Source organism: Argentina anserina, chromosome 1 (genome assembly GCF_933775445.1).
Source record: "Argentina anserina chromosome 1, drPotAnse1.1, whole genome shotgun sequence".
Taxonomy (NCBI): Eukaryota; Viridiplantae; Streptophyta; class Magnoliopsida; order Rosales; family Rosaceae; genus Argentina; species Argentina anserina.
Genome location: NC_065872.1, coordinates 14,742,734 through 14,886,912, shown reverse-complemented (window position 1 = coordinate 14,886,912; position 144,179 = coordinate 14,742,734). Strand labels below are relative to the sequence as shown.

Genomic DNA, 144,179 nt, shown 5'->3' with positions numbered 1-144,179 from the left:
ACTACTGGTACACAACCCATTTAAGTTTAACACCACCCCTCTCTACAACTCTAAACTCTAAAACTGCAACTTCTGCTTCTGCCTAAACAAGAAGAAAGTGAAGCCTAGCCTTCTCCTAGCTATGGCCACTAGAGAAAGCGATTACTCGAAACACTAAAGAGGGCCTATCACTGACAGGTGTCTACCGTGCACCCATCACCACCACCCTCGTGGTTATTTTCCTCCCCGAATTTCTCAGACCATTTTTATTGGGTTTGTGTATGTTTTTATGTCTCTTGTGCCACAAACGGCATTAAAGATTGAAGCTTTGGTTGTTATGGTTTCTGGGTTTTTGATTTTATGAGCAAATTTTCCGGTCTTTTTGGGTGAATCAGAATGAATGATCCAAAAAAAAATGAGAAGGGTTTTCAGATTTGGGATCCATTGATCTCATCAGTTATTTTGGACTTGCATTACGTATGTGTGTATGCAGGTATCATATACATGGAGGACTGAGAAAAACAGAGGACGAGTCCTTTCTCTGTTTCCATTTCCAATCAACTGGAGCTTTCAGCTTCCCTCAGATTCTCTAAAACCCAATCCCAATTTGCTATTTCTGTTTTGGCGTGTCAGTTTAGGGATTGTCTCGCTGTGGTGACTTCTCTATGAATCAAGTACCAAAATAAGAAACTCACGTGAAGTGAATTAATCATTACAAATGTATAAGCTTTTCTAAGGGATTTGCAGTGGTGTAGGCGCCAATAATGTTCATCGAGACATACAAGAGCCAACACGTATATGATGAATATGGCGGGATACTGGGATACTAGAAACACAAGGCCAATAAGCAACCATTAACGGATTAACCAAAGAAAAAGAGAGGTTTTATGTGCATGTTCTATGTCTACCAAACTTTGGTATTATATGTTTTGGAAGGTTCCAAAACCCGCAATCACTATCTTGCGACTTGATGGGATATGTTTGTGAGTTGATGTGATGTTTTTACATATTTCATGTGATTTTTCGACATATAACATGAGATAGAACCGTTATAGTGGAGCGGGCATACATGTCATATGACCGTGACACAATTGCCTCACTAATTAAAATTTCCTTTTATATCATAAACTCTCAAATGTATATATCATTCACATCCCACTAAGTAATCGAACCTGTTATGTGAATCGCCACTTTACTTAAATATCTTTTCAATAATAGAGCTCATTTGTTCGTCTAGTATTTTACATTTCATTACGTCTCAACGCCAACAAACTAAATTGACGTTTTCAGCCAATCGTCAATTTTGATAAACAAGCAAAAAAAAAATGAACTAAATTAATTGAACAAGTGCTAATGCATGCGCATGCGCGTCTATCAGCTTGAAGCTCATTACGAACGAGTGTTTTACTTCCTATCTTAACCTCTAAAAACAATTACATATTGCGATATTGCACCCTAATGATACTCTTTATCTTAACATTTTCTTATAGGTTTTAGAGGTGATTTTTTTTAATAGGGCTGGTGCGGCTGCTCTCAAGACTTCATTAATAAAAACGTTGAATATAAGAGGAGTAATTATTATGTGTACCCGTCATACCACGTGGCACTGCCACGTGGTGCACCCAGCCAAGAAAACATCATACAAGAGAAGTTTAGGGGTGAAATATATAATATGCTAAATAGAATTTTGTTATCACTCCTTATTGTACAAGCTTACTGATATCGTTGTCCTCTGAGAAGTTTATTGAATTGCACTAACGTATTATTGTTCCAACTTTCAATTAACTAAAAAAAAACTTTCAATTAAAGAAATGATCAAACATGCTCCAAACCATGCATTTCAGTCAATTCAAGAACAAAACTATAACAAGTAGACAAGTTTTATAATCTTTACGCTACCAAAATCAGATAAAGTAGTATTTATAAATCTAATCATATACACTAGCAAGTGCAAGGGAAATAAATTTGTCTTCCACCACTATCATGTCCACCACATAAATAAATGTCAAGTGTCTTTTATAATACTATAGTTATAAATTTGTTGAGAAAAAATGCACTTGACATTTACTTAGGATGATGGGTATGATATGGGTGGGCGGTAAATTTGCTGCATATTTATAATAATATTGACACTCTCCATTATTGTCTTAATTACTTCATCTCAAGCTTTGCGCCAGGAAACTTGGAGAGCATTTCAAACTACCAATGAATTCGATCCAATGCTGGTTCATAATAATATTCTATGCTAAACTGCAAAAAAAAATTATATATGCTTTCTACTATTTATACATAGTTAACTGTATATATCGACCTCAGATTCTTATCACTCATAGATCATAATCATCCTAATATAATTGGCACGCGAGGGAAATAAATTGGCAAATTAGATGATGCATGCATAAAATTAATAAAACATGATCATGCATCGATGCAGTAATTGTGTGAAAAAAGATTTATCATAATTTGTGTTTGTTTTTCTCTCTGGTTAGATTAGTATTCTTCCTTTCGTTCATTTTCTCACCGGACAAAAAACATGAAACAAACCAGCTAGCTAGCTAATCCTGGATTAAGGCATGGATGCCGCAGAAAATGCAGTAAAATTTATAAGCCGAAACCCGAAACCGGCCGTGATTCATGTAAGACTAACTTGGAGACTCCATCCCTAGCAAATTCTCCCACTGGCCATGACATTAAGGCTGTGCGCCTGTGCTCATAGCCCCAATATCTAGTAGTGCCCAGAGCTAATGCCTCTGCCATCCGGCATAAACCCTAAACAATGAATAATTCCCATAGCCAATGCTGAAACTTCTTCTCATATATGCATGAAAAAAAATTAACGAACATGAGAAGTTGAAAATGAACTGACCTTGATCTGGAAGCGATAGTAGTGCCAAGTACTGTACAGTATATCCTATTCGAGCTGTTTTCAGTTCATAACCAAGCGATTGAGCACAGCTTTGGCTGAACCCTGCAACTGACCCTCGAGCTTAATTTCTTTATCAGATATGAAGTTTTAAAGGGAGAGGACGTCAGACGACAAATCAACACCATGATTAGGCTTGTTCATATATTTATATAAACATTCAGATGGGATGAGTCGACGTATCCTCGATTTTTTGGGTCTCTGATTATTAAACTCTCAAATGAAGTTGTTGGTAGCTAGCTAGCTAAGACAATTAGAAAAATAGAACTTTTAGAAGGCACCTATAATTTGGTTCCTAGTTGTTAGCGGAGCATATCTCCGCTCTATCATCTCTCGATTTCCTCTCATTTAAAGCCAAAAGGTGCACGCTCATTTTAATAATCCCATTTGCATATTTATATGCTACCTCTAGTCTTTTACCTAAAATACTAATGATCAATCTCTTTGGTGAAAAATTATTAAGTAGCTAGGTATTACATTTGCCATGCCAAATGCAGATTGATTTACTAACTATGTACCATTTCCTTTAATTTGCTATGGCTAATGGCACAATGGTGGATCAAAATTGAAAAGTTTGCAATTGGATGAGATAAGTTGAAGCTTAATTGACTCATCTTCTACAGATATGCTAATTCGCTTTGAGTTATAATAATCTATTTATTGTTTCCTCTTAATTCAATTTCCATCATCTGGATAAAGTAATACTAGTACAGACGGGAAGATAGATCTGTACAAACTATAATTGCAGCATGATGTGGCTGGCTGCTTCCATATACAAATTAATTAGGATTTATGAGTAATTAGGGTTTAGATATATGTTGCCTGTATTTTATGTGCGAAAAAATGTGCATTATATCACATCAACAGCTTTACATATATATGTAAAGTAAGCTTTGTAAAGCAAAAATGAGATAATTGTGGCGGGATTGTTTGAGCGCCAATATTCAATTGCAACTTCATTGTTCTCGATCAGCTTGAAGATTTGTATGTGGTTAATGATTCATGACAACATCTTGAGCTTAAAATTATAGGGAGCTCTATTAAAAGAGGCCCGTGATATAAGAATGATAAAACAATAAGAATGAATGATAGGAGTGTTGTTATCAGGGACCCCTGATCGATCATGCATGTGTTTGTTGAACTTTTTGATAATTAGTTCGTTTTGTTTGTACGCTTGTTGGATTTCCAGGCGATTTTACCTAGTACCTTTCGCAAGACATCGATCTATAGTAAGTTGATTTATGTTTAAAATATCTATAAATTTTTAAGCTTTAACAGTGACATACAATTTTTTTTTTTTTGAGAATGAAGCATGTTTATAAACGATATATCTCGAACTATCTAAGAAAGAAGTATCACTCCATGGCAGCAAACAAACAATTCTTTTACTAGCTAATGTCGAAGAAGAGAACAAGAACCCATGAAGGCATGAACTGAAGAGCAGTGTTCAATCTACATGGAAAGCTAGAGAGACGAATGGTACAGAACCCAATTCTCCAACGTCCATCTAAACTGATGGATCGATGCAGCTGGCCAAGGAGAGCGTCGACCACGAAGAGATCAATGAGGCTTCAGAATAAACGAGGACTCGATACGAATTCAAATGACGTCGATATTGAGGGGTTCTGCTAGCTAGCCTAGGGTTTGTTGTTTGAAAACTTACCTAATTTGTTGTTTGAAAACTTGATGAACATAAACTATATATATGAGGATTTTCAGGTGCTGAAGTCTATACCTTAAGTAAGCTACGGACTCGCCGATTCCGGCGATGACACGCTGTAACGGCAGGGCGGACCACGAAAATTGCACTCCCCACCTCCCGACGGTCCCGTCTGTGCCGATCGGAGCTCCATCGGCGACCCACGGCGGTCGAAATCGCGAATTGCCGGAATCTGCCAAGAAACTTGATTTTTGCATATTTTGGCCACCGTGGGTCGCCGATTGAGCTCTAACCGACACAGACGGGATCGCTGGGAGATGAGTAGTTCGGCTGTGCTGGTCCACCGCGCCATTACGGCCTGACGTCGCTGTAATCGAGACATCCGCACTTGAAACGGCCTATATATACTGTTATGTTACAGTTAAGCACTCACCTAGTTTGTTGTTTGAAATCAAGGCATTGAGTCCTTAAGACTATTCTTATTACCACTGACCTCACTTAAGAAGTCAAGGACATTGGCATCATTTTAATACCGGAGAAGACTTAACTAGACTCCATTCCCATCCACATCCACATGCATGTTACGTTCTTGTTATTTTCCATTAGGACTGACCCGAGTTTTGGAACTTAATTGACTAAGAAATAATGCACATTCTCTCAAACCGTAGTATGTATAAATAGTTAAGTGCTTATCTCATCCTCCTTGGCTATAGCATTTGGTGGCCCATGATTTGAATTGCTCCACTGGCGTTTTTGTCACAGCACTTGGTCGAGATTGTTCTACTACTCCATAACTATTATCCACGATTCAATTCTAATTGAAGGGAGATTAGGGGGTTTTTTGTATGGCCCTCGAGAGATATGAAGATCGACGCCCTTAATTAGTGTATCCTTGGGAGATTACGGTAGCTATAATTGAGAGCATGTGATCATATATATATCGTGATAATCAAATTTATAATTACCATCATTTTCTATCAGATAAATGAAATAAAGATTTTGACACAATATGATAACAGATATAAACACATACGTATACAATTTTTACGTACATAAGTACATTGCTTGTCAATTAAAAGTTTTATGCGAACTTCTCCTTCATGTTTCTTGCCGGAAGGAATGCAAACTGAAATGGAGGGGCTCCTGCCCATGAACTTTTTTCTTCGAATTCCCTTTGGAAAAATTTGGTTCCGTACGTTTTTATTTGGATAAATTTTAAGTGTATGTGACATGAACTAACTCGAATGACGTACATAGATTTAGTTAGTGTGAAATGATGGACGAAACCCAAATTTGATGAAAACACTTTCATCATTTGTGAATCTTTTTCGATTGATTCATATTCTATTTTCACTATTGCTCTCTGACAACGTCTTACATGCTTAAAATATTGGTACTTTGATGTGTTGACAATATAATGACTGTTGACTATTATAAAAAGTTAAAATTAAACGGCTGAAATTGATGACTGTTGGCTATTATAAAAAGTTAAAATTAAACGGCTGAAATTGATGACTGTTGGCTATTATAAAAAATTAAAATCGAACGGCTGAAATTGATGCTAACATAACAGAGTATCAAAACTATGAGCATAGAATAACTTTTGTTAGTGTTTTTCATGAATAACACTAATTTTTACTGACAAGTGATCAATTCGTATATATATTAATTGAATATGAAATACTAGAAATTGTGCATACAGATTAGCTCATGCAGTTTAGTGTAGGTTTGTAGAACTCCATAGATGGTAGTTTTTGACAACCTTAAGGGTATATAATTTTCATATATACTGCTTGCTAATTTATAAAATTTTGTTACCTTTTGTTTTAAAAAGAGAAAATTCCGAATAGATAGGTATGAGCGCGTTTACTAAAAGTAGTAAGAAAAATGATAATTCTCTCTTTGGAGGTGGGCGGAGCATAATTGCCTATCATGGATCATTACCGTATATATACAAGGGAGTACTAACGGGTTTGCCAATCCCTTCAGACTAATAAATCATGGGATACAAGGAAATAGAAAAGACCATAGTATAGACCAGTTGATTAATTTGGACCGACATATTCATATTTATAATATGGTTTGAATTATTGGATTTGCAGTCTCAGCTGGCAATTAGACTTTGGGGGAGGATTGAGACGTTACAAGAGATACGATTGTACGTTCCACCATATATATCACATGAAATGGATCGGACCTTTTGTGGTCTTTAGTATCAATCGGTCCACCCCATGAATAAGAGTTCATATACATGGTGTCAACTCGGTCACCACAATCGAAATCAGTGTCTATTCATCCAATATGTATGTGTGGATACAGAACAGATAAACAAAAGGAAACAAATTAGTAGTCCAAAAACTAATGAGTAGGGTTAGGATTTAATCATTTCCTTGGTAACGGTACAGTAAATTATTGGCGAAACTGTAGTCAAAACTATATATTCCAGTAGACGTGCCCGCTGAACAATCACGAACAAGAGGAAACTAATCGAAAACGAAATTGAGTCATTGAGATATAGACAGATCGAATTGTTATCATTACAATGTTATAGAAATGAGGATTGGGATATTATCAATCCTAGTATCCTATATTAGTATATACTAATCGGCGGAAAGACCTACCATCACTGTTGAACTATGTTGTTAATTATTTCTTTAAATTTTTGAACGAATCGAAAGCAATCCATGAAAACCAATTTCCTATTCTGAAAGTCTGAAATTAACATCGGGTTATTGCCATAAAGAAAATGATTCCTCATCATCATCACTATAATCATTAACAACAAATTAATTAAGTTGCAGATCGGATCCGGACATAACAAAACATAATGGAATGAATCAGGAAGTTGGTGTCGTTCTTCCTAAAATTTCTTCTACCTGCATGCATAGGGTTGGTAACTTGGTAGTACCTGTAGAAAGATATAGTATATGAAGAGATTGACGTACGTGTCGATTATTGTATGCTCGGATCACATTTTATGTAGTTAATTAACTAATTTGCATGTGCATATATATAATTAGATATGATGTTAATTATAATTAAGCTCTGCCTGTTCTGATTAGTGGCTCGGGGTGGCACACGTTGCTTGAGAGTTGAGAGTTGATATATATATATAACGATTTCCAGTTCCAAATATATAGAAAGGAATGCAGCTTAATTAATTGTTGTTTAAGTAAAGTTTACATTACGCTCTTCTACTTCAGGCGAGTCCTCTATATATAATTATGTAGCTGTTCTTGTGCTTATGGTGGTGCGCTGCTCAAAAGTGCCTCTCCTGATTTGGAGGATAGGAAAAATTAGTAGTATTATTTGGATTAGACCTAGAAGCTTGCTTACTGTCCCATTTTTTTCCTGCAAACTGCAGTTTCTTAGCAACACTAGAGGCTTCTAGCACCTACTTTGTATTTCAGTTTGCATATACCAAAGATTTATTCATATGTACTTAGTCCCCTCGATCGGTCCATTATTGTGATGTGGTCAAGAATACAGTTTGAATAGTTTAAGAATTGCTTAAAGAATTTAAGTTTCAGAGTTGATAGTTCTATTACGTACGTGCTTATATATTATATCAAATATTATGTTTTGTATATATAGGAACGTAACGGAAGGTAATAGGTTCATTTTCTTATATACATTTTTCATATGAATAGTGAATCACAAGATGCGTGGAACTATAAACATAACAAAAGTACGTGAATTATTTAAACACAGAAGCTAATTAGGGTCGGAGAATTTACGCATAGCTTCTTGTATGTTCCTGTGTTTATATTGACATTCATGACGAACAGTGAGAGAGCAAAATGTGGTAACAGGCATCGATCATGCGCGTGCATGGTCTTGTAATACTACAAAGCATGCATCTTCTTGAAGCAATTCCAGCACTTTCTTCATTATATGTATTCCCCCTAATTATCCTAATTAATTACTTCTCTATTGGATGGGTTTTGGTTTAGGTTTTCATATCCCTTGTTTCGGAACACTACAAAACATGCGATCTTTAAGGAATTCAGTTATTGTGCAGCACTGCATGATATATATACATAATTGAATGGTGGATAGAGGGTTGTCAGAAAATACACGTACTGTGTGTGAGAGTGTGTATGGTGAATTATGCAGCTGCGCACAACAGAATTTCTCATCTTTAAGTTGCATAACTCGACCCACTACGATAAATGAACTTGAGCGATGAAGTTACGTCTCATGGATACGTCGCATAATAATGTACTTCCTTTAACGTAGTCGCCTAACACTAATCTGTATAACTCTTAAGCGACGAGTAAAGCAAACATCGTCCCTTGTGTGGACAACTAGGCGACGGCATTTTTTTTTCGTCCCTCCAGTTTCTAGTGACGAATTAATGTGTAGACCTTATTCGAGAGCTCCCAAACATCATGCATGTTTCAATCGGAGTTCTTCCTCATGGGATTTTTGGCTACTAGAGCCAATCATACTTTGCTTCCTCATCAAGTGATGATTCGAATTCGAACCCAACAAGCCCCTCAAGCTGTCCATAGCACGACAACTTTTTTCTCCCAAGCTAGGGTCTTGGGGTATCAAGCTCAAAACCATATATCAAATAAGGGTACCGGTTATAAACACTATGAGCTGATGTACAAGTGACCAAGTTGATTGCTTCTTGCATAAATCTCACAAGAAAAGAGTGAAAAGCTTTATGCTTATGAGTAAATATATCGTAGCAATTAAATTCTTTGATTGTAGACTTGTACTACGTAGTAGTCGGTTTAGGTGGGTTGCATAAGGTTTTGTGACTTTTGTATGAATAAACACTAGCAATTTCTTTGATTATAGGTGGTGAGGATTTGATTATCTGATGATTCTGATCAATAACAAAGCAGTATGTTCAGAGTAACCGGAAATGAAGGTGTTTAAGGGTTTAGATTTTGTAACCAAGTTCATAAATTGAGTATTAGATTCAGAAATTTTCACTTCACCTGGAGGGTGAGAAGACTAGAATTAGTAATGCACATAACAACTGATCGACAACACACGATCGAACACTTATAAAAATAAAAAAATTATTACCTCTGCATGCCGATCAATGTAAGTGTGAAAAATTAGACAAACAGGAAATTAAAAATAAAGTGCAAAGATGAAACTCTGGAGTGTGACGCACCCACCTTTAGGGAATGGTCGTATAAAAGTTTACGGCATTCAAAAAATTGCTCCTGCAACAACGTTAAAAATTAGAAGGAACAAATGGTGAAGGCTGCTTTGAGACAACAACAGAAGTCGTAATCACCAAATAACACTACACATTAAGAAATCATACACGGCGTGCAAGTAAGTTCACAACTATATATATGCCTATATAAATAAATTGAGACCAAGCAAGGTAAAGGACTATGTCAATCAAAATTTTAGCACTATTCTGTAAAATCTGAAAGGAAGCTGTACGTAGCAAAATATGCAGTTAATGGATGGAAACATAAGCAACACCTACCTAGCTTATTGATTCCAAATTTTAGCAGGGTCCAAACGACGTCAATGTCATGAGGTAATATGGCATGCTCCTAGTGCTTTTCAGTTGATGGTGCAGCTCGTGGTACTCCAGGGCCAGCGCGTTACGGTGGAATTTTTCAAGATCACCTGGGCAATTGCATGGGTTGTTTTGCTGGTTCGAAGCTGAGCTTCAGGGCTTATTCATGCTGTTTCCATGGTGATGTCGAGAGTATGGCGGAAGAGATTTAGGGGCTGATTGATTGCAACAAGGCAAAATCAAGTTTGTTGCAAATATGACAATTAGAGGTAGAACCGTAAATAAAATTGCAGTTTGGTGAGTTGCAGATTTGACATTTGGAGTCTGATTGACTATTATAATACCTTTCCGAGAACAGAACAACACCACAACATGTGAGCTTTTTCGGGCTTCTAAGTCTGTTTAGAGTCTTAAAACAGCAATTTTATATATTTTCAGAATTTATGTTTTCCTGTTTGTTTTCATGGGTGGAATTGTGCTCAAACCCGACAGGTCCGGACTCCCTTTGGCTCATGACAAGTTCCCAATACTATAGTGATGTAATGATAACAAGCTTTATAAGATTGATATATTCTATATATGACCCTCCGGGCAATCTCATATCGGAACCTCATGCAACTTGAGGTAAGAGAGACAAAAGAGATAGAAAGATTACCATTGACATGATTACTATTTTATATGATTGGATTCAGAAAAAAGAAAAATTACCATAGATGTTGGGTATTTGATAGACTACTATTGCCATAAATTAATTATTTTCATTTCCTTGTAATTAGTGAGATTTTAATAAGCTTCCTGATTAAAATAATACAAAAGAAAAACATTTATCACATAGCTAACTTGAATAAAATCAATATAGTCTACTAACGTCAAGCTTGGACCCCCCCTAAATAAAAATCATGGTTTCGCCACTATTTGTTTTAGATTTTTTTTTTGTTTTATATTTTGGGCTTTTAGGCTTGGTTCTTAGTTGACTTATGGTTTGTTTTTATCAATATTTAAGCATCTTTAAACGGGTGTCGACGATATATTTTATTATTTTATATTGGATTCCAAAGTTTATCTTTAGGGTTCTTTGCTTGAGATCCCTTTGTTACCTTTCGAGTTTATTGCTAGTAAACCTTCCATATTTCTACTGCATCAGGTGGAACTAGAGCAAAGGATGGAATTCTCTCTCGATTGAGTGTGATTCAGCAGTAGCAATTAATTTTCTTACCAATAAAGAATGTTCAATCCCATGGCGTCTAAGAGCTGACTGGGCCAATTGCTGTGCAATTTTCTCCTCCATGCAGGTTCGGTTTTCACATAATTTTCAAGTAAAATTTTAACAATGGTACATGAGGTTTGAATCACTGAGAATAAGATGATTTTACTTTCTAAAAAGTAGTAATGACATATGAGGTTCAAAATTCGACCCAACATACATACATTCCGTTAATGTCTCCGTTAAAATATGTGATTTCCGTCAATATATTGAGGGCAAATCTACCACTTTAATGATGATGAAAGAAACTGAACTGAGAAAAAATAAAACCGACCCCGAAGAACAAGTTCATCCAATCTCAATAATGAAGACCTTGAAGACAAGAGAAAAGAAGAAGAAGTTGACGAGCCGCCGCCGCTGCAGCGAAAGCCGTCCTAAGACGGCTAAGAGGATACAATCACTTATGTATTCGTTGAAGGCCAAGTTGGAGAGCATAGCTCGTTTGATGGAGATCGAGAAAACCGGTATGAGGGTGAAGAAATATTGTGATTGGAAAGCTAATTGAGGCCGATCTAGAGTGAATTGAGGATTGGACGACTATGCGAGAGCTTATGGATCTCGAAATCTTTGATTCGATTCGGATCACGCTCGATTCCAGATTTGATTCGATTTGGATCACGCTCAATGAGATAATTATGGATGAAATTGATTCATTTTACATTGAAAGTGGATACAAAAACCTAAGATTAGGGGAATAATTTAATCTAAATTTTAATATATTAGAAGGGCATATTAGAATTCTACAAAAAATGAGAAAAATTAATAATACAAGATTTTAGGTGTAGAATTAAAAAAAATGGGTGTAGATTTAGACTCATAGAGGGCTCTTATATTAGGCTTACTCTTATCTCCAACTGCTTCCAAATTGGTCCCCTGACTCTCATCTTCAGCTGCTTCCGAATTGGTCTGCTCTTCTGGTCTGCCTCGTCTTTTGATCCAGTTAAATGTACTATGGTAGTATGGTCACCTTTCTTGATGGAACTGAAGATCAAAGGCCCGTTCATGTAAATGGCCATGGAAGCCGCCCCGATAGTTGTTCCATCGAATAACAGTATGTCGTCTCTTCCAGAAATGGAGGTGGTTGAGGTGGCCGGTACTTAGGAGTCTGTTTTAGAAACTGTAGAAATCTATGTTCGGCACGAAACCCAACAGCCATCGCCACCGCAGTAGCCTTCGTCGACAAGTGGTAGCACTTCATATCTGTGCAACGCCAAGACCATCGCAATACCCACTCCACACAACTAATACGGATACATATGGGGCAAAATTCAAACTCATAATCTTCTCCTTGTTCATTTGAACATTGTTTCATAAAATCTGATTAGCATAACGAATCATTCGTTTACTGCATCTCATTCTCTACCGATTGTGAAAACAAGATAACCTACAACTCATTAAATACTATATGCTGACAATTTTAAGTAGACAACTACGTAGGATGAAAAAAGTCCTTAATTGGTAAAAAAAACAACAGCATAGTGAAGACTTATGATACTCCCCCACAGTACGTATGAGTTGAAAAGTATGGACAATCCCTAGTCCTGGAGGCTCGGGGTTCATTCTCTATAATCAGTGGAAGAGAAAGCTAGAGAAGGAGGAGGTGGTCTATAGATGACGATTGGAGAAGGCACATACAATACAGGTGGATTGATACCAATCCTAGTAAATTTGTACTAACTGGCGATGGTTCCACAACAAAGTACAGAGCTATCTGCCACTATAGATAGTACACCATCAACGGTGGAATACCACATAGATCAAAGTGCTAGTTAGGAAGCTGGTCGAGAAAAAGATACACCAAAGTGGCAAAAAAAAAAACCAAAGTCTTTTGGAGAACAAATCGTGCCGGAATGATCTGTCTTAAAGTCGTCTTTGCATCCATTGAATTTCGAATATTCTGACTAAACAGACTAACTTTGAAGAGAAAGGTCCAGCTTAGGTTCCAGTGGTTGGAAAGGAATCATGGGGCTTCCCCTCACAGCTACCACATGCGAGGCGCAAAGGCAATTCATTGATACCCATCCCGTTAAGGACATACACCAAAAATATTCTCTTAAACGAAGGTATTCGTGCTTAGATGGCGGCTCAAGATCAACCTCATGAAAACCTTATATTCCCTAAGCAGGTTCTACCCCGTTGAAACGCTCTTTAATGGAACTTAAGCTTTAACTGGTCGTGACCAAGAAACCACCGGTTTCACTTGGTGGGCCGGGAATGCCCGACTTATTAATTTATCTGGTAAACTACTGGGGGCCCATGTTGCCCATGCCAGATTAATTGCATTCTGGGCCAGAGCAATGCACCTATTTGAAGTGGTTCATTTCGTATTAGAAAAGCCTATGTATGAACAAGGATTAATTTTACGTCCCCACCTGGGCCAGTGAGATAGTGGGGGATAAGCTTCATCGTCGAGAGGAAAACAGCTCAGATCACCAGCTAAGGCCCCTAAATGATCACTCAGTGATAAAAGAGGTAGGGGTGCAGAGACAGCCAGGAGGTTTGCCTAGAAGCAGCCACCCTTGAAAAAGTGCATAATAGCTCATTGATCGAGCGCTCTTGCGCTAAAGATGAACGAGGCTAAGCGATCTGCCGAAGTTGTGGGATGTAAAAATGCATCGGTAGGGGGGCATTCCGCCTAGAGGGAAGCAACCGCGCGAGCGGCGGTGGAAGAAGCGGAAGCGAGATTGTCGGCTTGAGTAACGCAATATTGGAGAGAATCCAATGCCCATCCATGCCATGAACGATGAGTATTTGCCCTTGGTCTATGTGGATCAGGGGCCCAGTTAACACGGGAAACACTCCACCTGGGGAGTACAGTCGCAAGTCCAAAACTCAAAGGAATTGACGGGGGCTTGCACAAGAGGTGGAGCATGTGGTTTTCATTCGATACAACGCGCACCTTAAATCAAATCGAATATGTTTCTTTCCATTCCTCGTGAGACACTTATTTCTCCGAGACAAGAGATCAACGTGATTTTCTTCCCTTTTCCCAATAAGAAAAGGCCAAGGTTGAGTAGTATAGCATCACTGCCTGCTGATGATGAGGAGTTTGATAAGCCAAGAGTACTTGTCACGTCCAACATATGCGCTGACCGTCCATGGGAAATCTTTTTTCTTTGAAATCTTTTTTTGTTTTCACAACTTTATTACTTTTCCTTCATACTCACTTAACTTTTTTTAAAGCACTTTGAGAAACTATATGCCAATGTTGTTGCCTCACTAACACCTAGGAAAAGGGTTGGTTAGAGTTTGGAGTAAGTGGGTTAAGGTTAATGTGGTTAGACAAAGAAAATACTAATGATATTAGGCTAAAAAATGATTAACCTAAAGTCTAGTGTTTACTGGAATCGATTAATTTGGCCATGGTGCTTATCTAGTACCTTTGTTGTACCCAATTTATCATGAATTAACAAGTAGTCTCAAATGGTATGAAGCAAGTTCTAAATTTCATAATTGCAAAATTGGCACACATGAAAAACAAGTGAATATGAACTATGCATATCACAATAAGACTCAAAATCTCACAAATAGGTATGCAATTCATAAGAATCTAATATGCAACTTCTTTGTTAACATTTAAGCAACGAAAGCAGACAAAGTTTGTCACTTCAGTTCTTCTTACACGACGAACATTGATCATGTCAATTTAGGATTTTCGCTTAAGCACATAGTAGAGATGAGGTTGTATATCTATCGCATCAATCTCTCTTAAGCGACGAACCAGTCTTTTTATTCAACGGCGTTGTTCTTCATCGCATCGGCTTTCTTAGGGGACAGACTTCCCGTCAGGAGGATCAAAACTCGTAGCCTAAGTGTAATAGTGGCCTAGTGACCTCAAGTCTCCAATCATGCCCATTTGCACTACGAAGGGCTAATTCCCAACATAAACTCTCTATATATACATACATGTACCGAAGGCTTTAAGCAATAGGAGAGTATTTTGAGGGCACAATTTTGGCGGATTAGTCTTTAGTTAGACGATGAAATCATTAGGCTTGCCAATCAACTATATTACAACTTACAAGTACAATTTTGAGGATAAAGATGAACTTTCAATGTTTCTTCTGAAAGAAATGTAGTACATTAGTGAAGTTTAGATCAATAAATAATATTTGATTGATGAGTCAAACGTGTCACGTGACATGACTGTCTCACTTAATTTTTAATCATACAAAACATATAAATGTGAGATGTGTAACCAACAATTATATTCCAAACCTTAATTTTGAGTATATACAGAATGAGTGATTCTAGTTATACCTCCATAATTACTATCTAAACGGCTAAACCTCCATCATCCTTTTTTTCTCCTTAATTTTCTAAATTTACCCTTTAAATTTCTATTTACACCTCCTTTTATTTTATTTTTCTTTTTTCATTCTCATCTTCTGATGTTTCAATCTAAAAATGCATTGATTCAATCTTTATTTGCATATGTTTCTGCTCCAACATGAGATTTAATCACTTCAAAATTAAAAATAACGATCTCATATACGTCAATTAATACAAATTATTTCATAAAATTAATTAACAATTCGTGATTGCATGAATGACTAAAGGAAGTGAAACAAAGTGAAATGACAATGAAATATGTGGGCAATGGGTAAGTGAAACAAAGTGGAATGATCATTGTTTTCAAATTTTCTAGTACTCCCGCACCTGTATCATTAGACTACTAATGGATATATTAGATACAAGAAAACATAAAAAAGGAAAATAATGATCCCACAGAGAACATAATAGAACAATTAGAAATAAGATTTATCAAAATGATATTCTACAATTCTACTATAGCAAAGATTAAATTAAATTTGATTCAACTCCCAAAATATAGTATGCTCCAATGAAACATGGAGATTTGTTGCGAATTGAAGAAGTAAAGCCGTAAACATGAGTTTATATATATATATATATATATATTAATGTGAGAGTTATATAAGGGGTAAAATAGAATTTAAATTTTTTTAACAATTAAGTGAGGTGTAGATAGTAAATATGGAGGTGTATCCAAATTCACGCGTGCATAATACTTAAATAGCAGGATTCTCAACCAATAGTGTTTTTTTCCTCAAAAGTCAGAGATTGGTCCTAATAATATCATAAAGACCAAAATTACATTTTGGGCTTTTATATGTTGTATTAAATTTAGTTTTAGGCCATGTTCAGCCCAATTAAATGGTATGGATTTGACTCTACACCCCATCTAGCCCAAATTGGCAGCAGAGCGACTAAACGGCAAATGGGAATACGGTATTAACTACCAAGTCACCACACAAGAAAATTAACAAAAAACTAACAATTTTGCAAGCCAATTAACATGCCAACAAGCATAATACAATTTAAAACAAAGTCTTTGTGCTTATTAAATAACCCTTATTGTGCTGAAATTTGGTGGATTGATTATTTTAGTTGGATTAGATCTCAAACTCGTTATATTCTTCTTAAGTGAATGAAGTAATTTTTTATATAAAAAATACTCTTATTGTGTACATATATTATTAATATAAAAAACATAGAGTATAAATGTGACAAGAGAAAGAGAACATCTAAAATGAGAAGCAGTGTATGGGGGCTTAGGGCCTCCCAGCGCTGGGGAACCATCTCCCAAATTTTTGATTTCCCATGACCCCAAGTGCTAACCAATCCCATTCCACTTCAAAACAAACAACCTATGAACACCAGTTTATATATGTTCCATATAGTAACACATCTCATTTTTTTTTAAGTTCTGATGACCAATCTTTTCTTGAAGATGTTGTAAAAAAAAACCTTCCCTTTAAGAAGGGAATATTTAAAGGGTACAGCTATTACCATTTTACCACATAGTTTGTTCACCCTACTCTATCAAATATCCCCATACTACACTCGTTATTAACAAAATAATATAAAGAATAAAGAATATTAAACTTTTAAGTGAGAAACCCTAATAAATTGTTGGACAAAGAACTGGGAAGTGATTCATTCGACAATTCTTTCTTGAACCCCTCTAATTCTTCATTCACTCATGAGTGAATCACTTATCATCAATTTCTTGACTTCATGAAGAGACTTGAGAAACTAATTTGGCCTTTCAACTAGACCCAATATAGGAAATCGATCATATTTTGAGAGAGAGAGAGAGAGAGAGAGAGAGAGAGAGATGTTCACGAGTTCGTCGATCAAGGAAAATATAGTAATAAAACCCAGGCACCCAGCAATACAATGGTGAGTGGCGCTTATCATTTTTTTTTATACATATTTTACTATTTTATATATTATTTTCTTCTTCTTTCTTGTTTTATTAAATAAAATTATTTTTCTCACTGAGGACAATATCGGAAGTTTAGATGGCAAAAAACTACAATAGAGTGAACAAATATATGGTAAAGTAACAATAGCCCCACTCTATTTAAATTGGTTTTGTGACTCACCACACCCCTATAATTGTATTGTTTCCTTAGGTTAGAATAAATTTAATCTATTTTAAGTCAGGTCAATTCAACAATCTCAATTGACAAATCATCTCCTTCATCATTCAGTCTGTGTAACATGGAGGAGAGAAATCACCAAAGGCGGTGATGTTCGAATCGATATGCATATGGAGAAATATGAATATTTTCTAAATTATATAAGTAATCCAACGTATGTATAAGAATTTTGTATTTAACGTGCCTATAAATGCAAAGTTTGTGTAGTAAAAAAAATGTAAAGTTATTATGCTTAGTGGACAACTCTTCTCAGGGTGGTGTCATCATAAGTTTTTTTTTTAAGGGAATGAATTTACTTCATTGATCAAAAATTATTACACTCAGAACATATGATCTCTTTCACGGCTTGAGGGATTACATTAGAGTAACCTAAACTAGATTTTGTAAGCAAAGCTATTCTAGCCAAAGAATGAGTTATAGTATTAGCCGACCATTTAATATGAGACAAACACGCTCCACTAGCTAAGTGCATACTCCAACAAATATCATCAATAAGAAAGCCAAACTCTGAGTGATCTAACGTACATTGTTGAACTGCATCTATTAGAACCTGGCAATTAGATTCAATAATTAAAGGAGTAAGGCCATATTGCCTAGCAATCTTCAACCCTTCCCTAACATCAAGAAGCTCAACGTGCAATGGAGACTGAGCTCATTCCGAATAAGATGTGAAAACGCGCAAATAAATTCCAGAATGATCACGGAATGCACCTCTCAAACTAGAAGCACCATTAGAAAGTTGAAAAGCAGCATCAACATTCAATTTAAGCATACCAACTCGAGGAGGTCTCCAAGGAAGGCAAATCCAAGTTATAGTATTCCTTGGAGCAGTATGTCTGTCTATACTCATTCCATCAACCAATAATCGAGGCATTAATACATAGGCAGTTTTGGCATCATCATCCCAAACCTTAGAATTCATGTTACTCCATATGAGCCACAATATGAGCAATCATATACATGAGTCTCTTGTCCTGGAGCCACAATATAAGCCTCCTTGAGGCAAGAAACAGCATGATCACAATCTCTAAGGTAGTGTCATCATAAATGAGTAGAAATGAGCTAAACATATATATCTCTAATGGCTTGAATTCTACATAGGTCATACGTGTTTTAGGAGTGATAATTCAGTATCTTATTCGGTGAATTTTCAAACGAAACTGAAAGCAAACATACGGCACTATAAACTACATAAATCATTCAAAATGAGAAAAAGAAATTGAGTGTGTTTTCTTAAATTGTAATGGGGTCGTATTCTCAAGGGCCTATCCTTCCATCTTTCTATTTCCCGAAATATATAAACACACTAAATGTCATAGGGATTGAAGGGTTCGTCAAACTTGTATATCTTTCTCTCCTTTAGCACATTTCTTTTAGGATTTGGATTCCAATCCCTATCATTCCTTTCTATATAGCTTAAGCCCCATACAATACCATTACCATAATCTTAAACTCAATTTTCAACTGAAAGAGCAACCTCACGCCTCACATTACAGTCAGCAAAAGCAAGCCCATTTCAGCATGCAATTGCGGCACTTTGTCTCTCTGTCTTACTCTCTAATTTTTCTTCTGTTCAATCTGAAATTAACAATTGGAGTTAGTCAAGTCGGTTGTTTGCTTAATGCATTGTTTTATAGACTCTGAGCATCATTTTGCCCAATCCCGGCATCTCGCTCTTTTTTATTGCTCAACAATGGAGAGTAGCTCTATAGCACCCACTACCCTCCTTTTTCATTATTCATCTCTTCAATTCAATGCAGTGAATGCACCACAAATGCTATGTAACATGGGTTTCAACTACACCCTACATTTCTTTATGATATCGTGTAGAAAAAATAAATACAGCCAAAGTTTTCTGATAAACCATATCAAAAATTAGGGTAAAGTTAGGGTCATGTCCAACATTTAGTCTTTATTTATAAGTACATTAATTAGATTCACAAATACATAATATATAAATATATATATATATATATATTTAAAGGGTCTTGAAATTATACCAAACGCGCTATTAAAAGTCTAAAAAAAATTAGAAGATGAATTTCGAGCTTGAATCACCTATGCCGACATTGCAATGAAATTAACATAAGTTGTGGAGAGCTAATGCTCCTATATCTTGTTAAGCACCATTGTTGATTGGTGGTGTGATTGAACACCTTCCATTGAATGATTGAGGAACCAATCAAATTTTTTTTCTCTCCAGTTTCAAGCTTAATCCTTAGACAAAAGAATACAAATGACAAATGATGGGTCATTTTACATACATTTGCTGCAACCACAATGATGTCTCAGTGTGGTTGGGTGTTGATTGCAAATGGTTTCATTGATTTGAACTACCCGAAATACTTAAGGATCATTGCAATGCAGCAACACCCTCCAAAGTGGAATCGCCCATTAATCCATTACCCACTCTACCTTTAACATCACACTACTCATCTTCTGTTCTATAGTGCCCTCTTCACTAATCACTAATCACTATTGTCGTTAAGAGTCATCACACATCGAATACAAGATCACATTTGCTAAGACGATAATTGCATTCGCTCATCGAAACAATCAAACTAGGAAGATCGAATGAAATGAATTTCAATTTCTCATTGGTAATTTTTGTACTCTAACAAAATTTTGGTGTCATTTACAATCTTTCTCAGTTGGGTTTCTGATTTCAAAAGGGCATAATATGAGTAGTCTTGGTATCATAACACATAATGGCGGACTTGGAATTCACCCGGAAATTCTTAAGCAAATCGGCGGACATTTGCCGGACACACGGCGAGCAATTGCTCTGCATTAATAGCAGAATCTTCGTCAACCCATTGGCCTTCATCACCGCCTCCTGCGCCGATCGCTCCTTGAACAAGTAACACACGCTCCACAGAATCGTCACCGCGTGCTCCGTCGCCGAGCTCGACACCTTCAGCAGTCTCTGCACGATCGCAGACACGCAGCAGTCGCCTCCTTCCTCCTTCGCCTCGCAAATCTTAGCCCTTCCTTCCTTCACCGAAGAAACCATTTCGAGCAGCTTCAGAACCTTCTCGATCGTCGACGTCGTGGAGTTTGAGTCGGACAATAATTTGGACAATGACTTGACGGCTCCGAGATGCACCAGCTTCACCTTGACGAGTTTCGGCACCGAGACAGCGATCAAGCAAGACAATCCAGCTTCGATTAAGCTGGAGTCTTTTTCCGGACTCGTTAATTTCAGCAATTCCGGCAACACTCCTTCCCGCTCGGCAATCAGAAGCTTGGACTCTGCGCTCACGGCGATTGATTCCAGAACTCTAGCCGAGGCGATCCGAGACTCCGAGCTTCCCTGTTGCAGAACAACGAGCAGAGAACACAAGCAATCTCCACCGCCGGCGCTACTCTTCCTCAACATCAGTCTCATCATATCATCACTCTCTTGAATTTCGTCGATCAACAGATGAATAATCCTAACAATTTGCTCGAGAATGCGAATGCTGTTACCGCCGTCGCCGGCATTACCGCTGCCGAGCGCCTCCAAAAGCAGCGGCAATAACCCGCCGCTTTTCATTAGAAACTTCCGGTTCTCCTCCGACTTCTCCGCGAACCGCACAATCTTCGCCAGCGATTCCACCGACGAGCTGCGCCGGTCCATCTGCTGGATCAGCTCCACCACCTTCTCCTTCGCCGCCGCGGTCGAGTTGCCAGTGTTGTCACTCTCCAATCCCGCCCGCCGGAGATGGACCGAGTCAGACCAGATCTGAATAAGGCGGTGGAGCGTGCGGTTGGGGACGAAGTCTTTAGAGGGAAGGACTTGCATGGTGGCGGGGCAAGTGTTGTTGCCGTCGTCGAGCCACCGCTGAATGCTGGCGCGGTCGTAAGTCACGCCGGTGCAGAGGCTGACCGGAGACTTCATGACGTCGAGTGAGATCGGGCACCGGAAGAAGCTCGGCACTGTGATGTAGAGATCGTCCCTCCCCATTTTTCTGGCTTCTGAGCAAAAATTGTAGAGAGATAAAGTAGAGAGAGAGAGGAATCAGAGAGATTGGGGAAGACAAGAGAGCTGTGGGTTTAAAGAAGACACAGAAAATAAAAGTAAACCAGTCAAAGGTACGGTGACGTAAGCTATTTTACGTTTTTCTATCATTTTGATTTTTAATAATTAAAAATAATATTCGTGCGGCTGTAGTCTTCGGTCAAATGCGAAGCTGTTTTCCAGTGTGCAAGTTTTATATTTTAGTTATGAGACCATGACCGTTGGATTTGAGGGGCTTTGAGATTAAGGGGTGGGATTTGGGAGGAGGCCATTTCGACAGCGCGTGAAATGAAGGGAACGTGGGGGTGGGGAGACGTAAGTGGGACATTGGGCAATGAGAACTGGCCGGGGAGTTGACGGAAGGGTATAACGGCGTTACATAATCGACGTACGGTTGAACGAGTAGAACTTTACCTCTCACTTATTCCCTTGCTTTCCTTTTTTTGCTTTAATACCACCCTCCACTAGCAATATTCGATCTTCATACTTCTGAAATTTCCATTTTTTTCTTATGTCATACTTACAAATTTCTAATTGTTACATAAGAACGTAATATGTATTAGAATAGGGAGAAATATTATTTTTATATTGATAAAAAGACTTTTATATAGGCGTTACATTGAGTATTACGTATAATAAAGAATTATATATCATTCTTTATCTAAACTAACATATACTGATTACGACAAGATACATCGGTAGATTCAGAGAGTAATTCTCCTACAACACTCTCATTTGTATCACGATCATAATGGGTCATGGTGCAATATTGTTGCCTTGGTAAAAACATTGTCAAACAAAACAAAAAACTCTTAAGTAAAATAAAAAGCTTGGTCGAAGGGATAAAGAGCACAACACATCAATTACAGTTGAAAATAACATGTGGAATAGACTCCCCCTGATCGGTAACTCAATCTCGGAGTTTAGATAGATAGTGTATATGAACGCTCTTCACATTCTTCAAAAGTAGCAATGGATCAATGATTTGAATATCAAATTTCGCCAAACATTCTTAAATCAAACATGTACACTTATCTGTACATGGATCAAAAGAAAGAGAATTGCATAACAACTCAAAACAAGAATTTGCAATAAAAAACAGATTCACGCGTGGTATAACATTCACGCACTTAAACAGTCATAACTTCTTCGAAATAATAGTTATGGATGAACCGTAAAAGATTTTGGAAAGTAGACACCCGTGGCTTTCCAGTGATATAAAGTTCACAACCTAGTTCGTTTGGAGCTTTCTAATGATACCAAACTCACCATTTTCCAACAAGTGAGCTGCCATATAGATCCCGTGGAAGTTGACCTACGAATCTGGGCAGATTCTGACATCGCTTCATTAAATTGTCTTTTGTGTTGGGATATCGGATTTGATGTCATAATGTGTTGTGATCAATCAATGACATATGTGGGCACACTCAATCATCATCTTGGCTTTACGAGTTTAAACTGAATGAGATGTCGACTCAAATATATTACAACAAGTACATGCATACGCATATCGTACTTAAATATGGAGAAGTATGAAGATCGAATATTGCTAACCTAGACAAAATAGAAAACCAAAGAGCCCCGAGAAAAACGTGAGATAAACTCAGTGAGATCGATGACAAAAATAATTTAATAGTAAAACTGCTTCTCATAAATTTGGTTTCTTAAAATCATTTCTCTTTCACAAACTGTTTTGCACGATTATTTTTGAAACTGTACTGGAGAAAATAATTCACTGATTTATAATACATATTAAAAACTTCAAGTCTTCAAGAATTGTAATATTTAGAAGGCTCATAGCGAAAATTATAAATATAAACTCTCACTGGGAAAAACATGGCTTGGAACATATACGGTACTTCTTAGAAAAACTGGATATTTGAATAATTTGATAAACTGAAGGCTTTACCTAACTTGTACCCAAAGCTAAAATTGGTCATGCACCTAAATTGACTAAGTCAAAATTAGGCAGGACGTGGCGGACTACTGGTCGTGCACTTATGTTAAGTTTGTACTCAACATAAGCAGAGAGGGGTGTGGGATAGCTGGTCGTACAACTGTGTGCATAAGGCAAAGCGGGGTAACTAGTCAAGCACTTGTGCGTCCACCGATACACAAACCAAGTGTGACGGTATACGTGCACATAACCGGAGAATCTGAATCAATGTATTGTTGTGCTGCTTTGATTGGGTACTCGTAAGGTAATTGAAAAAATATATCTTTCTTTTCTCTAAACATATATGTTGCATATACCTTGTTGATTTCAATGGAATAATCGAGTTGATAGGGCTTCTCTATGTCTCGTTGACTCCAATGGGATGCCGAGTTGCTAGGACTTGGTGGAGACGAAGTAAATAACCAATATAATATTAAATATAATTCTCATTCCCAAATAATAACTTAAATAAAACAAAAATTTATGAAACTCAATATCCATAAAATATTCTTAATAAAATATAAACAATTCATGTACGGAAGAACTTAATAAAATTCCATAAATAATAGATTGAATAATAAGAAACTCATTAAAGTATGGGAAAACTTAACTGCTTTAGAAAGATAAATAACTTTACTTTAAGCATAATAAATCTCATGAAAATGAAATAGTTAAATCAAGAAATTGAAATCAAATAAATAATTGCATGCACTTCTTTAAATATAAAGTCCAACTCACTTGATATGGCTATGTTGGTCGTTGATCCAAACTCTCCTCAAATTGAATATCATCTAAGCCTGTGCAAAAGATATATTTAGAAATTATTTCTAGAACTCTAAATAAATGACGAAGATAGATAAACAACGTCCTCACTCGCCTAAATAGTTCTTAGCCCCAGCCAAAAACCTTCTAACATCACCAATAACCTCCACACAATCCCCATAATATTCTAGAATCAAAATATTGAGAGTTGCTTAATCAAATATCAAGAACTCATCAACTTAACCATTTAATTTGTAGATCACCTAAAAAATTCCTCCAAAAATTCCACAAATATTCCCAAACCTCCCTCAACCATCACTGAACGTAAATCACCTTCCACAACTACCTCGGCACAACGGTAGCCGCCTGACGCGCCGTCAGAAGTGGCGTTCGGCCGCCCATATTTCGACCACCACCAATGACCACCAAATTATACCACCACAATATAAATAACATTTATAACAATTTTCTAGTTCACAACAAAGTCCAAATCAAAGCCTAAACAGTCTAATTTACGAAGAACATAAATCAGCACTATTCACAAACTTTAGAAATTGAAATCTTCGATTTTCCTTATGTGTTTTGAAATGGCTAAAATTGTTTTGGAGGTTTGATATACATCCTACAAGCTTCAAAACTCAAGAAGAATCACCTTAATTGGTTGCCGGATGAGGGAGTTTTCGTCACTTCTCCAAAATGTTACAGCAAGGGCTTTTGGGTTTTATGGGTTCAACCACCACGATTTGTTTCAAATCACTATAGTATATTGATAGAGGATGGAAAAACTGTTCCAACAGCACTAAAATCACCCCGAACGGAGGTCGGATGATGGAAAACTCGCGAAAATACAGTGGGTAGTCAGAGTTGTGCGAAAATGAGAGAGGGAAGATATGATGAACAGTACCCCGAAGGAGTTATGATTTTTCTTCTTTCTTCTTTTTCATTTAATCCACCTATTTATACTAATTCTAAAAATGCCCAAATACCCTTTTTTATTCATAACTTTTTCATACAAACTCTAATTTGGGCATATCACATGTCTATGAACTTGTATCGACGAACTCTACAACTTTCATCAAGGAAGTTTTCACTAATACCACATGGATTTAAAAGTCAACTTTTGAGCTTACTAACTGCTCGATTTATAGTCTTCTAAGTCGCTAAACAAATTCGCACTATAGTAACACCTGTCACTTGGGTAGAAGTTAATTCAAAAGTAGGATTTGGTTCGGGATGTGACAAATAATTTAATGAAAGACATTTTCAGGTACGAGATGTTACATCATTGATCATAAATCAAGTTGTATCATAACTCGCATTCAGCAAGTATTATCGAACCAAGTGGTCTCTTTACACTTTCGTGAGAGTCATGGCCTAATGACACAATCTACCAGATTTGTGGAGTCACCACGTCACCAACAAAGAGTGACTACATGTCCATTTGTCGGACATCAATCCTTACTAGCATAGTTGCAGCATGTATATCCGATCTCGCCACTTCAATTTATGGGATTTATTAGAAACATGATGAGGCTCAGTGTGACAAACCACAATAAAACCAAATCATTTAATTTGAACAAACTTGTTATTCTCTCCCCCTAACGACGGGGAGATTGAATCATCAAAAGTGACTAAACGAGATCGCTTGTTAAAGTTGTTATATAAGCTGACATAGGTAGAAGCTCATGTCTTAGTCAAAGACAGCATTCAACATCAAATAACTCATCATTATGAGCTTGTGGAGACGCAATTGAGCACATAAACTATGTGGACGATAAATCGTTAACATAATCTGTTAATAACCATGCATATCGTTAGGTTTGAAACACTAACATGGTAACTGTTACAATCATAACTTCAATGATGATGGTATATATGGATACCGTAAAACAAGACACACTACAAATTGTAGCTTATGGTTCGAATCGTTGGTTTATCATTGGAAGTATGTTTCCATCAACAACCAACACTGAACCTTTGTTTTACACTTCCTTGAACGATTCATTGACTTTTTGAACCCCAAATGCTACCAAATTTTAAGAGTAAGTAAACATGGGTGTTAGTAATTCAATGCCACTGGCCTCACTTCCGGAACCTGTCGGAAAAGCACAGAACCATCCGGAATACTCACCGGAGGTCAGTGACCACTTGTGTCGAGCGGTTCACTATGTTTCAGGTCTCTAAATGTCCTCAAATTTTGTGAGTAGGTAACATTGGATGTTAGAAATCAGCTGCCGCAATTAGCACCCCAATAGCCCACCTTTGTAGGTTAACTGATCCCCACAATGACAAGTCCGCAATATATAAATCTTGAAATTTTCGGCTTTTTTCAAATTTTTGTCATTGTTTTGGGTGTTCCATAACATCTAAGTGTTATGGTTTAAGTTTAACCATGATATGTATATCATCACAATATATATTTTTCTCAAAGTGAATCATGATAAGCCAATTTAGGTTTTCATCTTATATTTCATTCTCTTTAGCATAGGAGAGTGCCACTCCTAAACTTTGCAATAGAATAGGCTTCGAGATTGAGCATAGTCAATGAAAGATTATAGAGGGGACTTGTGCACTTTTTAACGCATAGATTACATTTCCATTACTTTGGAAGAATTTTATTGATCCGTATAACTTCTTTGCTCAAAAGAATAGCTTATACGAGTCATCGATTTATTATTCTAAATCATAGTATTGTGAAAAAATATAATTCACACTATTTCAACTCTTGAGATGCACTCTGTCATTAGAAGCGATACATAAAACTCATTCACATGTTGGCATATGTATTTCCTTCAAGTAGCTTATCGTCTCACCAATTTTATAGTTCCGTTGTTAATTCATCAACGTAGACAACTACTATGATAAAAAACCATTTTATAGGTTCAATTGCTCTCTTGATGCAAAAGCATGTGACTTGAATCATAATGTCATAAGGCATTTAAACCGCTTGTTATTCTATGTGATGATCTAGTCATTGTACTCACAATGGATTAAAATCTAAATCCATTAATAGTTTTTTATTAGCTATGACTCAACGTCTCTTTAACACATTCATAACCAAGAATGTAGAGACAAGTAGTCTTAGGTCAAAACATATAAACATCACAATATAAAGCTCAGCAAGTGCCATAATGTAGTCCCGAATGGCCGCCTAACATTACTTAAGGGTTTTGGACCCTTAAACATTATTCCCAAGTAATTTTGACATGCTAATATCAGCATATACACCATATATCTAAATACAAGGGTCGATGTTGCCTAAACATACCAAAAAAGGTTGTCGGTGTCAAATAAATAGTGCAAAAAATGCTAGGACTTCGTGGGGAGGCCATGTGGGGGGCTGCGGAGGCCGTGCGGGGATCATGCGGAGGGCCGTGCGGGGGGGGGGGGGTTGCGGGATGACTAGGGGCCGAGACAAGAGCTCGGCCAATTTCTTGATGTCATTAGGGGTAAAATTGAGCCGCAGATGAAACTTCTCAACCAAGGTCAAGGCCATGCAATGCAAACCTGTTATAGCTTGTCAGTCCCCCTAATCTTTACGAGCGTTAGTTCAATTTGAACTTTGTGAAAAACGTCACCCTATGTTGAACCGGTGGAATATAGAGTGCACATGGTGATACATTGCATATTATATAGATTTCACGTATCAAACCATATTTGCATCAAAACATTCTTGTATGTTCATTTACTTAAACTACATGAGAATTTGAGAATAATGCCAACAATTGGATTGATATTTTAACCATGAACCAATTAAAAATACATCGACTAAGTAACATTAGTCACAAAAACTTGGGAATAAATATGTAGTCATTCAGACTATTAACCGAAGCTTTATGCTTCATTCTTTTCATTTTATAACCGCAAAGTATATTTGCTTTGAAATCCGTAATAGTGAGAAGATATTCTTATGTTCTTCCATATAATGAGTGTCTTGTTTCAAGAACTTCTCATATCTAAATCTTGTATATTTTGATCACATTGTTTCTGTTTTTCAATGAAACGATGTTGTGCCAGAGTAAATTGATCCGGACCAGGTGCATAAATACATTCAACATGAAAATGCCAAATTTCAGGCGCATGTTGCAATCAACAAGAGGAATATTCATTATCTATCAATATAGGATACAACTTCCAAGTACTAAATTGTAGGTCAAGTCTCAAAGTATGGTAACTCAATTCAATAAATTATGACAATTTCCGTCACAAACCAATAGTATAAGCGACAATTTCCGTCGCAAACCGATGTTTGTTCCATTTTTTTCTTCAAATTATAGCTACACACAACATCTACGGATGGTAACATCAGCACTCCCTCAGCTGCTCCTAAAACTCGGTATCAGAGGAATCATATCCATGTATACCACCCGAGAAGTGAAAGAATCGGGTTGAAAAGGAAATAGAGGTTGAAAGTCCCCGATGAAAGACAAAATTTAGAAGAATTTAAATTGAATGAAAGCAATAACGTTAATTAAAACATATTTGTTTGTTTGCCAAATAAACAACATATATGTTGCTCTTACTTAATTCCACGATCATGCTTGATTCCACATTTACACGAATATGCGGCGAAGTGACTCTCACCATTACATTTTGTATCGTCGATTAATGACACGGAAAATAAAAATACATGGTTAGTTCACATAAACCCTATAGAAAAATCAGTAAAATAAAATAAAATTATTGAAGTAATATAGTTTTACAGTTTTACCCATAGGATAAAAATACTTTTAACCTGGAGGCAAAGTTACCATGCCACAGATTTACCGTTTTACCAGGAGAGGTAAGAAAACCTATCAAACCTAGTCGCCGGGTTGGACCCAAAGAACCGAGTCATCGGTCGCTGCAGCGGTGTAGCACAGAGGGGGGCTCGACGAACGTCGAGGTTTCAAGGCGTCGTTGCTTTGGCTGCTTGTTGTCGCTGGAAGAGGGCTGAGGGAGACATCGTACTCTGGGTCTGAGCAGAGTCGTAGCGTCATCGTCGACGGTCTTTGGTCTTGTTAGTCTTTTCGTTGCCGGCGCAATTGGGATCGACGACGGGGATCTGGGGACGAACGCCGGAACCAACGATCGTCAACGAGGATCATCGCCGATCTACGAGATCGAAGAAGAGGAAGGGTGCCCATATCAAATTTCTAGGTGCCCTAGGACAAACCAATTTTTGGGGTTTTTTGTATTTTCTGCAAAAAAAAAATTAGCAGAACAATTTTGTTCAGTCATCTTTTGCTGAATTGTTTCATGGCAGTAGGAATTTTTCCGTCCTCTTCTGCTGAATTATTTTCATGGCAGAAGGAATTTTTCTCCAGAAACTAAGGTTCTTCTGCTGATAACGTGTTAGAGAAGAATGTAGTACGCATCAAAATAGGAAGAAGCATAATCTTTATTCATTGATAAAGAGACTTTTATATAGACATTACATTGAGTATCCCGTAGAATAAGGGATTATACATCAGTTCTTATCTAGACTAACCTATACTAATTAGAACAAAATACACTGTAAGATTACGTAGAGTATTTTTTTTGTTACAAAAAGTTTCGGTGAGAGCTTGGTTATGCTACACCATCATCATCAGGACATACCCACAACCTCAATCTTGAAGTACTTATGACGGACACATACCTGTCACACAACCCTCATGTATGGATTTTTGCAGGAGATCACGTAGAGTAATTCTCCTACAACATTAATATGGATTTCTTTTGTTTTTCAAATAAAGAAGTTCATATATGTAAAAAAGTGCTTCCAAAAGCGGGAGGGAATTTGGAAGTTGTTGTATGAGTATATTTCGGATCACACTTTATAAGCTGTTTGTACACATTATAAAATGTATCATTGTACATTAAAATTTATGTAATTTTGATTGTGTTGCAGTTAACGAATTTTTTTTTAGTGGTATTTAGACTTATGGACACGGACAAGAAGACTCACAAATGACGTAATGAAATGAATGGATTGAGGAAAAAAAATTGTGATGCTACTCGAGTGGACAAAAAATAATTGGATAGTATTCACAAGAGGAGAATAAGAGATTTTATAATGAAGATCATTTTGTTGAGTACTAGTTGAAGACTTCATAATTAATTATTAATTAGTCCTATTTTTCGGCCATATTTTTCATCTCAACTATTTACATTTTAGGTATGTAAAAGTATATTAAATATACAAATTTTCAGCCAATTTAATGATCATCAAAGTATCAAAGTAAATCAAATGAATGAACAAATCAAAATTGTCTAACATGAACTTTTCAAGTTTATAATGAGTAAATCATATTTAAAAATATCTTAATGATTGTCAATTTTGATGAAATTTTGTATGGATGATCTACTTATATATATCTAAAAACTAAACAGTCGATATATGAATATGAGATCGAAAAGTGAGTGAATCAAAAATGTCATCAACAAGTCATCAACAAGATGGTCTTCATTGAAAATGACCCCTTCACAAGAGATGCTGATGAGAGACATCTCTTGGCGCTTTCATATATAATGAATTAGTGATTGATCAAGATTAATTCGTGATTAACCATAAGATTTTAAATGTATACGATCTCGGCCAAGTGACCGAAGCTACAATTTGATCTTTGAAAATAAGGTGATCATGTTCAATCGTGTATTGTGCTCCTCCGTATATCCAATAATATATGATCGAAGATCTCCATTCCAACTAGTTCTTCAAAAGTGATACCCACTTGTGCAGCTTCTTAATCAAAACTTCAAGAAAATGAGGTTGATATTCTTATTCCTATCCTGAGGTCACTGAATTTCACTTCTTATTCAAACCAATCTTGGTGTTTAGTTTATGATTTTAGTGTATGTTACTGCTATTGTGGTTTCATTGGGACTTCACTATTAAGTGGACATTATTGACAACCCATCAGCATAATGCATCCAAGAAGTTAAAAAGGGCAGAACTATGAGCTATTCTCATGTCATTTTTCGTCTTAAGAAAGTGAAGAAAAGTTATAGGTTTGGGGAATCATTGGATGTTGAAGAAAGAAGAAACCAAAATGATGGATGATCTGTTCACCGAAAGCATACATCAGCCCTCAGTAAACTCAATTTCTCCAAAAACTTTTTACGTTCGTAGAGAAATCATTTTCTCTTTAACAATTTTCACACAAAAAGGTGAAATACAAAATCACACTTCTTTTGAATTTCAATTGTTTCTCTTTATTTGTCGGAGAAAAATCATATGGCATGAATGACCGGCGGCATATTCAAAAGATTTATTTCTCAACTTCCCTGAAAATGCAATTATATAGTTAGTGCTGTCTATTTAGTGCTATTGTTAGTGTTATTGTTAGTGTTATTGTTAGTGCTATCTTTTCTTAGTGCTTACTTAGTGCAACAACTTCTTTTCTTAGTGCTATTGTTAGTGCTATCTTTTCTTAGTGCTTACTTAGTGCAACAACTTCTTTTCTTAGTGCTATTGTTAGTGCTATCTTTTCTTAGCTAGTTCTTGCTTAGTATAGTTTCTTTTTAGTGTTGTTTGCTTTGTTAGTCTATATATAGTTGTTTCCATTGTAGCTACAAACATAATTCAGTTGTAAAAACTAGCAGTTCAATACATCATTCATATTCAAACTATTTCCTTGTGTTACCTTCTTCATGGTATCAGAGCAGTGATCCTCATAGGATCTGCTTTTGTTTCTGATTTTCATTTCATCTTCATTATCATTTCATCATGGCCGGAGGGGATAAGCTTGCATGAAACTCTTCATCTGATTCCAAAGATGTCATTGACTCCAACACATCATCTCGTCTCACCTCCACCTTGCTCAATGAGTTCAATTACATTCAATGGGCCAATGCCATGACTTTGGCTATAGGAGGAATGCAGAGGACAAATTACATTAACGAGGAAGCAAAGAAGCCCATTACTTCCGATGTTGAGTATGATGCTTGGCTTTCTCAAGATCAACTGGTCAGGTCATGGATCATCAACTCCATGGAACCAAGGCTGCAATCAATCTTCCAATACTCAGAAAGTGCTCTTGACATGTGGAATGCAATCAAGGGCATGTATGGAGATCTAAACAATAGTGCTAGAGTGTTCCAAATCAAGAGGGAGCTGGCTAATCTTCGACAAGGTAATCTAACCTTCACTGAACATCTTGGCAAATTAACTGCAAAATAGAATGAGCTCGAGATCTACATGCCCTTTACCACTGAGAGAGCTATACTTTTGAAGAGACAAGAGGAAGATAAAATATTTGAGCTTCTTGCTAGCCTTGGAGCTGAATATGAGGATATCAAGAGTCATCTTCTCATGTCACCAGAGCTGCCTACTCTTCTCAATGTGAGAACCACCATTCAAAGAGAAGAGACAAGAAGGAAGGTGATGAAAAATGCTGAAGTTGTTGTTGTTGAAAGAGAGGAGAGGGCTGCTGATGCTAGAGTTTTTGCTAGCAACAACAGACCATATCGAGGCAGACGCCCAGATATGAAATGCACACACTGTGAAAAGATTGGAAGGACTGGAGTAGGTCATGTGAAGGAAACTTGATGGATTCTTCATCCTGAGTTGAAGAACAAGTTTCATGAAAGCTCGAGGGGACAGTTTAGACCTGTCTATACTCCTAAGGCTAATCAAGCAAGTTGCAGCTCTTCTAACTCACAAGATCTCAACAATTTCACTGCAAATCCCATCAATCTCATCAATGAGTTTGCAGCTTTTATTCAACAGAGACAAGGCAACTGTAACAGTGAGGGGGCTACTGCCATGCTTGGCAAGTTTGCAGGCTATTTTACTGATTCAAATATTGCAGGGCAAGAGGAGATTCTAGGTATCATTTGTGCAATTTCCATTGCCTTAGATTTTTGCAAGAATAATGACTTTTGGATTGTGGATTCTGGCACATCAGATCATATGTCTAATGATGCATCCCATTTAGAAGATTTTCACACTTTCAAATCTCCCTCACATGTGTCAGTTGCAAATGGAAAGAAAGTTCCAATCTTAGGAAATGGTAGACTTAAGCTTTTCTCTAATCATAAGTACTCATGTCATGATTGTTCCCTCATTCCCATTCAAACTACTCTCAGTTGGAAAAATCACTCATACTCTTGATTGTCATGTTTTTTTCTCAACTAATAGTGTTGTGTTTCAGGATCGTATTTCAAAACAGAAGATTGGTGAAGGGTTTTTCCTAAATAGTCTTTACTACATTTCAGCTTCTTCAAGTTTTCATCAAAGTCTTGCTGCAGATACAAGCCTCATTCCTCTTCCAAATCTGTGGCACATGAGATTAGCTCACCCTTCATCAAATGTCATGTCATTTCTGTTTCCTAATTCTTATAAAATCACTCATGAATGTGAGACTTGTCATAAGTTCAAATCTACCAGATTGCCTTTTCCTAGTTCTAGTTCAAAAACATCTCGAGCTTTTGAGTTAGTTCACATGGATGTTTGGGGACCTGCAAGGGTAGAGTCTTTTGATGGCTATCGATTTTATGTAACTTTTATCGATGATTTTACAAGAACTACGTTTTTGTATCTCCTAAAATCAAAGAGTGAAGTGTTTCAATCTTTCCAAGACTTTCATAATCTGGTCAAAACTCATTTTTCTTCAAATATTTGCATATTAAGATCCGACAATGGGACTGAATACACATCCAAAGTCATGCAAAATTACTTAAATTCACAAGGCATTCTCCATCAAACAAGTTGTGTAGGTACACCTCAACAAAATGGTCTCTCAGAAAGAAAAAAATCGAGATTTGTTAGAGAAGACTAGAGCTCTTATGCTTCATGCTCATGTTTCTAAGAAATACTGGTCTCAAGCAATTCACACAGCTGCATATCTCATTAATCGACTTCCTAGTCGAGTTCTTAACTTCCAATCACCATTTGAGGTTCTCAAAGGAAGAAAAATAAACATTGGTCATCTCAAAGTCTTTGGTTGTTGTGTTATGTTCACACTCATGCCAAGAATCAAGACAAGCTAGATCCAAGAGCCATCAAGTGTGTTTTTCTTGGCTACTCCTCATCACAGAAGGGATACAAGTGTTATGATTCTCAATCAAGGAAGTTGTTTGTCTCCAGAGATGTGAGATTTGATGAAACACAACCATTCTTTCATGCTAAAGATAATGATTTTAAGGGGGAGCTATTTGAATCTGCAGCTCCTCAGCCAATTATACCTAGTGAGGTTCATGTCCCTCACATTGTAGCTCCAAATGATGATCACTGCATTAATCAACCCTCTTCAGCTGTTCATGATGTTGATGAGGTCATCGAGGATGTTGTAGTTAATCAACCTGAAGATGTTGAACCTGATCCAGTTGCAGTCACTGAGCCTGACGTCGAGAACAATGTGGCAGATCCACCAGAAAGAAGGTATCCTAGTCGAACTAGGAAACCAAATGTGAGATTTGGTTTTGAAACTCCCACTTCTCTACATACTCTTGGTAATATTGCTACTCTAAACAATGTGTCAGCTCACCATTCAGTTTTTCTTAACAAGTTGTGTGACACCACTGAGCTTAGATCATTTGAAGAGGTCAATCAGTCACCAGTGTGGAGAAAGGCTATGCAAGATGAACTTCGAGCACTCCATGAAAATAATACTTGGAGCATTGTTCAATTTCCAAAAGGCCACAAGGTAGTTGGAGCCAGATGGATCTACAAAATCAAGTTTCATTCAGATGGCAGAATTGAGAGACACAAGGCAAGGTTAGTAGCTCGTGGTTTTACTCAAACGTTTGGAGTTGATTATAAGGAAACATTTGCACCAGTTGCTAAAATGAACACTGTTCGTGTATTGTTATCTGTGGCTGTCAATTCTGATTGGTCCTTGTTTCAAATGGATGTTAAGAATGCATTTTTGTATGGAGAATTAGAAGAAAATGTGTATATGCGCCTGCCTCCAGGGCATCATCAAGCAAATGAAGCTTGGGTTGTGTGAAAATTGCATAAGGCTATATATGGTCTTAAACAATCCCCAAGAGCTTGGTATTCTAAGCTCAGCTATGTGCTTCTTAAATGTGGTTTTAAAAGAAGCATGGCTGATTCATCTATGTTTGTCAGAACTGGTACTTTTGGAAGACTCATTGTTCTCGTCTATGTGGATGATTTAATTATCACTGGTGACAGTAATGAAGAAATTCAGTCTCTTAAAGGTACCTTGCATACCAAATTTGCCATTAAAGATCTTGGTGCACTGAGGTACTTTTTAGGAATTGAAATGGATCAATCACCCTTTGGCTTGTTTCTCAATCAGAGGAAATATATTGTTGAGCTACTAGAAGAAGCTAACATGAAGGCTAGCAGTTCAACTCCTACCCCTCTTCCAAGCAAATTTGATATTGAAGCATCAGGTGATCCTCTCCCTCACATCTCAGAATATCAAAGATTGGTTAGTAAACTCATATACCTCACAATTACACGACCAGATATTTCATATGTTGTTAGCTTGGTGAGTCAGTTCATGCATGCTCCTATATCTACACACATGCATTTGGTCAAACGAATTCTAAGGTATCTCAAGGGCACAGTGACTAAGGGAGTGTTTATGAAAAATAATGGTCATTTTTGTCTTGGAAGGTTTTTCTGACTCTGATTGGGCAGGCAACACCCTTGATCGAAAGTCTACGACTGGTTTTTGCACATTTGTACGTGAAAACTTAGTCACATGGAAGAGTAAAAAACAGTCAGTGGTGGCAAGATCAAGTGCAGAAGCTGAGTATAGGGCAATGGCCTATACTGCATGTGAATTGATATGGCTGAAGGCTCTTCTTCAAGATCTTGGTGTCAAGTGCAAGAATCCTATCACTTTACACTGTGATAATCAAGCAGCAATGCACATAGCTGCGAACCCTGTTTTTCACGAACGTACCAAGCATATCGAAGTGGATTGTCATTTCATTCGAAATCAAGTCCAAAACAAAATTCTGACCACTTCGTTTGTGCGTTCTTCTGATCAACTAGCCGATGTGTTCACAAAAGTGTTGCCTACTGCTCAGTTCCATCGTCTATTGTTCAAGCTTGGTTCGAAAGATTCTCTCGATCCAGCTTGAGGGGGAGTATTGTTAGTGCTGTCTACTTAGTGCTATTGTTAGTGTTATTGTTAGTGCTATCTTTTCTTAGTGCTTACTTAGTGCAGCAGCTTCTTTTCTTAGTGCTATTATTAGTGCTATTGTTAGTGCTATATTTTCTTAGCTAGTGCTTACTTAGTGTAGTTTCTTTTTAGTGCTGTTTGCTTTGCTAGTCTATATATAGTTGTTTTCATTGTAGCTACAAACATAATTCAGTTGTAAAAACTAGCAGTTCAATACATCATTCATATTCAAACTATTTCCTTGTGTTACCTTCTTCAAATTATTGTGAGTCACAATTGTAATATGTCAGAACAAATTTCATATTCTAGGTGAACAGGGAGGTGCTTTAGACATATTATTGAACAAGGTTTTATATAATTTTTTTAATTTTCAAAGAGAAATAAATAATTCATTTATCAAATAATAAGTTTTATTACACAACATGCAAACCGCTAAGTCAATAAGTATTAATACAAAGAATACATGTCTCAAACTCGATTAAATTAGAAATAGTGATCGAGATGAGACATACGGCTTGCTCATTTATGAACCGAAGGACCTACAACCGGTATATTAACATTTGTCATATAAATACATATATATATATATATATTGTCCATATCCAGAGTGAAGCTTCACTATGAAATTATGGAGTGAAGTTCCAATTTTGGCACACTTTTCGGTCAAATTTTTCACCATAAGCGATTCAATATTTAAATATGCTATTCAAGATCATCTCTACAAAATTTCATCTGATTCGGACATCGTTAAGGTATTGAAATTAAATTAAATCAATTAATGAATTAAAACTGTTCAACGTGAACCGTTCGTGTAAATCTCAATTTTGAAAGTCCAAACCATTGTCAAATTGGATAAAACTTTGTAGAGATGATCTTGAATAGCATACCTAAATATTGAATCGCTTATGGTGAAAAAATTTGACCGAAAAGTGTGCCAAAATTGGACACTTTACTCTGTAATTTCATAGTGAAACTTCACTCTGGATAGAGACAGTATATATATATATATATATATATATATATATTATGCATATATCAAACCGACTTACAATAAAACCTCATTAAATTAATACATTATAATTAATAACTTTGTTAAAATAATATTTTTTGTCAGTTCCGACACGGGAATAACATGCTAAATTAATAATTCACTAAATTTGTAAGATAATAGAAATTTGAGAATTCATATAAACCCAATCGAATATATAAATTAATAATGGCATAATTTATATGCTAAATTTTACATTTATGATGATTTTATTAAGTAGTTTTGTTGATTTAATCATCAACAAATAAAATAATATAATAAATCAAATAACATAATACTTTGAATAATAGTATCTGTGTTAAATCAAACAATGTGGTGTATGAATGAAGTAGCACTCTTTTTTTTCTTCAATAAAGTGAAAAAAAATATTTATTATACCTTGATAAATTAATAAGTTATTAATTAATTAATACATTAATAAATTATTAATTTATTAAAATAATAAAATTATTTATTCTCAACTTTATTAATTTATAAAGATTTTACTATAATTAAGTCAGAGTATTTAGTTTGAAAATGGATAAGTAGTACTCAAAGAAAAGATTTTGCATGAGAAAGACGCGAGTCTTGTACGTACGTTTGAGCATGATGGCAACATCGCAACCAAACAATAAGATTTGTGACAAAGACTTGGCAATTGATTTGACCAAACTCTAAATATGACCATCATTCACAAATACATACATGCATGCATACATAGATACGTACATATCTAACACTTTAGTTGGATCTGAATGGAAATACATGTCAGTTGGTCCAATTTGGCGCATCTTTGCACCTTACGGCATTGTTTGATGTATTTCAAGTCAAATTTAGGAAACATATATTCAACATTTGCTATTGGATGATGACCTACATCTTAGATGACTTTGCCTGTGAAATATGCATAATTTTACAAATTGCCTAGTTTGGAAGGAAATATATCATAGTAGTCCACCTTCTCATAAATTTGGAAAAGAAAAGAGGGTATGTGCCGAGCACGTACTAAGTGAAGAGCTAATGTAGAAGGGTTGGGAATTCGATATAGGAAGATGCTGAATTGTCATAATAAGACAAATATCTGATGAGTTTAGATGATTCTTGAGATAATTATACTAATTACATCAGTATGTAAAGAAGACTCATTTCCACAGATATAAACAACTAGTTATATAATGTTGACGGTGCTTTGGTGAAATTTAGCTTCTTCTAATTTGAAATCGCAGTGTCACATTTTGGGTAAATTTAAGCAAAAGAAGACATAATTGATCGAAGAGCTAACCATATTATGAGTTATGATATGCTTTGCACTGAAATAATGAATTGTAACTCCATGAATCTGATAAAAGGATGAATCTAATAATTACAGTATTCGCTATGTCATGTTCCTAATTTACGTATAAACTCGTTTCAAATAAGATCGTCTCGTAGATGAGATAATAAGCTGCAAATTAAAGATGATAATTAAGATATTGATTGATTATGCATGACCAATTATATTCGATGTGTAATTTGAAAATCTTCCAAATCTTTGAGATCGAGGTAGAAATTAAAAAAGAAACAGATCCGTCGACCGGGATCGACCACGCTACTACAGCTAGCTCTCATACGTATACACTAATAATATGAATTTTTTTTTCTTGCCTATGTTTTGGACCCAGACTTCAAAATTACACAATATGATGCGTGTTAGACTAACCTAGCTACCTAGCTAATTTCAGTAGTAGTAGTCGTGTGAATAATATGAAACACAAAAGCATTAGTTTTCTCTGCTTCCACGGACCGTTTGGGAAACAAGAAGCGGTTAGGCAGTATGATTGAATGAATTTTAGCTTGCACGTCACTACTTCTCTCCTTCAATTGGTATTATTATTGATCATCGATAGTTAATGTATCAATGAATGGCTGAATTATAGTTACTGCATGCTTGTTATCAATCATTTTCCACGTTGTGGAGCATTTCTGTTTGAGAATTGAAACATATATATACGTACACGTATGTATCAAAAAAATGAAAATAGATGATGGGGTTGGCATTATGGCATATTCAATATTATTATGATTGCCCGAACTAAAGTGTTTGTCTATGATTGTTTAGATTAGTGATTTGTTTCAATTTCATTGAGGAACACAAATTATATGTATATTTCTGGCCTATCACGTAGATATCATGGAATCATGGTACAGTATTCAGAAATATTGAAATTCTAAATGTTGCGACCCTTAAATTGCAACTTTTTTGATGTAATGCTCAATTTCATGGGTCAATCTAACGGCTCTGAAGCACTATACAATAAACATGATTTGTTATAAGAAGAAATTAATTCATAAATATGTAATTTATTTATGAATATTAGTCATCAACACACTCTTTTCCTATGAGTGTGAATAATCTCTCACATTTTATGGCTTGTAACTTTCTTATAGAATAAGAGATAATTTTTATATTTTTTATATTTTAATTTTATTTTTTATTTTTATTCCTTAATTATTAAATAAAATTTTAAATTAATATATAATAAAAAAATATATTTAACTTCACATATTATTTAATTAACAAATGTGTTTAAATTATAAAAGCATAAATTAGTCTAGAATTAATTCTTAAGTTTATTCATCGAATAGTCCCTTCGGGGGCGTCCGATAAAAAAGTTTATTCATTGAATATGCACATTTGCAGCAAGATCAGAGTTGCAAAGCCCAAAAAAGAGCTACATAGCCAGATTATTTAATTAGTGGAAAAGAAGGACCAGAAGCACTCCTGATTCCTGAAAGGATGAAGCTAAGAAGAGCCAGCCCCTTCGATCAGAAGCACTAGAGAAAATAGACAACAACCGCAGCGCGCGATCGACCAGAGACGACCCCAGAGATATTCAAGAGAGAAATTAATGGAGTAGTCCCTCTTCCCCACAACCCCACGCCTGGAACTGTCACTAACGAGTGTCTCTGTAATTCTGTATCAACTTTCCCTTCACCCCCCTACAGTAAACTGACTCAACTCACTCAAGTCTACGTACTGAGAGACAAAGAACTCCAATTAGGAAATTAACCAGCATGATTAGAGCACGCGAATTGTCATCAATGGCGAGGGTACAGTAAAGATTCACATTAGAACGTGTTGTGGCTGAAAGCCTGGGTGAGGCTGAGAGTGTTTTACTCAGGTGTTTACATGGTACTTGAGTCGTCGTCAGTAGCATTATATTTGCAGCAGCTTTAAGCTTTAGGTGGCCATGGCTGTCGATCTGCAGTCCATGCCAGGGTTCATTATATCGTACTGCAACATATGTTCAAGTCGTCGCGCACGTACGTTTCCAAAATAATTTCGTATACGTCGATCGTATGAATGTATGATACTTTTTCTCTGACATATATCAGATTATCAGTGATATATAAATGCAAAAGCTCATCTGAAAACAAATAATGTACCCAGCTCGATCATTATTTGAAGCTTCTAGCTCATTCATTTTCTTCAAAACTACGGCCATATTTTTTGTTTATTTATAAGACATACAAAATTGATAAATAGTACAATTAATGAGTTCAACGTTTTATCAAACAGTCTGTTCAGAAAAAGGAATAGGAAACAGTACTAGATCTTGATCTTGAGCCAGGGCAAACTTTTTGACACTGAAAAAACCGAAATCGGCCATAACTGAACCGTACCGAAATCAAGAAACCGAAATCGGATGGAACCGCCCCGTCGGTGTCAGAAACCGAACCAAATTGAGCAGTTGTTGACGGTTATCGGTTATATGCTTTTTAAAAACCGGTGAAAACCTAACTGAACTGAGAATTGGGAGTTAAGGTTATAGTTTGTATTTGGTGAACATATACAATCGGGTGCTTATGCAAAGAATAAATTTGGTAATAAATATATACATACAGAGATATGTGACTTTGTACGAGATAATATGTGAATTTGATTTTTGTATGTGCACAATCATGCATGCAGAGATCTAATGTACTGTTTATGAGTTTTGTCAACTAGCCCTCATGTTAAGACAAGTCTGGACATCTAGTGATGAAACTCAGGAGGTTTAATTTTTATTTTGGTTAACTTGTTGTGTTTCAGCAAAGTACAATGCATTTGTTTAGTTAATATTTGAGTTCTTGATTATTTATTTGGTGAATGTAACTTAATTGAAGTATTGAACTTATAGTTTACTCTTTCACTTTTAATCTTTTTATTTTCATTAGTCAAATACGAAAATATCAATAAGGATATTAGGTTTTGTAACTGAAACCACGGTTCATATATATATATTTCGGTTTTAATTTTAAAAAACATGAAATCGAGAGTTCAATGTCAGTTTTCGGTAAGTGCTCATAAACCGAACCGTTGGCACCGAGTCCAACCCTATCTTAAGCCCAATATGTATAGTCCGTTGAAGTTCTTTAATAGTATTTTGGGATGCAGTAGCCTGGATATCGATTCAAAGGCTCCGAAGCTCACCTCATCAAAATATACATATTATACAGAAAAGGGACATCATGCAATTTACAATCAAACATGATATTAGTAATTGTTGACACCCCTACTAGCATAGAGCTAGTATGGCATGCCACCAAGCATAAGCATCACTCTCTAGGTGGATCTACAAATCACTATGTGGCTCAACCATGATATCCATAGCGTACCTCGTCATACAAACTTTCCAATAATAGTCGGAACTCACCAAGACACCACCGAGAAGTCATCTTTCTGGTCTCATCAAGATGGTTCCATAATAAGCCTAGAGAGGCACTTGTCACACATTGAAGAATATGTAAAGGAAAGGGGTTCCGTCACCTATAAAAGGGACCCTTCATTCCAGTTAGAAAGGGGGGCCAACCACTACTTGTATAACTTAAGGCTATTTGCATATACTAGTGGATTCAAGTGGACATAGCCTACCCCAAGAGAGGGAGGTGAACCACTATACTTCTTGTGTCTAACTAACTCTCATTGATAAGCTAACTAAGTGTATTAGCTTCCATGGTAAACTTACGTTAACATTGGCGCCGTCTGTGGGAAGCTGACAATTAGCTTCGTCGCTTACCACCAACAGACCTCCCAAGGTCCCCCACACTCCGCAATGCATGAGCTCACTACGGCGCAGTCAACATTTTTAAAAAAATTATGACCCTCCCGCGGTCCATGCCTTCCTCGGTCACGTTCTTCCATGCTCCTGCTAGCACGGTGGACGACTGCTAGAGTAGCACGTGACTGCAAGCACGGTGCACGACTGCTATCGTAGTCCCATGACTGCTAGCGTAGTCTCATGACTGCTAGCACGGTGCACGGCTACTCTCGTAGTCCTATGACTGCTATCGTAGTCTCATGACTGCTAGCACGGTGCACGGCTACTCCCGTAGTCCCACGACTGCTAGCACAGTGCAAGACTGCGATTGTAGTCTCATGACTGCTAGCGTAGTACACGACTACTAGCACGGTGCACGGATACTCCCGTAGTTCCACGATTGCTAGCACAATGCAAGACTGCTATCGTAGTCCCATTACTTCTAGCGTAGTACGCGACTGCTAGCACGGTGCACGGCTACTCCTGTAGTCCCACAACTGATATCGTAGTCCCATGACTGCTAGCGTAGTACGCGACTGCTAGTACGGTGCACGGCTACTCCCGTAGTCTCACGACTGCTAGCAAAATACAAGACTGCTATTGTAATCCCATGACTGCTAGCACGGTGCACGGCTACTCCCGTAGTCCCATGACTGCTATCGTAGTCCCACGGCTGCTAGCGTAGTACGCGACTGCTAGCACGGTGCACGGCTACTCCAGTAGTCCCACAGCTGCTATCGTAGTCCCATGACTCCTAGCACGGTGCACGGCTGTTCCCGTAGTCCCATGACTAGTATCGTAGTCCCACGACTGCTATCGTAGTCCCACGGCTGCTAGCGTAGTACGCGACTGCTAGCACGGTGCACGGCTACTCTTGTAGTCCCACAACTGCTATCGTAGTCTCATGACTGCTAGCACGGTGCATGACTGCTCCCGTAGTCCCATGACTGGTATCGTAGTCCCACGACTGCTATCGTAGTCTCATGAGTGCTAGCGTAGTACGCGACTGCTAGCACGGTGCACGACTGCTAGCATGGTGCATGGATGCTCTCGCAGTCCCATGACTGCTATTGTAGTCCCATGATTGCTATCGTAGTCCCATGACTGCTAGCACGGTGCACAGATGCTAGCACGGTGCACAACTGCTCCTGTAGTCCCACGACTGCTATAATAGTCCCATGACTGATGCTCTTGTAGTTCCACGGTTGAACTCCACAATCGACCTCCACGGTCCTACTCCACATTTGACTTCCATGGTCCTGCTTCACGGTTGACCTCCGCAACCCTCCGCATTCGCCAGAGAAAAGAAATCATTGCACAATGAACTACGGTGACTTGCTTGCAAAGCCAACCAACCCGCAACAAAACACAATACCATAACACAGTGCAAACACTCAATGAGATAAGTTCTCCCCATCAACCTTACAAACTAGAGCACATATATGAATGCTTATTGATCTACATGCTCAATACTAATTTGTTTTACTTGGAGGAATTGAAAGGAAAATCTCTTCAAACCGGACATCTCCTCACGCAAAGCCAAAGAGGCTACTTGCAATCATTCCCCGCGCAAGGGAGCGTCATGCTTGGACACCTCCAACATGATTTTGGTGCTTGCATAGAGTGCAACTCCATTCCACATCGGCATAAGATAAGTAAAATGTTATGCCTCCCTACTCCTACAATAGAGTTAATTATTATCATGTCTTAGCATGATTTTATTACGCTATGAAGCATGCCTACAATATACCGCACTTGATATGTATGCCCACATGGCTTTCACGCACTGCCTACAACACTTTGTAGAGTTAGCTAGCAAGGGAACTTAGCCATATCTTATATGCTTAGAGAATGTGTGACGCACACGCTTGAATATCAAACTTGATTGTGCTAATGAAACTAGGAACTTTTATAACCATTGTTCAAGAGAACAATTAAGTTCCTTATGCAGACTGTTTCATTACATAACATAAAACCACGGCAAGCTCAGACATTACGAAGTTAGAAATACTTTCCTTGCCAAAGAGCGAGAGACTACGCCCGAAGTGGTTCAAAGACGTCCTACGCGTAACGCTTATCTACACTACGATGGATACACTACGCCCAAGAGGGCTCAAGACGTCATATGCGTAATGTTTATCCACGCTACGATGGATGCACTACGCCCAAGAGGGCTCAAGATGTCTTACGCGTAATGTTTATCCACGCTACGATGGATGCACTACATCCCAGAGGGCTCAAGTCATCCTACGCGCAAAGCAAACTACGCTCAGAGGATGCACTACGCCCAAGAGGGCTCAAGACGTCCTACGCGTAAAGCTGACTACGCTACGATGGACACATTATGCTCAATGTCAGCGTAAAAAAGACGTCCTACGCGTAGCCTACTACGATACGATGGACGCACCACGCTCTATGCCAGCATTCAAAGACATCATACGCTCTATGTTAGCGCTCAAAGACGTCCTACGCGCACTACTCAGTGACATGTTGATTGATAAACTCCCCAAGCAAGGAGTTCCTCTTACTTAGGGACTGCGGGGGGACATGTTGACACCCCTACTAGCATAGAGCTAGCATGGCATGCCATCGAGCATAAGCATCACTCTCTAGGCGGATCTACAAATCACTATGTGGCTCAACCATGATATCCATAGCGTACCTCGTCATACAAGCTTTTCCAATGATAGTCGGAACTCACCAAGACACCACCGGGAAGTCACATTTCTGGCCTCATCAAGATGGCTCTATAGTGAGCCTAGAGGGGCACTTGTCCCACATTGAAGAATATTTAAATGAGAGGGGTTCCCTCACTTATAAAAGGGACCCTCCATCCCACTTAGAAATGGGGTCAACCACTACTTGTATAACTTAAGGCTATTTGCCTATACTAGTGGATTCAAATGGACATAACCTACTCTAAGAGAGGGGGGTGAACCACTATACTACTTGTGTCAAGCTAACCCTCATTGATAAGCTAACTAAGTGTATTAGCTTCCATGGTAAATTTACGTTAACAGTAATTAAACTATTACTCTAGTGTGAGAGTTGTATTTACGTTCCTGAGTCTAGAAGATTTCGTTTAGTCATATCTTCTCAATTTTTACTTTGAAGTTATTTTCAAGGTTGAAATGCGTAAGAGCCACAAGCTTACTCCTTGATTAATTCATCAAAAATCGGCCAAATACATCAGTCCAAACTATTGTTACAAACAATCCCACATTCTAAAAGATAAAACGCATGGAACGAAATTGTACTTGATATATATGTGATTAGCCTTGCGTACTCCTTGGGAAAAAAAATGTGACTAGCTTTACATGTTGGGGTTGACTTTTAGGGCTATAGCATTATTGCTAAAACAAAGTTCTAATTAAACGCTTAATGAGGTACAAAATAGCAAGTCTACCTTCCTTGCTTAACAAAGAAACGTGCCGACAACCACATCCGAGTACTATCCGCCGCTCTGAAAGCTGAAATCGACATGTAAATTAACTAAGCCTCCGATTTCCTTCGACTTTAGAACTAACAATAATTTCTACTAATTAACCAAAAAGAAACAATAATTTCTACTACCATTCCGTTATAAATTAATAATAATTACGATACAATATATATGGATGTATAGTCGCGTACTACTTCTGGAATTTAGATTGCTTTGTTGTTCCACTGGGGAATTCTATGTTCGCCCATGTTTTATATAACCATACCTTTAATTAAGGGGGTTTGTTGTATTACGCTAGACATCATATATGGAAATTAACTAGCTAGTGATGTGATTTGTATAATTCGTCTCACATCTACCTATCACACTATATATCACACCACATATCACACTGACTATCACACATATTGTCACACTGTTACACTTGTTGTCACACCACATGTCTGACCCACTGTCACACATGTTGTCACACTAACTGTAACACCCCTTATCACACCCATTGTCACACTACTTGTCACAACCGCTGTCACACTACTTGTCACAACCTCTGTCACACTACCCTCTGTCACATTTTTTCTGTTATGTGATCTGAAACTTCTCAAATCAACTAATATAATCCACATATTGACACTTATGTTGTCGTACAGAATACCACATGTCACACTACGAATCACAATACAAAGTTAGTGTGGTTACTAGTGTGAATGGTAGTGTGATAGGTAATATGACAGATAGTGTAACGGGTAAACTGATTGTCACACTATCAGTTACACTAACATTGTTTTTGTGACGAATAGTGTGACATATAGTGTAATATGTAGCGTAACGGGTAACTTGACGGTAGTTTCTTGCGTCACTATTCTCACCTCTCCTCATAGCTTTATCCGTGCTTGGATTTCTTATTCTTCAATCATAGAGCCTTAAAATAAAATAAAAATAAAATATAGCAGAATTTCTTATTGGTCACCCAAAAAATGATCTGGGCACCCATGCCAAACCCAAACCGGCTTAAATCTGCCCCCACCAACGACATGGTCGCCATCTTCGAGAAGAAGACCACCCAAACCCTAAAGCAGCTATGTCTGTGTGGTGACCTTTGGCTCAATTTTTAGCGTCACCAAACTGACCAAATACGAAGTTATCAGGGCGGAAGATCTTGCCAAACTAGATTCCATGGTTTCAGGCTCACGATCGATGAGGAAGGCGGGTGGGACAGAGGAGTCGTCGTCCTTGTAGCGTCCGGTGGGGTCATCAACGTGCTCATTGCAGAAGGTGGTGAGTACGGCGAGGTCTGCTGGGGTTGATCGGAGAAGGATGTGAGAGAAAGACAGAGGGGAGATCAGAGAAGGTACGGTGGCGAGTCCAGTGAGTCCTGCCGAGGGGTGTTCGGAGAAGGATGAGAGAGAAAGATAGAGGGGGAGATCGGAGAAGATGGTGAGTCCGGCGAGGTTTGCTTCTCTCAGTCCGGCGAGGCTTTGGAGTTTGGAGTCGGACAGCGTCCTCATCATCATAATCGAAATGTTTTTTTTTTTTTGCAAAAGCCAGGGTGTTATAAAGTTTCAGGTCAGTGGCATCTTGTAAAACAAATGAAAGTGATGGGTATAACAAATATAGAATACTGATTTTTTTTCTAATTTTCAGATCTTACTTCACTTTTTTTTAAATATATGTATTAAAAGTGATTTTTTTATAAAAATTCTAAAATTTAACTGATTTAAATTACATAAATTATTAATTATAATTAAAAATTTTAAATGATTAATTTTAATAAATAATTAATGTTTGTTGGTTCATTAAAAATTATTAGTTCTATATTAATAGTATTGCTAAAAAACAAATTTAATACAAGTTTAATGTTATAGTATATCATTTTAACAAAAAAAGTATAGTTTTTTTGATAATGAAATTATTAATAAAACGATGATAAAAAATTATTCTTGAGACGGGATCTACATTTGTGACACAAAAATGTGTCAAAAATAGCCCAAATTTTTTTTTGACACATTTTGGTGGCAAAATGAATCGAAGTGTGTCACAATTTGGGTCATGGGTAAAGATGGCCAAATATACACGGCAAATTCATTAATGTGAAATTGGATCGAAGAAGACCAGTCGTCCATAAAGCTCTTAATTGGTTTTCCCTTGGGTGTTTACGTAAGCTAGTCGATTGACTAGTCCCATGTCCCGTATCCCATGCCTCTCTGTCGTCCTACGAGACTATCATGCCAGAAACCAGTCTATCCATGATCCCTTAGACCGGTAGATAGCTTACGTACAGAGAGAAGAAAAGAAAGATAAGTGAAACAACAGTAGCTGAAGTACTGGTAGTAAAATTTGTAAACAGTAAAAAGAATGGAGCTAGATTGACTAAGGTGGTCAGTAGTCCGTACAACAAATTTGCTCACTTACTATTGCAGCACATTCATGATGATTGATATAGCAATTTCAGTCAATCCCCTTAATTAGGGGGATAAGGTATGGAGGACTAGTGCTGCTAGATATACCAGCTTTGTGACTACACCTGCACGTACTAGAGTTTGAAGTCTACTCTGTATTTCTGATCATCCCGAATTCTCGATCTACAGACAAGTGAGTAAGAGAGATAGAGATAGAGATAGAGACAGATAGCATAATTCCATTGAAAGAAGGAAAGCAAAGAAAGGGGGAGTGGGCAAAGGGACGACAAGTTCTCCTGTTATGGGGGCCTAAAACCCTAAAATAAAGAGTACTGGTTGCCCATAAAAACAATTCATCAAAACTGGGACCAACTCACGCACCAAGCCCTATCAGATCAAAAACTAAAGTATGATATGCATCGTTCACATCACATATATTAGTATCGACATGTCACATAACACTGCCCTCTTTGGCTTTCTTTTGCCAACTCTACGGTCCATCCGTCCCTCCCTCTTGTTTTACCTTTTTTCTCTTTGAAGAAGAAGAAAAGGAGAGAGCTTGGACCTTCGCCTCGCTCTCTATCCCAACTCTCTTTTCTTTTGAGCGTTTGAATAATCACTCTCCAACCCACCACAAGACTCGTTTGCTTGCTTTTCTCAACTAAAGCTTTCCAGCTTTCTGCTTCGAACATTACTTCTAGTACTAGTAGAAGCATCTGATTTTACTCTGTAGTCCTCTTTTTCATCTCTCTCTCTCTCCGTCTCTATCAAATGGTTCTAACAAAAGCTCTCAGAGATCACACAACATCGTTTTCTGCATTGCATAATTGCTCAAGTTTCCTGCTGATATCACCATCTTAAGCTTTTACTTACCATCAACAACCTCAAAGACCCAACTCCACAAATCCTCCCTCCCTCCCTGCATCGTTCTTTCTCATCTTTACTGCGATCACGTAATTTGCAAACATGGCCTCATTTAGAAGAAGAATACCTGTGGCAAAGTTTATACTTGCTGTATGGCTTTTCTTGACATTCATTTTCATCCTTGTGAGCTGCAGCCATGGCTCTCGATTTATCAACCATCAGCACGACCAAGAGCAGCAGGAGCTGGATGCGTTCAAGATGAAGCCGAAGAATCACCAGTTTTCCGGCCACTTTCTAGGGTTCTTGCCGAGAAGAATGCCAATACCAGCTTCTGGCCCCTCAAGGAAGCATAATGACATTGGCTTAAAAGCTTGGAGATCACCCTAGCTAGCTAGCTTAGCAACCTCCTCTCAGTCCTCCCCATCCATCACATATATAGACATTGATGAAGTTTTTGGTTATATTCCGGGTTTTAGTTTCGTTTTTGCTTTATCCTTAAAATTTCTTCACAAAGAACAATGAAGATTTGGGGGACAATGCACATGGAATTTTCAAGGGTGATTCTTTTTTGGCTATTTGATGGTATTTAATTTATGGTTTTTTTCCTCTTTTTGGTTTAGATGTAATGCCTACGTATGATTTCTCCTAGCTAGGATAAAGACTGGTTCTTAATTAATTAGTTAGTTTTACCCTGATTTTATATTTTTTTGGCTTGTGCATGAATAGAGAAGCAATACCTAGCTTCACACTACAATGAAGCTTTACTCACTCTAATACTCATTATAAATCCATATTAATATACTGATACGGTAATGTATATCATGTCTTATTCTATTAATTAGTTAATGAACACTTGCAATATGTAAATGTACATACCAATCATTTTTCAAAATCTCTCGTTTCACTGGTTAATTATTTAGAAACCCTTTTGTCCTTGTAAATAAGTAGTAAAAGTACTTAACCGGTAATTACGAATGGTTGATTTCTATATGGTGGATTAGTAGTAGTACTGCAGTGGAGTGGTCATTATGCACTATTATTTTCGCGTAATTATTAGATTTTTTTAACCATAATTAAAGTGTATTTATAGACGATGATTAAAGAAGAAACTATAATGAAAGTATGGTACGTTCTAATTAAGTTTACTTTTTACTGCACTCACACTCCACATCCACAGTCTGCACGATGACAAAGTAAAAACCAAATCAGCTCGGCAGCTAAGTTTTCATTTTTCTTCTGCTAATTATATGTTTGTGTTTAACAAGTTACAGATTTGGCAAAACAAAGAAGTTATTATTTAGATGGATATCTACACTTATCGACATGGTAGAGTAATTGACCAGATGAACACTTTATACAGGAGATGTCTCCCTCACCATAATAATATTCTAGCTACATTTCCATTATAACTCTGATTTTAGCAGGCGCGCAGACTTATTTAGAAATTCTCACAAGTCACAACTACTACTTTCAAGTTTATGTATTGACATATTAATGACGCAATTATGTTTTACTGAACACAAATCCACAATAGTCGCTCCTATACTGTGGTATATATATATATATGGTATGATGATTTTAAAGGATAAGAAGAATTTTGGTACTGGATTCTACATTATGACAAGTGCAAAAGAAATACTCGAAAAAAGTTCGCCGATATAATCACCACCTGGTATGATATGCTTGATCGATATAATTTGAGACTCCATTGGATTCCATCGAGGATGTTATTTGCATTATGCTACATATATTGACATGTATTATAATGATTTTGAGATTTTTGTAGTGTATACTATGATGTGCCGGATGTGGTGGTGTGTATATATATATACACCAGGTGCGGACGACCCCTTCTGGCGCAACAGCGGGGCGAATCAGCACATCCGCATTACCCACCTACTGGCGATCATGTCCATGCCGGCTAGAGCTCCATCGACGGCCCACGGCAACTGCAATCTGCAAAAATTAAGTTTTTGGACAGATTTCGGCAATTTCGCGATTCCGCCCGCCTTAAGTCGCTGATAGAGCTCAGGCCGGCACAAACGGGATCGCCGAGAGGTGGGTAGTGAGGCTGTGCTGGTACGCCCCGTCGTCGTCGGAAACCGGACATCCGTACCTGAAAAACCTTGTATATAAATAGATGCTGACATCCGATTCTGCCGCAACGGTGCGGCAGACCAGCACAGCCGCACTACCCACCTCCCGGCGATTCCGTGTGTGCCAGCCGGAACTCGATCGGCGACCCACGGCGGCCGGAATCTGCAAAAAATAAGTTTCTTAACGGGTTACGAACGTCCGCTCTATAACCGGTCTATATATATATATATTATCCATAGTAAAGCTTCACTTTGAAATTACATAGTGAAGTTCCAATTTTGGCACACTTTTCGGTCAAAATTTTTCATCATATGCGATGCAATATTTATGTATGTTATTCGAAATCATCTCTACAAAATTTCATCAAATTCGGACATCGTTAAGTTATTAAAATTAGATTAAATCAATGAATGAATTAAAACTGTTCAACATGAACCGTTCATGTAAATCTCAATTTTGAAAGCTCAAACCATTGTCAAATTGGATGAAATTTTGTAAAGATGATCTTGAATAACATACCTAAATATTGAATCGCTTATGGTGAAAATATTTGACTGAAAAGTGTGCCAAAATTGGAACTTCACTCCGTAATATCAGAGTGAAGCTTCACTCTGGACAGAGACTATATATATATATATATATATATATATATTCATTCACGACGGAAACCTAGCTCCTCATTTCAATTTGGCTTATGAAGTGGTCACTAAAAGTAGGATATATGGTTACTAAATGTGTTTAATGGCCAATGATGTAAGTTGGTCACTAAAACAAGATTTCTTTAGTGACCAATAATATATGGCCACTAAATCAACCTATATTTAGTGACCATGCATTTTTGACCATTAAATTAAAATACCTTTAGTGACCACGAGTTTATGGCCACTAATTCGGCATGTCTTTAGCGACCACGAGCTCATGGTCATTAATAATGATGGCATTGGTCACTAAAGTATGTTAAAGATTCATGCAATAAAGAAGGGTAAGAAGAATGACCAGTTGATAGAAATAAAGACATCATTACTGTCTTCAAGATCCAAAACAATTACAAGACAATGTATTGTAAAGCTAGCTCAAATGCTCCATCACCTACCAAGCTAAATTGACAAAGTAATATGTCAAATTTCAATCTGCAGCTAGTAAATTGAAGACCTACAACACTATAGCCAGACTCACAGACTACACGTCGACTAACTAATCAAGTTCAATCGATGAAACTAATTTCTGCGTGCCTATAAAATAGCACCGTACCAGTCTCTATTCAAAGTTTTAGCAGAGCTTGATAAGATCCTTGGTAGAGCTTCACCCTTCGCAACTTACTAGTATCAATTTTGTAGAACATGCTTCCCAACCCCAATAACCAAAATCTCCTGCGAGTATACAAGAAAATATGGGCTACTTCAAGACCAACAGACAATTGGTTTATCTTTACCCCGTTAAAATCAGGGGAACAAAACACTGAGCTTAGTAAGTACAATTTGTAATTCAGTGACTGGTATAAAACAGTTCTGGTTTCAACAACCTTCTTTGTCAAATTTTTGGATCTCTTACAGGACTTTAATGAGTACACACGAAGATGGATCAATTTGAATGGCATTACCTGTCCTTGGCTTGTGGTGTACTGATCTCTAAGCGTGAAAGTGCTTCCGAAATTTGTGAATGAAAAATTATAATCACTTGCCTGAAAAATAGAAACAATGATTAATCATTAGTTTGTAGGACTGAGTTTCATAATCAGTTACATAGATATACTGGTGCACTAACGAGTACTGGAAAGGAAAAAGAACAAAAATTGACATGGAAGAGCAATCATAATTTGATACAGAGCCAAAGACAAAAGGTATTACAAGTATTTAAATATGAAACAAACCTGAAAATTGCTTAAACATCAACCACATGTAAAGTTCGAGTTAGAACACGTTGCAAGTCTCCAACTTCCTGCAATGAGTTGGTGAGGCCATAAAAACCATGTAAGACAAAGACATTGCTGAAAACCAACACTCAAAAAGATGGGTCAGGGTGAAATTTACCTTGGTAAGTGATCGAGCAAACTGACTAGGCTGTGGGTCAGTCTCTCTGGTCTATTCCAGCTCTCTACGATTTGAGGCAACCCGTGTAGATGAACCAATAACCTTTCTCTCATGATCCGGACCAGCTTAGTATGTATTTCATCTCTATGAGCCTTATAATCCTGCATTGAAGTTAAAATCAAGCCATAAGTGAACAAAACATCAATTTGTATAAGAATATCTGAAATATTAAACATCAAAGGATATTAATAACAGACATAGAAGCACAAGTTGTGCTTCACAACTATAAAGAAACTATAAGTCTTGATTATATTCTTTCCCTTACAGAAAAAAACATAGATTTAACAGTGAAGAAAAAAGAGGACAATGCAAACAGTACAAAGATATTTATCTTCTTGTTCTTTTTCCTTTACTGAGAGTTATCTATTAACTTCGTCAGGCAAATTAGAGGTTTCTTCAAACAGATATTAGAAACTAGCTTCTGCTGCATGTGAAACTTTCATAATGCAAAACAGTACCCTAACTTAGTTTGCGAAACTAAGTTAGCAAGAAAGGAAGAGAATACCAAGTACACCATAATGTAAAACAGTACCCTAACTTTCATATTTGTCATAACTTTTGTCCTCCCTGTATCCACTCTAACCTTAAGCATATATATCAAGTACACCATTTGTGATCTTACAAGATTCTTTCTCGTCAAATATGCAGACTACAGATATTAGCTCATAGAATTCTTCTGTCAATCATTTATGATAAGCTTCATTGTGCGCATTAATTTAAGCTTCAATTGTGCAAATCAATTTCTATCTATCATTAAAACACAGCTACTAACCATGGTCATATAAATGCATCAGAATTGAAGGAAACTCAACAAAAAGAGAGGTTACTCAATCAACCTTCTGTGTTCTCCCTCTTTTGATTATCTACATCTGGAGGAACATGCCAGTTCTTATTGAGATATTAAAGTACATGCTCCAAATCAGCACAAGGGAAAGAAAGGAATGTGTTACATGTATGTACAGAAGTAGCTTTGCATTAAACTGTCATCCAATAGAAAGGTCCCTGTAATATGACATAAGAAATGAATCACACCAGCAGCTTTGAATGAGTACATAATGGCTATAATCTGAAGTTGAAAAGTGAGAAGAAATGTCGAATCCACTATGCCATCACTCCAACAGTCAAATATAGAATTATGCAACTAGAAATTTCCCTAGTATTTTCGGAGCAAAGGATTGTTATAGAACCAAATTAAGAACTACACAACCCTACCATAGAAAAATAACATAGATATTACTCATATTAGCCAACACCAAGCCACAACTCTATGACAATGCAGTTGTAGCCTAGTACATATCTATAAAGTCTGGTACTAAGAACAATGGAAAACAATCAATAACAAAACTCTACGACAAAGATAATTAGCCAACACCAAGCCACATGAGTTTAGGTCAGACCTAAAGTACTGAGCTATAGGATACAGAAAAACATACCATCTACCTTGGTTAGCACTCTTCTTAACTTCTTGAGTGAGTTTCTTCTCTTTCGCCTCAAGATCTTTTCTCCCTCTCTATTTCCCCTAATAGATCTATTCAGCATATCAGAACTTCAGCTTGTAAAGATAATTTTAATATAAGATATTATGTGCTTCTGAAAAAAGAACATACCAAAATATGAATTTGTCAACCACATATTCTCAAACCACAGAACTCAACCACCACGCAGAGCAATGAAATCCATTCTTCCCTATAGTTATAACCTCTGCGTAATTAAAGGCAATAAATTATTTCAATATCCCTATGTTTTTGACATTCCTTGAATCAATCTTGCTTGCTTCAGAAATCACCAAATATACTGGATTCAACAGAACCAATATAACATTTCTCACTTTAGTTACAGAGCATCGACACGATGACACCAATAATCAATTCATCAATTTATGAGTCAAAAACTCGATAAATCAAACAGTACCTGACTAACTCTAAATACCAGAAAATCCAGGTATCAATAGTGCTAAGCCTACAAATCTGAGACCAACAATTTGCAATTATCAACAAACAAAAAATAGCATTGCAATTGGTCGGTTTCAACCTGAGCCTTAATTACTGCAAATTGATTCAATTGATTAACTAAATTCATCACTAATTATTGTAATTAACAACTTCATATAATATATGAAAGTAAAAACGCGATCCGAATACCTGAGGCAGAGAACGCTGATACTGAGCTCAAGTCTTAGGCCTTCTGATGTCTTTTCTTCCTTGAAAATCAGATACCGTGAGTGGCGGAGGTGTCGGACCAGCGGCGGTCCTTTGCCGTTGAACTACCTCATCGGAAGTTCGGTATCTTCTCATCTGTCGCCGGAAATGATAGGATTTGACAGTTGCGGAGGCGTCGGACCTCGGCGGCGGTCCGTTGCCGGAAATGCTAGGGTTTCAAACCAAGGGTAGAGAAGAAGAAGAAAGTGAGGAGGTTTTGGAAGAGTAAAGGTGGAAACGATATGAAATGGTTTTATTTTTCCACCGAAATTGAAAATCACAACCAGCAATTTCATTTGGTCGCTAAAGGTTTTATTGTCCACGAAAATCCTATCTTATTAGTTGGTCACTAAACTTTTGTCACTGATTTATTTTAGTGACCAGTGACCAATATTCATCACTAATTCCTTCCTATTTGTGACCAATTAGAAACTGGTCTCTAAAATTTGGCCACTAATACCCATATTGGTTGTAGTGTATGCCAGTATTGTTACTTTCCTCAAGTCAGTCAATTGCTTGTACTATCCCCTTAGATGGATCATGGATGCAATCATTTGGTACAATGGCCATAACAGTTGAATTTAATTACCATTTCTTTACTTTTTCTAATATACGGACTTATAACACTAATATGAACTGGAAAAGAAAATGAAAAATTTAAACTAAAAATTCAAAAACTGTACATTAGTCTAAAACTGTCATATTGATCCTTAGAAATGACTCGTAAGTGAGCAACTCTACTACAAGAAAAGGGAATTTAAAAGTTATATAAAACTAGAAAGCTTTAGTAAGTTTTATGTTAACACTTGTGATTGAGCAAATTTTACCAACAAATATTTGTTAAAACTTGATCTCGAGTTCGAGTAATCCATGAATCATGCATAGAAATCTTACTAATCTCTGATAATGATGAGCTCCTAAACCGAAGACGCATGGGTTGACAAACGTGGTCGACTAAAGAAAGTGAATATATGAACTACCTTGATGGCTACATAAAGTTCAAGATTAGCTTCATCTTCAACTATTTTTAACAACATTTGAGAGCTGATGCAAGAGCGCAAATCAAGGGAGGCCTATCATTTGTCCACAATCAAGGTTGATGAGTTATTTTCAGTATATTGGGAGCTGTTAAGTGACAGTTCAACCAAAGCAAAAGTGTACGTAGCGGAGGCCCCTCAATTAATTGGCTAGAACTGCAGATATAATATGGATTCTTATCTTTTCCAGAGGTGGGGATATGATAGTTAAAGAACCTTATGGCTTTTAGCTTTGATGTTGAGATTTAAGAGCTTTCATCCTCTAAGTTTATGAAACACATATAGAATCTCCGTTGCTCAAAAACAGCCACAAGAACTAGTAGCAATCCTGGTTCATTTTGAATATTGTCCCAATGTTGTTGTTTAATTTAACCATCAAATGTTGTGGTTGGCCGAGTCAAGTGGATACTTATGTTGTTCGCGAAGGTTGGATCGATTCAGTACTAATTAACTTGCCATGATCTAACCTAGTTTGTCTTGGCAGTTGTGTTAATTTGAGCTGGATTCGGATTCAAGAACCAAGTCATACCATCGTTCAAATCTTGCCAAGATCTAACCTAGTTTCTCTGGCCAGTACTGTCTTGCAGTCTTGCACCATATTATGGACTCCTTAGTTTCATTCGATTCATTCGCCTATCTTATTAAATGTTGGAGCATTTTCTGATCTTATTTTGTTTCATTTCTCTTCTTCAATGCGTTTGCACCTTACTACGTACTCCCCAATTACATTTAACACAACTGGCCGCCCTTTTCACTGAAAAGGTAAAACCATATTTGAGCAAAGCCCCAACAAAACAATGAAATGTGTCGGATTCGGTTTTATTGTGTCGTGTCGATATAACTAGCCATGGTTGTCATATGTCATATTCAAGAGATGTATCTGTAGTGTAGTACACTAAAGCACGGGAAACAATTCTTGAACTGCCAAAGCATATAAATGCACTAGTTGGGCTCCTCGTGCAGCCTAGACATTTTCTCATTTACTTATTTTACAGCGATGTGCCTATAGATTTTAACAGCCTTGAGGTGATATTTGAAACTACGCAGGTGAAGCTAATTATTCCTTCCTGCAGCAGGGTTTCAGACAACACTTCATTCCCTCCACAAATAAATGGATGGTCTTATCCTTGATGTGCCTCCGTGCTGCAACAGATCTTGATTTTGACCATGACGAATACAATATCTCTGCATTTTCTTTGGAGAAACCGTTTTTGCTTAGGTCCAGGAACCGCAAATTCTTTGCCATATCAATGGCAGTTGCAAACTCTTCAAGAAATTGACACTCAGTAGACAAGGAGTTTCTCTGACATGAGCTTGAGCAGCTCTGGGCGCGTGCAGATGCAGCAGCTTCAGCCCCAACTTCATCATCTTCACTATCAGCAACTTCGAGCTGGCTAACATCTCTGGTCAAAGATACTAAGGGAGAAGATTTAAGTATATTGGTGTCTGGCTGCAATAGTCCGACAAACCCTTTTTCTGCCATGTCATATGGTGCAGAATGCTCTTTAACTTGTTCTTTGAAAGACTGCCCTTTACCAGAATCAGCATTATCAGCAAGATTGAGCTCTTCAAGACAAGTATTACCTGCCCAAAATATTAGACCAATATTTGGTTACTTCATTGCGAGGGAATTATATTGAGATGCAAAGGGAACATAATGTATGAACCTGATAATGCCTGGATAATTTGCAAAACGCCAGAGATCCCAAACTGGCACTTTTGAAGGTCCAAAACTTTCAGACAACATTGAGCATTCAAAAGCATTGATGATAATGCATTGCTACCCTGTGGTCATAGTTGAGTGAGGTCAGTATAACGAATAAAAAGTTAGTGGTCTATCCAATTGTAAGCTAAAATACCAATGTAAAGTTCCGTCATGGTAAAAGTTTGTTATTAGTTAACAATGCACTTTAAGTTGTGAACTTATGATAGATCTAACATGAGCACAATCTGAATGACCAGAAACCAAAGTAAAGACACCAACTATTTGTTTCATCCAGCAATAACTAACAAGTCTAACAATTAGGAAAGTACTAACTGAAAGGAACAAACCTCCTGCAAAATCGGATTTCCTGAAAGGCTAAGCTCAAGAATGCCACATGTCATAGAAGAATTAGTGCTTAATTTGACAGCATAATTATGTGTCAGTCCGCAATATGATAAGTCAAGTTCCGTGATCTCTTCATTTCCATGGAATAATGACTCGGTTACTAATAATGCCCCGTCCTGCAAAAGAATAATATACATATACATATAAAATGAAACCATAGCAGCAAAAGTCACTTTCAAATTCCAACAACAGTAGTAATAATAATGACATAGCTCACTCACAAGTCCGATACCAGTTTCCCCGAGCATTAGTGCTGACAAAGACAAGTGCTTAGCAAGCTGGCATAGGCTATCAACCACAGGCTTGCTCAGCTTTAAGCCTTTCATATTTAATTTTGAAAATCTGCGAAAAGCCAAATGCTAGTAAATACTTAAAATCAGTTACTTTTATATGCACTTAAAATAAGTTGAGAAAAAACTCTGCAACTTCTGTAAACAGAAGGAAGAAAAAAGAGTATTCATTCCTCGAAACCTTTTCAGAGTGCCTAGCTTGATGAGTAAACTTGTAATGGTGTTTCCAGAAATAGGCTTGTTATATCCTGTGAGAAAAGGAAAACAAAAGATACTAGGACAACACATAAGTGAAAAATGGAGTGAAATCAATACGTCTACTGCACATATAACAAGTCAAAAGTACCTATACAGAGTTGCTCAAGGACAGATTCAGCATTCAGTGCATCAGAAACCTTTTGAATAGTTCTAGATGTGATGGAGCATCGCTCTATACTCAAACTGCAAAGAGCTAAAAAGCAAAGACCACACAAAGCAGGAGCACCATGGAAACAAATAAGCCTTACCTTTAGCAGTATTTGTCAAATCTATTAGATACTAAAGAAAACGAAACAGAACAACTTTTATGCTGTTCTACGACCTTTGATAAGGAACAGAGATCAGATTTGTAAGTTGAGATGCAAGAAAAGCAGTTTACCCTTGCACCTTTCCAAGATAGTTGAAAGGTAAGATGCACATGCATCAGTGAGACGATTTCCTGACATATTAAGCACTTCCAATCGAGTAAATAGGAGAGGGCATTCACAAATCTGAAGATTGAGCCGAAGAAAAATTGTGTTAGTAAGCTTACTTAAAAGACAGGAAAGAAAGACACCACAAGTTTTACGGTCATAGTGAAATTGTTTGACATGAAACTCCTGGCTCATCAATAATATCAATTACAAAATGCAAAATCAGACACATACACCTCATAATCATGATTTTCTGTTTTTTTCTGTTCTTTTCTTGTTTCCTTAATATATCAACAAATTAGGCATGGTTGTACAAATATAGGGCTAAGCATCTTTTATTGTTTTTTCCTAGGGATCAATAGCATGCCCTCTTTAATCAGTTTAATGCCTCCCATTTTGCGTAGGTTAATCATCTGTCATCTAGACTCACAGTAGGCCACATGGATTAAGAATCTCAAACTGATCCTCTTTCAATTGTTTATAAGACTATTCACATGCAGCATTGGTGTAGTTTGTATGAAATCTAGCAGTTTCTTTTGTCAACTGTCATAGATAACTATGAAATCATTAGATCGAATATAATAAACTGAAGCTTAATTCTAGGAAGTGTTGATAGTCTAAAGAAAAATCAAAAACTAAATGTAACTACTTTAGTACAATGAAAAGGACATAGGCTAGATGGCCCAAAAGGTAAGAATATTTTTTACAATGCAATTGTTGCAAAGTTGGATTCATACCTGAAACAAAGCAGTTGGACCAAAGCTGTTGCAATGCAGATCCAACACTAAGCCACCATATTTTTGGCCTGATGATATAAGTACTTGAGAGAGTTTATCCATAGTACCATTTCCTGGGGATACCACCAAAAAGTAGTTAATATTAATTCCAAGACTGATTAATTAATATGCGAGGAGAACTAAAAAAAATACAGCTCGAGTTGAATAGAAACATGTCAAGGTTTGGATAATTCCTTCCACTCCAAACACAACAAGTGAAACTCTAAATAGTATAGGCTAAATGTCAGATGCAATTACCTAACATATTGTGGGAAAGGTCTAGCATTGCAAACCTCTTCTGGGCATGAAGGGCATCCAACAACGGTGTTATTGATAAATCTTGCAATTCACATTCAGAAACAGTAATTTCATCATCTGAAACCTGGTATACCGAGAAAACTAACATTAAAAATAAGGAAATACACTCAAACCTGCAAGCATATCAATAATTATCCAAAATAGGTTGTGGAATTACTGGAATATAAAACAAGGATGTCAAATTTTTTGCCCCAGTAGTCATTCCTCTGGTCTTACCTTCAGATCATATAGTCTCTTTAGCAACTTCATGTTGGGTGTTTCAGATAACTTGTAACAGTGTTCAGTATATAGTTTTATCAAACGCTTTTGGACCCATCCTGTATGTGAAGGTAACAAGTAAAGTAAGATCAACCAAAGTTTTCAATTTTCAGAAACCAACGGCAGGTATAGTAATGTATATTAAAAAAAAGTAATTTACTGCTAAAAAGAAAAAGAAAAATATCAATAACCATACTAACAGCAGAACCATTCAGTTACAATATGAAAATGAAAAAAAAATAATAATAAATGAAATTCGAGTAGCTACTAGCTAGTAGCAACTAGCAAGTGCAAAACTCAGTGGTTTACTAGCATATGTACTCACAATGTCTGATCGTCTTTATCAAAAAAGTATTAAAATAAAATGGATGAGCTTATTCCAACTATTGTAACACATACCATCAATGACAGCTTCAACCACAACTTTTCCCATATGTCCCTGAAATGATTCAACTGTTTCTAGGGAGCTAATAACCTTTCCACCACATTTTACGTTCTGAATTATTGGAAGCAGCCCTGGCAATGAACAATTCAAGTATTAGTGACATCAAATCCTTAAATATGCAACTCAGAGGTGTTTCTTCAATAAAAAGTTGAGGAAAGCATTATACTTGCTGGCAAGGAGGCAAATGTGCCTCCAATAGATTAAGGCACAATCTCCCAAAAACAGAATAGAAAGCTCAACAGTGTGTGCTTAGCAAATATTGGTGTGCAACACCAAGACAAACTAGCTTACTCATGTATTAAATCATATCTTTATGTAAGCTTTTCTTGCAGGGTACTAGAATGTAAGTATGTAACCATATGTAACACAGTATTATAGATGTGAATAAAGAATGATCATATCTTCCACAAACCCACCTAGCTTTTATTCTTGAATGTAAGATCAACTGCAAACTACTCTTCTAGAAGACTAGAACCAACTGATTCGAATTTATTAATTTTGTTCATGAAAAGGACAAAAAGGGGGAGGAATACATGGACAGTCTTCTCTGCAGCAGTGATTCATCTTATATGCCATAAATGCTAGTGGTGTAGCTACTAGCCACTAGCAACAAGCTAAAGTCAACAAATACCTACCCTCGAGTTTTCTTTCCAGAGGAAGTTGCAAGTAGTATAAGCATGCCAATTGAACCTTTGCTGACTCAATGCTTAGATTATTAGGAGACATGAATGAGTGTTGTATTAGGTCTTCATCAATTTCAAAAGTTATATACTCCTGCAATTAGTAGAAACATAACAGTACCATATATTAGCCAAATAACAAGGTAGCAGGATCATATGTGCAGAGACAGACGCATATGCTTTCAAGATAATAGAGTAATACTCACGTTATGTTTATCATCGAAAGTAAGCAGCATAAACTGTGCATCGCCATTTTTCTGCAATATATTTCCTGAGGCGGTGACATCACATCTAGAGCCACTAGCATTAAGACCTTCACCAGAACTTGACGCTCTAAAACAATTGCCTTCGGGAGTGGCCATATTATGAGTCCTGGATTTGCATGAACTAGAGCTTTCGTCAGTATTAATAGGAAGACCAGAAGATCTTGTGGCACAATTTGAGGTAACAGCTAAGGTTTCCTGCAAAAAGTTAAGCACATCAACCACAGTAGAAAGGTCAAAATATTTTCCAGTCCTGATTCAAGACCACATACCTGAAAATTAGTAGGACTGGCTGTATTACTTCTAGTATTACCTGCAACCAAGGCAATATACAAATGAGTCCGCTATGGTTTAAAAAAAGATGATTTAAGTGAAATCAATCAGTTAATTACCTTCACTAGACGTAATAACATTTAATGGGATCTTATAAGGCCTGACGTTTGAGGTTTCCGCCGCATCAATGATCTCGTCATCATCATCAGACAGTACTAGGCGAATGCGCTTACGGCCCACCAGTTTATGCTCATTGTTTGCTGAATGAACTGATTTCATCTTAGATAAGACTTTGGCAGACCGGACAAGAGATATTAGAGGTACATCATCATCATTCAGCTCTTCCTTTCGGTTTAAAGACTGTGATCTGCTAGACTGGGAGTTTCTTGTCTCTTCTGAACAGCATGCAGTAGGCATGTTATCAGAGAAATCACCAGACCCTTCTATACTAGATTCAGGGCAACAATCTTCCATATTTTCAGTTTTGAGCACTTCATTTCTTTGCTGCCTCAATTTGTCAATTAGACGTTGCAATCTCCTGCAAGGTATCTTTCTCTTCAAAACTCATTTTGAGCACAAACTCTACGGAAATGTGATAAACCCTAAAATCACATAGCATAACGTCCAGAATTTCACTCCAGTTGTTGAAGAAATTGCATAAATATGATTACCTGGTCTCTTCAACATCGTCGAATCTGTTCAAGTTGCTATAGTGCATATTTTGTAGTGCAGTAAGCTGTGCACCAGGAAGTTTAGCCTCAACAGCAAGCCTGCAATACATATGGGAAGGTGTTCAACATGACACTAAAGAAAACAAGTTAAAGATAAGAGAAGAAAATGCTGTTCAGACACAGCATGTTGCCAGATATGCAGGTCTATGCTTCTTTCACTTCAACACTGCACACTGGTGTAGTATCTCCTAGCATGGTAATTACACCCGTTTCACTGTCTACCTCCTTATTTCTCCTAAAACAATTATTCTATGTTTCTCATATATGTCAATCATCTTACGCACAGAACATATATGTAGATGTATGTATGTATATATATACACACACATATACTTTCCTCTGATATTATAGTTTCTGATGATTTTTCTCATCTTGGTACTCAGTTTGATTTGACTTTGGTCCATATGGTGACAAAACAGACATATAGAGGACTCACGTTCAATGACTGGTACAAAACTTTAACGTTTTTAACTACCTTTAATTGAATCTATGTCAGATTCAGTCTCGTCTTCTGCTAGCTGGCACACCCCTTATTTTTTCTACTGCTTGATGTTGGTGTCGATAGTATAGGTTTTTTTATAGCCTAGCTTAGTTCTTGTGTGCCCTAAATCAGAGATAATGTATTGGGATTCTTTAATAACACATGTCTACAATTTACATGAGCTTTTAGAAAGACAAAAAAATGATAGTGTTTTACTGTTGACAACTTCTTCCACATGGTGTACATAAACAGTCCGCGTCATACCACAAAGTCAAGAACCTACTTTTTTGTGAGCATACATATACAAATCTGAATGTGTGTACACGCACGTGCTTGTGTGTGTGTGTGTCTATTTACTGTATTGTTGTATATGAGAAATTGTTAAAATTCAAATACTAGGAGATAGGGTCCCGACGTAAAATGGCAAACTGGAGCTATGCACTATTCATGATATATGGGAGTCAATTTATAATATCAAGGACATGCATCTAAAAGAATAAGTTGGCTGAGCACAAGTGCAGCACCTCAATAAAGAATCAAGGGAGTATACAACCGGCTTGCTCCGAATTGCGAAACTTTACACAATCCTTAAAAATCAAATCAAGAATGCCAAGTAGAGAAACCATACCTGTAGCTATCTGTATATGCTTTCAGTGCTTCTTCATAATCACCTTCACTGTCCAAAACACTACCTATGTTATTCTGTGCCAAAGCCTGACCCTGAGATTGCAAGTTCTACGTAAGCATCTTCCGGATCAGAGATTATGTAGATCAATCAACACGTACTTTCATGAAAACAAAGTGTTGCTCAACAAGAGGTCAAACACCCACTCAAGTTTATTAAATAGCATATGGAGAGCTTGCCAAAGTCTACTGGCAATTTCGCAAGCATGTTTGTATGTCTACACATGTCTTTTCAACCATGAAATATAATAAAAACAAAAACCATATGTATAATGTCAAAGAGCAAACTCAAACTTACTTCCAAGTTTCCAAGTGATTTGTAAATTTTCAAGCCCTTCATGTACCATTTATGAGCTTTCTGGAACTTCCTTGTGTTCATGTAGGATAATCCAATGCTCAGAAGTGAATCAGCAATCTTTTCTTTATCACAAATTTCAGTTGCTACTTTCTTCTTCTTTTTTGCAAATTCAAGGACCTGAAAAAATATAAAATATCACAGTAAATACAGGCACAGCATTTAACTTTCTTAAAAAACAATACGTCATTTAAAAATTCAGATCAGAAGAACAATAGCACTACCGAACAATATATTTGCGTTTAACTTTCTTGAACTTTTCTGTTCAATAACCTCTCATCTTCAGAGCATGCATTATTTTGAAGGATTCAGGAATATTATCAAATGATTATACTTATTATTTTATTTATCATTGTTAATGCTTTATTCATCATCATTGTGCAGCTCGTAATGAATAATTGAAATCTGGGAAAGATTACATTGTCATTGTGACCCAAGAGACCTCCCTAAAGTTTATATAACCACTCGGCGCACACCATAAATTCTTTTTATATAAATGACATCAAGTCTTAGAAAATAATTCTCAACCAAGGTGGTACTCATCTCCTGGTTTGAAATTAAAACAAAACATCTGATGATGCCCCATGTTATAGCCAACGTATTCCAATGGACAAGTTTAGCAATGCATAAGATATTACAGTCGGTACCTGATAGAGATTAACATCGTGTAACAGAAAACCCAAATGCTCATTTCCTTTTGACAGTTCCTATATTTGAGTTTCAAACATTGACCTTTTTAAAAACTTTTAAGACAAGAATTGGAACACTGCTAAGCGGGGTTCTTTTATAAGAATAATGAGCCGTTGAATATGGTAGAACCCCAGAGGGCCAGAGGACAACTGAGAAAATGTACCTTTAGCCAATAACGTATTGTCTCTGATTTTTCAATAAGCGCATCAAGAGAAACAATTTTCTTGAGCTGACACTTCCTCTTATCCGTTGTGCCTCTTGCTCTGGCCATGTCTCTTGTTAGCTTCTTGAGATTCTGCTCTTCTCTCTTCATGTCATCTTTAACTTTAGCCATCTCTTTAACCGTTCTGATATTGTCTTCAATTTGACTGACCAAAGCATCCTCATCTTCCATTGATTTTGCTAGATTAAGTGCTCTTTGGTAGCAAAGGATTGTGTTCTGATAGCTCTGGGCACAGTTATGCAACTCGCCAAGATTGATATACCCCTTTGCCTCTCCTTCACAATGCCCAATTTTTTTACATATCAGAATGTCCTTCTCAATGTGTTCCTTAGCATCATCCCACCTCCTCAGATCTGTGTAAACCTTTCCAAGATTGTGATGGAGCCTGGTGCGTGCATCGTCATATTCATTCACCTCTTCTTGGTCGCATATCTTTAATGCTTTAGTAAAGATCTTCTCAGCCTCCTCAAGGTTATCACGATCAAGTTCAAGCAATCCTATATTGTTATGCGCGTCAATATATTCCTTGATAAAGGAAGATTTATACCTAGCTGGGTTGTCTTTTATAGCCTGTGCAAGCTTCATAGCAGACTCAAAGTACTTTTTGGCATTCCGCAACGACTGATGTTCCTCCATGGATTTCAAATACATATCGTGGTAGGTACGACCTAGTTGAGTATTGGCCCTTTGCTGCTCAACAAGGTCATTGGCCTCCTCGGCAAGCTTTAAATGTTTTTTCTGCAAAAATGAAAAATGAGAATACGTAAGAGGTAGACCTCCCAAACCTACAGCTAAACGACTTCTCCACAACACTCTTCGGGGACTCAAAACTCTGCCACACAAGTGCCTTCCTATGACAACTATTAAAGTACATGAATCTAAGCTCCATCATGATATAGCTTTAGCTGTCATTTCGAGTTTTCCTCAATAGAAAAACAATGTCGGCACGATCCACACATATGTTCCATTATAACAACCCCTCCCACGGATCTCAACATACATTTAGGTTGATATGTGAAGTTTCGAAAGAAAGAAAAAACAAGAAAGCTAAATCCCTAATTTCATTTAGTTTCCCCTAAAAAGTTCCAACCTCCCGGTGAATTCTGCGACTTTTCGGGGTTTCCAAGATTCTTAAATACACAAAACAACTGAATCGAATCCACAAACATTAACAGCGCCGCGCAAGGAGATTAAATCGAAGCACCAGAGGATACCTGAAAAACGAGGGCGTCTTCGAAGCGTTCGAGGCGGAGATAGACGTCGCCGAGGGACTGACAGGTGGCGAGGGAGTGCTTGGGGGAGAGGTAGTTGGTGCATAGATCGTAATCGATGCTGAACCAGGTGAGGGCCTGCAAGTACTCGCCTCGGTCCTTGTGCAAGTTGCCGACGACGTTGGCCCACCGGGCCTCCTCCTCGTGGTTGCTGATCGCCTTGGCGCTCCGGTACGACGCCTTCGCCTCGCTCAGCTTCGCTTCCTCCTTTCCCATCTCTCTCTCTCTCTCTCTCTCTCTCTCTCTCTCTCTCTCTCTCTCTCTCTCTCTGATTTTGACTTCTGATTTTGGAAATTTAGGGTTTTTGGAGATTTTTATTCGAATTATATTGGAGGGATTATTTCCCGCCTAAAAGTGTTTCGATTTTGGGCCGGGTCGGGTCGCCCACTGGATCCTATTTTCATTATTCAAGTTGGGTAACACGTAATTAAGTCCAAAATAAGACTCGAATCCTTGTCATTAGTCATTACACGTAATTAAGGATTGATAGCGTGAACAAATGAAGTTCTCATCAAAATATGAACTGTTGCATTAATTTAAGTGAGAAACTCTGTAAATTTCATCTACACAAACAAGTGAGAAAAATAAAAAATAAAATAATGCATTTGAAGAATCCAAGATCACACTGCAAACAAATGTTGTCATGTCTATTCTCACCAGCTCTTTGTTCAACTTTTTCCTTTACATGGAAGAATGAACATAAAGTTAAAAACAAGTCAAATTGGTCTAGATCAAAGATTTTAAAGCTGCTACATGTAATATTACAAAGGAGGAGAAACAAATGTGAACAAGAAGGTTTTGGAAGTCCTCAGTAAGTTTCAGAGATAAAATAAAACTATGAAATTTTATCCTCAAACAACAAACTAGCTACAATTGTGAAAGAGAATATGTGGAAGAAGGGGACTAAGGAACCACCAACTCTATATTTTTCTGGGATAACCTTTTTCTTGTTTGCATGATAGCTTAATGTTTTCTCCTTAATACATCTTTAATTTCCAGCTGGAATTGCAATTCAATCATTTCCAACTCCTTTCTCAACTCAAAATCGTTTGCAGTGCAAAATGAGGAAACACTGATTGGGCAACTTGAACTTTTGTAGGTCATTCGACAAAGGAAAATTTTAAGTCCGAAGAACCAGATTTTGCGGAAGCATATGAATTATGAGATCGATGTGTGATGTTAGATGTCATAGAAAGCACATGACTTCTCTAAATACCATTCTATTGAGGTGGTGGTTGAACTAGCTAAAACTGCATTAGAACTCGAAACTGCTCTCAAAGAATTTGGAGGCCTTTCTAGTATTGGTGGAGGAATAGAGTCTTCTAGGGGTGGGCACGGGACGAGATGAGGCTAATCTCACGTCTCGTCCTACTCATTAAATTCGGGACAGGATCGGGACGGGATCGGGATGGGACCGGGCATATCCCACTTTCTTGGACTTTAAATAATAAATACTTAATTTACTATTGATAAATTTTTAGTACAATTATTGTAATAGAAGAAACATATAGATTGTTCTAAATGTCCTTCATCATCTACTTCGATACCATAAGTTAAATTATTATAAAATTAAATTAAACATTCAAATTTTAGCGTTATAGATATTGTACATACAAATTCCAGTGTTATCATACAAGAAAAATATATATAATTATATATTGTATAGAAGATTATATAGGTTTCGATTGCTAAGTTAATAGAAATTTGAAATATCTAAATCGTTTTTATTTATATCATATAACTCGAACCATATATTAATGAAAAAATTAACCAGGACTTGTTTATCTTTAGGAAATGAACCAAGATCCAAGATTTATCTTTAGGAAATGAACCAAGGTCGGAGGTGGAGCACGACCGGGAGAACGTCGGACAGTGGAGAACGTCGAGCGGTGGCTTTGTCTGCGCCTCATGTGCGTGCGTCGTCGTCGCTGCGGGGAGAACAGCGGGCAGCGGAGGCTTCGTCGGAGAGCACGACGTCGTCAGCGTCGTCGGACATGACCACCGGAGCCGGCCGTAGCAGAGGGAATTGAAGAGCTGGAAGCAAAGGCTCGGCGGCCAAAAAAAACCCAGAAAAAAACAGAGCTTGGCTCTGATACCAACTAAAAATGGTATATACTTTGATTGAGTTTTTGCTAGTTACATCATGATCTATATATAACCTAATAAACACTACCACAAATCGCACAAATCACGTCTGTGATTTATGCCGTAAATCACGCTAACAAAATTAAAGAAAGCAAAACAAAGAAAGAAATGCATATTTAGCAGTTCCCATCAAACTGGATCAAAGTACAATATCAACTACAAAATAATTTAACCGACTTTACATGACAAAGTAAGAAATGGATACACTGTCTTGAAGGCACCTTTTCCGAGCACATTTTTATACTGTTAAAATACACAAGCAATAATTGTAAATTGTTACAACAAAATAGATTCAAAGCTTGATGTTACATATATATATATATATATATATATATATTTATTTAGCAAACAATAACTTCACACTGTAACTTGATATGTGCTCAATCAAAGAGTTTCTTCTTTTGCTAAGGAGAAAGACTTTCTTTCAATCTTCTATATGCATTTATTATGGTTTGTTAAATGTTAAGAAGTAATCAATAGAGCCAACAAATGTAATGAATACATTCATAGATTTAGCAAACAATAACTTCATATAGCAACTTCAAAACAAAGAGTTTCTTTCATTTTTCAAATATGCATTTTCTTTAGTTTGTTAGATATTAAGAAGCAATCAATATATAGAGCCATTGGATATCAGCAATACCCGAAAATAACGACATGGTGGGTCAGTTTCAAGAACATTTGGATCACCAGGTTCGGCACATACGACAGCATCTTACGCCATACCAACAAAACTCATTCTATTAGGATCTCCAGCACGCGTCTGTTATTTTTACCTGAACAAGTAATTGAATATTATAAAATTTTAATATCGTCACATTACTCACTAAGAATCTAAGCGTTATATCAAAACTCCACCCCTGCTTTTAGCATAAAATTCAATTTTTCATTACCAACATGAGATCAAAACTAAAACTCTGATCTAGCAAAGGTTAGATTTAATAGATGTACACTACATTATTACATAAATTTCAAAATCAGAAATAAGAATCCAAATATATGAATGAACAATGACAAATCCTACAAAAATCAAGAAAATCAATCTAATTTTTACCAGCAAATGATAACAAATCAATAACGACTCAAACAAACAATAAATCAAACAGTCACGTACCAATACAAACTTTCACTTCTTTTACCTCAGAAGAAAAGTGCATGTAGCCCTCCTACTGATTCTCTTTTTAGTATCTAGAGATGCTTGCATGACTACCAATTACACCACTGTGGAACTCTTTCGTTATAGTAGCCCTTCATTCCTCCACCATTGGCAGATAGACTCTCCTGAGGGTGTAAATGGGCCGAGCCGGGCTGAGTACTGAGTTATTCATATTTCGCTTGTTTTCATTCGATCGAGTTTGAGCCGTGCTAAAATTTGATTTTTTTTAATTTGTATTCAAGCTCGAGCTGGGCTCGGGCTGGCTTGAATAATTTGAAATTAATATTTTAAAATTAAGAAATTTAAAATAAAATTCAAAATTTGATTGCATAGCATCATATAAAATGTCTTTTAATTAAGAAAGAAGGAAATAGTAAATACCTACTTGTGGCTCCATGACGAATTAACGATGGGAGTTTGTTTATTTAGGATTTGGTCATTTAGAGTGGTGACAAATTTATGAAACTGATCGAGTTATGGCTCGTAGTAAACACTATTTATATAGTGTACAATAAGATTATGGTTTCATTTAATTATTATTTATTTTTTTAATATTATTTCTCATATAAAAATTATACTATATATGTATTATAAAAGTTATTAAGTCAACCTTAATAAACAAGCCGAATATTTAACTAGCTCGAGTTAGCTCAGAACTAAATGAGTCGAACTAACCGAATATTTATTGTTCAAACTCGGCTCATTTTTAAGGTTTACAAGTTCGAGCCGAACGGACTAAAATCGAGCCGACCACGAACGACTCGAGCTTACTTACAACCCTACTCTCTTATTAAATAACTGGTTTTAAATCATTGAATAATGCGACTTACTTAAAATTCCTTGGCTGCAGTTGAAGCGTAACCTGAGATTCTGAGAAGCTTCACCATCTTTCAAAATCAGTTAAATCACCTTGCGTTTTCTACACATAGCTTGCAATAAGTGTAGCTTATTTAGAACTCACTTCAGCATGTACATCACTGAGCTCTTCCATTGATAAAGCTTCGGGTATAGAAATATGTTTCTCAGCCCTATAATGAATATAGTCATAAATCATAATCAGCCAACTTTAGCAACCATTTGTGCTGGGTTGGCTAAACTTGTTTTAGCAATACTTCGACATACTTCTATTGGCTACTATTTTAAATTTTAAAACATTAGAGCAAAAGTTCAGGAGTTCAGGGCATGGATACACTAGAAGAATATACAGAACGAAAATAGTTGGGTTCTCCAGATTTACAAACTATAAATTACATAGATATTAAGATTTAACCACCAAATAATTTAAACTTTACAAACACTTGCAGTTCATTAACTTAGATATATATATATAATATATTGTACTCGATCAGTGCATTTCCAGATGAAGCACAATTCAGCAGAGTTCTTTTAACTTCCACAAGACAGGCATTCGTCACGGTTTGTCAGGGAGCATACCATCTGCGCCATTTGTGTATTGTCATCACTTTCGACAGCCACCTTCGGCTTTTCCTGTATTTATAGGGATAAGTTGTATTAGTGAGAAGACGAAATTCAACTCTAAGGATTATATGGTAGTAAAGGATACAGATCATTACTTTGAGACTCTCAGTATCAACAGTAAACTTGATGGCATCGGCTGCAGCACGTGATCGTAGATAATACATTCCGGTCTTAAGACCCTAATACATTCAAAGAAAAGAAGATTGCAGGAGTTAGTATCTTCCAACAGACTAAGCAGCACTTAAGCAATAGACATTCACAAATCTATTGAATAGGCCCATCCAAATCTGAAAAATGAAATGTACTAGTGCGCGGAAACTTAGGTACATACCTGTCTCCAAGCATAGAAGTGCAATGAAGTAAGCTTCCCAAAATTTGGTTGGTCCATATGAATGTTAAGACTTTGGCTCTGATCTATGTAGCATCCCCTATCAACAGCCATGTCAACCAATGTTCTTTGCTTGATCTCCCACACAGTTCTGATTCAAGCAACTTGTGTTAGCATACCTGTGAAATAAGGAGCAAACAAATATAGCTAAGGAAAATTTTCCGTACCTGTAAATGGCTTTCAGATCATCAGGGATTTGTGGGATTTTCTGAACTGAGCCATCTTCATAGATTATCTTATTTTTAATAGCAGGAGACCAAAGACCCATTTCAACCAAGTCATGAAGAAGATGTTTGTTCACCACAACAAATTCGCCACTGAGAAAATAATGAAAAGAACGGTAAGCAAAGACAGCTGTAGGAAGAGCCACAGACAATCAGAATAAGAGATGACAAAAATGGCTAGGAAGCAAACCTCAGAACCCGGCGACTGTAGATATTGGAAGTATATGGCTCAAAGCACTCATTGTTACCAAGAATTTGGCTAGTTGAAGCAGTAGGCATTGGGGCAACAAGCAGGGAATTTCTGATTCCATTCTGTGATATCATTTCTCGAACAGCACCCCAGTCCCATCTATCCGAAGGTTTTACATCCCACATGTCTGGCTGAAGAACTCCCTGAACAGTGAAATCACTTGACAGTATTATTGATTGATTTTTACTATAAAAATAATTGAATAAAATTGAGGCACATGAAAAAGGATGTTCACCAGAGTATCTTTGAACCTAAAACCTCTATCTGGAAACATTTATACAGATGCGAGAACAAACTGCAATAATTAAAAAGTTGACTGCTACCTTGCTAACTGGACAACCCGGGTATGTTTCATATGTGCCTTCCTTTGAGGCCAACTCAGAAGAACCTTTCAGGGCATGGTAGTAAATGGTCTCAAAAATGTCCTTGTTCAGTTGTTGAGCCTACAATTTAAAACAAACGAACAGACAAAACAACATAAGTATAAAAATTCGCAGTTGTACAGATGACAGAGGAAAAGTAGGGAGCAAATTGAAAATGGAAATTACCTCAGGTGAATCAAAGGACATGCCAAGCAAGATGAAGGTATCAGCAAGACCCTGAACCCCAATCCCAATTGGCCTATGTCGTAAATTAGAAGTCTTTGCACTCTCAACGGGATAATAATTAACATCAATTATCTTGTTGAGGTTTACAGTGACAATTGAAGTGACCTGATTGGCAACACACAAGCCATAAATAAAACCTTAAGAGAGAAACATTATTGAGAAGAAAGAAAATGCCAAACACTTACCTCTGCTAGTTTTTCAAAGTCAAAGAATCGATTTTTGGAACCTTTGCTTCCAGCAAGCTTAGATGGATGCGACTCAAATGGAACACCCTGTATTAAGTCAAAAGTTATATGACAACCAATCATGAACTGAATGAAATATAAGACCAGTTTGGCCCTTCAATCACAGATACAATAATATAATAAATAATTTTGAGCACAATGTAATACTAGTGAATGACTTTGAGCACAAGAGAAGTGCCTGACCTTCTCCCGGACAAATCGTGGTAGAGCAATTGATGCCAGGTTGCATACAGCAGTTTCTGTTGGACTAGTGTACTCAATAACCTCAGTACACAAGTTTGAGCATTTTATGGTTCCCAGATTTTGCTGATTGCTTTTCTTGTTGCACGTATCCTAAGAAACAAAAACAAATTAGAAGATTGTATAACTCAGAAGCACATGGATAAATAACAAAGTAAATATAATTTCAATCAGAAATCACCTTAAAAAGCATGTAGGGAGTTCCTGTTTCAATTTGTGATTTCAATACTTCAAACCACAGTTGCTGTGCCTGGACAACCTTTTTGGCCTTTCCCTGTGCAAAGTTCCATGAATCTAAATTAAGAGCACTGATTACAGTAATTCCCCAAAATTTAGCTAGTCCTGGGCAATGCTCCCAATTGCAGCCAGAACCAGCACTAAGCGTAGGCCACTTTCTGGCCTCAATTGCTTTAGGCCAATTTCTGGCCCCGATTGTTATTGGCCATTTTTCTGGCCGTGATTGCTGAAGGCCAATTTCTGGCCTCAATTGCTAAAGGTGTATGTCCCAATGACCAGCACTAGGCATAGGCCAATTAGACTCCCACATGAAGCCCCAATAGCCAAGCCAGAACTTAGAATAGGCCTCTGGGATGTGACACAATGCCTTAAATGCTAAGCTACCAGTAAAAATAGGCCTTTAGGCTGCCAAATATGGCCCCAATTGATAACAACAATTTGGGAATATTGACTGCCTTTTTTTGGCTTAAGTATGTTGGTAACTTTAAAGTCTGCCCCTGGTATACCTCTCTTTCATAAGAAGTGTACAGTTGTTCAAAATTTTCACCCCAGCAGTCTGCCAAACCTGGAGACTCATTAGGACAAAATAATGACCAATCTTCATTGCTTTCAACTCTTTTCATGAATAGATCAGGCACCCAAAGAGCGTAGAAAAGATCACGAGCTCTGTTCTCTTCCTGCAAGATAGAAATCATACAACATAAGTACTGATATTAGTCCAACTTTTCAATACACTCCATACAATAAGGAAACATACAGGAGATACATACCTTTCCATGATTTTTTCTTAGATCCAGAAAGTCATATATATCAGCATGCCAGGGCTCCAAGTACACAGCAAATGCACCTATAAGCATCCAGCACTTGATAGTAAGTCATATGTGGGCACAATAACATTATCCCACATTCCTACTTGCAAAAATCAAACTATAATACATACACAGACATGTGTGCCAGACTGTCAGTGCAAGTAAATCTACCTTTCCTTTTGCCTCCCCCCTGATCAACATAGCGGGCAGTATCATTAAAAACTCGCAGCATTGGAATGATGCCATTGGACATCCCATTTGTTCCGCGAATATAACTGCCAGTAGCACGAATGTTGTGAACAGAGACACCAATTCCCCCAGCTGATTTGCTGATGACAGCACATTCCTTCAAGGTATCATATATGCCCTCAATGCTATCATCTTTCATGCAAACAAGGAAGCAGCTACTCAACTGCAAAAGGTTCAGCAGACCCACATGAGTATAACATCAATATTAATCTCTTTGTATCATTTCCCAGAACAATTGAAGCAGTACACTGACAAAAACATACCTGAGGCCTTGGCGTTCCAGAATTGAAAAGGGTGGGAGAGGCATGAGTGAACCAGCGCTGAGACATGAGATGATATGTTTTGAGAACAGATTCAATGTCATCCTTGTGGATTCCAACAGCAACCCTCATTAGCATGTGCTGAGGCCTTTCTACAACCTTCCCTTGAACCTTTAAGAGGTAAGACCTCTCAAGAGTCTTAAATCCAAAATAGTCATAGTCAAAGTCCCTGTCGTAAATGATCTCACTGTCCAAACAAGCCGCATTCTGAACACAAACAAAAGCATATTAATATAAGCTATTTCAGATTCCTATACATTTGTGTCAGCATCAATATCCATCATCAAAATTTGCTGAAACATATCACCTTCATGATGATTTCATAAACATCATCAGCGATCAACGGAGCTTCCAGTCCAGATCTGTCATTGACATGGTTGTACATAATTTTGACCCTGCATCACAGACATACACAAATCACTCTCAGCAACTCAAGGATCAAAAGATAAGAAACGATAAATCCAAGTAAGCAGTCTCAGTCAAACTCACGTCTCCGAAAACGACTTCTTAGTGTTCTTGTGCAGGTTCGAGACAACAATCCTCGCAGCCAACTGCACCAAAATTTAGCCAAAATTCACATTCAATCCAAGAAATCCGATGCCACTATGAACCAAACCGAGCACATTTCAACAATTCACACATAAATACACACCGAATTTCCACAAATCCAAACAACCTTTCATCATACTCTATCAAATTACACAATTGGCGAAAACAAAGACCAATCATCAACAATTACACAACTATCAACCACAGATCGACGCCGACAGCGAAATCAACACAACAAGACACTCAAAACAGACAATAAAAAACTCACACAAGCATAGTCAGGGTGGTTGGCAGTCATAGCCGCAGCGGTCTCGGCAGCCAATTCATCAAGCTGGCTGGTGGTGACGCCCTTGTAAACACCAGCGCAGACCTTCTGCGCCACGAGGACCGGGTCGCAGTGCTCGATGCTAAGCCCATAGCTAAGCTTCTTCAAACGCGCCGTGATCTTGTCAAAATGAACCGCCTCCTGGCGCCCGTCTCTCTTCACCACATACATGGCAAAGGGCTTATTGGTATCTCTCTGGGGAATTTGGTCGAACAGGTTGTGTGCGAAGGAAGAGAGTGAGGGATGAGGAAGGAGGAGAGTGGAGGCTTTGTATATAAAGGTGGGGCCGTGGGGGGATTAGGTTTTGGGGGAATATTAGGGTTTGGGATTTTCCCTCCAAATGGGGATTCGTATTAAATTCCGCGGGTTTGAAATTTTCCCGCTTAAAACTGGAAGATTGCGGAGGAAGTTGGATTGCTCTGTACACCTCTCTCTCTCTCTCTCTCTCTCTCTCTCGGATTTTGAGTTGAAAAGGAGAGCTCTGTGGAGGAAGGTGGGCCCGCCCTGGGAATATTTTATGGCGCCAGAGCGGTTTGCGTTGGCGTGGCGTGGACCGTTTGATTAGTCAAATCATTTGTTGATCGTGTGGCGTTGCGGCCGGGGGGTTAATTACAGGAAATAAATCAAATAATAGTGGTGGGTAATAGGACCTAACTAAGTAACCTAGCCCATCTGCTACAATACAAGTCCATGCCCAAGTCTTTCAGCTGTAGCTCGCTATTTTAACTTTGCTGCTTTGTATGCTATTTAAGCCTAGTTAATTCTCTTTATCTATTTTCCTCAGCAACTTCAATTCTGCACTTTCGTTTCTCAGCTTTCCTTTTCTGTTAAAATCTTGTTCAAATTGAGTAAATCTGTCAATCCTTTCTTGCAATCAACCCTTTTCAGTGAGTGAACCTATTATTTGGTATCAGAACCATGACGTTAGGGGCAACCAAAACCCAAATCCATCTCAGCCACCACCCCACCCTGGAATCCCACCCCTGCCTGACCCTGTTTCTGATCCACCACCACTGTACATGGAACTTCTTCGTGCTCAAAACAAAGATCTCCATATTTCTATTGATGTTCTTCACCAAGAACAGATAGATATGCGGCACCAAATGACCAACAGTTTTGAAGCTTTGAAGAATACGATAATCCAGTGCTTGGCTAACCGTCCGTCGTCATCTGAGGCTGCCACCACTCACTCGGCGACACAAACCCAACCCACATCCTCCACCCCCCATACACCACCGGGCTTCCCACCTCTTATTAACACAGTCACACCCTCCCACCCATCTTCATCTGGCTCCTTTCTTATTTCCACTACTCAACCAGCCACCTCACATCATTTTTCTCTTATTTCCACTACCCAACCAACCTAGTCACATTAGTTTTCTCTTTCTGGAAACCCACAATTCTTTTCTCCCGGCCCAATATACTCCACTACCACCACCATACCTCCACACTCTGAGATCCATCCGGGGTCCTTCTCTTACCCGAACCACTATTCCTTAGTGCGTTCCCAGCACCCACTTGAGCCATTTCGTCCCCCGAAGGTGGAGCTTCCAAGATTTGTTGGTGATGACCCAGTGGGTTGGCTAGCCATGGCTAATCGGTACCTTCGCCAATAACGGATTCCTCCGGCGGAGCGCATAAACACCGTGGCGTCTCATTTCGGTCATGATGCATCGCTTTGGATGAATGCCTATGAAATCAGAAAACCCACCACCTCTTGGGAGCGCTTTGTGTCGGCGTTTCTCGAGCACTTTGGCGGCGGTAGCGCCATCGATTACAAGGATCAGTTGTCCCATCTGTAACAACACAATTATGTTCATCACGGAGTTCACGAAGTTATCTTACCGGGTTCCTAATTGGCCTAACCATAAACTCCTTCCAATGTTTATTGGGGGTCTTAAACCAGAGATTCAACACATGGTGACGGCGTTAGATCCTCAGACTCTTACAATGGCGCAACGCCTTGCTCGGCTGTTTGAGGCCAGAGATAGGGACCTCAAGGCGGCACGTTCCCAGGAAACCTAATTTGTGGTCCCAAACTCCGTGCTCATACAGTGGTCCTGGTTCCAACTCATCCCACACCACTACCGGCCAAAACAACCATCCCCGATTTCAAACTGAGCCCACTACCAAAAATCAATTAGCGCCACACCAAGACACACCGATCAGAACTTGGGTGAACGTCGGGCCTTGGGTCTCTGCTTTTAGTGTGATGAGAACTGGCACGACAAACACATCTGCAAAAAAGCAATTGTCGTCGTCCTTGAACCTGACCCACCAACACACACACCCGATCCGACTCTAGCCCAAACTCAAATGGACACAGATGAGCCCAACCTTACAGACCCAACAAAAACCCACTCTTTCCATTATATAACTACAAGTCTACAACTAAGATGAGTGATATGTTAAAATTCAAAGGGTTGATTGGCAGTGAACACATTACAGTGTTTATTGATTGTGGGAGTGCAATGAATTTCTTAAATTCAAGGGTAGCAACTAAATTGGGTTGTACTGTGTAACCACCACCAGCTATGCGCATCAAATCCGCCTCCGGCCATTGTATTACTCCGGCTAGTATGGCTATTGATTCCCCAATAACAATTCAAGACTATACTTTGGTACAATCATTTCCACTCTTGGCGGTGGAATGTTGTGATATTTTGTTGAGAGGTCCTTGGTTGGATTCCTTGGGCTTTGTGGGAATGCACTTTGCTGAAAAGATATTGGTCTTTCAAGCCCAAAACCGTTGTCATGTGCTTCGGGGCATAAAAAACACACCTCCATTGGACCAGGCCGAAATTATGGCCCTCCTTCCCCTCGATCCCACTAGCCCAAATCTCTCCCTTCCCAAACTTGACCAAGACCCAGCCTTACAAAAGCTACTGACTAAGTTCACTACCATGTTTGCCCCGTTAACAGAATTACCACCATCTCGACCACCGCATTCCACTCCTTCCCGACACAATACCTATAAATTTGAGACCTTACCAGTATGCCCACTCACAAAAGAGTACTAGCCCATTCTCTTTCCCGGTGCTTCCAGTCCGCAAGAAAGAGGGCACATGGCGCTTTTGTGTGGATTACCGCGCCCTTAATGCCGTCACGATAAAATATCGTTTTCCAATTCTGATGGTCGATGAGTTATTGGATGAACGCAATGGTGCATGTTACTTTTATAAGTTGGATCTACGGTCGGGTTACTATCAAATCCGCATGCACCCGGATGATGATTATAAAACCGCATTCCGAACACATGAGGACCACTTTGAGTTTCTCGTAATGCCTTTTGGTTTTTCGAATGCGCCATCAACCTTCCAAGCTCTCATGAACGAGGTACTCGCTCCTCTCCTACGGAAAACAGTTTTGTTTTTTTATATGATATTCTTGTTTATAGTAGGGACTTTGAATCACACCTACACCACCTTGAAGAGGTATTCCAGCTACTGACCAATAACAGCCTCAAAGTGAAGTTACAAAAATGCTCATTTGCCCAGCAAGCGGTGCACTACCTAGGACATGTGATTTCTGCTTCAGGCGTGGCAGTGGATCCGAGCAAAGTGCAATGTTTATGTGATTGGCCCAAGCCCACAACATTAAAAGGCATGCGTGGATTTTTGGGTTTAGCGGGGTATTACAAGCGGTTCATTGCTCACTTTGGCTCTATTGCAAAACCTCTCACATATTTGTTGAAAGCTAACAATTAAGGTGGAATCAAGTTGTTGAGGAGGCCTTTCATATGCTCAAGCACAACCTCACTCATGCCCCAGTCCTCGCCTTACTAGACTTCTCCAAACCATTCACTATTACTACCGATGCAAGCGGCATAAGGATCAGAGCAGTTTTATCACAAGACCATCATCTAATCGCCTACCTCAGGAAGACCCTCTCTGCCAAGAATTAATTACTTTCAGTATATGAGAAGGAGATGTTGGCAATCCTATTGGCAGTAGAAAAATGGTGACCATATATATTTGGAAATCAATTCACTACCGTGACATACCACCAAATACTGAACCACATGATGGATCAATGCATTAGCACATCTCTTCAATTAAAATGGATGGCCAAACTGCTCGGGTATGACAACAAGAGCAAGTACAACCCAGGCCGATTGAATACGGTGCCGAATTTCCTCTCGCACCGCCATGAGGTATGTGCAATTCAAAGTATCAGTGCTCCCATTGTTGATTGCATACCACATATTGTTCAAGTTTGTGAGACAGATCCAGAGGCCAAGTCCATAATAGAGGCTCTGCAATCAAGGAAAATGGCAAGAAAAGATTTTTTCTTATGTGCAGGGCCATCTATTGTACAAAGATAGATTGTTTGTACCTCATTCCTCAGACCTCCACTCTAAATTGCTCCATGTGTTTCATTCAACCCTTCAAGGTGAGCATTTTGGGTATCTTTGCACTTTGGTGCGTTTAGGACGCAGTTTCTACTCGCCAAAAGTTCAAGCTGCAGTGAAGGAGTTTGTGGCCTCTTGTGATGTCTGCCAACGACAACACTATGACACTACCAAACCTGAAAGTCTCTTGAACCCCCTCCCTATTCCGAAACAAGTTTGGTTTGACATATCGATGGATTTTATTGATGGTCTTCCAACCTCTGATGGAAAGAATTGCATTATGGTAGTGATTGACAAGCTTTCTAAGTATAGACACTTTGTGGAAGTAACTCACCCATACACTGCCACCTCTATCGCTGAAGTTTTTACAAAAGAGGTGTTTCGTTTACATGGAATGCCAAGAACAATCGTTTCGGATCAGGACCCCATTTTCCTAAGCAATTTGTATGAGGCCTTTTTTCAAACTACAAGGCACCATACTCTGCAGGAGCTCCGCGTATTACCCACAATCAAATGGGCAAATGGAGGTTGTTAACCGATCGGTGGAACATTATCTTCGTTGCTTTGTGGCAGACAAACCGGAGAATTGGTCCTCTTTGATACACTGGGCGGAGTACTGGTATAATACATGATACCACTCCACTATTAAGATGTCGCCTTTTGAAGCTCTGTATGGTACTGCTCCTCCTACCATCTCGATGTATTTGCCCGGCTCTACAGTGGTCAACGCAGTGGACAAAGCCTCAGGGACATAGATGAGTTGCTCCAAACCCTCAAGTCTAATATGAACATTGCACAAAACCATATGAAACAACAAGTTGATCGACACCGTAGTGAAAAAGTGTTTGTTGTAGGTGACTGGGTCTACCTAAAGCTCCAACCGTATTGGTAGAGATCACTTGTGCACTGCCCCAGTCACAAACTTTCCCCCCGCTACTATGGTCCATTCAATATTGCTGCCAAGGTCGGATCAGTAGCTTACAAGCTCGAACTTCCCCCATCCTCGAAGTTACATCTGGTTTTCCATGTGTCACTGTTGAAGAAACACATTGGGGAAAACATCATTGTCTCCGCTTCTCTGCCGCAGTATGATGCTACAAAGTTGATTGATTGGAAACCAAAGTGCGTGTTGGATATACAGGTCATTCGCAGACACAAAAAACCAGTGACTCAATGGCTTGTGCAATGGGATGGTATGCATGCAACATACTCTACTTGGCATGATGCAGAGTTCATTGTGAAGACATTTCCACAGTTTGCACTCGTGGCCAAGCTGCTACTTAAGGGGGTGGGAGTTGATATGACCTAACTAAGTAACCTAGCCCATCTATAATACAAGTTCATGGCCCAAGTCTTTCAACTGTAGCTTTCTATTTAACTGTGTTGTATGCTACTTTGAGTATGAATGAAATATCAAATAAGTCTAGTTAATTCTCTTATCTATTTTCCTCTGCAACTTTAATTCTACACTTTCATTTTTCAACTTTCCTTTTCCGTTAAAATCTTGTTCAAATTGAGTAAATCTACAAATCCTTTCTTGCAAGCAACCCTTTATAGTGAGTGAACCTATTAGTGGGGACTTGGGATTTGATTGCTTTGATAGGTTTATACATGATGCATGTACTTTGTATATTTCCACGAATTTTACAATTATTTTAATTTTAAATCAAACAGAGTAATTGGTTTATCAAAATAATTTTGATTTCCAAACTTCCCACTATCTAAACCGATTTGGTCAAAACCGATGCAGATCCGACGCGAACCCACACCAAACTGATAGCAAAGATACCACCGCGACACCCATGTTCCGACTGGGGTTATTATTTCACTATTGCTCGTCCAACATGTCATGACCCCTAATTTAAAATGATAAAATTTCAAATTCAAGATGTGACAAATCCAAATAATTTTTGCTAAATAACATTTATCTTACAATTATCCTGGATATTAAAAACTGAGTTTGAATCATACAACTCAACCTAACCGAGAATTACCTCACCATTAAATAAACAAGTGAATACATGGTAAATGTAATGCTCACTTGGAGCTCACCAAAATCTATAAATAGAACAAAGCTCTATCGGCACCAAAAGCTACTCCAACACACGACCTCTTAACCTGCTAATCATCACCTGCAAGTATAATCCCTACACCATTGAATTAGTGCACCGGGTTATAAACAAACAACCCGGTAAACTCTAGAAGCTTGTATGAGTAAACAATAAAAACATGTACTCAAATTGCATTCCATGTCAATATACACAAATTAATAATTTACTATGTATGTCAAAGAATCATAAAACGGTAATCTACATCATCACATTCATCCAACAAGAAAGACTAACAACTCATGAGACCCAGGTAACCCCATTAGTTTACCCCTCATGTCGTGCAACGACAGACAGACTAAATCTCTAACTGATCGTAACCAATCACCCGGCCAAAGGCTTGGTTCCCGATTCATTATCTCATGTCACAACTGTGACCCAGGTCCAAATACCATAAAATATTTTAACATGACTCAAAATGTTAAATTAACTCGTACAATAAAATCAATCATGTCCATGATAATATTGAATCAAAACAAAACCAAACAACTCTCACAACATCATAACATAACCACATCATGCCAATAAACCAATTTTCCGGAAGGTACATTTTCTTTCATTCCGGTCTCATCCGCCAATAATAAACAATCAACCACAATTCATACAAATTACCAGAAGATACATTTTTTTCCCTTTCGATCTCATCCGCCAATAACAAACAATTTGCAACAATAACAATGGAGAATATAATATAGTTACTTTATATGTATATTATTATTACCATTATTATACATGTACAATTAAACTATACTATATTAATAACAACAAATTATCATTAATCATAGTTCACAAGCTCCAGCCTTTGAAATCATTTTATTAAAACTTCATTTTACTTACACATGAATCGTAGACGATCAAATTCATGTAATTTTAAATCAAAAGTATTCTTAGAATAATTTATAAAGGTTGTCGCCACATGAGCTATGTTAATAACTCAAATTAAATTGTAACAAGTGAAGTTTACTCACCTCTAAATCCCGCTACGCCAACAATATCACCAAAGCAACAATATCAACAATATTGGTGACTTCCCACAGACACCACGTTTGTGCTTGGATTCACGTTTGTTGTTTTGATTTTGATGAATTTGGATGTTGTTCTGGTTGGTGGACAACAATTGAGTGACATGAGTTGATTTATTTGATGAAGTTTCCTTATACCAAGATTAAAAATGGACAGCGAAACTCTTAAAATCGCCCTAGATTGCCCCTTTGATTGTTTTATTGGAATTTACAAGTGAGATTCACCTAATTTTTGAATAGTTATTTGAATGGCTATTTGAATGATTTATGAGACTAGACGAGGAATACCATATATCGATATAGGAGAGTCACGAGTCATGTATGCACAAAAGGGGACAATGAGCTGAAAACATTTGTTACTAACACCATTTCATCAAAGTTAGACAAATTTATATATACATTACATATCCAAAGTGGACATTCACTCTGAAAATTACATAGTGAAGTTCTAATTTTGACACTTTTTCGGTCAAATTTTTTTACCATAAGTGATTAAATATTTAGGTATGATATTCAAGATCATCTCTACAAAGTTTCAAAATTTAGATATGCTTAGCCTTCTGTTGTATATACTTTTGTGTATTGTCAATCTTGGTTTTAATGCGATGAAATGATCGGCTTGTAGCATATGAGAAGTTTCAATATTATGATTAAGCGATTTTGTCGGTATGTGAACAATGTTAGACTCTAGATTAATGTAGAAGAATAAGATCTATTTTCATTTTAACACGGAACTTTTAACATAACCAAAATACGACATGATGTTAGGAGATTCAATTCATCTACAACATATATGTTCCATTTAGCGTCTTGATCTTAATGTTATAAAAATGACTCATTATGTTGTATAAGCAATTACAAATATTGTAATTAAACAATTTAGTTCCTAAGTGAACAAATTTTACTTCACTAGTTTCATACATGCAAATCAGTTTTATCTAATACCACAACGAGTACAATTTCTGACAGAGACAAGAAGTAGTCAACTTCAGTGTTAGGTTGAGTTCAGATTTGGATAGCTTTGTTATTTCCGTGTGATCGATTGTGGTTGTGGCATTTGGTTGAATGTTATAAAGTTTATTTTCAAAAGATGTGCAAATCAACCACTAAATGGCAATATTAAAATTATTAATGGCCACAAATTCTTATATGGAATTAGCATGTTCTATTTGGTTATGCATTTGCTTTTCCTGTGAGATGAATAACGATGGGAACTGATTTGGTGTTCTCATACTTTGCAGGTGGACGAGATTTCTCAGATTCACAAGTTTTCTCCAAATGTTGTCATGTAGTGTCAAACAGCTCTAGTTTGATTACATGGCATGCTTTTTAATTGTGTGTTATCCCTTTATGAATTCGGATCATCGTGTCTGCTTATGTGTATGTGGTACACAATTGGGAAATGACGTAATATTGTGTATGTGATACAAAGTTGGGAAATGATTTGATTTTACTATGTTTTATGGATGAGTAAGACTTGGCTCTTTGTCTTTCTTTTTAGCTCGTCCTATGCATTATTTGCTTTGTGTGTTTAGTGCATAGTTGTGAAGCGACTTGTATTCTTTTACGCAGTCAGTTAATGCATGATATATTGTTGGGGTATTTTATTATAAACCCAATTTTCATAAGTTATTTTAAGAGAAATACACCTATATTTTTCTTCATTCTTCACCAAGTTATTGACATTCACTTAAATATAATTACAAAATGTCACTATTAAAAGCTGATATACATCGGTGATTAGTCAATAGAGAAATTATGCTATCATTTATTACCTTAATTATAGATTTCCATAGTCCCTAAATAATTTCAGTTTTTATTTTGCTCATCATAAATCTAGAACTAGAAATAATGGAACATTTCCTTAATTACATATATAGATTTCAAAAGGTTTTAAAATTCAAATCAAGTTAAAATCAAAATTACTTCATGGTGATATAAACTTTCCATTTTTTTGAATAATTGTCAAGTTTATATCTTGTAGGTAGATTTTGTTCATATTTCATCAATGCAACCTATATTTAAGGTAGAAATATAAGCTTTTCCCCTATCTGGTAGGTTTTTTTTAATTACATACCTAATGATTAGGTACGTATCTAAATATATTTGATATCTCCTATAGGGATTTTTACACCAACCTGTTTATTAGGTATTATATTATTTCAAAAATCTCTTTCATAGGTTGAATGTGAAATTTAACATGTATGTTTCTATTTGTTAGGTAGCAGTATAGAGTAAAAAAGAAGTTGATACTTAGAAGTTAGAACAAAGTTTTACCATATGAACATTCATTTAAAATGATACGAAAAGAAAATATTTGAGAAAACATATATACATACATATTGCATGGATAACATACTGTGTTCATAGATTCAAAATTTTGAAACGAATGAATGAAAATCGATCTCTCGTATGATTTATGATAGTTATAGTAGTGTTAGTACTTTGAAGCTTTGATATCAGCTATATAAAGAAGTTTCTTTGAGCAATTTAAAGTAATGGAGAATCAATAAAATGTTTGAATTAGAAATGTTTGATATCAGCTTGCCAACCCCTGGGGCGATTCCGAAAGATGGAAGTCTCTACTTATATTTGGAAATCCCACCCCTCCGAAGATTATAATCTCCCGCACCCCTGGAACGATGATGTACTAAATCAAGTTATGAGTCAAGCTATAAGTCAAGCTATGGCCGAGAACCGCATTGGAGTTTTCTATCAACCTTATGGATCCCAGGTGTATTACCCCTTTGAGAGGATGAAGGGAGTCATGACCCTTGGTACTCTAAAGCTTGGGTTCGATACCCTCGAGACAATGCAAACCACTCTTGTCTTCAACCGATTGGTTGTGTCAATATCACTATGGAGAACGAGAAGGACCCCAAGCATCTAGAGGAAAAACCTGTCAGTTTCCATCTTCTATTTAAGGAGGTTAACATATTGGGTACGTCGGTTGAAGATGGACAAACCGGATGATGCGGGGGAGAAGGTCATTGGTGTTTTCAGACAGATTGCTCAGGTCTTGAGGAATCAACTAGTGAAGAAAGGGTACTCTTTCACAAATTTAAGAACTTAAATTTGAATTATCAAATAAGATAAGCTTGTTTTAACACAAGCTCTAGTTTCAGAGACTCCGGGTCCGATCAGATCAGGTTTGTAAAAAATGTATTTAATTTTGTTTCTCTGGGGTCTCGGGCTCAATTTTTATATCTATGTTTGTAGATAAAATTGACTTTGGATCAAATGTTAGCAAGTTGAGAGACATGGTGAAAGGACTAAGGGATTGCTTTAAGGCCATTGGCGTTGCTTGCCATGGGTACGTTAAATCACTTCATGAAGTTTTTCCAGGAAGAGTATGATTGTCAATGTTTATTGCGAATGATTATAGAAAATATTTAATAAGCCCTTGACAATTAATATCATTTTATGCATATAAAGAGTATAATGCAAATCCTTAAAAAAAAGGTATTTAGATATACACCCATTGGGTATACATGTTTTACATTAAACACACCTCTTCATTTTACACCCAACCTTATTTATTAAGTTAATTATTAATTTAAAAATTTATTTTGATGTGGATAACAAAACCTAATTTTACAAATATTTACTAAACATGCCATGAACCTAAATTAAAAACCACAATCGTGATTCCATGCTAATTTACCCAATCCTAACAAAAAAAGGTTGAGATTATTTCATAATTAAAACTCAATTTATTGATACCTACATTATAGGTAATTGATTATTACTAAAATTACATAAATATTTGTTTGACTTCATCATACTTGTTATAATATAGCTGATTAATAGGAGTCACTTGATGATATACTTAACCTCTAGGAGTTGGGTAAAATAAGAAAATACCTATAAGAAAGATAAGATTATATAGGAAAAAGATGAGTACCTTACTATGAGAAACTTTTAGCATAATAAAATATACCTACAAGGAAGACAACATTGTCTTGTTTAATTATACCTACAAGGAAGACACCATTGTCTTTTTTACTTATACATATAAGGAAGACAACATTATCTAGGAATAAGAAAATATACCTATAAAAAGATAATATAATATAGAAAAAAAGATGACCAGTACCTTACGATGAAGAACTTTTAGCGTAAAAAAATATCCCTACAAGGAAGACAACATTGTCTTGTTTAATTATACCTATAAGGAAAACAACATTATCTAGGAATATGAAAATATACTTATAAGAAAGACAATATAATCTAGAAAAAAGATGACTAGTACCTTACGATGAAGAACTTTTAGTATAAAAAAAGATACCTACAAGGAAGACAACATTGTCTTGTTTAAATATACCTATAGGGAAGACAACATTATCTAAAAAGAAGATGAAGAACTTTTAGCATAACATATAAAGTATTTTTGAAAGGCATGGTTTTCAGTATGTCTCCAGATAGGCCCCCACTAGTCCGACCGAACCGTCTAACCTAGCTAGATCTGAGCTACCTGGAACCGTTTGTCCTTCCGACCTTCCAGCACCGGGCAGGTGTCAGACTCTATACATCGTGTTACCACTTAGCAGAGTCCTGTGTTTTACCAGATCATGTTATATTTCTTGATCTCATATCTCCCAATTTGTTCTTCTCTTTCAATAATCTTTCTTCAACTATGACTAGGAGAGTAGGCGAGAAGTACCATCCATGCATGATTGCCTCCTCTTGCGTCTCTCGTTCTAAATTTTATGCGGTAACATTTGGTTTTATTGAGAAAAATATGTATGCAAATCTTTCAAAAAAAAAACTACCTTCATTTGAGAAAGATAAGAACTACAAATTTGTGTTAGAAACAAAATGAGCATATATATAGAATGTGTGTTCATGGCAACAACATAAAATAAGGATTATATAAGGAAACAAAAATTTATTAGTCGTAACTACTTATGTAAGAGATGTTTTTATTTTTCAACCAGAAGAACAAAACAGTGAAGCGCCAAAACAAAAAACAAAAAAATTTATAAAAACAAGACCTATAAGGAATGTTGAAATAATTAATTGGGTGTAGATTAAAAAAAAAGGAAGTGGGTTTATATGAAAATGAGGCTTCAAGGATGGGTGTATGACTAATTATCTTTTAAAAAAAAGAGTGTAATGCAAATTTGTGTTTCCTGATATGATAAGAGAATGCATGTATATATATATATATATATATATATATATATATATATTAATTTTTAGTCATAGTCACAATGCTAATTTGAAGAGGTTGTTTCGTCTCACACTCTTGTTGTGCTCAAGATGTATTTGTATTGTTGGTATATAATGGCCTTATTTGGAATTCAAATCAAGTGCTTTCGTAGTTGATAGATGGATATTTTTGATTTTTTTTAATCTTTCGATAAGGTTACTTAACTCATGAAATATGGCTATTTTTCAAAATTTCTCATAGGCAAAAACTAGCGTTACAAATTCACACGCCCATGCCATTGCTTTCGTTGCAATCCAACCATAGTGTTGCTTAAACAGTACAGTTTACACCAAATACCCTCTCATTGTAATCACCACCTAAACCCCTCATTCTCACTCCTCTTTGGTCGTAACTCATAACCTCTCTCTTTCTCTCTCTCTCTCTCTCTCTCTCTCTCTCTCTCTCTCTCTCTCAGAGACAAAAATGGCGGAAGAAAAGGAGTCGGCGTCGATCCCACTTAGTCAAGCTGAGAACGGCGGTCCCGATCCCGAAGACCCGGCCAAGTCTCCCCCTAGCTCTCCCAATTCCTCCACTCGCAAGGTACCCTTCCTTCTCCTCCTCCACGTGTACGGTCACCCTACTCCGATCTCATCCAAACTCCCCTGATTCATCTCTTAAAATTTAAGTTGAGTCCTCCCAATTTGGAAACCAGTCTTCAGTTATGGATTTGTGTGTAGTTACGATGAAACAGAATCCAGTTTGTTTCAGAGTCTAAATCTAACTACATTATTTACTGTTCTATTTTTCCGAAATCTACGTTTGTTAGTGAAATTTAAGATTTGATTCGAGCTAATGCTGTTCACTCGAGTTCAGATTATAATGTCCGACAATTTGCCAACGCATACACCTCGTACTTCAATGTCCAACAATCTGCGGCGAATGTGTTCCTAGTTTTACTGATCGGGACTAATGTTGTAATCTTGTCATGCATGTAATGTTGTTCTCCGATTGTTTTCAGGCTTGTTGCTTTGTTCTCCAGAGTTGGGTGTCGAAGAAGTTTATGACCGGAATGTAAGTAGAGTTAACTATCGTGTTCAGGTGTTTGGTTCTTTATCAGATTTTACTAAGCTTAGAGTCGTGTTGAATTGTTTGCAGTGTAGTTCTGTTTCCTGTTGCGGTTACATTCTTTGTTACGTGGTGGTTTATCCAGTTTGTTGATGGGTTCTTCAGCCCACTCTACGAGCAGCTTGGCATTGAGATATTTGGTAAGTTATGGCTGTATAATTAGTGTTCTTTATTCAGACCCTATTTTGAAAAGTGAGGTAAACGGCCAAAGACTTGATAATACCATTTTTATTAATTTGTTGGTTAAATAACTTTTAAGTAAAACTGGGTTAGTTTTCTCTATTGAGAACATCAATTTTGATTTTGAGATAGGAAGGTTTGCCAAATTACTATGAAGGTTGTGGGTAGTGCAGCAAACATATCATTGGTCACTGAGCATGTCATTTAGGAAAGACTGGCTGTTGTTGAAATCTGAAGAGCTTAAGTTCTAATGTCAAGTAGATTACAGACGCAGGCCGCATTCTATGATGATTTAATTCCAAACGGTAGTTAGTCTATGCACGGCATGTCACTTGGGGGAAGACTGGGGGTTTCATTGGCTTGGTGCTGAGTATGGTTTGTGTAGGAAACATTCCTAATAAGTCAAATGATCTTTGTACTTTCACATATCTAGGAAAACCATGTTTTCTTCCCAGTGTCCCTTATTAATTATTCTTTCTTTACACAGTTTGTTTTGGTTTCTTTACTGATTGATGAAAATCCCATGTGTGTCTTAAGGCTCTTCATTTGTGATGCAGGACTTGGATTTATCACATCCTTACTTTTCGTATTCTTTGTTGGTATCTTTGTTTCCTCATGGATGGGTGCCACTGTTATCTCTGTGGGAGAATGGATTATAAAGAAAATGCCTTTTGTTAAGCATATCTACTCCGCCTCCAAACAAATTAGTGCCGCAATTTCTCCAGGTTATACATTATCTATTTTTGTTTATGCTTAGTGACTGCATTTTATGGCATGAAGAGAAAATGAATAAGTACTTAAATGCAGTAGGAAGAAGTTGTGGGAACTGCATGCTTATATTACGTAACATGCGGCCAAAAAGTCATTGTATTTGCTTTAAAAAGAACATCTGTTTTTGAGCCTGAATAAGTGAAAATAGGATCATCATAATTAGAGAGAAACCACATTCTAAACGTCTGCTTCGCGTCAATTGTGAAAGATAAAAGAAGATTAAAAAGATGTAATTACAGAACACATGTACTTCTGCAGGGATGTCAGAGCAAATGTACTTTTACAATGACATAGTAAACGAGAACATCAGTCCCCATGTTTGCCTTCATTTGAATTAAGTACATTCTATTATTGTTAATCAGTTTAAAGTGACTAATTACAGTAAAGTTAGCAAGAAATTTTTCTGTATGTAAAAGCAAACGAAATTTTTGGTTTTATTAGAGCACATGTACTTTTGCAGTGACATAGTAAACCAGAATATTAATATCCATATTTTCCTTCATTGGATTAAGAACAATCTATTAGTGTTGATCGGTTTATTTGAATGAATGGTATTATGACTTTTATCAGAACAATGTAGTTACTGCAATATGGTTTTATTTGGATTTTGGGCTGAGACTACATTTTCCTTACAGACCAAAATACCACAGCTTTTAAAGAGGTAGCAATTATCCGTCACCCACGTGTTGGTGAATATGCATTTGGGTTTATCACATCAACCGTTACCCTTCAGGTTCTCATTTTATGTTTCTGTCCATTTGTTTCCTGTCTAAAGTAGTCTCATGGGTGATATTCTGTATTCCAAGTGCATAGCTTTCCCAGTAAAAAAAAATATGTTTAAACATCTCTGACTTTTCAATTCACTTGGATAAAAGCAAGAACTTAATATTACAGTCAAACAAACAGTAACTTAGAAATGGTTATAAAAGATCCTAAACTCCTGAAGGATACCCATGTCAGGTGTTTTGCATTAATGTTGGTATTGTAGGCCATTGACAATTTCTCAATATAAGCATCTGTGGAACATAGTTGGAACTAATGATCTGCCTCGGGAATCTCTCAGGTGGCGAACTTTAAATGTTATATTTCTAGTAGAATGTGGTGAATACTAGGGACTTAAAATCAAAAGGCATATCTCCTTACTTTCTTTGTATATCATCATTCATACCATTTACCAGACAAAAAGATGATTATATTGAAAATGGCTTTATTCTAAGGTGTGTTACTTTTGTATCGGAAATTCCATTGATAAAATTGGTGTCCTAGAGGATTATTTTCCTTTATTCCAACAGAATAAATAACCTTGGGCTTTAGGCTCTTTTGACTAGCCACCAAGTATCTCAAGTACTCTCTTTTAGTTTGATGTGTCGAACAATTGCTAATATTTTGTTTTCTTTGTCCTTTTTCTTTTTTCTTTTCTTGTCAGAGGGATAACGAAGATGAAGAGTTGTGTAGTGTTTTTGTCCCAACAAATCATCTATATATAGGTGATATATTTCTTGTTAACTCCAAGGATATCTTAAGACCAAATCTGTCTATCCGAGAAGGCATAGGTATGTTTACCGTATCGTTGTATTGTGAACATATGCATCTTTGTTTATTGATTTTCTTTTGTGTAAAAGGAGGCAAAGACTGATTGCCAAGCCATATCTAACATTCTACATTGCAATGCTATTTAGTATTTACAAATATGCCTGGATTTCATAAGGGATAGTTTAATTGACCCATGCTGTTGGCTGCATTAAAGGGTGGGAGTGTGGAACTAGGAAAAAAAATTAGAGGGAGGACAAAGGCACATGATTTATTATTTTGTTTTCTTGAAACTACCTGGGTTAGTTATCCCTTGTGGGTGGTTTCACCATTAGCAGCATAGCCTCCGAATACAGTTCTTCTAGATCGCTTTAGACCGACCATGACTTCCATGTTCTTGTGATGGACGAGGTTGAGCTCTCTGCACTCCAGGTTTGCCCACCTGAAACAGTGGGCAAACAGTTTTTCAGTACTTATAAAACTAAAAATTGGATGGTGAATACTGTGTAGATGTAATTGTTGTTGTTGTCCTTAAAAGATGCACATCTGAGTTGGTTGGTCTGCTATTGTATGGTGTTTTCCTTCCTATTGTGTACTGGCAAAAGAGAATGCATCAATATAATGGTTTTTGTTTTCTGTCAATATTGCAGAGATCATTGTTTCCGGGGGTATGACAATGCCCCAAATCATTTCTCCTCAAGAAAGGGTTACCCAACAGAGTGATAAAATTCCTTTGAACAGAATAAAGTGATGTCATCAAACAAGAGACTCCCGGTAAGATTAGAATTCTCCACTATGTACGAAGCATCAAAGTCTTGTCTATGTGCTGGAACTATGAGGTTAGGTTGTTCATAATAGTAGGCTTTATGATGAAATAATTGTCTCTTTTGATGTTGTAGTGATGCTGATGTTTGGAAGTGCCATTTGTATACCATTTAATTATGCATGTGTTAATTTATAGAACCAAATGATTTTCTTAAAGTATATATAAATTTATTGAGCCTCCCAGTTACAAATTTACAATACAATGTGTACAATTCCTGCATCTTGTTTGTGATGTGATAATTACGTGATTTACGCGCCAACTATTATCACAATTAGCATTCATAGAAAATCAACTTGGATGTTTAAAGAACTGTGTAAACAGACCCTTTAGAACCTGCTTGTGAGTTGTGATACATCATTGAAGACTAAACCAATTCACCCCTTGGCTTTGTTAGGCTCAGTTTGCTTGTATAAAGAACCTCCTCAAAGCCATCGTTTTTCTAGTCCACCTTCGGCTTATACAAACTTACATGAGAATTGGGTATTTGAAGCTTCAATGAACTGCCAATTTTCTGATTGAGCTCAAGAAATGGAGTGTTGTTCAACTTGATGCCTTTCCAGCACTTATTTGTTCAAATTTAAAGATGTTACCATCCTCTCAACTTCAACCCAATCAAAATAGTGGAAAGTACATTACAAATATCAGCTTCTAAACAGACCATGAGACTATTTCACACTTCTCCACTAATGTACATTTCTGAAAACCTGAGATATAAGTTTCACATTTATGAATCCTAATTTGTAACTTATGTTCTCTATAAATGTGTAACAAAGAAATGCCTTCGGCATTTGCGGATAACAATCATTCGGTCTGAACATCTCAGACAATGTCCAGCAAAACCCAAAGGAATATAGACTTTCATACAGTGATTGACTTCCTTATGTGGAAACTTGAAAGATTTTGTAGTAAAGGTTATCAAACGACTGATACTATCCCTCAGCACTTGAAATAATTCGATATTAATCAGCAACTGTTTTGATCCCTCAGACACTAGAACCAATTCGATGACATGCAAGCAAACCCATAATTTCGTTGGCAAAACTTCCATCTCATTATTCTTATCTGTTCCAAAGTCATGTATCCGAAAGGATCAAAACACCGGCTCACTGAGCTCCTTTATCAACACCTCAAGCTGGGCAAGATCACTTGAGTGGTAATAATCTTATGAACATAATTCGATAAGGCCAGCAAATTTATTATCATAAATCTGACATTTCGAGAAGGCACAATCTGGGCAGTCAATGACTTGTTTCTTGGAACCTCAAGTTCAGGCATAATGACTTGAGACCAAAATGTTTGCAAGTTACGTTTTGATTCATATGGGCAACATATGTGAAGGACCAATCGGGACTACTCTTATCAGGTTCACTGCTCTAGAGTGAAAAATCATTCTCTCAAGTCAGAGACCCTTAATTTTAAGGGACCAAATGACAACCTTGTTGCTTTATAACATTAGAAATTGTGGGACTAATGAACAAGAAATCACTCAATATCCAGCATGGAGAACCAAAACACCATACAAAGTGGTTCATCAACCCCAAGAGAAGGGGGCATCACCAATGTTTCTATAACCAAAGTGACAGACCCATGCGGTTCATAAGAAGATCAGACATAGACAGTGTTCTTGACACTGGACTACCCCAGGAATATCTCTGTCAATGAATACTTTGTGCAAGCACTCGTTACCAGGTTGTTTACGAATAAGCAATTGTCTCTCTGCACTGTTTCGATGCCTGCCATATAGGAATTATGAATTAGTAATATATAGAAAAAAAATACTCGGAGGAAAAAGGGATTTAAGTCATTATTAACCTTTTCCCTTTGGTATCCATTTTGTCGAACTTGTCTGGATTTGTCTAAAACAAACCAGCATATCTCTTTTTGCTATTGAGGAGATATCGATAATAAATTTTCTCAAACTCGAGTTTGATAGGCTTCAAGAGAAAGACACCCAAAATCAAAACCTGTGAAATGTATACATGTGACAGTGGGATCCATCATGCATCTATTACTTAGCAGTGTGCGAGACTGCGTCGAGTGTCTAATTATCTTTAGTACTCTGATTATCATAAACTCAACCTCAACCATTATACTCTAGCAAGGAGCCTTAAGTTCTAAAACCAAGACTTACAAAATGCAGAAGATTGAATTGAACTATTTAAGGCTCTGCAAAACGTGTAAGGGTTGAAGGCTTCACAAATTAATGCAGATGAAAGAAACTTGCTCTAGAGAGTAGAAGTGAGAGGATATCAGTAAAGAATTCAACAGTGATACACTTGGTATAAGAGCTATCATTGAACTAAATTCCAGCATGATTCAATAATCCCTCCATTTTAATTTTCTTTCTCCTGGTGAAAGTGGTGGTGTGGAAAAATTAGGTAATCCTACCCATCACCATTTTGTAACAAGTCATCACCAGATTTTGATTATCTCTTCATACTCTTTAATCAACTCAGTCTCAACCTTTATACTCTTTAATACTCAGTTCCATTGCCTCTAGCTGGGGCCTTAAGTTTGTGAAGCAGTGCCAAACATGTAAAGGTTCAAGGCTTCACAAATCAATGCAGATGATTGAAACATGTTCTAGAGAGCAGAAGAGAGGGTAAAGCAGTGAAGTATATACAAAGGCACCAACCTTCCAAAGACGCACAATTTTCACTGATTCGGCATGAGGCACATTGTTTTCCTATTGAGATTGTTTATGAGAATATGTGCACTCATTGTGGTATGGCTGGACATATGGCCGATCGTTGTAGACAATTACAAGGTGATCCAAAGCCTCGTCATTCTGAGAAGCCGATTTCGAAACCAAAGGTTCGACAAGAATACAGAGTAAAAAGAGAAGGTTTCAAATGATCAAAGTATAGAGACTCAACCATCTGTTAGTCCAACTGAAATTAATGGTACGGTTACATCACATACATAAACATGTACAATGATAGCACAAGTTGATGAAAGGATGAATTTTGAATCGAGAGACACTGATGAAGGAAGAACTATTGGAGACAATGAGAGAAACATTGATGAATGGAGAACTATTAAAGATGATAGAGCTTTGGTTCCAAGGCCATGTACTCCTACTTCTAGTGAAAATGAGTTTGTCATTCTAGCTTAGGAGCTATTGTGGGGGCTGCTAATGAATTAATTGAGCAATTGTCAGATCAAGTGTTCCAGGGGCCAAATGCTCAGACCCTTAATGTAGAGAACTCAATGGTGGTTACTAATGAGGCTTTAGATGATGTTGAGGGCTCATTCCCCACCTCCTCAACGAGGACAGAAGACAATGCAACTGTGGTTCGTGAGCCGGAGGAATGTATGACTGTTGTTCTTTCTAGATCCCAGCAAAAGAAGCAAAAAAAGAAAATGCGTGAGAATTTACTACAAGAACAAGCTTTGGACCGTTACCCTGCCCGTAGCAGGGTTCCCACCTCACGCCTCAACCTATGAAGATCATTTTTTGGAATGCTCGCGGTATGGGCAACGCCCCCACTCGTCGAGTCTTGAGTAAGATGGTTCGCAAATACAAACCTGCTATTATTGGTATTTCTGAACCTTTTATTAATTTAAGTTCACTTAAATCTTCCTTTTGGCATTCTTTAAAAATGTTTCCAGCAGCTGTGAATGACAGGGGGGACCAACTTCCAAATATCTGGCTCTTATGTGTTCAAGTTATTCAACCTACTATATTACTAGCTACAGACCAACACCCCATCGAATCATCTGACAAGTATTCGGGTATTACTCTCAGCCTTTGAAATTCAATCCTTTGTATTATATGTATAAGCTACAAGTCTAAAACAAATAGAATGTGAACTATTGTCAACAACTCTACATAAAGCATAAGTGTGTCATTTTTTTCCCAAGTTTTTCAAGTAGTTCACATGATTGCGAGTTTATTTTACAGAAGACAAGTACTTTCCTATATAAGTAATGCCAAAAATTGGATAAACTAGTGGGATATCATTGTTTGTCTTTCTCCTAAGAATGAAGCTAATGAAATTTATCTTAAAGGTTGCCAAAAGGTCTAATCTGTTCTGTTTGGCCTATGGTTTGGTGGCACTGTATAATGTCAAATGGGAACTTGGAATGGACTTAAGATATCATCCAACATCCTTAGTATAAAACTGAAGATCATAACAGTTCATTTAACAGTTCACTGATCATACATGATTAAATAATTGAATACTTTACATCAATAGGAAGTTAGTACAAAATCTTCTCTCTTTTGTCTCTGCTGCTAATTCAAAAAACCATCTCCTGTTAAACTTTTCATTTGGGAACCTTGTAATCTTGTATGGGGGCATATAGGAGGTTAAGGTACACATCAAGATTAATGAAAGCTTAATGTTTTACAAAAGTTTCTCCAAGCCATACACCAGCCTTTAATTACTAATAGTAAACATTTTGAAATTAATGTGCTAACTTCATACATATTTTTCATTATATATGGAACACTTTTAACTTTTAAGCTTGTCTCATGTCTTTTAAAATAATCTTTCATCATTTATATAATTAATAGTTCAATACAACATGAGTGATTCATATATTCAATTTAATACATAATGAGTGGTCCATCGTCTGCTAACTCACCTGTGGGTGAGGATGAAGGTGGTGTTGGAGATAATAACAAGGGTTCTCCCTTGTGACAATATGTAACAATTATCAGTGAAGCTAAGAAGGGACAAAGTGGGAATTGTGAGTGGAAGTGTAGTTTTTCTGGGATAAAGTTCCATGGGTCACGTTATGGAGCTTACGACTTTGATGGAATCACATGAGTTAAGTAAGAAAATGGCCAGACTTAAATCAGTTCCTCTCACTTCATCAAGCAAGGAAGTTTCTTCGTGTGGAAGTACATTTAGAGTTGGGCTAGATTTGCTTGATGATATAGTGGTGGACACTTCTAAGAAGAGGAATGGAGTGAGTGGACCGCTTGAAAAAACGTTCAATAATGGTGCTAGAGAGCAATTAGATGATGAAATAGCAAGGATGTTTTATACCTGTGTCTTGTCTTTTAATCTCGCCAAAAATCCTCACTACATTCATGCATTCAACCGGGCATGTGCTTGTCCAATTGCCGGTTACCGTCCACCTGGTTACAATGCATTGCGGACAATTCTTCTAGAGAAAGAAGGAAACCACATTGAGAGGTTGTTAGAATTGATTAAGCTCACATGGAATGCAAATGGGGTTAGTGTGTGTAGTGATGGGTGGTCCGACACTAAAAAAGACCACTTATTAATGTCATGACAGCTTGTGAGAGTGGACCTATGTTCTTGAGAGCTGAAAATTGTGAAGGAGAATCCAAAGACAAGCACTTCATTTCAGACTTGCTCATTAATACTATCTTGGAGATTGATCCACAACATGTAGTCCAAGTAATCACTGATAATGCAAGTAATTGTAATGCTGCAAGAGCTATTATTAATGCTAGATTCCCACATATATTTTGGACTCCATGTGTGGTGCATACACTTAACCTTGTTTTAAAGAACATATGCACACCTAGCTCAATTGTGTCTAATAGGACAGCTTATGATAAATGTAATTGGATTAGTCAAATTGACGATGATGTGTATTTTATTAAGAATTTCATCATGAACCATGGTATGAGGTTGGCTATGTTCAATCGACATTCTCCATTGAAGATGTTATCGGTTGCCGAGACACGTTTTGCATCCGTTGTTGTAATGCTTAAGGGGTTTAAGAAGATTAAGCAAAATCTACAACACATGGTGATTAGTGATGAATGAGATAATTATAAAGATGATGATGTGGGAAAAGTAACGGCGGTAAGTGATTACATTATAAATAATGAATGATGGATGAAAATTGACTATATCTTTTCCTTTACATTACCTATATATGCGACGCTTAGAAGATGTGACACGGATGAGCCATGTCTTCACAAGGTATATGAGTGGTGGGATACCATGATTGAAGAAGTGAAGGTTCCTATCTATAAGGAAGAATGCAAGGAATATGAAGAGGAGTCTCCATTTTACAATGTGGTATATTCCAATTTGCTTGCAAGATGGACCAAGAGCTCCACACATCTTCATTATATGACACACTCATTGAATCCAAGGTACATTTGAATTAGAATTCATTTCAGTTTACCCCCATAAATTTTACACTCAAAATCTGAATTTTGTCATTATTTGATGTTATTTGAAATTATAGGGGGTAAACTAATTAAAATAAAAATTTAAGGGGTGAACTGATTTTGAGTGTAAAGTTTAGGGGGGTAAACTGAAATTAATTCTTTGAATTATATATTTGAATTTTAGTTTTACATTTCCAATTACAACTTTCAAATGTTAATTGTGTGTTGTGATTTATATGAAATTTATAGATATTATAGTATGGAATATCTTAATGGAGCTCCTAATCGTATTCCTCCACTTCAAGATAGTGAGATTGCAAAAAAGAGAAAATAATGTCTCAAGAAGTACCTTGCTAATGAAGATGAAAGAAGGATGGTTAATGAGGAGTTTGCCTCTTTTTCAGCATGCTTTGATGAGTTTGCAAGTAGTGATTCCATGAATGATAGAGGTAAGATGGACCCTATAAAATGGTGGATTGTTCATGGTTCTACCACACCAAATATCCAAAAGCTACCCTTAAAATTACTAGGGCAACATTTCTCATCTTTATGTTGTGAGAGGAATTGGAGCACCTACAAATTTATACACTCATTGAGAAGTAATAAGATTACACCTCAAAGAGTTGAAGACTTAGTTTTTGTTCATAACAATCTTCGGCTCCTTTCAAGAAGAACTCCACAATACAAAAATGAGGATATGTGGGATATTTGATGGACTTATGTAGTTATGTTTATTATAAAATTGATGGCATTTAGGTGTTATAAATTTTTAATTGCTTGTTTTTATCAAATTTTAGAATTTATTATATATATATATATTAAATATTATTTTACAAAACGTATCCAAAACGCTACATACTAGAAAAAACGTGTCTTCGTATCATACCGTACCCATATCTGTATCCCGTACCCGTACTAGTGCATCATAGACCAACACTAGACCACAAAGCTCAAACAAATTCCGATCTGTCAAACATGAACATAACAATAAGTAAGAATCATTTTCCAGTAACAAAAAAGTTATGATATGTCATGTACTCCTACATAACAAACAAGTTCTTATTTGTCCTCCATGTACATAACAAACAAGTAAGAGTCGTACCTTTTTCCAGAGAGAGAGATAGAGAGAGAGAGAGAGAGTATGAGGTTCAATTGAAGGAGAAGGGAATTCTTTACGGGGTGAAGTGACTGAAGTCTTGCAACTCAGAAGAACCTTTCAGGGCATGATAGTAAATGGTCTCAAAAATGTCCTTATTCAGTTGTTGAGCCTACAATTTAAAACAAACGAACAGACAAAACAACATAAGTATAAAAATTCACAGTTGTACAGATGACAGAGGAAAAGTAAGAAGCAAATTGAAAATGGAAATTACCTCAGGTGAATCAAAGGACATGCCAAGCAAGATGAAGGTATCAGCAAGACCCTGAACCCCAATCCCAATTGGCCTATGTCGTAAATTAGAAGTCTTTACACTCTCAACGGGATAATAATTAACATCAATTATCTTATTGAGGTTTACAGTGACAATTGAAGTGACCTGATTGGCAACACACAAGCCATAAATAAAACCTTTAGAGAGAAACATTATTGAGAAGAAAGAAAATGCCAAACACTTACCTCTGCTAATTTTTCAAAGTCAAAGTATTGATTTTTGGAACCTTTGCTTCCAACAAGCTTAGATGGATGTGACTCAAATGGAACACCCTGTATTAAGTCAAAAGTTATATGACAACCAATCATGAACTGAATGAAATATAAGACCAGTTTGGCCCTTCAATCACCGATACAATAATATAATAAATAATTGAGCACAATGTAATACTAGTGAATGAGTTTGAGCACAAGAGAAGCGCCTGACCTTCTCCCGGACAAATCGGGGTAGAGCAATTGATGCCAGGTTGCATACAACAGTTTCTGTTGGACTAGTGTACTCAATAACCTCAGTACACAAGTTAGAGCATTTTATGGTTCCCAGATTTTGCTGATTGCTTTTCTTGTTGCACGTATCCTACGAAACAAAGAGAAACAAAAACAAATTAGAAGATTGTATAACTCAGAAGCACATGGATAATAACAAAGTAAATATAATCTCACTAAGAAATCACCTTAAAAAGCATGTAGGGAGTTCCCGTTTCAATTTGTGATTTCAATACTTCAAACCACAGTTGCTGTGCCGGGACAACCTTTTTGGCCTTTCCCTGTGCAGAAGTTCCATGAATCTAAATTAAGAGCACTGATTACAGTAATTCCAAAATTTAGCCAGTCCTGGGCAATGCTCCCAATTGCAGCCAGATCTAGCACTAAGCGTAGGCCACTTTCTGGCCTCAATTGCTTAAGGCCAATTTCTGGCCCCAATTGCTTAGGGCCAATTTCTGGCCCTGATTGTTATAGGCCATTTTTTCTGGCCGTGATTGCTGAAGGCCAATTTCTGACCTCAGTTGCTAAAGGTGTATGTCCCACTGACCAGCACTAGGCATAGGCCTATTAGACTCCCACATGAGGCCCCAATAGCCAAGCCAGAACTTAGAATAGGCCTCTGGGATGCGACACAATGCCTTTGTATGCTACTTTGTATGTTATTTAAACCTAGTTAATTCTCTTATCTATTTTCCTCTGAAACTTCAATTCTGCACTTTCGTTTCTCAGCTTTCCTTTTCCGTTAAAATCTTGTTCAAATTGAGTAAATCTGCCAATCCTCTCTTGCAATCAACCCTTTTTCAGTGAGTGAACATATTATTTGGTATCAGAACCATGACGTTAGGGGCAACCAAAACCCAAATCCATCTCAGCCACCACCCCACCCTGGAATCCCACCCCTGCCTGACCCTGTTTCTGATCCACCACCACTGTACATGGAACTTCTTCGTGCTCAAAACGAAGATCTCCATTTTTCTATTGATGTTCTTCACCAAGAATAGATAGATATGCGGCACCAAATGACCAGCAGTTTTGAAGCTTTGAAGAATACGATAATCCAGTGCTTGGCTAACCGTCCGTCATCATCCGAGACTGCCACCACTCACTCGGCGACATAAACCCAACCCACATCCTCCACTCCCCATACACCACCGGGCTTCCCACCTCTTACTAACACAGTCATACCCTCCCACCCGTCTTCATCTGGCTCTTCTCTTATTTCCACTACTCAACCAGCCACCTCACATCATTTCTCTTATTTCCACTACCTAACCAACCTACTCACATCAGTTTTCTCCTTCTGGAAACTCACAGTTCTTTTCTCCCGGCCCAATATACTCCACTACCACCACCATACCTCCACACTCTGAGATCCATCCGGGCTCCTTCTATTACCCGAACCACTATTCTGTAGTGCGTTCCCAGCCCCTGCACCCACCTGAGCCATTTCATCCCCCGAAGATGGAGCTTCCAAGATTTGTTGGTGATGACCCAGTGGGTTGGCTAGCCATGGTTGACCGGTACCTTCGCCAACAATGGATTCCTCCGGCGGAGCGCATAAACACCGTGGCGTCTCATTTCGGTCCTGATGCCTCGCTTTGGATGAATGCCTATGAAATTAGAAACCCCACCACCTCTTGGGAGCGCTTTGTGTCGGCATTTCTCGAGCACTTTGGCGGCGGTAGCGCCATTGATTACAAGGCTCAGTTGTCCCATCTGCAACAACACAATTCCGTTAATGAGTTTATCATGAAGTTCACGAAGTTATCTTGTCGGGTTCCTAATTGGCCTAACCATCAACTCCTTCCAATGTTTATTGGGGGTCTTAAACCGGAGATTCAACACATGGTGGCGGCGTTAGATCCTCAGACTCTTACAATGGCGCAACTCCTTGCTCGGCGGTTTGAGGCCAGAGATAGAGACCTCAAGGCGGTACGTTCCCGGAAACCTAATTTGTGGTCCCAAACCCCGTGCTCATACAGTGGTCCTGGTTCCAACTCATCCCACACCACTACCGGCCAAAACAACCATCCCCGATTTCAAACTCAGTCCACTACCAACAATCAATTAGCACCGCACCAAGACACACCAGTTAGAACTTGGGGGCGGGATGCACAACGTGAATGTCGGGCCTTGGGTCTCTGCTTTCAGTGTGATGAGAAATGGCACGACAAACGCATCTGCAAAAAAAAAAAAAACAATTGTCGCCCTCCTTGAACCTGACCCACCAACAAACACCCGATCCAACCCTAGCCCAAACTCAAATGGACACAGATGAGCCCAACCTTACAGACCCAACAGAAACCCACTTTTTCCATTCTATAACTATAACTAAGATGAGTGATATGTTAAAATTCAAAGGGTTGATTGGTAGTGAACACATTACAGTGTTTATTGATTGTGGGAGTGCAATGAATTTCTTAAATCTAAGGGTAGCAACTAAATTGGGTTGTACTGTGTAATCACCACCAACTATGCGCTTCAAATCCGCCTCCGGCCATTGTATTACTCCGGCTGGTATGGCTATTGATGTCCGAGTAACAATTCAAGACTATACTTTGGTACAATAATTTCCACTCTTGGCGGTGGAAGGTTGTGATATTCTGTTGGGAGGTCATTGGGCTTTGTGGGAATGCACTTTGCTGAAAAGATATTGGTCTTTCAAGCCCAAAACCGTTGTCATGTGCTTCAGGGCATAAAAAACACACCTCCATTGGACCAGGCCGAAATTATGGCCCTCATTCCCCTCGATCCCACTAGCCCAAATCTCTCCCTTCCCAAACTTGACCAAGACCTAGCCTTACAAAAGCTACTGACTAAGTTCACTACCGTGTTTGCCCCGTTGACAGAATTACCACCACCTCGACCACCGCATTCCACTTTTTTCCGGCACAATTCCTATAAATTTGAGACCTTATCGGTATGCCCACTCACAAAAGAATGAACTTGAGACTCAAGTTAGAGACAAGCTTGCTCAAGGCATAATTCAGAAGAGTACTAGCCCATTCTCTTCCCCGGTGCTTCCAGTCCGCAAGAAAGAGGGCACATGGCGCTTTTGTGTGGATTACCGCGCCCTTAATGCCGCCACGATAAAAGATCGTTTTCCAATTCTGGTGGTCGATGAGTTATTGGATGAACTCAATGGTGCACGTTACTTTTATAAGTTGGATTTACAGTCGGGTTACTATCAAATCCGCATGCACCCGGATGATGTTTATAAAACCGCATTCCGAACACATGAGGACCACTTTGAGTTTCTCGTAATGCCTTTTGGTTTGTCGAATGCGCCATCAACCTTCCAAGCTCACATGAACAAGGTATTCGCTCCTCTCCTTCGGAAGGCATTTTTGTTTTTATATATGATATTCTTGTTTATAGTAGGGACTTTGAATCTCACCTACACCACCTTGAAGAGGTATTCCAGCTACTGACCAATAACAACCTCAAAGTGAAGTTACAAAAATCCTCCTTTACCCAATAAGCGGTGCACTACCTAGGATATGTGATTTCTGCTTCAAGCGTGGCAGTGGATCCGAGCAAAGTGCAGTGTTTATGTGATTCGCCCAAGCCCACGACATTAAAGGGCCTACGTGGATTTTTGGGTTTAGCGGGGTATTACAAGCGGTTCATTGCTCACTTCGGCTCTATCGCAAAACCTCTCACATATTTGTTGAAAGATAACAATTAAGGTGGAATCAAGCGGCTGAGAGGCCTTTCATCTGCTCAAGCACACCCTCACTCATACCCCAGTCCTCGCCTTACCAGACTTCTCCAAATCATTCACTATTGCTACTGATGCAAGCGGCATAAGGATCAGAGCAGTTTTATCGCAAGACCATCATCCAATCGCCTACCTCAGTAAGACCCTCTCTGCCAAGAATTAATTACTTTCAATCTATGAGAAAGAGATGTTGGTAATCCTATTGGAAGTAGAAAAATGGCGACCATACATACTGGGCAACCAATTCACTGCCGTGACAGACCACCAAATACTGAAGCACATGATGGATCAATGCATTAGCACACCTCTTCAATTAAAATGGATGGTCAAACTGCTCGGGTATGACTACAAGAGCGAGTACAAGCCGGGCCAATTGAATACGGTGCCGAATTTCCTCTCGCACCGCCATGAGGTATGTACAATTCAAAGTATTAGTGGTCCCATTATTGATTGCATACCACATATTGTTTAAGTTTGTGAGATAGATCCAGAGGCCAAGTCCATAATAGAGGCTCTGCAATGAGGGAAAATGGCAAGAAAATGGTTTTTCTTATGTGCAGGGACAACGACAACACTATGACACTACCAAACATGCAGGTCTCTTGAACCCCCTCCCTATTCCGAAACAAGTTTGGTTTGACATATCGATGGATTTTATTGATGGTCTTCCAACCTCCGATAGAAATAATTGCATTATGGTAGTGATTGACAAGCTTTCTAAGTATAGACACTTTGTGGCAATAACTCACCCATATATTGCCACCTATATCGCAGAAGTTTTTACAAAAGAGGTGTTTCGTTTACATGGAATGCCAAGAACAATCGTTTTGGATCAGGACCCCATTTTCCTAAGTAATTTGTAGGAGGCCTTTTTCAAACTACAAGGCACCAGACTCTGCAGGAGCTCTGCGTATCACTCACAGTCAGATGGCCAAATGGAGGTTGTTAACCGATCAGTGGAACATTATTTTCGTTGCTTTGTGGCAGACAAACCAGAGAATTGGTCCTCTTTGATACACTGGGCGGAGTACTGGTATAATACATCATACCACTCCACTATTAAGATGTCGCCTTTTGAAGCTCTGTATGGTACTACTCCTCCTACCATCTTGATGTATTTTCTCGGCTCTACAACGGTCAACGCAGTGGACAAAGCCCTCAGGGACATAGATGAGTTGCTCCAAACCCTCAAGTCTAATATGAACATTGCACAAAACCATATGAAACAACAAGTTGATCGACACTGTAGTGAAAAAATGTTTGTTGTAGGTGACTGGGTCTACCTAAAGCTCCAACCCTATTGGCAGAGATCACTTGTGCACTGCCCCAGTCACAAACTTCCCCCCGCTACTATGGTCCATTCAATATTGCTGCCAAGCTCGGACCAGTAGCTTACAAGCTTGAACTTCCCCCATCCTCGAAGCTACATCTGGTTTTCCATGTGTCATTGATGAAGAAACACATTGGGGAAAACATCATTGTCTCTGCTTCTCTACTGCAGTATGATGCTACAAGGTTGATTGATTGGAAACCAAAGCGCTTGTTGGATATGCAGGTCATTGGCAGACACAAAAAATGAGTGACTCAATGGCTTGTGTAATGGGATGGTATGCCTGCAACAGACTCTACTTAGTATGATGCAGAGTTCATTGTGAAGACATTTCCACAGTTTGCAGCTTGTGGCCAAACTGCTACTTAAGAGGGCGGGAGTTGATAGGACCTAACTAAGTAACCTAGCCCATCTACAAAGTAACAAAGATACCACCGCGACACCCATGTTCCGACTGGGGTTATTATTTCACTATCGCTCGTCCAACATGTCACGACCCCTAATTTAAAATGATCAAAATTTCAAATTCAAGTAATTCTTGATAAATAACATTGATCTTACAATTATCCTAGATATTAAAAACTGAGTTTGAATCATACAACTCAACCTAACCGACAATTGCATCACCATTAAATACAAGTGAATACATGGTAAATGTAATGCTCACTTCGAGCTCACCAAAATCTATAGCCAACAAAAGCTACTGCAACACACGACCTCTTAACCTGCTAATCATCACTTGCAAGTCTAACCCCTACACCATTGAATTAGTGCACCGGGTTATAAACAAACAACCCGGTAAACTCTAGGAGCTTGTATGAGTAAACAATAAAAAACATGTACTTAAATTGCATTCCATGTAAATATACACAAATTAATAATTTACTATGTATGTCAAAGAATCATAAAAGCGGTAATCTACATCATCACATTCATCCAACAAGAAAGACTAACAACTCATGAGACCCAGGTAACCTCATTAGTTTACCTCTCATGCCCTGCAACGACAGACATACTAGAGCTCTAACTGATCGTAACCAATCACCCGGCCAAAGGCTTGGTTTCCGATTCATTATCTCATGTCACAACTGTGACCCATGTCCAAATACCAGAAAATATTTTAACACGACTTAAATGTTAAATTAACTTGTACAATAAAATTAATCATGTCCATGATAATATTGAATCAAAACAAAACCAAACAACTCTCACATCATCATAACATAACCACATCATGCCAATAAACCAATTTTCCAGAAGGTACATTTTCTTTCATTCCGGTCTCATCCGCCAATAATAAACAATCAACCATAATTCATACAAAATACCGGAAGATACATTTTCTTCCCTTTCGATCTCATCCGCCAATAACAAACAATTTGCAACAATAACAATGGAGAATATAATATAGTTACTTTATATGTATATTATTATTACCATTATTATACATGTACAATTAAACTATACTATATTAATAACAACAAATTATCATTAATCATAGTTCACAAGCTCCAGCCTTTGAAATCATTTTATTAAAACTTCATTTTACTTACACATGAATCGTAGACGATCAAATTCATGTAATTTTAAATCAAAAGTATTCTTAGAATAATTTATAAAGGTTGTCGCCACATGAACTATGTTACTAACTCAAATTAAATTGTAACAATGAAGTACTCACCTCTAAATCTTGCTATGCCAACAATATCACCAAAGCAACAATATCAACAATATTGGTGACTTCCCACAGACACCACGTTTGTGCTTGGATTCACGTTTGTTGTTTTGATTTTGATGAATTTGGATGTTGTTCTGGTTTGTGGACAACAATTGAGTGACATGAGTTGATTTATTTGATGAAGTTTCCTTATACCAAGATTTAAAATGGACAGCGAAACTCTTTAAATTGCCCTAGATTGCCCCTTTGAATGTTTTATTGGAATTTGCAAGTGAGATTCACCAAATTTTTGAATGGTTATTTGAATGGCTATTTGAATGATTTATGAGACTATACGATGAATACCATATATCGATATACGAGAGTCATGAGTCATGTATGCACAAAAGGGGACAATGAGCTGGAAACATTTGTTACTCACACCATTTCATCAAAGTTAGACAAATTTATATATACATTACATATCCAGAGTGGACATTCACTCTAAAAAATTATATAGTGAAGTTCTAATTTTGACATTTTTTCGGTCAATTTTTTTTATCATAAGTGATTCAATATTTAGGTATGATATTCAAAATCATCTCTACAAAGTTTCAAAATTTAGGTATGCTTAGCCTTCTGTTGTATATACTTTCGTGTATTGTCAATCTTGGTTTTAATGCGATGAAATGATCGGCTTGTAGCATATGAGAAGTTTTCAATATTATGATTAAGCGATTTTATCGGTATGTGAACAATGTTAGACTCTAGATTAATTTAGAAGAATAAGATCTATTTGTATTTTAACACGGAACTTTTAACATAACAAAAATACGACATGATGTTAGGAGGTTCAATTCATCTACAACATTTATATTCCATTTAGCGTCTTGATCTTAATGTTATAAAAATGACTCATTATGTCGTATAAGCAATTCCAAATATTGTAATTAAACAATTTAGTTCCTAAGTGAACAAATTTTACTTCACTGGTTTCATACATGTAAATCATTTTTATCTAATACCACAACGAGTACAATTTTTGACAGAGACAAGAAGTAGTCAACTTCAGTGTTAGGTTGAGTTCAGATTTGGATAGCTTTGTTATTTCCGTGTGATCGACTGTGGTTGTGGCATTTGGTTGAATGTTATAAAGTTTACTTTTAAAAGATGTGCAAATCAACCACTAAATGGCAATACTAAAATTATTAATGGCCACAAATTCTTATATGGAATTAGCATGTTCTATTTGGTTATGCAGTTGCTTTTCCTGTGAGATGAATAACGATGGGAACTAATTTGGTGGAAGGACTACAATTTCGATGATTATGGAAATTTCGATGCTTTTCTTTTGGTTTTCTGCAATTTTCGATTTCATTGTATGAATTCTTGGATGTGATTTTCGGTTTTATATATGAAGAACATAAATTCAGACTTCTTTGGTTTTATGTTTTGATTGTATGAATTCATGAGATTTGTATGTTTGCTGTGTATAATGACATAGGGGCAGTAGGTTTCGAAATAATTTTAGGTTTTATTTCAATTAATTCCTTGAACTTGTGCATCTAAATCAATGCTTGAGGAAGCCAAGGCCATGGTTCTCCTAAGGTTGCGATTTCATTCACCAAAGTGTTCTTTGATTGAATATGCGCTTCGTGTTTCAATTATTGATACTTGTTTCGGGTTGTGATAGTTCTAGGAATTTGCATGCTTAATCAAGATGAGTGACGCCATGCTTGCTTACATGTCTCCAATTCGACTTAATGTGCTTATGTGCTACTTTGTTGTTTAACTAGTACGCTTCGTTATGTTGAACTCTTTTTAGCATATGTTTAGGATTGAACGCTTCGTTGATTCTAGATAAATAAGAAGTCTTAACGATTAGATGAACCGCTTAGGACTCTAATTAGAATTGGAATTGAAATAGACTTAGAAAGAATCGAAATAATTTGCTGCCTATATGTTGTTCTATGCGTGTCATACATGTTTCTTGAGTGAAATTCGTGTTTTGTTTATGTGATGAATGGTTGATCAATTGTATATAAGTAATTTAGGATTTACTTTACGTTGTAGTTTTAGAATCCAAATCAAACCCCCCAATAACATGATAAGTGTTGAGGCCATTTTGATTCCCCGGACTGAACGATCCCTGCTTATTCTATACTAACGATGATGTTTTTCAGGGTATTTTATAGACGTTCTAACAAAACGATCTATCATTTTGGCGCCGTTGCTGGGGAATTGATTAATTCTCAATGCTTGGAAGTGTTAATCTTATGTTATATTGTGAATTGTATAAGTGTATATTGGTTTATATGTTTCTGTGAATAGTGATCGGAAATTTGGTTCCTGTGAACAGTAATTCGAAGGATTCGGAAAAAAAAATGGATGCTATTAATAGTGATTTTATTTTTGAAAGTAGTTAAAAAAATATTTTATAGTTGAATAATTAGAGGTTGAAAAAAAATAAAGTAGAAAAGTTAATTGGAATTATATATTTTATATTTTGAGTGGATATATATTATAAAGATCCAATAAGAACACAAGGTTAAGGCTAATTTTGTTGGCTGAGCCCTTAAGGAAATAAGGGAAAGAGCATGGTTCGAATCTCCTCACTTGCAAAATGATTTTGATCTACGTTTTGGTGAAAGGAGGGGCCGCCACATGGATAAGCAACACGTGGGCCAGAACTGATATCGCGATATTTCGAAGAAATTTGAAAATATCGCGATATTTCGGAAAATGTCGACAATTTCGTGCGAAACTAATTTGGTAGGCTAAAGATATATCCTCATATGAAAAAAACGAAAATATCATCGATATTTCGACGATATTTTCGATTTTTCAGACCTTGATTTGGTGTTCTCATACTTTGCAGGTGGACGAGATTTCTCAGATTCACAAGTTTTCTCCAGATGTTGTCGTGTAGTGTCAAACAGTTCTAGTTTGATTACATGGCATGCTTTTTAATTGTGTGTTATTCCTTTATGAATTAAGATCATCGTGTCTGCTTATGTGTATGTGGTACACAGTTGGGAAATGACGTAATAATGTGTGTGTGATACAAAGTTGGGAAATGATTTGATTTTACGTTGTTTTATGGATGAGCAAGACTTAGCTCTTTGTCTTTCTCTTTAGCTCGTCCTATGCATTATTTGGTTTGTGTGTGTAGTGCATAGTTGTGAAGCGACTTGTATTCTTTTACGCAGTCAGTTAATGCATGATATATTGTTGGGGTATTTCATTATAAACCCAATTTTCAGAAGTTATTTTAAGAGAAATCGACCTATATTTTTCTTCATTCTTCACCAAGTTATTGACATTCACTTAAATATAATTACAAAATGTCACTATTAAAAACTGATATACATCGGTGATTAGTCAATGAAGAAATTATGCTGTCATTTATTACCTTAATTATAGATTTCCATAGTCCCTAAATAATTTCAGTTTTTCTTTTGCTCATCATAAATCTAGAAATAGAAATAATGGAACATTTCTTTAAATACATATCTATATTTCAAAATGTTTTAAAATTCAAATCAATTTAAAATCAAAATTACTTCATGGTGATAGAAACTTTCCATTTTTTTGAATAATTGTCAAGTTTTTATCTTGTAAGTAGATTTTGTTCATATTTCATCAATGCAACCCATATTTAAGGTAGAAATATAAGCTTTTCCCCTATCTAGTAGGTTTTTTTTTTAAAATTACATACCTCATGATTAGGTACGTATCTAAATATATTTGAGATATCTTATATGGATTTTACACCAACCTGTTTGTTAGATATTATATTATTTCAAAAATCTCTTTCATAGGTTGAATGTGAAATTTAACATGTATGTTTCTATTTGTTAGGTAGCAGTATAGAGTGAAAAACAATTGATACTTAGAAGTTAGAACAAAGCTTTACCATATGAACATTCATTTATAATGATATGAAAATAAAATATTTGAGAAAACATATATACATACATATTACATGGATAACATACCATGTTGATAGATTCAAAATTTTGAAACGAATGAATGAAAATCGATCTCTCGTATGATTTATGATAGTTATAGTAGTGTTAGTACTTTGAAGCTTTGATATCGGCTATATAAAGAAGTTTCTTTGAGCAATTTAAAGTAATGAAGAATTAATGGAATGTTTGAATTATAAATGTTTGATATCAGCCTGCCAACCCCTGGGGCGATTCCGAAAGACAGAAGTCTCTACTTATATTTGAAAATCCCACCCCTCAGAAGATTATAATCTCTCGCACCCCCTTGAACGATGAAGTACTAAATCAAGCTATGAGTCAAGCTTTGGCCAAGAACCGCACTGGAGTTTTCTATCAACCTTATGGATCCCTGGTGTATTACCCCTTTGAGAGGATGAAGGGAGTCATGACCCTTGGTACTCTAAAGCTTGGGTTCGATACCCTTGAGACAACGCAAACCACTCTTGTCTTCAAACGATTGGCTGTGTCAATATCACTATGGAGAACGAAAAGGGCCCCAAGCATCTAGAGGAAAAACATGTCCGTTTCCATCTTCTATTTAAGGAGGTTATCATATTGGGTACGCCGGTTGAAGATGGACAAACCGGATGATGCGTGGGAGAAGGCCATTGGTGTTTTCAGACAGATTGCTCACGTCTTGAGGAATCAACTAGTGAATAAAGGGTACTCTTTCACAAATTTAAAAACTTCAATTGGAATTATCAAATAAGATAAGCTTGTTTTAACACAAGCTCCAGTTTCAGAGACTCCGGGTCCGATCAAATCAGGTTTGTAAAAAATGTATTTAATTTTGTTTCTCTGGGGTCTCGGGCTCAATTTTTATATCTATGTTTGTAGATGAAATTGACTTTGGATCAAATGTTAGCAACTTGAGAGACATGGCGAAAGGACTAAGGGATTGCTTGAAGGCCATTGGCGTTGGCAACCTTGCCATGGGTATGCTAAATCACTTCCTGAAGTTTTTCCAGGAAGAGTATGATTGTCAATGTTTATTGCGAATGATTATAGAAAATATTTAATAAGCCCTTGAAAATTAATAGCATTTTATGCATATAAAAAGTATAATGCAAATCCTTAAAAAAAAAAGGGTATTTAGATATACACCCATTGGGTATACATGTTTTACATTAAACACACCTCTTCATTTTACACCCAACCTTATTTATTAAGTTAATTTAATTTAAAAAATGTGGATAACAAAACCTAATTTTACAAATATTTACTAAACATGCCATGAACCTAAATTAAAAACCACAATCATGATTCCATGCTAATTTACCCAATCCTAAAAAAAAAAGGTTGAGATTATTTCATAATTAAAGCTCAATTTATTGATACCTTCATTATAGGTAATTGATTATTACTAAAATTACATAAATATTTGTTTGACTTCATCATATTTGTTATAATATACCTGACTAATAAGAGTCACTTGATGATATACTTACTTCTAAGAGTTGGGTAAAATAAGAAAATACCTATAAGAAAGATAACATTACTATGAGAAACTTTTAGCATAAGAAAATATACCTACAAGGAAGACATCATTGTCTTGTTTTATTATACCTACAAGGAATACACCATTGTCTTGTTTAATTATACATATAAGTAAGACAACATTATCTAGGAATAAGAAAATATACCTATAAAACATACAATATAATATAGAAAAAAGATGACCAGTACCTTACGATGAGAAACTTTTAGCATAAAAAATATACCTACAAGGAAGACAACATTGTCTTGTTTAATTATACCTATAAGGAAAACAACATTATCTAGGAATATGATAATATACCTATAAGAAAGACAATATAATCTAGAAAAAAGATGACTAGTACCTTATGATGAGGAACTTTTAGTATAAGAAAATATACATACAAGGAAGACAACATTGTCTCGTTTAAATATACCTATAGGGAAGACAACATTATCTAGAAAGAAGATGAGGAACTTTTAGCATAATATATAAAGTATTTACCAGATCATGTTATATTTCTTGATCTCATATCTCCTAATTTGTTCTTCTCTTTTAATAATCTTTCTTCAACTATGGCTAGGAGAGTAGGCGAGAAGTACCACCCATGCATGATTGCCTCCTCTTGCGTCTCTCGTTCTAAATTTTATGCGGTAATATTTGGTTTCATTGAGAAAAATATGTATGAAATTATTTTAAAAAGACTACCTTCATATGAGAAAGATAAGAACTACAAATTTGTGTTAGAAACAAAATGAGCATATATATAGAATGTGTGTTCATGGAAGCAACATAAAAAATTTATTAGTCGTAACTACTTATGTAAGAGATGTTTTTATTTTTCAACCAAAAGAACAAAACAGTGAAGCCAGCTAAAATGAAAAAAAAAACAAAAAAATTTATAAAAATAAAACCTATAAGGAATGTTGAAATAATTAATTGGGTGTAGATTTAAGAAAAAAAAGGAAGTGTGTTTATATGTAAATGGGGCTTCAAGGATGAGTGTATGACTAATTATCTTAACAAAAGAGTATAATGCAAATTTGTGTTTCCTGATATAATAAGAGAATGCATATATATATATATATTAATTTATTTTTAATTTATTTATTTTGGGCATCGCAATACCATACTGATCAAAAGAATTGGTTGTGTATATATGATTGTGGTGCATTTACATGCATGTGTGATTAAAAAGTTTAATGCCATCCTTTTTTGTCATAGTCACAGTGCTAATTTGAAGAGGTTGTTTCGTCTCACACTCTTGTTGTGCTCAAGATGTATTTGTATTGTTGGTATATAATGGCCTTATTTGGAATTCAAATCAAGTGCTTTCGTAGTTGATAGATGGATATTTTTGATTTTTTTTAATCTTTCGATAAGGTTACTTAACTCATGAAATATGGCTATTTTTCAAAATTTCTCATAGGCAAAAACTAGCGTTACAAATTCACACGCCCATGCCATTGCTTTCGTTGCAATCCAACCATAGTGTTGCTTAAACAGTACAGTTTACACCAAATACCCTCTCATTGTAATCACCACCTAAACCCCTCATTCTCACTCCTCTTTGGTCGTAACTCATAACCTCTCTCTTTCTCTCTCTCTCTCTCTCTCTCTCTCTCTCTCTCTCTCTCTCAGAGACAAAAATGGCGGAAGAAAAGGAGTCGGCGTCGATCCCACTTAGTCAAGCTGAGAACGGCGGTCCCGATCCCGAAGACCCGGCCAAGTCTCCCCCTAGCTCTCCCAATTCCTCCACTCGCAAGGTACCCTTCCTTCTCCTCCTCCACGTGTACGGTCACCCTACTCCGATCTCATCCAAACTCCCCTGATTCATCTCTTAAAATTTAAGTTGAGTCCTCCCAATTTGGAAACCAGTCTTCAGTTATGGATTTGTGTGTAGTTACGATGAAACAGAATCCAGTTTGTTTCAGAGTCTAAATCTAACTACATTATTTACTGTTCTATTTTTCCGAAATCTACGTTTGTTAGTGAAATTTAAGATTTGATTCGAGCTAATGCTGTTCACTCGAGTTCAGATTATAATGTCCGACAATTTGCCAACGCATACACCTCGTACTTCAATGTCCAACAATCTGCGGCGAATGTGTTCCTAGTTTTACTGATCGGGACTAATGTTGTAATCTTGTCATGCATGTAATGTTGTTCTCCGATTGTTTTCAGGCTTGTTGCTTTGTTCTCCAGAGTTGGGTGTCGAAGAAGTTTATGACCGGAATGTAAGTAGAGTTAACTATCGTGTTCAGGTGTTTGGTTCTTTATCAGATTTTACTAAGCTTAGAGTCGTGTTGAATTGTTTGCAGTGTAGTTCTGTTTCCTGTTGCGGTTACATTCTTTGTTACGTGGTGGTTTATCCAGTTTGTTGATGGGTTCTTCAGCCCACTCTACGAGCAGCTTGGCATTGAGATATTTGGTAAGTTATGGCTGTATAATTAGTGTTCTTTATTCAGACCCTATTTTGAAAAGTGAGGTAAACGGCCAAAGACTTGATAATACCATTTTTATTAATTTGTTGGTTAAATAACTTTTAAGTAAAACTGGGTTAGTTTTCTCTATTGAGAACATCAATTTTGATTTTGAGATAGGAAGGTTTGCCAAATTACTATGAAGGTTGTGGGTAGTGCAGCAAACATATCATTGGTCACTGAGCATGTCATTTAGGAAAGACTGGCTGTTGTTGAAATCTGAAGAGCTTAAGTTCTAATGTCAAGTAGATTACAGACGCAGGCCGCATTCTATGATGATTTAATTCCAAACGGTAGTTAGTCTATGCACGGCATGTCACTTGGGGGAAGACTGGGGGTTTCATTGGCTTGGTGCTGAGTATGGTTTGTGTAGGAAACATTCCTAATAAGTCAAATGATCTTTGTACTTTCACATATCTAGGAAAACCATGTTTTCTTCCCAGTGTCCCTTATTAATTATTCTTTCTTTACACAGTTTGTTTTGGTTTCTTTACTGATTGATGAAAATCCCATGTGTGTCTTAAGGCTCTTCATTTGTGATGCAGGACTTGGATTTATCACATCCTTACTTTTCGTATTCTTTGTTGGTATCTTTGTTTCCTCATGGATGGGTGCCACTGTTATCTCTGTGGGAGAATGGATTATAAAGAAAATGCCTTTTGTTAAGCATATCTACTCCGCCTCCAAACAAATTAGTGCCGCAATTTCTCCAGGTTATACATTATCTATTTTTGTTTATGCTTAGTGACTGCATTTTATGGCATGAAGAGAAAATGAATAAGTACTTAAATGCAGTAGGAAGAAGTTGTGGGAACTGCATGCTTATATTACGTAACATGCGGCCAAAAAGTCATTGTATTTGCTTTAAAAAGAACATCTGTTTTTGAGCCTGAATAAGTGAAAATAGGATCATCATAATTAGAGAGAAACCACATTCTAAACGTCTGCTTCGCGTCAATTGTGAAAGATAAAAGAAGATTAAAAAGATGTAATTACAGAACACATGTACTTCTGCAGGGATGTCAGAGCAAATGTACTTTTACAATGACATAGTAAACGAGAACATCAGTCCCCATGTTTGCCTTCATTTGAATTAAGTACATTCTATTATTGTTAATCAGTTTAAAGTGATTAATTACAGTAAAGTTAGCAAGAAATTTTTCTGTATAGTAAAAGCAAACGAAATTTTTGGTTTTATTAGAGCACATGTACTTTTGCAGTGACATAGTAAAACCAGAATATTAATATCCATATTTTCCTTCATTGGATTAAGAACAATCTATTAGTGTTGATCGGTTTATTTGAATGACCGGTATTATGACTATTATCAGAACAATGTAGTTACTGCAATATGGTTTTATTTGGATTTTGGGCTGAGACTACATTTTCCTTACAGAGTGAAGTTCCAATTTTGGCACTTTTCGGTCAATTTTTTTCACTACAAGTGATTTAGTATTTAGGTATGCTATTCAAGACCATTACTACAAAGTTTCATCAAATTCAGACATTGTTAATGTATTGAAATTAGATGAAATCAATCATACCGAATCAGGACAATCTATCTCTGGTTTTAAGTCTACATCTAATGAGTAACCAACCAAACACTTTAATTTTTGTTTGTATATCAAGTTTCCACATCTTATTTAGAAGCTGAAATTGATCATGTTTATGCACCTGATCATATTGCATCCAAGTAGCAGACTTAATCAAAAACTTACCATTCGAAAGGGGCCCCCAAACAAAGCTATCCTCTTGTTCATAAACTAGTACAGGAATACCAAGTATGTAGTTAACAACATCTTAAACTTATAAGCATGAACGGTTCAGGTTTGATAGATTTGATGCGTTCATTGCTTTTACCAAGTTTGATATCTCAATGATCACCATTTTGGCTGAAATTTTACAGAGGTGATCTACACATTAAACTCTAAAGTTGAAAGTAGAGATATGAAAATGTAATCGAAAAGTTTTTGAATGAACTATCTATTTTTTAAACAAAAAAATGGATCCCTCATTGGAATGAGGCTATATATATATGACCCCATGATCAAGAAAGCAACACGTGCTGGTCACTCAGTGGTCTACATGTCCATTTTGTACAAAGGATGTCCCAATATGCATGCCTAAGATCATTGCATCCTCTCCTCTAATGCTAAGCAACCCCTTGTGCTAGGTCAGGTGTCATGGGGCCTATGGTGTCGCCGGCCACCGTGATGTTATGCTTGCTTAAGTTGCCAAATACTACGTTCCAAGGATATCTAAACATCAGTGGCGCCCATGTTAATGTAGAAAGATCTGTAAAATAAGTCATGATCCTGACTCGTGCACTATACAAAAGGCTTTTGATGTTTTGCAATAAAGTATATTCCATGCACGGGCCGTGAATATACACGATTGAAAATTGAACCACACGCATTTGGTGGTAGTGGGAATACTGATTGTGTTGACTGTTTGTGTGGTTGATAAGGGAGAGTGGGGGCCATCCTTCTCTTTCTCTCTGTTTTTTTTTTCAATAATCTTTTCTCATTCTTCGTAAGAATGAAGGACTGAATGAGATCACGATTGCAATCGAGATCCAATCTCCACTCACTTGGTGACTCATCGGAAAGGTCACCAGAGCTCTCTTGAAATGATACCTTTGTTCTTTGTCTTCCTCATTTTGGGTGGTCTTAGGCATTCTGACCCCCCAAAACCGCCCCAAGAGTACCACCATACTCCGCCGCCACCAACATAATCTCCAATTTAGATTCTTCTCTGCCAATCTCCTCCTCAACTTCTCCCTCACTATCACCGAGAAGCCCATCTCTTCTGCCACCACCAGCCATACTCCTGGGCGGGTGTGCCTTTATAAGCCTCTGGCATCCATTGATAGTAGGGGTGGGCATAAAAAATGGAAATCCCGATCCCGTCCCGATCTCGTCCCGAATTTCATAGGGACGGGACGGAGGTCTAAAAACGTTCGTTCCGTACCGATCCCGTCCCGCTTCATAATAATGGGATGGAACGTGGGACGAATAATTTATATCTCGCTTCGTCCCGTCCAGTCCCACCTTTAATGAAAACTTAAAAATTCTTATATATTTGTATCAAAATGAAACTAATTTATGTTCTTAATAACTCTAAAATTATATCAACTCAAATAATAATGTTAATTTATAATATTTTGAACATAATATGTATTTTTTTGTTAAAATTTCATTATTGAATGTTACTTTGTTATGAAAAAATAAAAATATAGGTTTTTATTTAATTTCATAAAAAGGTGGGATTTGTCCCGTCCCGTCCCGATCCCGTCCCGTCCTAACCGGGCCCGAGTGGGATGCATTCTTAAAAACCCTCGTCCCGTCCCGATCCCGTCCTGATTCAAAAGAGTGGGACGGGACGTGGGATGAGCTCCGTCCCGTCCCATCCCGTCCCGTGCCCACCCCTAATTGATAGTAAAAAAAGAGGGCAAACTCCCTTCAGAGATCCGCCACTATTACCATTCTTCAGAACTGGCTTCGAAGCACCACCGTGGTTAGAGCAGAGAGAACAAGGGTTTACAGCACGAGCATATCCATGAATGAAGAATGGAGAATTTGTTGTGGCCCATAGATTGATTAAAAAAAATTCTTGGATATTTATTCTACCTCACTCGTTAGTATTCTGCCAATTTGGAGTCTGATCTCAAACAAATAGAAATTAACTCCACGTGTTGAAACAAATGGCAAGGATCACCCGTGTATTGAATAACTTTCGAATAAAGTAATATCAATATTGTAGTATTTTGAGAACTCTTAAGAGTAAAACAAAAAACTCAATAAATGGTCGTCATATCATTTGAAACCACGATAATAGTAATCTGTTTTACTGTAATAAAAGTGACTGCACCATAAGATTACAATTCACTTTACTGACCTGCTAGTATAATGGAACTTTCAGTGCTCCTCTTCCAATTAGGGACCAATCTGGACAACATCTCATGGATACAATGTCCAGCTAAACCCAAAGAAATATGAAATAACCTGCATAGTATGATCATGACTTACTTTGCAGATAATTTTCTGATTTTGTATATGCAGCCAATCTAACAAGCTGGGTAATAAACTCTCCAACATATAAACTTGGTTGCATTGATTTAATCAAATGCAAAGCAAACTCATTTAATTCCGTGGTACAACTCGCATGTCATTCGCATCGTTCTCTGTTCCATGGTCATGTATCTCGGACTACTCCTTCGGGGCACACTCCTCTGGAGTAAGGAATGATCAACAAAGGGACAATTTTTATCTCAAAAGGCACAATTTTTTCTTTGTAACAATCGGTAATTAGGGAACTAATGATGGGTAAATAATTAAACCCATCAAGTTTTAGGGACTGCATGTAACACACAATCAAAAATGGTTTCTCAACCCCAAGAAAAGAGGGAGCACCAGTAATTGAACTGTGGTCTCGTACGTATTTACCGAATTGAAACAAAGCAGCGGGGCCAAAATCGAAGGCATCTGGATTCGATAATCAATTTGGGAAAACCAACAGCGAATACAATCTGAATTGAATTGAAACAAAAACAGTATCAAAGTAACAATGGCTAGATGTGATAAAATGATCATTCTTATTGTGAAATTCAATCAAGAAGTAATTAAACAGTGGAGAAAAGAAGGGAGATGTTCACCTTTGTTTGAATCAGAATGAAGCTCAACCCCATCTCTCTTTCTCTCTCACTTGCAATTCAAAATGTGATCAGAGAGAGAAACTTAAACTTTTGAGAGAAAATTGAAAATTGAAAATTGAAATTGAAAGAGAGAGAAAGAGGGATAGAGAGACTCAAATTTCTCACGCAGATGGCAACACGTGTTCCCCAACTTTACAGTAGCTCAACCCTGTAAAATCATTTCATTTTTTCGTAGGCAAATCATGGGAAATGTAGATTTTAGGTGTCAGTAATTTCAAGTTTGTAGTTGTCAATTAATAAAGTTGCCACCGTCTTGCAAAAACTAGATTCATAGAAAACTCAACTCTTTGTTTTGTTTTCAGTCAGAATACACTAACTTTTACGTTAGTACGGATTTTCCGGTTTAAACTGTTGGGTGTGCCATAATTATATTCTATCACATTCATGTTGATTGTTGATAGACTACTTGTTTTTTGGTTACATGGACCGACTTCTTTCGCCGTACATGTCGACGAGAGCGCTTGCTGAAGTTTTCATACGATAAAAGAGGAATGTGCTCCAAGAGGAGAAATCACCTCCTTTGTTGGTCTAATTGTTTGTGACACTTTTACTTTCCTAGTGTTAATGGGGTTACCTTGCCAAAACTTGCCTATCAAAACTTCATTGGGGAACAAAAAAGTAACGACTAATAAACGAGAGCTTATTCTATACACGAGGTGTGTAGAGACACAGGTTTAGTTGGTGTGCACGCGCTATTAGTGTTGCTGGGGTATGCCCGTCTTTCCATCTCTGTTTTCTCATCTTCCCTCTTTTTGCGTTTGTCTGCAAATCTGCATCTCCAATTGCTATGCCTAACATGATCATGGCCTCTATCTCCTCCTCTTCCTTCGCTGATTTAAAAGACCAAATTTCTTCTCTCCTCAAATCTCCATCCCCAAATCACTTACCGAAACCCACATACTCCAATCTCTCAACTCTCTTTGCGTAATCACTGCCACTCTTCCTCATCCTCCCCTGCCGCCATTCGCCACCATAATTGCTCAACGAATTTGACCTCACCCAATCACCCTCCAGTTGCTCTGACTAAGAATTCGTCGATATCATGGTTGACATATTTGAAGCTCTATGCTGCCTCTAGGCACTTCCATGCCACCCACCTATGCTGCCAGAATCAAGAATGAAAGGAAGAACAATTTGAACTCGACCCGCTAAGAACAAAACTATAGAACCAGAAAAGCTTGCTGCTGTTTTTTTTTTCCGATGATTACTGGGGTGGTTGGTTATGCTCACCTTGACTCGCCTCACTGATCGCATCAACCCTGTAGAACGATGATGTTGTCCACCTGTCAAATCCAACGGTTTACATGACCTGTGTACTGAATAACTTTCGCTAATAAACACTTCGACACACATAAACCTTGGTCGTTGTAACAATAAGAATCTCCAATTCCAAAATGACACTATCCCACGAGCTATCACAGCTTGTTCCTTCAAGCCTCTTCTCTGGGTCTTCTTCTCCAACCCCTCAAACCCTCACCAAGATCCTATCTTTCTGCGCAGCCTCGGCCTCTCTCCACCTGGGTACTGCCGTCCACGCCGTTATCATCAAACTGGGCCTCTCCAATGTCTACACAACCAGCGCTCTCGTCGACATGTACGGAAAATGCGGCCACTTACGTAATGCCCACAACGTGTTCGACGAAAGTCCTCACAGAAATGTAGTAACTTGGAACTCATTGATTTCTGCGTATTTGCAAAGTGGCTCTCCACTGAGAGCATCCCGTTGGTTTTTGAACATGTTGAGATACGGAGAAGAGCCGCCGACGACGTTTAGCTTTTCGAGTGTGTTGGTGTGTTGTGCACAGATGGAAGCTGAGGAGCTTGGAGCTCAGGTTCATGGGTTGAGCTTGAAAATGGGGGTCTGTGATGATGTTGTGGTGGGGACAGGGTTGATAGATATGTATGCAAAGTGTTGTAAGGTTGGTGAGGCGCGGCGGGTGTTTGATCAAACGAGGGAGAGGAATGTTGTGACTTGGACTTCTATGGTTAAGGGGTGCGCGCAGGGTGGACTGTCTGGTGAGGCAATGAGTTTGGTGAGGGAAATGGTGAGGTTGGGTATGAAGCCGAATCATGTTACTTATAATAGTTTGTTGAGTTCGTTTCCTAGTTGGAATTCTTGCAGGCAAGTGCACTGCCGGATAGTGAAAGAAGGGTTTAGTTCTAATGTCTATATTGTGGTTACTCTTTTGACTGTATATTCGGAGTTTAATTGTAGCTTGGAGGACTTTTGTGCGCTTTGCGCATGTGTTGCAGTGTGGTGTCAGATTTCGTGGAATGCAGTGATTGCGGGCTTTTGTAATATTGGGAGCAGTGATGAAGCTCGGAAGTGTTTCTCTGAAATGAGGGAGGCCGGTGTTGCTGTGGATTGTTTCACATTTACAAGTATGTTAAAAGCGGTAGGAACTATTTTGGCACTTGTAGAGGGAAAGAAGATCCATGCTCTCATCTTCAAGAGTGGACAGGAATCAAATTTATGTGTTCAGAATGGGCTTGTTTCAATGTATGGAAGATGTGGTGCCATCCATGATGCAAAGTGGGCATTTACTTTGATGAAAGAGTATGATGTGGTCTCGTGGAATTCATTATTATCAGGATATGCACATCATGGATTTGGGAAGGAGACTGTTGAATTATTTGAACAAATGAGAAGAACAGAGGTCAAACCAGATGACACCACCTTCTTAATTGTACTCACTGCCTGTAGCCATGTTGGTTTGTTGGACAAAGGGCTCGAGTATTTCAATCTAATGAGCCATGATGATTTACTCAATCCACCCAAGATGGAGCACTACGCTACAGTCACTGATCTTTTTGGTCGGGCTGGAAACCTTCTGGAAGCGGAAGCCTTTGTCAGTAGCATGCCAATAGAGCCAGGTGCCTCTGTATACAAAGCCCTGCTAAGTGCTTGCCAAGTTCATGGAAATGAGGAACTTGCTTTTCGTTATGCAAAAAAGCTTCAACAACTGTGCCCAAATGATCCTGCAACTTACATACTGCTATCAAATGTGTTGTTGACAAGCGGCTCCTGGGATGATGCAGCAGGAGTACGGAAGCTCATGTATGACAGAGGAATAAGAAAAACTCCTGGTTATAGTTGGATTTGATTCAACATTACAATATCAAGAAAAGGTAGATACAACTTTTGACATGCACATATCAATACCTGTTACCGAATAATTTTCATATGTTATGTTTTCAAACTTGGATCGAATTTGTTCCTGTTCTCTCAAGCACAACTTAAGTAGAAGGTGGCTGGTGTGTGTGTGTGTGTGTGCACACACGTTTTCTTTTCCCTTTTGCATTGGTTGAATAACTTTTGATAGTGTAACTCTTACAGACAGCAAAATTGCGATAATTTCTATTATTAAGAACATGTTTTTATATATATTAAAGTAGGAACATAGAAACCTTAGCAAGATAATACTGATGGTTTTAGAAAGATCATGGAAGATTACATGGTCACTCGGTATATGATTATCCATTGGGACAGGAACTGTTTGATTGTGGTTGCATAATATCTGAAGGGCTTAAGGTTTATTTCCATGTTGATTACAGATCCGTTGCAAATAGGTATTGTACTGTTTTAGTCAATGCAGGCTTGACTTTTCACCTTGGGAAGAAGCATAGGGGTTTCACAGCTGGCTTATTGTTGAAAATGTCTTGTTGGATGTATTAGCTTCTAATGAGGGTCCTACTAATATGTCAACTGATGTTTTCTCATAATTTTATTGTAATGAAATCATGATCTTTCCAATGTGAAAATGCATTGCATAATTTAGTAAAATTTATCTTCCTTCGCACAGTTGTATTTTGATATCTTTACTAGAATGATCAAAATTGTGTATATGTCTCAAAAAGGCTCTTGCTTTATGATTCAGGACTTGGATTTGTCGCATCCTTCCCTTTTGTATCCTTTGTATCCATTATGGATGGGTGCCTCTGTTTTCTCTCCAGGAGAACAGATTATAATGAAAATACGCTTTATTAGGCATATCTCCAAACAAATTGGTGCCATAATTTCTCCAGGTAATACATGTTTAATTTCAGCTTAGCATTGGTGACCATGCATTTTGTTGCATGCGAGATTTAAAAATACACAGTACAATGAGTTGTAGACTTGTAGAAATATTGTGCCTGTATAAGCCATTGTACTTGTCACCAAGTGCACGTGGAGTGTTCTTAACTAAGGACTACCATTGTCTAGCCAGAAAAGTGAGAAGAAGCTTATCATAGTTGCTGAGTATCAAATCTTTGGCCAGAAAATTGTGAAGTGACGAGGGTTATAAGTACATATGCTTGCTGTCCAGTGATGCAGCATGATAATGTACCTGCTTTTCAGGGTAGAGAGAACATAAGATACCCCTTGTTTGCCTTCATATTTAAACTTTTGTCATGGTATCTAGCTTAAAAATTACTTTTGATATTCAGTTGTGGTAGTCATCCCACAGATGAGCTGGCCAGTGCTCTGGAGCTCTGGTTACACCATCTTAAATCCTGTATGTTTTCTATATAACGAGAGTCTGGCAATGTTAGAAATACCTTGTTACTTGCCATTTATCCATAGTAATGACAACTGTACAATTTTAAGCTATATAGAACATGTCAATTCTTCTGAAAATCATATCTTTCTACTCTTTTATTTATGAATGTAATATTTAATTTAGTCCTGACTAATAACCAATCTTTGCAGCATGAACTGTACAGCCAACTACCGTCACCTTTAGTGAAGGTTAAACTATGGGATGATGTTAGTCGTCATATGCTGCTCACTGCTCTCACTATCTTGGAGGCTGGCTGTATTGAAGACATAGATTGGGATGGATCTGCTTGAGCATCAGCCCGGAGATGTATACTAATAGCGATGAGATTAAATGGCCAAACACATTGGTGAATATGCACTCTAGTCATATTCTGAATAAGTGGAAGTTTTATCTAAAATGGCATTCCTCTGGTACGGTTGAAGCGATCGAAGACTCTGGTGGTATCATTGTATCAAGAGACTTATGTGCTGGATGCAAGAGAGCTCTGTTGTACTTGAACCACTACGGGGGAGTTTGAAGTTGCTTCTTGCTTGTCATTATGTTCTCTTAATTACCTTGTATTGACAGGCATTATTATCTTTGATGAGTTATGGCTAGAAAGCCTTATCAAACAGATATATTTGTGGATGCTAGTGTTGTGTTTCCAATTAACTACGCATATGTAGTAGTTTTGTACCGGGGCAACAAGGATGTACATCGCATGCGACATGTTTTTGATGAGCGTTAGCATATCTAGAGACTTTAAATCTGAATCTGGAAGAGGCATATAGTATGTCATAGTCAAAATGCTCATGGTTGATTTGTTTTTGACAGTGTTAGGCTATCCCAAGGCCTTTGCTGTTCAAACTTAGGTTGCCGACACGACCAACTAAGTAATAACCACTAGGTCACTTACCGTGGTTAAATGATTGTCCTTATAAAGTAGGAAAATTTTACTAATTATTATAATAAAATTTTGTTAAATTAATATCCAATTCATTAATAATTTCGTTAAAATAATAATTTTTGCCGGTCCTGACTCGGGGCTAACGTACTACATTAATATTTCGCTAAATTTATAATATAATAGAAATTTAAGAATTCATATAGACCCGATCGAATATATAAAGGGTGCGGCTATTGTCACCCTACAATTTACTTTGTTCACCCCACGTATATCTTTTTATATTTTCAAATTACTATGTTTACCCAATTATAATACCTAAATTGCTCATTTTTCAATAACTCAACATAATTTCTCCAATTTTAAGTTTGTTTTGTTCATCCTACATTTTGTTCTTACATTACACAATTTTTTTTTTCAATTCTAAACTTACTTTGTTCAGATTTTATTTCAGATTTATTTTGACAATCTCTATTAAGAACAAAACTTGCATTACTACTACATGTAACTAGGTTTTGTAAATATAAAAATATCAGCTAAGAAAACAAATTCAATCCCATTAAAGTCCAAATTCCAACAAAAAAAAACATGTTGTTCAATTTAACAATATTGCATAAGTATAAGGATTTCAATTTTTTCATTAGTTTCAGTTTTAACTATTTAATAGATATGTGAATAAACAAAAATGAATTACAAATTTAATAAATTTGTCTATTACAATAATTTTACATTAGGGTATTACTGTCTTTCAATAAATCAATAGGTTGTTGGGTGAACAAAGTATAACGTGGGGTGTCAATAGCCGCACCCGTATATAAATTAATAATTACATAATTTATATAATAATTTTTACATTTTTGGCAATGTCCGATGTAATTTTTGCACCCGTTGAAATTTTTTGTTCATTTAATTATCATCAAATAAAATAATATAATACATCGGACAACATAATTATTTTTGAAGAGATAATTCATTTATAGAGGACAAACACAAGCCAAGCAAACCATTACATAACTACCCGCTACCACCTAGGGGTAAGCAAGGCTTCATGGTACACGTACCATAGTGATATATATGATAGACCTACTATTAAATATGTTTCCGCACCATGGAAGGAAAAGAAAAAACCTATACCATGACAAGCATGGATTCGGCAACAACAAAACTAAAAAAGAAAAAACCAAACCAAAATTGGATTCAACAATGAAAAATAAACACCTCCACCTCTAACAAAGGCATCGAGGCACAAAACTAAAAAAAACTAAGCTTGCTCCTTTCCCTTTGCCTTAGAGCTAGGGGTGGGAGGTTTTTCATCATAGATATATACTAGATGCTCCATCGACATGGATTGGATGTCAACGATGCCATCATATTCTGCAAATACCACCGGAGCTCTGCCATGGTTAAAAGCAAAGAGGAACCACTATGAATTCTGGGCTTGCACTTGAAACAGACCTTCAAGTTTCCAAATTCGTTTAAAGTAAGAACATAGATCCATGGTGGAGAATTTCATCTTCACCAAAGGACGTGCCAGGAGAAAAGCTTGACTAAAACCCCAAGGGTCTTCGTCGTCGTCTCGAATATTTGAGATGTCGAACACATCTTGATCTACAATTGCCAATGAGTGTGCAAAACTTTGGCTGACTGCATTTATGTTTGACATGAAGAAGCAATATGGAAAGGGAGGACAATCAAGGACAGCCAAGGGAGCCGCCTAAATATAACCTAGACTAGCTAGGGTTTTGAGTGGCAAGGGAGGAAGTGGTGCTCTAGGGTTCTCTTGGGTTGGTATTGGATTATTCTTGATCTTGGGAGTCTTTATGGGTAAATAAGAACAGGGAAATCAATTTGAAAATTTGATAGTCTTTCTGACATAGAGATACGTTGCTAATGCTATTCAACTCTAATGTTGGATCATTCTCATATATTCTAATATTTTAAAATATGAAATTTACTTATTATGTGTGTTTAATTTAATTTAGACTAATTTATTTCCATGTTTTGTAAAATATCTTGACAAGAAGAGGAAAATGTGAAATTCCGGCAATTTTCCGAGCACCACCACTTTTAGCGGTACTATTATGGCGGAGCACCACTACTTTTGGTGGTGCCATGCATTTTCCGGCTAATTTTATGGAGGAGTAAGGGAAGAGCAGCACATTGTTCTATCACAACTAGATCACATCTTTTTAGTTGAGATTTAACTACACCACTTTTCTCTCTTTCTCATAAAATCATAGATCCCCATTGTCTAAAAATCCACACCTATATTATGTAAAAATCTGATTTGATTTGGGTGTAATCATCACTTATAGGTCCATCATTATCTAGTCATCACCCACTTCCCCCATGATCACCCATTTCTTCCATGATCATTCACTTCCTCTATGATCACCCACTTCCTTCAATGATCACTCACTTTCTCCTTTATCACCAACTTCTTCCATGATCACTTACTTCCTCCTTTAACACTCACTTCTTCCATAACCAACCACCCACTCACTACACCATTATCTCTCATTTTTCTCTACTTTTTTCCACCGGCATTCTCCTTTACAAAAACCTCCATCACCACTATCTCCAAGGGAACCATCTCCATCACCACTAAGAGAAAGAAAGGAAGAAAACATTTTCATCTACCCATCTCATTCTAAAAACACCAAGTTTCATCACCTCATCATCCACTATTTTTCATACACAATCATCAAGCAAGGATGAAGAAGATGAGTCTAGAATCATTTGAGGATCTCCATCACCACCATGTCAAGACCTCCATGAGTTCATCCACATCATCCTCAACTTGAGATTCACTAGTCACCTCTCTACTCTCTTTTTACTTTAATGTTCATAAACATGTTGATGTTTGTGTATGTGGTTATGAGTGAGTAGTTAGTTTGTTGGGACTAGAGTGAAAACCCTAGCCAATCTTGTGTGACATTGATATAAATATTTTGTTTAATGTACTTTTCATTAGCACTTGAATATGCTAGTTCAAAAGTTGAACATTCATGCTTAAATTTAATCAATTTGGGTATAATTGTTTGCCATGACATGATGAATGATTAAGGCTTGATTAACCTTAGTTGTTTGAAGCATGATAACATATCATATGTGCATGTTAGAGTTGTGAAGTACAATCACTTAGAAATAATCACTTAGAAATAAACATGGTTGGTTTGCAGGATTTCTTCATCTCCAAACTTTATGCACTTAAGTATAATTTTTCTTTTTTGCCTTATTATCTTCTCTTCTTCTCCTTCGATTGCTCTCTCTCTATGTATCTCGCTTTATTTGTTATTCTCTCTAATTAAACCAGTTTTTAAAACTATAATTCGCTTCCGACTCTAACACAGGTCGGCTTATGTCATTTTTCCACTTATTTATTTGACTACCAATGGGTATAAATTATTTTTCCTCATTCTCTCATCTTATTCTCATTCGATTGCTCTCTCTCTCTCTATATATATATATATGTTTCGATTTTTCGTTATTCTTTCTACTTAAATCATTTTAAAAAATTCTAATTTGCTTACAATCAGACCCTAAATTTGGTGATGCATTGTTCCACCACTTATGAACATTGTCGGTTTGACTTATGTCCTATTTTTTCGCTATTGGATATAATTTGTTTGCCTCATTTTTTTGTTTTTTCTTTCTTTTTTTATATCTCGTTTTCTTCGTTATTCTCTTAACTTAAACTAGTTCTAAAAATTTTAATTCACTTATAATTAGACACTAACCTAATTACTACTGTAAAACAATAGTACGACAGCGTGGTATCGTAACTTAGTTCCTTATGTTTATTGGTGTAGTAGTGTAGACCAAAATAAATAATTAAATCGGTTTTATACTTTAGTATTGTGTCCTCGTTTAAAAAGAGCCCCTTACATACGAGTAAATTACGGTCTGATCCAGATTAATAGATTTATCGAGAACCCAGAACCAAATCCTTTCCCGTTTACTCAAACCCTTCAAAACCCTAGAAATCCCAAAACTCTCTGAATCGCAGCCATGGATTTCGACGAGTACGATTACCTCGAGAAGACTGTGCAGGATAACGACGACCGCGACTCCAAGAAGAAGCCGGCCAAGAAGGACCCATCCGCCGAGAAGAGCTACCGTAAGAGAGACGCCGGCGCCGAAGAGGAAGAGAAGAAGAGCAGCAAGAGGTCCAGAGGTGGTGGCGGCGACCACGAGAACGGCCGCGATAAGGAAAAGGATAGAGATAGGGACGTGGATCGCCACCACCGCAGCGGGAGAGAGAGGGAGAGGGACGGCGAGCGGGACAAGGATCGCGGCGGCGAGAGGGAGAGGGAGAGGAGCGGTAGGGATAAGGAGAAGGAGAGGGAGAGGAGGGAGAGGGATAAAGAGAAGGAGAAGGAGAAGGAGAGGAGAGAGAGGGAGGAGAGAGAGAAGGATGAGAAGGAGAGGGAGAGGAGTGCGAGTAGGTTGGAGAGGGAGAGGTCGAGGAGGAGTGTGAGCAGGTCGGAGAGGGAGGAGAAGGAGAGGTCCAGGAGGAGTAGGAGCCACACTGATCGAGATAGGGAGAGGGAAGTTAGGGAGAAGGAACGAGAGTTTGAGATGAATGAGAGCAGGTATTGTGATTTTCGGACTAGTTTATCGACTAGTGTATGCCTCTGATTATGTTACAAACTTGTTTGAGCTGATATTACATCTCATTATGGATTAATAGGAGTTAACATAAATGAGTTTTGTAATTCTTAACTGTTAGAGAAGAATTGAATTGAATCATAAAATAAGAGTATATAGTTATTATCCAGGGGATACGGCGTGTCTTGGACTAATTATCTTTGTTTTTCGAGAAATTTATCAGTAGATCTTAAAAGGGAATGAACTTTTGGGATATTCTTATGTGCGAAGAACAGTAATGGAATGAGAGGTGATGGTAATTTTCTTAGGAGCAAACCTTAGGGATAATATGTTGATTACTCCTAGTTGAGGGCTAAGATGTATTTGATAGTTCTTTAGTGAGGTGACACCAAAACATTGCATATTTAAGAAAATATATTGGTTGCTCTTTCCCTCAGTCTGTATTTTCTAGTTCCCTCAGTCTTAAGTAATGGCAAGAACCAAACTGACTGTTATCCTGATATAATGATTGCACAATAATCATATATTCTCACATGAAGACTGAGCGAAGATGGTTTGTCAAACACGAGATAATAAGCTTCATCAGTTTTATTTTGTTGGAAACGTGTGAGTATGACGAATTGTACTTTCAGCCATTTCTATTGAAACAATCAATTTTATAACAATTGAAATCATCTAATTTTGTCTAGTATCACTGGCAGGAGGTTTAAAGACAAAAAAGAAATGGCGGAGCCTGAAGCTGATCCAGAAAGGGATCAGAGAACTGTTTTCGCTTACCAGGTAAATAAAATGCTTGTCTTTTTATCCCTAGGTTTGTTGTTGAAATAATTTAAAATCAATGCCTAGGTACAATTCATAGGGAAATTGTTTTAGGTTCTCAAATAAAACAATACTGAGATTTATGATTTATATGTGTTTGTTTTTTCTGGGAACTATAATTACTGCTTGCTAGTAACTTATCAGACTTGTATGACAGAATGTTCTTTCCCACATGATAACTTTTTTACATGACAGTTTATATTTGCAGGTCTCATTTTTTAACTGAGTGTAATTGATTGTAGTTGTTGATGTGTACATTTGGTTACCGAAACTAAACTATTCCCTTTTTTGATAATTACGTTATCTCTAATTTTCATTTTTGTTGTCATCTGGTGCTGACAGATGCCACTGAAGGCGACTGAGCGAGATGTTTATGAATTCTTCTCAAAAGCGGGCAAGGTAGGCTGAAATTAATTCTTCCTTTATGGTCTTAGTTGATATTGTTGATTATTATGATGTATGCAACGAGTTCTGGTATGTTGTTTTCACATTTTGCAACAGCTGCATGCACTAGTGAATTTCACTTGTTTGAGTTGTTTCTCATACTTGTTTCACAATATGGAATCTTAGTTCTAGAGACACTCCTTCACACATTATGAGTGCATGTTATTGAGATACATTTGCTTCCTGTTGCAGTACATGATCCTCTGCCTTCAGTTAGGAGTAATATAATGAGTTGTGTTGTCTCAACATTCTGTATATGTGGGGTGAGTGAAAATGTACAAATGAGTTATGTGATCATCTGGTGAACACCCTCAACTAGCTGTTTCATCATGTCATGTGAATTATAAACGTCTGTATAAGCCACTTTTGTTCAGGTACTTCTATTTAAATTCGATCTTACAAATTTTTTTTTGGAACTTTCAGGTGAGGGATGTCCGGCTGATCATGGACAGGAATTCAAGACGATCAAAAGGAGTTGGGTATGTGTATTGTGCAAAGTTATATCATAGTCCATGTGTGTGTTGTGATAAGTTGTTAGCATATCATCTCTTTAGAATCAAGTTTAACTGTATTCTTAAATGAACTAGCAATGCGATAATGATGAGGGATGGTGGGAATACCTTGCACTCATGTTTAATCAATTCATGCTGCACACTTGAGGTAGATGACCAAAACCTATTGTATCGTTTACCGCTTTCTTCCTGTACGTGTTTCGTGCAATAAGGGCTCCATTCTGCATCCGAGTGCACCTTATCAAAATCTTCAATAACTGTCATCGCCTTCTGTCGTGGAATTTGGTATCATAGGGTTTTGGCATTGAAATCATATGGAGGGTGGTGTTTGTGTTGGCTTGATAATCTTTGGCTTATAAGTCTGACAGCCAGTTCAACTTAGTGGTCTTTCCGGTGTGGTTGAAGATTTAAAATGGCAGTTTTCTTTAATATTAGTTTGTTTTGGATTTTGTTACCAATACTTATATGCTCATTCAAAGTAGGGATGCAGTTGACTGCTTGCTTTTCCTACCTGTCCTATATCAGTATCTGTCATATTTATAATTTATTAGTGATATTTCTCGTAGCTTATTACTTTACCATTTTGACCTAACATTTTCTTTTATATGAGTCATCAGATTCATCAAAAGAAATTCAGCTTGAGTTCTCTGCTCTAGAGTTTTTGTTTGCATATGTCTCTTTGATATATGCTTTGTAAGTTTTGATTAAAGTACTTGTAGGATCATATGTTTCATTAAACTAAATGTAAGAGCCTCAATGCTGCAGGTATATTGAATTTTATGATGCAATGCATGTGCCAATGGCAATTGCTCTCTCAGGCCAGCTACTTCTTGGACAACCTGTAATGGTGAAACCTTCAGAGGCAGAAAAGAATCTTGTTCAATCAACTGCTTCCGGTGGTACCACAGGCATAGTAGGACCATACGGTGCAGTTGACAGGAAATTATATGTAGGGAACTTGCATTTTAACATGACTGAGACTCATCTTAGAGAGGTATGGTCTCCATTTTGGTACAGTAATTACTGCATGGTTACACATATGATGTGCATATTTCTCTGGAAAATAATAAGAAAATATGTAAGGTTAAACTAAACTTTCACCATAGGAAGATTTATTGAGTATACTTTGGTTAATGGTCAATGGAAGTGTTTCTTTTTAGGCTCTGGAAATACACATGGTGAGTCCCCTCTCCCAAGAAAAGAACTACAATAAATTACTTTTGGGTCCCGTGCATAGGCAAAGTGGGCTTTTATCAGATTATCAAAGAATGTGCATTATACAATTACATTGGTTTTGTATATAACAGTCAGTATGTATATAATAAAAAATCATATATACTTGGTTGTGATTGTTATATGATAAAACATTCCATTTGAAATCCTTAATTGGCTCTCCCGTATCCCTGCTCAGGGGTGTAATTTGTTACAAGATACAACTAAGGATTTTAAAATTGACATTTGTGGCCATATGTTATAATAGTAGTAAGAATGTGATGATAAATATACTTTTTGGTTTTCATTTTTTTTTTGTGAAATTGTATAAATTTCATGACATATGTCCTATTTGGTCTCAGATTTTTGAACCATTTGGTCCGGTGGAGCTCGTGCAACTTCCCCTTGATATTGAGACATCACAGTGCAAGGGGTTTGGGTTTGTTCAAGTCAGTGATTACCTTCCAGTGATTGTTTAAAATATTTTATGCTTGTTGCGTGGTACTTAATGATCTATCTTCCATGTTTATAGTTTGCTCATCTAGAACATGCCAAAGCAGCTCAAAGTTTGAATGGGAAGTTGGACATTGCCGGTCGAACTATCAAGGTAGAAATAATAAATGTGTATATATATACATATAATAAAATTGTATGCCAAAGTATTCATAGACGCATAATTTCAGATGCTTGCTTCCTTCAGTTATCTTTGGTAGTACTTTCAAGGATATTGATTCCTGAGAAAATGCAGAAACTTGTTTGACACTGGTATTGTGTAGGTTTCATCTGTTACAGATCATGTTGGCTCGCAAGAGGCTGGAGCAAAATCTGCAGATTTTGATGATGATGATGGTGGTGGTTTGGTGAGTCTGAACAGTTCAATTATGTGCCTGCTTGATACATCTCAAAGTTCTAAGTATCACTGTTAAATCTGCAGGGTTTGAAAGTAAACAGACTATTTTTTTTTATCAAATGTGCTTAATAGAATACCCAGAAAGCTCACTGATGTTAATACTGTTGTTATAAGCGCCTTTAGATCTTAATAGTTATTCGCGATATAAGCAAAGAAATTAAAACAAAAACATACCAAAGTTATAGTGGTTCAGCCGAAGCCTACCTCCACTGTGATCTCTCTTGAGAGATTTACTAGTACTGAAGAATTTAGGTACAAGTACTTATTGCAGGCCTTAACCCCTTCATGTCTAGCTCCTATCTCTCTATCACCCTTAGCTCTCTCTTTAGGATTTCTGTCTCTCTACTAAAAAAACCCCTGCAGCCCTATTGATACAATATGGACTAGGATTACTAAACCTAACACAAATCCTAATAGAATATTGGAAGATATACTCTCCTAAAACATAGAAAAGCTGTGCTAACTTCTTTCCTTTCTAAACCTGGATTTGATTACTGAATCCTAACTCTCCAGCATGTATCAACGAGCCAAAAACACAACAAATACTTGTAAAGGGATAAGAACTGCTGGAGGAATTCTGAGGATATATCTGTATGTGGTGGACGCCGTAATAGTTAATTTCATCATCATCATGAGAGAAACCTAAATAACAGATAAACAGGGGTCCACCTGGGGTCCACCTTGTTTACTTATTTTTTGGGGTAGGATGCATACCAGTTTCTACAAAATGACTTTTTCTAATTCTCTTTATTTTTCTTGGCAGTCTTTAAATGCACAATCTAGGGCACTGTTAATGCAAAAGCTAGACCGAACAGGAACTGCCACAAGGTTTGTATCTATTTGCTTTTTCTCACTGCATTTATAGCATAAGATATGTCATTATATATACATTTCCTTTTTTTCTTAAATTTTTTTCCCGGGTGGCAGTATTGCTGGTTCTCTTGGAGTTCCTGTGCTGAATGGGTCAGCACCAAATTTGCCGATAAATGGTCAAGCTCCATTTTCTGCACCATTTCTTCCAGCAAAAGTTATGCCGACTGCAGAACCTATTGGAAACCCAAGTGAATGTCTATTATTGAAGGATATGTTTGATCCCATGACGGAGGTTGGTGTCCTTTAGCAGCTTACTGCTTATTTCACTTTAAGAATGTAATCTGATGATTTAAGAATATATTGCAGATGGATCCAGAGTTTGATGCGGACATAAAAGAAGATGTAGAAGAGGAATGTAATAAATATGGTCGTGTGAAGCATATTTACGTGGAAAAGTAAGTGTGTGTGTGTGTGTGTGTATAGACAGGTCAAATATGCCCTTTCTGTTAAATATGTCGTCTGCTGTATGCTATTTATTTAAAATGTTTTTGAGTCTCTTGAAGTCAGGGATGTAATAGGATCATTGTTTTGCTTCCCCTCGTCCTTTCGTGAGATCTTTGCAGTTTCTCTCAGGCAGTCTCTGTTGGACATTAATATTTAAGGTGCTAGGTTTTCCTGAAATCATTCAATTTTTAGTCTACAACCAATACTAATGATTGAAATCTGTGAACGAAATTGTGTATTTTTATCAGTTTCACTTGAATTGTTCGTGAGAATTCTTTATGTGATCACAGATTTCCCTTTATTCCACCAGATTCGTAACCACAAGACCACTCCACGTGACATAATATAACCCCAAACTTCAGCTTATAAGACTTTAAGCACAATACCCTTGTGTTGTGCTACATCAGTTTATCTTTTTTTTTTCCTTATTATACTACACCCGCGGAATAGAAGGCGCCATAATTTCTAATATGGTGAATCAGTACAGTTCACTAGTGTTAAGAAACAGCAATTATCCTATGCATATTTTAAGGTTTTTGTTGCAGTTCACTGCTTGTGGACCTTGTGGTGCATAAGCACTTGTGTGCATGGATGCAAGTTCCCCCGCTTGATACTTTGTTTTTATCTGGATACAGAAACAGTGCTGGTTATGTGTATTTGCGGTTTGAAACTGTGGAAGGCGCAGCTGCAGCTCAACGTGCAATGCATCTGAGATGGTTTGCAGGCAGGCAAATTTCAGCCACTTTTATGGTAATATATTTTTATATTCTTCCTCTTCTTTCACATAAATAAGTCGTTCCATGTCTGATTTAAAGTTTTGTTTTAATACTAGATGTACCCAAGTCTTTATAACATAATATAGCTGGAGTGATGGTGTATCATAAACTAGAGAGGTTTGGGTTTCTAGAAGCTGCATTGACTAAAATATTCAACATGTATGATGTTTTGACAATGTAGTTTTCAGTTTTTCCCGCTTGATTTAAGAATGTGGTGAATCCAGCCATGGTGGAAACTTTAAATATCTGCTCCATAGGGGTTTAATTTGAAGCGTATGTTAAGGAATTATCTGCAGTAGCACGTCACTCCATTAGATGCTTGCATCATGGGAACGATGTATTTATTTATATATTTCTGCTGACCTGAATTCTAAAGGCAATGTATCTTGGTTCTCATTTGTCTCTTTTTTTTTCTTTCTGGCAGCAACCACAAGTTTACCAGGCGAAGTTTGGAGTTTGACCCATGACAACGTGCAGGAGAGGAAGTGTAATGCATGCTTTTAGTTGAAGGGTAGCTATTCTAGCTATATGTTTGTTTTTTAGATATTTGACTCCCGAGTTTAATTTATACATGTTAATTACGTCGAATGGGATGGCACTCGGTAGAAAATGTGTAGTTTGTATTCCAACCTTTGTTTTTAATATCAAGAGTTCAGTTTTCTGGGTTGCCTGCATTTGCTTCATTATGAACCCGACAATGATACTTGTAAAACACGTTGAATTGTACAGCCATGTTGGTCTAGTGACTACATTAGTAAGAAGCATTATTATCAAATTTCTAAATTACAGAAGCTTGTGGTTGATAGGACTTATTATTCATCAAGTCTTTTCTACTCATCTCATCTGAGAAACACGACTTGCTCCTTAGTTCTTACCTAGAGTTTTTCACATCTTGGTCAGCTGGCAATTGAAGATGCAAAGCCTTAGCCTTGGGGCTGAATGATCTCCAATGTAAACGAAAATGGGGGGAAAATACTAGGGTACTTGGAGCTGAGAATGCATCACCAAAAGAGAGTATTAGTAAATCCTAGTTACCAACATACTACCGTATCTTAATGTAAAACGGCTGCAGACATTTTTTGGGATCTATGACATGGCTGGAGGAATTCAAACAAGCTCGGCAAGTGCCTGCCATGCAGCCGTCTAGGAACCTCTCTGAGTTGCGTAATATTATTGATGATATCTTGGCTCTCAAGCAACAAATGCAGCAATTCAGTTTCTGTTTTGCTCCTAGAAGTTGTAACCAAGCTGCTCATCGGCTTGCTAGTATAGGATTTGAGTCTGCTATTTGATTTGTTGCCTTTTTATTGTAATCCCCCCAACTAATTTGGTTTGCAATAAATCAGTAGTATACATACTACCATATCTTAATGGCTTGGTATCATTTATTAATATAAGGACATCCAGTACGTAAAGCAGGCACACTTTTATGTGCTTTTCCTATGTTTTTATTTCTATATTTTTTTTTTATACAAAAAACTTAGGTGAGAGGTTAGCTACGGTAAACCATCATCGTTAGGGTAAACTTACAATTTCAAACTTGAATGACTTACGATGGACACATACTTGTCACACGACCCTCAGATATGAATTTTTGTAGGAGAATTTATAAATTACGAATAAATGAAATTGAGATTTTTATGGAAATGAAAAGAGGCAACATAGCCTAGTGCTGGGGATGCGAGCAAATAGGATCGGAGCGCTCGGTCTTAGCGGCGATAGGACCGCGACATCTGAAAAATCGAAATTAAAAAAAAAAAAGAAAAAAAAAGGGAAAAGAAGAAATATAAATTTTGTTTTGGCTAGGCATCTTCCTCGGCTCCTTTATCTTTTGGCTTTATTATATAAAAACCAGGTTCCAAACCGCAAAAACACGGGGCGTAATTTCAAATCTGAAGAAAACAGGCTTTCAAGTCTCAACAACAAAACCAAAAACAAGCAGCCGGAGCCGCACAGGGAGGAGCTATCCATAGCCGCCGCGTAGTCACTCAGACTCTCTCTCTCTCAACGGTAACTGCAAACCTGATTTTGAATCGTTTCTGTTATTTGAATGGTGGTTTAGGGTTGTCACTAGGGGGTTTGGGTTGGTGTTGCAGAGATGGATAGGTACCAGAGGGTGGAGAAGCCCAAGCCGGAGGCCTCGCCTATAAACGCGAACGAGATTCGCATAACCGCTCAAGGCCGCATGAGGAACTATATCACTTACGCCACCACTCTCCTTCAGGTTTTTTTTTTCTTCTTGTTAATTTTGCTTTGTATATTTCTGTGTATCAGTTTTGCTTAGCTCTCTGTATTAAATATGTTTCACTTTGTTTCTATTAGGTTATAAGTTTTCGTGGTTTTCGGATTAATAGAAGGAATGATTTTATATCTACGCTCGATTTGTTGTTTCCTAGAAATTTTTTGATGTTAGGCTTGTGTATCTATCGATTTCCATAATATGGTGGATGGAGTCCTATCATTTATTCAGCACACATATATTGGAATTTGTTTAGGGGAAAGTCATAAGCTGCAACTCTGCTTGCATGGAAACTACTACTTATTTCAACTTGAAGTTTTCCCATTTCCGCAGTGGCTTTTGTTCTATTTATTATTTGATTGTACACTTCCCAAAGGTTACTCTTTTCCCTCTTTCCGTAGTTGTGTTTGTCTTGACATGATTACATGAGCTCTATATCGTTTGCGTACTTTTATTAGTTCTAACATCAGTTTGTTGCCTTTTGCTTTCATTTATTGGTTTGAAGCGTGCTTAGGCTATTGATTGTTGTAAGTATTAGCTTTGTAGTCTTTTTGTTTGCTCTATCTTACAAATGCTCATATCTCTGTAGGACAAGGGGTCCAATGAAATTGTCCTCAAGGCAATGGGCAGAGCTATCAATAAAACTGTGATGATTGCTGAACTAATCAAGGTGAGATAGGTTTTGACCTTCGTGTGTGAGTGTATCTACATGCACTTTAAGTGAGCATAGCATTTCTGTATATTCTTTTTTGTTGACCAAGCCTTTTTCTGCTTCCAGAGAAGGATCATTGGCCTCCATCAGAATACCTCTATTGGATCAAGTGATATAACTGACGTGTGGGAGCCCCTGGAAGAAGGCTTGCTTCCGTATGTCACCGTAAACTCTTCTATGATATCAAGTGTGTAGATGTGAAATTCTTTTCACTTGATATTGGTATTGATGCTGTATTGTCTGCTGCAGTCTAGAGACTACTCGGCATGTTTCAATGATCTCAATTACTTTGTCAAAGACGGAGGTGTCACCAACCTCTACAGGGTAAGTCATTAGAGACCGTTTGATTTCTGTGTATCAGGATGGGTACATTATACTGTATCATGGAGGTTCTATTTAAGTGAGCATTATGGTGTGGATTCACCTTGTAATGTCACATGTTTCTTTGTGACCTTACCAGGTGAACAACACTGGACATTATAAATCTTGCAACTATCACTTTCCACTTGTGATCAATTATTGCTGCATATATGAACTCTTTTGGATTCACATCAAATATTACATGAATGATGCCTTCAATTACACTTTTATAAAGTACTACAAAACAAAGTGTAGAGTTTTTACTGTAGAATTATTTCAGCGTTGGTGCCTAAAGGTGCATAAAAACATTTTTTACAGTAGGTGAACCCTCTGTGTCGGCCACCCTGTCAGTATAACTCATTGTTATCTTAGATTCTTAATTAGTATGTGTGATAATGTTTACTCTCTTATCTTTGATTTTTTTTTGTGTGCATATAATGAAGTCTGCATATAGAAGTAGCCCGTTCTTGAAACTTTATTTGTGCTTAGTGCATCTCTGATTTTCATTATTCGCTTGTCTACAGCTACCAACCCCCTATTCCGGCAGATCAAGTGAAACCATTGAATGATGTTGACGATGATGGAGGTGATTTGATGATGTTTTGGTTAATGTAATACTTGTATGTTGGCCTTGGCTCTTACTGTATAAACACTTTGGCTTATATTCATTTACCTTGATATGTAATTCAGAGGGTTCACCTAGATTCCGGGGCAGGGGACGTGGTGGCCGAGGAAGAAGCAGGGGTAGAGGTACTGCTCTAAAATGTTAACTTAATGATTTTGTTTTTTATATCTTGGATTTTAATCATTGTACAATTCTCTTCCTATGGAAATTGTGCCAATTTAGCTGTTCAAACATAGGATGTGCTGGACTTTATCTCTTGACGGTGTTGGCAGTCAGATTTTGGACCTCATTTAATCCGCGTGAAATTATTATGTATAGATTTTATTTTTCTTTCCAAGCTGCTGGTAATTGTTGAATTGAAAATAACAGAACTCCCCTTGCAAATCTTGTATTTATATCTCTTATGCTTTTGGAATGAAGGCAAGACTCCCTTCTCAAATAATCACCTGCCACTATTTCTGATCCCACAAGTTCTTCTTAGAGTTTCCGAATTCGCTGCCTTGATTTTTCTCTGATTCATGTTATTGCATGCACAGGGAGCTACAATGGAGTTGTTGATTATAATGGAGATGGTTGGGATGGTGGGCGTGGCTATGGTGGGAGAGGTAGGGGCCGTGCAAGAGGTGGTTCTTCTAGGGGTCGAGGGCGAAGCTATGGTCAGCAAGTTGGTTACTATGATTATGCTGAAAGTGCACCTGTCCAAGGTCGTGGTAAGCTTTTTGAGCAGTGACTTATTTGCTTAATATGTTTAGTCAATGCCTTTTTGAGTACTCTTTTCAGCAGTGTTCATTGTGCTCACATTGACTCGCCCCAGGATGCTTGCTAATTTGTTCAATTAGGTAATCTGATGATATTGTATTTTGTTTGTAGGGCGCGGTCACGGAAGGGGAAGGGGCCGTGGGCGTGGTCGTGGTAGTGGTACCCGACTGGATGGCCAAGCACCAGCTGCTTGAGCAGATGGTTGCCTAAGTACAAGATGTGTGGACTTGAAAAAAAAAATGCTATGTGGGATGCCTGCTCTGCTTATGTCTTCATGAAGTTTGCTGATATCTATGGGCACTCTTTCCTTTCAAGTTTTCTGAGTGTTGCAACCATGATGCTTGAAATTTTGTTTGTAGGTCATGAGGTTAGGAATACTTTTGTAGTTGCTAATCCCCGAGTTTTATACACCTTACGAAGGTTTGTAAAATGTTTCTCTTTTTATTATAGAAATAATAGAGCAGTACATTCTTTACTTCGTACTAGAGCATGCAAAAATTACTTTAACATGGCACTATTTTGAATTCTTAAGTTCATATATGACCGAACTTCATATTTTGGCACTAATTCGTGTTTCATAAATGTATGGTGAGAACACTGGGAGTAAAGCCTTCATTATTCCAGTAGACCCCCAAGCCGTAGTATAAAGCAACTGGCAATTCCTTGCCATACAGCAACTGGCAATTTAGATGCTTTTACCAATTTGTAGTAGGACTAAGAACTATGCTCAATCACCAAACAATCAACACTACTCAATCAATTGATCACTGATCAGTGAGTTGGAAACAACACAACACAACACAACTTATAAGTAATTCCTCTCATCGTTAGATTTACATCCGAAAATTATTGAGCCCTGATTATTGGATTTGGACATGAATGTTGAGCACCGTTAAGCTCGAGTATGCTTATCTTGGAAACAAGATGATGAATCATTACTTAGCCTAAAATCGCCCGGAATTTATAAATTTTACTGATTGTTTCAGATTTACACTGCACGTTTCAGTAAATTAACATCAAAAGGTTCTGGATTGAGAATTTATATATTTGATATTACGTATTTTACGCAAAAATAATTAAGAAAATCATCATAAGTCAACAACTGATACTCAAATGAATTTAGTGTAGAAATTCCTTGCACGAACTTGTGATGGATTGACCAGCCGACTCAACCTCATCCAACGCCGTTGTTGATCTTCTGACTGCTTAATTACAATCACATAGTGGTCTCTCTTAAGAATTTGGCGGACCAAATTCAATTCAATTCCTCTACCCGATTAATCTTCAAAGCAGTTCCACAATATAGTATAGCAGAAGAACCGATCATAGATTCATAGAATTGTCACTTCCTGCATGGCTGAATATATTGATAACTGTCATATACGTGCATGCAGTGGCTGTGCTCAGGAAGGATGTATCACAACCCGAATTGATCGATTTTCAGGTCGGATGATCTTACATTATATATTGTTATACACATCAGAGAAGGCGATTCATGCATGTCTTGGTCAAGTTTAATAAAATTACTAAACAAAGTCTCGGTCAATATAGTAATTCATTCGAGTGTGGGGTGTGACTAAATGTGATCGAGGGGGCATATACATATACACGTCCAAGTTATTAGCGAGTAAATTTCTTCGTATTTTACAGTGTAGGGATTGATCCAACGATCCAACAATATTATACCTAGCTAATGTAATCATCGATTCATCATAAATTCGTAATGCTGGTCACGGTCGGAACAGACTGATGAGAGCGAATGAGCAATGTTACATCACCAAAAAGAACTTGTTTCAGCAAAGATATGATTAACTTATGGAATCAGAGTAATCTTTGTGTTGTACTCTTACACCACACATGTTAATACAACATCATTCTAACCAATTAAAGCTTCAAACTACTGTATATAAGCTCTTTTCCTATGACCTGTCTAGTACCATTGATAATATGCCTGTTCATGTATCGTTATAAGCTCTTTTGCGAAGTAAGAACTGTATATAACGTGGAACCTTTTGCTATTAACTATAGATCAACGCCGCAAATGATAAATGTGTGTAATTTGAGACCAGCTGAGAGTGGAGTATGTTACTGTATACATATATCGACAGACGACAGATGACCACATACGTACGTACGTAGGTATCATCACGATGATTATGTATTGCGATCGTAGGAGTTCTGATCAATGAATTAATAGCAGCATGCATGTTAGCATGCACCTAGCTATTTATTCATTATGTTACTGATGGATGAATAAATATCAGTATGCATGTACCCAGCTAAGTTTAAAGATGAGAAGAACAATATGCGCAATCGTCTGAACGATCCACGGCTAACGAAGAACTAAGATTGAACAATCTGATGGAGCCATGGAGGATAAGCATTATCGTTAATTTATAAACTTATTTAAATCACCAATTCACCAGTTAGGCTACGAAGCACTCCAGCTAGCACTAATACTTCTACAAAAGAAA

General features: G+C 37.2%; 9 protein-coding genes and 1 long non-coding RNA gene across 16 annotated transcripts; 5 read left to right on the top strand and 5 right to left on the bottom strand.

Annotated features, from left to right (window-relative positions):
- Nucleotides 1-20,365: 20,365 nt before the first annotated feature.
- On the bottom strand, nt 20,366-21,790 carry LOC126792166 (U-box domain-containing protein 28). The gene has a single exon (XM_050518649.1). The coding sequence runs from the start codon at nt 21,734-21,736 to the stop codon at nt 20,456-20,458; it is 1,281 nt and encodes a 426-aa protein (XP_050374606.1). The 5' UTR covers nt 21,737-21,790; the 3' UTR covers nt 20,366-20,455.
- A 30,630-nt stretch (nt 21,791-52,420) lies between these two features.
- On the bottom strand, nt 52,421-55,723 carry LOC126794993 (uncharacterized). 3 transcript variants are annotated; one of them, XR_007672208.1, is made up of 8 exons: nt 55,671-55,723; nt 55,137-55,230; nt 54,963-55,057; nt 54,480-54,531; nt 53,470-53,630; nt 53,310-53,377; nt 53,040-53,120; nt 52,421-52,809 (listed from the first exon to the last, which is right to left on the bottom strand). It is a non-coding gene; the product is annotated as an uncharacterized LOC126794993 (long non-coding RNA). The 3 variants fall into 3 exon arrangements; XR_007672211.1 differs by lacking the exon at nt 55,137-55,230 and having other exon boundaries at nt 55,671-55,710; XR_007672214.1 differs by lacking the exon at nt 55,671-55,723 and having other exon boundaries at nt 54,963-55,048; nt 55,137-55,581.
- Nucleotides 55,724-57,582: 1,859 nt separating this feature from the next.
- LOC126799008 (protein TONSOKU) lies at nt 57,583-67,525 on the bottom strand. The gene is made up of 20 exons (XM_050526117.1): nt 67,227-67,525; nt 65,953-66,750; nt 65,043-65,219; nt 64,689-64,780; nt 63,520-63,618; nt 62,968-63,386; nt 62,848-62,888; nt 62,519-62,773; nt 62,268-62,406; nt 61,587-61,703; nt 61,146-61,246; nt 60,870-60,993; nt 60,573-60,685; nt 59,802-59,913; nt 59,511-59,615; nt 59,346-59,412; nt 59,096-59,216; nt 58,817-58,990; nt 58,432-58,549; nt 57,583-58,348 (listed from the first exon to the last, which is right to left on the bottom strand). Exons 1-20 carry the CDS (start codon nt 67,497-67,499, stop codon nt 57,822-57,824), a joined length of 3,972 nt encoding a protein of 1,323 aa, XP_050382074.1. The 5' UTR covers nt 67,500-67,525; the 3' UTR covers nt 57,583-57,821.
- Nucleotides 67,526-71,786: 4,261 nt separating this feature from the next.
- LOC126799017 (ribonucleoside-diphosphate reductase large subunit) lies at nt 71,787-76,784 on the bottom strand. Its single transcript, XM_050526128.1, has 17 exons — nt 76,451-76,784; nt 76,123-76,184; nt 75,941-76,028; nt 75,577-75,840; nt 75,236-75,476; nt 75,026-75,102; nt 74,762-74,932; nt 74,200-74,292; nt 73,962-74,111; nt 73,719-73,805; nt 73,474-73,638; nt 73,249-73,368; nt 72,866-73,068; nt 72,619-72,768; nt 72,395-72,542; nt 72,159-72,242; nt 71,787-72,072 (listed from the first exon to the last, which is right to left on the bottom strand). Exons 1-17 carry the CDS (start codon nt 76,676-76,678, stop codon nt 71,971-71,973), a joined length of 2,433 nt encoding a protein of 810 aa, XP_050382085.1. The 5' UTR covers nt 76,679-76,784; the 3' UTR covers nt 71,787-71,970.
- Nucleotides 76,785-89,572: 12,788 nt separating this feature from the next.
- Nucleotides 89,573-93,742, top strand: LOC126799027 (protein LIKE COV 2-like). Its single transcript, XM_050526139.1, has 7 exons — nt 89,573-89,740; nt 90,159-90,211; nt 90,296-90,405; nt 91,003-91,170; nt 91,852-91,949; nt 92,643-92,769; nt 93,397-93,742. Exons 1-7 carry the CDS (start codon nt 89,624-89,626, stop codon nt 93,495-93,497), a joined length of 774 nt encoding a protein of 257 aa, XP_050382096.1. The 5' UTR covers nt 89,573-89,623; the 3' UTR covers nt 93,498-93,742.
- Nucleotides 93,743-100,155: 6,413 nt separating this feature from the next.
- On the bottom strand, nt 100,156-102,032 carry LOC126802558 (ribonucleoside-diphosphate reductase large subunit-like). The gene is made up of 7 exons (XM_050530203.1): nt 101,782-102,032; nt 101,535-101,684; nt 101,294-101,380; nt 101,049-101,213; nt 100,889-100,943; nt 100,562-100,641; nt 100,156-100,248 (listed from the first exon to the last, which is right to left on the bottom strand). Exons 1-7 carry the CDS (start codon nt 101,791-101,793, stop codon nt 100,156-100,158), a joined length of 642 nt encoding a protein of 213 aa, XP_050386160.1. The 5' UTR covers nt 101,794-102,032.
- Nucleotides 102,033-115,383: 13,351 nt separating this feature from the next.
- LOC126799037 (protein LIKE COV 2-like) lies at nt 115,384-118,507 on the top strand. Of its 2 annotated transcripts, none has more exons than XM_050526150.1 (5): nt 115,384-115,554; nt 115,973-116,025; nt 116,110-116,219; nt 116,817-116,984; nt 117,289-117,383. In XM_050526150.1, the coding sequence occupies exons 1-5, from the start codon at nt 115,438-115,440 to the stop codon at nt 117,366-117,368; spliced, it is 528 nt and encodes a 175-aa protein (XP_050382107.1). In that variant the 5' UTR covers nt 115,384-115,437; the 3' UTR covers nt 117,369-117,383. The 2 variants fall into 2 exon arrangements, with proteins under 2 accessions (XP_050382107.1, XP_050382113.1); XM_050526156.1 differs by lacking the exon at nt 117,289-117,383 and adding an exon at nt 118,445-118,507 and having other exon boundaries at nt 115,385-115,554.
- Nucleotides 118,508-121,730: 3,223 nt separating this feature from the next.
- Nucleotides 121,731-126,207, top strand: LOC126789641 (pentatricopeptide repeat-containing protein At1g11290, chloroplastic-like). 3 transcript variants are annotated; one of them, XR_007671562.1, is made up of 3 exons: nt 121,731-124,114; nt 124,864-125,011; nt 125,676-126,207. XR_007671562.1 is itself a non-coding variant. In XM_050515829.1 (2 exons), the coding sequence occupies exon 1, from the start codon at nt 122,380-122,382 to the stop codon at nt 124,087-124,089; it is 1,710 nt and encodes a 569-aa protein (XP_050371786.1). In that variant the 5' UTR covers nt 121,731-122,379; the 3' UTR covers nt 124,090-124,114; nt 125,676-126,207. The 3 variants fall into 3 exon arrangements, 2 of the variants coding, with proteins under 2 accessions (XP_050371786.1, XP_050371785.1); XM_050515829.1 differs by lacking the exon at nt 124,864-125,011; XM_050515828.1 differs by having other exon boundaries at nt 124,864-126,207.
- A 4,143-nt stretch (nt 126,208-130,350) lies between these two features.
- On the top strand, nt 130,351-137,752 carry LOC126785053 (uncharacterized). The gene is made up of 13 exons (XM_050510633.1): nt 130,351-131,004; nt 131,722-131,800; nt 132,182-132,238; nt 132,707-132,762; nt 133,561-133,789; nt 134,370-134,456; nt 134,540-134,614; nt 134,784-134,867; nt 135,681-135,745; nt 135,845-136,022; nt 136,097-136,185; nt 136,870-136,984; nt 137,435-137,752. Exons 1-13 carry the CDS (start codon nt 130,421-130,423, stop codon nt 137,468-137,470), a joined length of 1,734 nt encoding a protein of 577 aa, XP_050366590.1. The 5' UTR covers nt 130,351-130,420; the 3' UTR covers nt 137,471-137,752.
- Nucleotides 137,753-138,872: 1,120 nt separating this feature from the next.
- LOC126787997 (uncharacterized) lies at nt 138,873-142,190 on the top strand. 2 transcript variants are annotated; one of them, XM_050513948.1, is made up of 9 exons: nt 138,873-139,020; nt 139,107-139,234; nt 139,839-139,919; nt 140,028-140,116; nt 140,211-140,285; nt 140,846-140,907; nt 141,012-141,071; nt 141,483-141,650; nt 141,817-142,190. In XM_050513948.1, the coding sequence occupies exons 2-9, from the start codon at nt 139,109-139,111 to the stop codon at nt 141,897-141,899; spliced, it is 744 nt and encodes a 247-aa protein (XP_050369905.1). In that variant the 5' UTR covers nt 138,873-139,020; nt 139,107-139,108; the 3' UTR covers nt 141,900-142,190. The 2 variants fall into 2 exon arrangements, with proteins under 2 accessions (XP_050369905.1, XP_050369898.1); XM_050513941.1 differs by having other exon boundaries at nt 138,875-139,020; nt 141,483-141,656.
- The last annotated feature ends 1,989 nt before the right edge of the window (nt 142,191-144,179 follow it).

Coding starts and splice junctions, on each gene's coding strand:
- LOC126792166 (XM_050518649.1), bottom strand. CDS start 21,736: ATGGGGAGGGACGATCTCTACATCACAGTGCCGAGCTTCTTCCGGTGC.
- LOC126799008 (XM_050526117.1), bottom strand. CDS start 67,499: ATGGGAAAGGAGGAAGCGAAGCTGAGCGAGGCGAAGGCGTCGTACCGG. Junction 66,751..67,226: donor AAGACGCCCTCGTTTTTCAG/GTATCCTCTGGT, acceptor TCATTTTTGCAG/AAAAAACATTTAAAGCTTGC. Junction 62,889..62,967: donor TGTTATTACGTCTAGTGAAG/GTAATTAACTGA, acceptor CCTTGGTTGCAG/GTAATACTAGAAGTAATACA.
- LOC126799017 (XM_050526128.1), bottom strand. CDS start 76,678: ATGTATGTGGTGAAGAGAGACGGGCGCCAGGAGGCGGTTCATTTTGAC. Junction 74,933..75,025: donor TAAGAAAAAATCATGGAAAG/GTATGTATCTCC, acceptor TCTATCTTGCAG/GAAGAGAACAGAGCTCGTGA. Junction 73,069..73,248: donor CGGGTTGTCCAGTTAGCAAG/GTAGCAGTCAAC, acceptor TTCACTGTTCAG/GGAGTTCTTCAGCCAGACAT.
- LOC126799027 (XM_050526139.1), top strand. CDS start 89,624: ATGGCGGAAGAAAAGGAGTCGGCGTCGATCCCACTTAGTCAAGCTGAG. Junction 91,171..91,851: donor TAGTGCCGCAATTTCTCCAG/GTTATACATTAT, acceptor TTTTCCTTACAG/ACCAAAATACCACAGCTTTT. Junction 92,770..93,396: donor GTCTATCCGAGAAGGCATAG/GTATGTTTACCG, acceptor TCAATATTGCAG/AGATCATTGTTTCCGGGGGT.
- LOC126802558 (XM_050530203.1), bottom strand. Junction 101,381..101,534: donor CCCGATTTGTCCGGGAGAAG/GTCAGGCGCTTC, acceptor GACTTAATACAG/GGTGTTCCATTTGAGTCACA. Junction 100,642..100,888: donor TTACTATCATGCCCTGAAAG/GTTCTTCTGAGT, acceptor CATGTTTGACAG/ATCGGAATTTGTTTGAGCTT.
- LOC126799037 (XM_050526150.1), top strand. CDS start 115,438: ATGGCGGAAGAAAAGGAGTCGGCGTCGATCCCACTTAGTCAAGCTGAG. Junction 116,026..116,109: donor AAGAAGTTTATGACCGGAAT/GTAAGTAGAGTT, acceptor AATTGTTTGCAG/TGTAGTTCTGTTTCCTGTTG. Junction 116,985..117,288: donor TAGTGCCGCAATTTCTCCAG/GTTATACATTAT, acceptor GTACTTCTGCAG/GGATGTCAGAGCAAATGTAC.
- LOC126789641 (XM_050515829.1), top strand. CDS start 122,380: ATGACACTATCCCACGAGCTATCACAGCTTGTTCCTTCAAGCCTCTTC.
- LOC126785053 (XM_050510633.1), top strand. CDS start 130,421: ATGGATTTCGACGAGTACGATTACCTCGAGAAGACTGTGCAGGATAAC. Junction 132,239..132,706: donor TCTTCTCAAAAGCGGGCAAG/GTAGGCTGAAAT, acceptor TGGAACTTTCAG/GTGAGGGATGTCCGGCTGAT. Junction 134,457..134,539: donor AGGGGTTTGGGTTTGTTCAA/GTCAGTGATTAC, acceptor CCATGTTTATAG/TTTGCTCATCTAGAACATGC.
- LOC126787997 (XM_050513941.1), top strand. CDS start 139,109: ATGGATAGGTACCAGAGGGTGGAGAAGCCCAAGCCGGAGGCCTCGCCT. Junction 139,920..140,027: donor TGATTGCTGAACTAATCAAG/GTGAGATAGGTT, acceptor TTCTGCTTCCAG/AGAAGGATCATTGGCCTCCA. Junction 141,072..141,482: donor AGGAAGAAGCAGGGGTAGAG/GTACTGCTCTAA, acceptor TTGCATGCACAG/GGAGCTACAATGGAGTTGTT.